We start from the raw sequence: 144,179 nt of genomic DNA on the forward strand, positions 1-144,179 counted from the left end.
CCTTGCTCCTTGCAGGACTGCCTAAAACTAAACCATACAACTAAGAGCTTTGTCCAGAAGTTTCTTGAACTCTGACAGGCTTGGTGCCCTGACCACTTCCCTGGGGAGCCTATTCTGGTGACCCACCACCCTCGCAGAGAACACTGTTTTACTAATGTTCAACCTGAACTTCCCTTGATGCAACTTCATTCCCTTTCTTCATGTCCTATTGCTGGTCACTAGAGAGAGGAGATCAGCACCTCCCTGTCTTCTGCCCCCCTTGAGGAAGTTGTAGACTGTGATGAGGTCACCCCTCAGCCTTCTCTTCTCAAAGTCAAACAGACCAAGTGACCTCAGCCACTCCTCTTGCACTCGAGACCATTCACCATCTTGGTCACCCTCCTCTGGACACACTCTAATAGTTTGATGTCCTTCTTATATTGAGGCACCCAAAACTGCAGTCCGTACTCAAGGTGGGGCCACACCAGTGCAGTGCAGAGTGGGACAATCACCTCCCTTGACCAGCTAGCTATACTGTGCTTGATGCACTCAAGGACATGATTGGCCCTTTTGGCTGCCAGGGCACGTTGTTGACTCATATTCAACTTGCCACCAACTTAAACCCCCAGATCTCTTTCTGTGAGGCTGCTCTCCAGCCTCTCAACCCCAGTTTGTATGTATAACCAGGGTTGCCCCATCACAGCTGCAGAATTCTGCAGTTGCTGTTAAAAGAATCAAAATTTTTGAATTATCACCTCTAAGTAACATAAGTAGATCAAAGTATATGGTGGATTTATTTTGATTATGGTCTGAGGCAAGAAATTCCTAAGCAAAAAGAAAGTAATCACAAAAGAAACATTCCCAGATCTGTAATGAGTAATATAACAACTTTATAAACTCTACAACTTGATAAGCTAATCAAACAGACTAGCAATAAGATTCGTTTTTGTTATATGATGGACAGTAAGAAGATTTCATTGGATCTGTGACTTGAACTGTGATTTCTCTGTTCACTGTTCACCCTTAGGTTTGCTCACTCTTTATTCGAGGACACTTGAATCATTAAGTAATACTCTGAGTCCTATTGAGCAGACTTGTTTTAGGCTGCCATTGTAGCATGAATTGAAAGGTACCTCCAGAGTGTCAGTTTCTTAACAAAGATTCCAAAAAAAAAAGTCTAAACATGCAGTTCATGTATAGATCTTTGCATTTGAGAAGTCTAGAAGTGGTTGTGACGAAACCTTGTTTTTAGCTTCTGTTCAGATACCTAGGGAATATCAGAAATTACTTGAAGTTTGTGTCAAATGACACTACAGCAAATTTGGGATGGCAGCAAAAAAAGAAATACCAGGATAAACAGGAAATTTTACAATTGAAATTAAATTTTCACTTTACTAGTACTTAAATTTTGATCTGCTTTTCATAAGAATGATCATAAAACAAAGGGAAATGTTCTTAAAAGATCTGTGATCCTGTAGATTTTCATAGCTTGTAATCATCATGCATTCGCTGCAGACACTAAATCCAGTTATTACAATTTTGCTATGTGCTTATTTCTCTTGATCTGTACTTTGTATGAGAGTTTTGTTATTATTATTATTGCAAGCATTGAGTCATGCAATTCAATTGTATATAATTCCTGCAGTAAAATAAAAAACAAAGGGAAAGAGGGAGGAAAGAGTATCTAAGCACAAATATTATCCTTCTTCAGTCCCTTTTTCAGTCTTTTTCTACATTTATTGATATTAAATTCTGAGGGGGGGGTGTTAAGATAAGTTAATCCAACATGCTGCTAGATAACTAATTAATACTAATTCTGGAGCTGTGAACTCCTCAGACTAAATACTAAAATTAAAACATCATGAGCTATCACCACCCTGCAAAAGGAATAAAACTCATGTATTACAAATAAGAAAGCCAGACCTGATCCTCTCTTTCTGATTCCCAAGGAAGAGGGCAGTGTTGGATTTAATTTACCACGAGAAATAGGACTTGCTCATCTGTACTCTAATCTATGACTGGATCTCTTCTTTCAGCAGACTGGGTCCAATGGAAATGGTAGAAGAATATATTTTATTAAACTACAATTATTATCAGCACACTAATAATTCTGAAATCTCAAAAAGCAGAAGAAAGTTTATACTCTCTAGAGTGGCACTGACACAAGGGGCAGCTGAAGCACCAGGGAGGTCCTTTTTTTTTGGTGGTGCTTTTAAAGAAACTGGTTTTTTCACCTAGCAACAAAAGCAACAAAATAGGGAGGAACTAGTGCTAAAACTAATAGCTTAACTGCTGTTTTCCATATGAGAAAATCAAACTAGCCATCGGGACCTCTTAACTAGTTCAATCTACAGTCTGACTCATGTAGCATGAGTGAAATACTCCTGTTCAATACTCGGTCCCTTGTTCAGCTTACCCTGAACCCACAATTCAAAACCTACTGATGTCAGTGTCAGTCTTCTTATTTTACCCCTTGCATATACAGAGCTATTACTGCATTCAAAAGCAGGGAGAGTGCAGAAGCTGCATATGCTGCGAAAACCCTGAAACTTTCACAGTGGTAAAAAACCAGCAAGACAGAGGAATCTGAGTGGGAAGACCCAGGGGCAAGGATGTGCTTATGACAGGAAATTTCTACCCTATGAAATTTTTCAGGTAATTAATTCAGGTCATGGAACATGGTGTCACCTGAAAGCTTGGTATATTCACACTGCTGTACTCTGAGAATTGCTATTTATTTGATAAATGTCCACAAGGCCCACAGAAATCAAATGACATTCATAAATCTAAACAGGAGGTGATAAAAACACAAAGCTCAGCTTTTAATAAGCAGGGATTTCCATCTGGTAGTTCTGCTGGTGATATTACAGGTGTGTGCAGCAGACGCATTTATGGATGCACAATTTTACTATCCCCAGGATTTCTTCCCAGCATATACATGTATTGATTCAGTACAGAGCAAAACACCAGAAACTTGCACCAAATAATTTACCAAAAGTGTAACACTTTGACAGCACTGAAAATGCACTAGCAAAATGAGTAGGAAGAAAAATGCACAGGTAGACCTGGACTTTGTATTCTGTAAGAGCTGAGACTTTGCTTAGGCGGCTGCAAATAGTTTCTTGTATGGTCCTATTTCATTGAAATGTAAACCGCATGTTCAAATTACGTGGCCAGAGGGATCTATAGAGTTCTCAGGTGCTGATTTATAGAAGTCTCAGTTGCAGCTTAAAACAGTAGTCAGATTTTGATGCAGCAACAAGATGTTAAAAACTGATGACAGGAGAGAGCTTTTAAGAAAAGGATACTGGAAGGGTAAGGTGTTCCTTTCATTGTATCTTTGCAAAAACCCCAAGGGGCATGGATCAGAATATCTAAAGCCTAAATATGAAAAAATAAATATAATTTTTAAAAGAAAATTTAAAAAAAAATCAGTTTCACCGATTTTATTTTGTGGTACAAAATTTGTGTATCATTTATGATTGTGACTTATTTTAGATACACTTCTGTCAAAATCAGAACAAGCCCTAACACCACATTTCAAATGAAATCTGATGACTATCATAATAAAAAAAGAGAACTTTTTCAAATCAGTATTTTGAGGCTTTTGCTTGAAAAAGATTGTTCTGAATAATAAAAACATACTTTGTATGATATTGAAACTATTCACGGAAATGGAAATGAATAGGAGAAACCTGAATACTTATATTTTCTAAAGTTTTTTACAATCTTTCAGATGACAACTGGTAAATTAGATTACTCTTACTTATAGACATCAAAGAACACAGTATCTCAGAAAAACTCTGAAAAATGGTGTTACACGCACTAGCTATTCTGCACAGTACCAATAAAAGACTAAGATACAAAATATCTGCACTGTGAAAGATCTAAGCAACCATAAAACAGGTTCAGAACATAGTTGCTGAAGTTCTCCATCAGAAGTACTTAATTAGTTGTCTCAATCAGCCCCTGATAAAAGACCTTCCCCATTAGCACAGACTAACCCTGTCTCTGAGAAAAGAGACAGGTTCATTTACAGTTTTCACCAGACATGTCAAAGCTGTGACCAGAACTAAACTTACTAGACACAAACATTTCAGTGTTTAAGCTTGACTGACAATCCCCTCATTAGTTAGCTAGTGACTATGCTCTCTTGTGTTGGTCAAAAATAGGACATAACCTGGTTCTGAAAAAGGATAACTGTATAGAGATATTTTTATTTTACTTAGACGTTCTGAAAGCATTGTTCAGAAATGGTTATGCTTAAAAATGTTATTACTGTGAAGAAATGTTATGGCATCAGTCCATTATCCTAAATTATATGTCTTCTGAGGCAACTTCGTGCAAGTACAATGATGATAATGTCCAAAGTCTACATTTACATGTACTGCCATATGTATCTCAATATCAGTATGCCCTTCAAACGAGCAAGTAAAATATTTATGCGACCTCTATGCTGCATTTTTTTCTAAATTATTTAAATTTGTAACATAAGTGAGAAAAAACCCCACACCAAACAACGTGATAAAATTAACAATTTAACAAAGTCTATATTTGGCACTCTTGGCTCAAGTGTATAGCTTACACATAACAGTAAGTTTTGTTCAGGACCCATGGGAGGTTTCCATCCTATTCTTTGATTAGCCCTAGTATTTGGCTTTAACTCGTTAAATGTTGGGATGTTTTGCAGTTTTCCTCTGGCAGGTCCAGTTCAGTTTTTTAAAGTCAAGGGAATGTTGGCAACTGAGTTTAGATCAGTCTCTAAATATAGCTAGTACCTACATGTGACCTTTCACATGACACACAGGGGAAGGACATAAGAAAATTACATGGTGTCATTGTAAATGTTGTAATTAGAACAAATACTGTAAACATTGCTGAGAGTTTGGAAAAAATCTCCCATTATTCAAATAGCTGTATGAAACAAATACGTTTGGATTCAATAGCTAGAATTAGATTGGGAGATATTTTATAGTATCCATCTATTCTACAGAAACAGAGCTGCAACTTCACACATTTCTAAAAGCTTAATTTCACTGACGAGAAAACTGTTTCAATGAATTTGCTATGGAACTGAACAGAGACTGGATTATTTCATATTTCGCTGAGAGAGATATGTCGTAAACTGCTTGGTCATTGGTTGACAAACCTATCTTGAAGTCCCTATGATGTTCTTAGCTATATGTATTTTTTCTCTTCCTCTGTCTTCTAAAAAAGTGGTCTCTATGAAATTTTCTTAAACAATTCAGTTGCCTGAGATACTACTTCTGGCAGATATTTTTCCATGACTCTTGCCTTTCCTATTGCCAGTGTTAGAATTATTTGATCCTAAATTAACCAGATAAGAGTAATACAAGAAAATGTTCCCCTTCTTCGCAAATAATTGCAGTGGTAATTCACGGTAACATGTCTACCATTCCTATCAGGCTGTTTTAGAGTATATAAAAGCCCTTCAAAAAGTCTCATAATAAATAACTCTATTATGTAGCTAAGTAATAGTATTTTTGTATGCTGACAAATGCAGGTAGCTAGTTGGGAGACTTCCCATTTTTAAAAATGTAATTCATGTTTCTCTGAGTTTGTTTGGCTGCAGCTTGTTGACTCAGAATGCTGTATGAAATACACAGTTTATTTCTACATTTAAGTGAATTTTAAACCTCTGAATTGTTTATGGAACAAACAAGAAGAAAAAGCTAATCAGAGAGATATGTTTGAACTTTAGTGCCACTCTGGAGTTCAGTAGTGGCTAACATGCAACCGGGTGTCCGCAGCCTGAACACTAGCTCTCTTGATGAAGTTGTGTGTTCCTTACATGTGAAGCAGGCAAGATATTTCCTGCTGAAGATGGCTTCCTTATAGGCCATATAAAAAACTGTCAGAAGTCCTAGGAAGGCAATTCAGAATGTCTGTCTCCATAAATGGAATAATCTCTGAAAATTCCTAAGAGCTCTGCAACTTGTCTAATCTTGTCTTCCTCTAATCATGCTTCCTCTTTAGTCAGTGAGGAGATAAATTTCAGTCACCAAGTGGATGCTGGCATTTAAGAGTTCCTCTCTACTTGATAGAGAAAAACTGCATTCAAAAGCCAAATGAGGGGTCTGAAATAATTGAGATATCTCTGGGGGTTCTGAACATTTTATTTTGCCTCCAGAGAGATTCTAAAGTACTGGGATGGCATACTAAAATCTTTTGTTAGATGAGATGTACTCCATTCTGTTACAAGATTTGCCCAGCAGAAGAATCTCTATCAGCATCTCCTAGACCTGAAGCTTCTGCTTTATTAAAATATGTGTTCATAGAATAATAGAATGGTTTGGGTTGGAGATCGTTTAATCCAAGCCCCCTGCCATGGGCAGGGATACCTTCCACTAGATCAGGTGGTTTAGAGCCCTGTCCAACCTAGCCTTGAACACTTCCAGGGAGGGGGCATCCACAACTTCTCTGGGCATCCTGTGCCAGTACCTCACCACCCTCACAATAAAGAACTTCTTCGTAATATCTAACTTAAATCTATCCTCTTTCAGTTTGAAACTGTTACCCCTTGTCCGATCACCATGCTCCCTGATGAAGAGTTCCTCCCCACCTTTCCTGTAGGCCCCCTTGAAGTACTGGAAGGCTGCTCTGTCTCCCTGGAGCCTTCTCTTCTCCAGGCTGAACAACCCCAACTATCTCAGCCTGTCCTCATAGGGGAGGTCCTCAAGATCGTTGATCATCTTTGTGACCCTTCTCTGGACCTGCTCGAGCAGGTCCATGTCTTTCCTATGCTGAGGTCTCACCAGAGCAGAGTAGAGAAGGAGAATCACCTCTCTCGACCTGCTGGCCACACTTCTTTTGAATCGCCCAGGATGTGATTACCTTTCTGGGCTGTGAACGCACATTGCTGGCTCATATTCAGATTTTTATCCACCAATACCCCAAGTCTTTCTTCACAGGGCTGCTCTCAATTCACTCATCTGCCAGCCTGTGTTTATGCTTGTTTTTTTGTATTTTGTGTACATTCACAAGGAACAACACGTGATAACCAAGCACTGACTCAACTATCTCCACTACAAGAAGGGGTACAGCTGTCCCAGAGCAGTGTTTCACTGAAGTTAATGTACCTGTGTTCTTAGTTCAAGGTCAATGGAGTAGTTCCCTTGGAGTGTAATTGGAACATAATGCAGATCTCATGGCTCAAGTCAAACGTGAGACAATGGTAAACACTGCTGATAAGCAAAAGTCTCACAATCAAGCCTTCTCCCTTGCACTCCTTCACTCAGCCATGTTTCCTTACTCTATGTCATTTCTTTGCACTCAAAATAGTGACTTAGAACCCCCAAAACATGAGACAAAAAATTAAATAAAAGATGAGATTCAGTATTTAAGCAAATATTCAAGGGTGTAAGTGTTTTTGTCTGGGTTTCTTTTTTTTTCTTCAGAATTTTGAGGTATTAGGGTGCAAAACATGAGATTGTCACAAGGATAATTGTGTGCAAAAGATAATGCACTGACAAAAAAGAGAAAATAATGACAAATATTTGTCACATTTGCCTACTCACTGAAACCACCTCCCAGACCATTAAACCTGCACATTTTTTGCCTTTTAGGAAATTAATAACCTACAGGAAGCCATCATTTTACTAATGATGGGGCAATTTTTTGTTTTCCTCATGGGAGACTGAATAATGCCTTCCAGCTTCTCACATTCCTGTTATTTTTGACAATTCCCCAAAACAGCTTTTAGAACCATTGGAAAATGACCTGTTCTGTGCATGATCTACTCTTAGATTTCACTTCTCTCTGCATACTCTGGGAAACCAAATTTCACTACCAATTTAGTCAGTTCACCAAAATACTAAGATAAACTTTGGGGGTTCTGCATTCTCTTCTCCTATGGCTACTAAGCACAAAATCTTTTATTTTAACTTGCAATTACCACAATGCCATACCTCATTCACCTAGACAGTTTAGACAAGTGAGAAGACCACCAAGCACTCTGCCATTCTGAACAGGTAAATTCTGGGAATGCTTTCTGTTAAATCTTTGCTTGCAATTTAAGATACTGATTTTGTGTGTGTGTGTGCAGCAGCCCAGTATTTAAATGAAAAATAATACTGTATATAAATGAATTATATTTTTGTCTACATTTTATATTTTAATTTAAATATACTAAAATATGGTAATTGTGAATGTACATTATAGTAATAAAACTTTTTATCTCAATCTCTGAGTAAGCTCCAATGGAGCTGTCATGGTCTATTATACTCCAAAGTAGCCGTTAGGGTCTATTATGTCAATTATCATACACATCCATGACAGATTGTTCTTTTTTGGCTTTTTTTTTATATTAACATTAAAAATAAAATCAAGAAGGGGCTGCATTGCTCAGGGTATTGAAATGCAGCAGAGAGCCTTTCACTTGGAGGTAACCCACTGAATTCTGACTAGGGTCAGTGGAAACTGAAAATTGCTGTTCAGTGATGCACGTAAAAGGGACTTAGTCTCTCAAAAAAACAAGTTAGAAGCATTGAAGTTAATGGAACTCCTGAAAATTACTTCAATGATTACAGAATTACTTCAGGTTCCAACAGTTCTTATTGCAGCTGGACACACACTACTAATGTTGACGCTAATTTGTCATCTTCACCAGACAAGTGCAAATACAGTCTCAGGTCCAGTGGTCTTCTCAAGTGTCATGGATTGAAGCTGGGTTGCCCACTAATGACTGACAGATGCTCTCTATTAAGCCCTCTCCCCTCCCAGTAGGAGAAGAGGGAGAGAATAAGGGAGAGAGATTTATGGGTTGGAAAAGAAAACTAAATTGCTTTAATGAACCAAGAAAAGACGATAACACTATATAGAAAATAATGAAATATATACAAATATGTACAAAACCAATATTGAACCTGACCGCCCTCATAACTGACACTGCAGGGCTGGCACTGGGGAATTCTCCAGCTGGACTCAGTGGCAGATAGGAACCAGATTCAGGAGCTGAATTCAGGAACTGAATTCAGGAATGCATGGATTATGATAGAAGACAGAAGAATGGACAAAGTCCTCTTCAGACACCAGCCATTGAGAGCTTAACCCTCGTAATCCCTCAGCTTTATACTGAGTATGATACGTATGGAATGGAAAATTTCATTGGTCAGTTTTGGGTCATCTTTCTTGTCCTCTTCTCAGCACAGATGGGACATTTTTATTTCATTATGACACTTTTATTTACAGCATTTCAACATGAGGCACAAGATTTAGCAGTGACCTTTGTTTCTATAGGAGCAAGTATAAGCAAAAGCCTTTCTGCATGCAATTTCTTGCTAGTAACTATAAACATCAAGCGTTATTACTCATAGAAGCCATCACTGTCTGGAAAAACATGCTGTTGATTTCAGAAAGTGCAGTTCATAGAATTATAGAATCATAGAATCATAAAATCATAGAATAGTTTGGGTTGGAAGGAACCTTAAAGACCACCTAGTTCCAACCCCCCTGCCATGGGCAAGGACACCTTCCACTTTGACCAGATTGCTCAAAGACCCATCCCACCTGGCCTTGAACACCTCCAGGGAGGCGGCAGCCACAGCTTCTCTGGGCAACCTGTGCCAGTGCATCACCACCCTCACAGTGAAGAATCTCTTCTTTATATCTAACCTAACTCTACCATCTTTTATTTTGAAACCAGTACCCCTCATCCTATCACTGCATCTCTGATAAAGAGTCTGTCCTGGTTTGGGCTAAACCAGAACCAATTCTGTTTTAGTGTTTTAACTTTTCAGTTAAGTCTCTTCTGAGTAACTGCACTTTGTGAAACAGCAGCATGTTTTTCCAGGCAGTGACTGCTTCTAGCATTGGTAAGGCCTGATGTTTATAGCTAGTACCAAGGAATAGTATGCAGAGAGGCCCTTGCTTGTACTTGTTGTTATAGCGACCAAGGTCACTGCTAAAATCTTGTACTCCCTGTTGGGGTGCCGGGATTGAAAAGGGTTGTGAGCATGTAAAAGATTGCACCTGCAAGGAGGAGCAAACTAGACAAGTGACCCAAACCTGACCAACAGAGTATTCCATCCCATGTACACCATACTCAGTATAAAGCTGAGAGATCACGAGGGTCAACCTCTCTTCTTCGATGGCAGACATCTGAGGAGGACTCTGTCTGTTCTTCTGTTGTTGATCCCAATTCGTGCATCCCTGAATCCAGTGACTGAGTCCAGCTCCTGCATCCTGTCCCTGTCTGCTGCCGTGTCCAGCCTGAGACTGCTCCAGTGCCAGCCCTGCAGTGTGGTGGTGACATATCGTTATCAGGGTGGGGGGAGTTGGATTTGGTATTGGTTTTGTATATATTTGTACATATTGTATATATTTCATTATTTCCTTATTATTTTTATTATCTTTTATTGTTATTGTTTCATTAAAGCTGTTTTAGTTTTCTTTCCCAAACCGTAAAGTCTCTCTCCCTTATTCTCTCTTCCTTTCCCTTTTTGGAGGGGAGAGGAGTTAATAGAGAGAGTCTGTCATTTGTTAGTGGCCAGCTCAGCCTCAACCCATGACAGAGTCCCTCCCAATCTTGACTGTAGGCCCCCTTGAAGTACTGGAATGCAGCTATAAGTTTTCCCCGGAGCTTTCTCTTCTCCAGGCTCGAGCAGGTCCATGTCTTTCTTATGCTGCGGGCCCCACAGCTGAATGAAGTACTCCAAGTGGGGTCTCACAAGAGTGCACCTCCCTCCACCTGATGGCCACACTTGGTGCAGTTCAGGATGTGATTGTCTTTCTGGGCTGCTAGTGCACCTTGCTGGCTCATATTCATTCACCAACACCCCCAAGTCCTTCTCTCCAGGGCTGCTGTCAATCCACTCATCACCCAGCCTGTATCTGTGCTTGGGATGTCCCTGACCCAGGTGCAGGACTTTGCACTTGGCCTTGTTGAACTTCATGAGGTTTGCATGGGCCCACCTCTCCAGCCTGTCAAGGTCCCTCTGGATGGCATCTTTTCCTTGTAGCATGTTGACTGCACCACACAGCTTGGTGTTGTTGGAAAACTTGCTGAGGGTGCACTCGATGGCACTGTCTATGTCACAGAAAAGGTGTTAAACAGCACTGGTCCCAACACTGACCCTTGAGGAGGAGCAATCATCACTGATCTCCGCTCAGACATTGAGCCGTTGACCGTGACTCTTTGAATACAAACATCCAGCCAATTCCTAATCCACCGAGTGGTCCATCCATCAAATCCATGTCTCTGCAGTTTAGAGAGAAGGATGTCGTGTGCAACTGTGTCAAATGCTTTGTGCCTAGTCAATTCCTCTTCCCTTATCCACCAACACTGTAACCCCATCGTAGAAGGCCGTCAAATTTGTGAGGCACAATTTGCCCTTAATGAAGCCATGTTAGCTGTCACCAGTACCCTCCTTATTTTCCGTATGCCTTAGCATAGTTTCCAGGAGGATCTGCTCCATGATCTTGCTGGTCATAGAGGTGAGACTGACTGGCCTAGTTACTTAGAAGAGACTTAGCTGAAAAGTAACATCATGAATCGAGAAGAATCATGACCTGGAAGTAAGTATTTTTCTCATTTATTATAATATTAACTAGATTAAACTAGCAAAGCAAGAAATGGTCCCATTGGAAGCTTTAAGGTGTCCAGGACATTTTCATGAAGGTAAATACATATGAGACAATACATGCAGAATACTCATGCTCTTTAACATGACTGATGGAGGTTAGGTAGGCTACAACAGAGCATCTCAAATACACCAATGTATAGACAACTGAATTGACTGTAGAACATCCAAACAGATAGGTTAGGGGTGATATTCAGTCATTGAAATGTAGGCATATAGTGACATTTTTTGTGTTGTATTAAAGCAGACCTGATGCTTAGCATTGGTAACCAGAGTGTATTGGTCTCAATAAGTTCTGTGCCCTACCTAGGTGGCCTGTATATGCCTTCAATATCCTAGAAAAAATTCAAGTGGCAGTAAATTCCTATGTTTAGGTAACTGAATCCTGCCCCAGATGTCAACGTTCATATTGGAAATGTCTAAATTTAGATTAAGTGAATCCAAGCACTAATGATTAAGGACAGGTGAAATAACCCCATGTTTTGAGTCACTGATCATGTATCTCCTATGTCAGTCTCCAAGGTCTTACAAAGGTAATGTATGTAGCACTCCTGTCTAGTAGGACGAAATCTTTTCGATGAAATCCTTTTCCATTAACATCAACAGTAAACCTCCCTTAGATTTCAGTAGGTTGTTCTTTCTTTATCTGTCAGGCCAGGCACAGGAGAACAGGCAAAACGCCTCAAATACACCTTTTTCTCTATACACACCTTGAGTCAGGAAAACAACCCAATATTGTTAGATAAGACGAGACAAGGACTCAAGTTCAATTTTTCTTTGTACAGCACTGCATCAGCAATAACAACACTATGAAATTTTTGTGAGAACTTCATGGAAATTATGCTTCAGGAATGTCCCCAAATCAATCAGGTAACAGGGACATGGCAATTCAAGCACCCTATAAGAGGACACATTTGTCCACTTCAGTGTTTTAATAAAATAGTTTTTTTGACAACCAGCCTTGCAGAAGTACGGTAGATGATGGTGAAATCGTTGTTCAATCTTTTACACAGGTGATCACAAAGATTGCAGCTATAGTCACTACTTGGCTTAAGAGAAAAGGGTTCTTGTTTTTCTCCCACACATCACTGAGATTAAAGCATGGTATTGCCCTCTGTGTTTCATTTAATATTGAAAATTTCCTTTCTTCTGCTTGCACATAGTGTAATGCAACAATTATGTGACACATTAAAAAAAATTTATGACAATGCTTACACTGTATCCAAATGTAAAGAGATCTGCAGTCATTCCAAATGGGAAACCTGCTATTACCTCAATGGATTCCCCAGCTGAAAAGACGACATAAATTGGAGTGAATCAAGCATTCACTGCCAGCAGATCTGCTGCTTGTGTTCACTGATGAGATGTAAATGTGCTTAGCAAGAGTACAGCATCAGAAGAGGACCATGAAACTATAATATAGTGACTGTAATGAGAATGGGTTAATTTGTAGCATTTCTTATTCTAATTATGGTATTTGACACATGGGAACAAAACCATTTTCAGCCATTTTCTTTTCTTGTTGCTATCCCTTATTACAAGAATGAGAAACAAGAGCAATCTGCACACTTTTCTATTCTGTGAAATACAGTAGCATGCTGCACTGTTTTGACCCTTTCAATATTCTGCATAGGTAATTTGAGAGAAGACAGTCCAGTTGTGGTCTCAGCAAAGAGCATTTAATGAATCCAGGAAAAGTGTAATTTGCATGGAAATAGCTTGAATTATTTTTTTAAGTGCACAAGAATGTAATGGGAAAAAAAAAACACCCATAAAAAAACAACAAAACCCAAAAACTAGAAAACAAAACAGCATAGCATTTCTCCATCTCTAGCACAATGATTTTAATGAGAATTAAAATTTGTACGAACTTAACCTATTCCAGAGTGACAGGATGCTAGTTTCATCTTACAGTCTGTAAGTTATCTATGCAGACATGTTTGTAAGAGAGATGTCCAGCTGGTGAAAAATATCCTGTTACACACAATTCAGATATTAATCCATTATTTTGACAGAAAATAAGTATACAGACATTAAGATACTTGCCACTCAGAGTAAATGGATATATTTTCAGGCCTGTGGGTTCTATATTTTCTAACAATGGCTACAAAATTATATCCATAAAGAACACAGAAATACGGAATTCACATTTCAGTGAACAAATCCAAATTCTAGTAACATGCATATGGACAAAATACCTTTTGTAATGAAAGACTCTACATATAGGAATATTACCTATTTGGTTAAAAAATCCTGCTGCAATGTACCTGTACCTGCTTGGTAACTGTTATTTGAGGGTTATTGCGTTTATGTGCAGACATGCACGTTTTGGACAAGTGCAAATTAGGTCCAATTTTGTGAGCTGTTTCTGGTACTCAGTACCCTGTCTTGCTTTTAAAATATAAACGTAGAGCAGCTTGTTGTTATCAAAACTCACAGCCCTGAAAATGAGAGATGTGTGAGGATAATGGAGGAAAGTAAAAAACCAAAAAACATAACAAAGTCCACAGGTTTTCTTACCAAGCAATCTTCAAAGAGGATGAGGATGACACATACACTTTGAAGACTCTATCAGGTATGAGAGGGACAAGTGGGGTCAGATTTTTAAAATAAATTTGTAGGATTTATTAAAACTTCATTTGAGCATTTAAATCAAATGCTAAGATTCAGGCTATTTTTAGGTACCCACTTGGCATGTTGAAACAGCTGAAATAAAGGAATATATTCACAAGGTGATTCAGAAGTTGTCAATAGAGGAGTTCTCACCAGGAAATTAGAATTCACGTGCTTCCTCAGTCTGTCTTTGAATCGTGACGGAACTTAGATAAAACTTCAGACATCTAACTGTACAACTAAAGATTGATCTAAAGACATCTGAGCATTTCTGTTTAGGCATATAAGGAACTATGTAATGCAGAATGGCATTATAAATCAATTTTAGGCTTCTCCAGCAATAATCCAGAGCCCAGGGACCAGACAACTTAATCTCTGTCTCAGAGGAGGATCCCAAATTGTCACAAGTCTGAACTTGGAATTTAGAGATTCTGAATCTCATTTACAAATATTCATGTCCTATTAATTTTCACAAGTCATTACAGAACCCTGAGTTTCTTGGATTAAAATGCTAATACAATGTGGAAGTGAAATAATTTACCTAGCAGGAAAATCCATAAACCTAGTAGAATTCATAAACCTAGTAGAAAAAGAGAGGAAAGATAGCATTAAAGCTGTGTTATAGACCTACCAAGAAAAGGACACTGAGGTACACTGACTTCAGAGTATTACAGGAAAGTGCATTTAGGTTGACAGAACAGCTTATACCCACATTGATAACAGAGAAACTCATTTCCCTTTGTGAGTGCTCAGTAAAGGAAGTAGCCCTAAAATAGCTAAGAATAAGGTTGCAGGAGAACAATTCTCTGTTGAGAAAAATCATTATATAATGTAAATGCATACACTATATGCACATCAATACACCAATGTGCATATGCACATACAAACCATTATCCAAATGCCATTATCCTTAAGATCCATTTCATTTACTTATCACTGGGTATTTCTTATATATCACAATAAAATAAAAATAAGATATTTTGGCCTTACAAAGTTTCTCTAGATACATTCACCCATTTGAGATGTTTGCCTGGCCTCAAACAGTCACTTGCCAAGGGAATAGGCATCCTGTAAGTCCTGATCAATGTCAATGGAGATGTCTTTAATAATCATAGAATCATAGTATGGTTTATACTGGAAGGGACCTTAAAGATCATCTAGTCCAAACCCCCTGCCATGGGCAGGGACACCTTCCACTAGATCAGCTTGCTCAAAGCCCTGTCCAACAGGGGCTTGAACACTTCCAGGCAGGGGGCAGCCACAGCTTCTTTGGGCAATCTGTGCCAGTGCCTCACCATCCTCACAGTAAAGAACTTCTTCCTAATATCTAAATCTACCCACTTTCAATTTGAAACCATTACCCCTCGTCCTATCACTGTACTCTCTGATCAAGAGTCCCTCCCCACCTTTCCCATAGGTACCTTGAAGTACTGGAAGGTTGCTATATGGTCTCCCCTTCTCTTCTCTAGGCTGAACAACTTCAACTCTGTCCTCATAGCGGAGGTGTTCCAGTCCTCTGATCATCTTTGTGGCCCTCCTCTGCACCTGCTCGAGCAGGTCCATGTCTTTCTTATGCTGGGGACACCAGAGCTGAATGCTATACTCCAGGTGAGGTCTCACAAGAGCGGACTAGAGGGGGAGAATCACCTCCCTCGACCTGCTGGACTCACTTTTCTTGATGCAGCCCAGGATGCGATTGGCTTTCTGGCCTGTGAGCACACCCTGCTGGCTCATATTCAGTCTTTCATCCATCAATACCCTCTAGTCTTTCTCCACAAGACTACTCTCAAACCACTCATTTCTAGACTGTATCTGTGCTTGGGATGTCCCTGACCCAGGTGCAGGACTTTGCACTTGGCCTTGTTGAACTTCATGAAGTTTGCACAGGCCCACATCTCCAGCCTGTCAAGGTCCCTCTGGATGGCACCCTTCCCCTCCAGTGTGTTGACTGCATCACACAGCTTGGTCTCAAAGGCAAACTCAAGCCTCCTGTCCCTTGTGCCAACAAAGGTGTTAAACAACACTGGTCCCAATACCTACCACTGAGGAATGCCTCATGTGTTAGAGTAACTCAAATCACAATAGACGCCTGTTTTTTGGCAACTAGCATGCTAGGTTCTAGGATCAGCATTCACTGAATATCTCTGTAGCTGTAACTAGAACAATCATTTTGGCAGGCTTCAGGTACCAAAACATAAGACAGAGAAGGCATCGTGCTCAAAATCTAGCTGCTGATCTCCCAAAGGGTGCAGATCTTCCATAAGTTTTGTCTCTCACCTGCCAGCTCCATTTAGCCATATTGGCATCTTAGATGGCATTATATACCCATATTTATGTAGCTGAATCCTACCCTAAGTCTCTATTAATTATAATAGGAGCATAGACATCCAGTTCACATGTTGATAATGAGGGGAAGACTTCACTCATCACCTTTACTACTTCTTCATGAATAGTAGAAGTTTGAGGGCAGCAAGATGATGTGGCCAAGATTTTTTTCCTCATATTTCCTTATTTTGCCTTTCTTTTAAACCACTTTTATTCAATTGTACTTAAATTAATGTTGAAGTTAATTTAATGCTATTTCTGGTGGCAGTAGCTTAAATCAGGATCTATTTCCATTTATTCCTCTTCATCCTCCTGCTCTACTCCACTGTTTCTGTCTTGGAATGCACTTCATTCACAAACTGTAATAAAATATGTGAGGTGTACAAAGAAATGGAAAAAGTTTGGATTAATACAATTGTATGTGTCCAGTAATAAGTGGATATGTTGGAATAAATTTAAAATACAAAAACTAAAGTAAAAAAATAAAGCCACTAAAATACTAAATGTTTTGACAGTTTCTAATTACAAACCCCATAATATCATTAAAATAGACTTCAGCTTTCATTACTTTTTTTAAAATCAGTTTCATTATAAAAACCAAAATATTTGCCTTTTAGTGAAGGTTGCTACAGTTACTGATTTCTTGAGATTATACCTGTGGTATATCTCCTTTTCTCTGCTTCTATGAATATCAAACATGAAAAGAAAACTCTAAAACCATAATCAATCTTGAGACCATCCTGTCAGTTCAACTTCTAGTTGTGTCCTTTTTATCTCTTATAATTTTATAGTGGCTTAATATTTAATTTATGATACTTCTGCATCTTTCCCTTCTATTGTCTCTCTTTATCAGTCACATAGATGTCTATGTTGTAGCTACCTGCACACCCTCACTTTGGTCCTCGGCAAGGAATTCAGTCTTGTATTCTATGTTTTAAACAAAACATCAGTTTATCATTGTATTTTCCTTATAAAATATTTTTTTTTAAAAAAAGAAAGTTTAGTAGGACTTTGCAGTACAATTATAATTACCTTCCAAATACAGAAAGACAGAAGAGAAATTAGAAGTTTATGACAATTCCTGTCTATTCCCATGCATTCTTAGAAGATGGTTCTTTGTTTCACACTTGGTTTCAGTTAACCTTATGAATACAGGAGTTGTAGCAAAGTCAGTACAAGGCTTTCTAGTCTTAGGAAGACTTTCTGTTACAGTGGAGACGCCTATCAGCTTCCAGCCCCTGTCAATATTGTCTGGATCTCATTGCTGTGCTCTAGCCTTGCTTCTCAAGGATGATGCTAGCACTCCTAATATCCTTGCAGCTTTTCCCTTCCAAGCACACTCAGCAGACCTAAAGGGAAGGAGTAGTTTCATTGTTAGAGGTTTTCATGTGACCTAGTAATTTTCTTTAAATTAAAACCACCACATCATATAAGTTAGGAACAAACAAATCAAACAGCTACTCGCCATCATGATGTAGTCACATACCTCTTGTTCACTAACTGTATTCTATGTTGATAAATAGAATAAACTTAGGTTTCCTGCCTGACCCTCTTGTATTTAACCCTTGAAACAGACTCTGTGTCATTAATACAGGACATGTAACTAATTAGTCAGGAGGTAACGAGAAAATAGAGAGGATAGTTTGGAGATAGTAAAGGGCGGGGGGGGCTAATCTTAGTGTTGGAAATTAATCTTCCTCAGAGAATGATTCCAAGTGGGTGTCTCAGTTATGTGATGTTTATCCTGGGGGGGACTCTACCACTCTCCGCTTAACACAAGGGAAAATGAAGGACCTGAAGGAGAGTGACAAAGCTCAACTAAAATTATGATTCAGAGAACTGAAAGCTCCTACGTTTAAACCAAATTATATCCTGGTTTTCTATCCTTTGTAAGAAAACAAGAATATGGTTGGTTATACATTTTGGGCTACTTGATTAAACAATCATCACTGTAAACATAAAGGAGAACAGAGAGACACTAAGTAGCAGAGGAAGCCAAATAAACTGATTAGAGAAATAAGACCCAGCCCCAACTCCTCCCAGGGGTGCCATGGGACACCATCAGCCCCATGGGCATCAGGTGAGACATGTCAAGATCAGTCAATATGCGAGATGCTTTTTGCTTCACCTCACAGGTTTACAGGAGGGCACTGCCTAGATGTATGGAACTTATGGTATATCAGGGAAGAACACGTTAATATTATATAAGACTTGTTATGTGATGTTTAGGGAATGAACCAAAGGTGCAGAAAGAGACAGCTTATCATGTTGCCTGGCCACGCCCTGTGAGTGATTGATGCAGTCTGTCCGGTCTTCTTACCAAATTGCACTTCTAACTATTTCCTAGGTGGGGTGAGGAGCTCCTTATTTTGTGTGCATGTGTGTGTATGGATGTCTGAGTGCCAGTAACTGGTGTGGGACCATAGGTCATAGGGGCCAACTTGTATCAAGTAGGGGTGTCTAAATGCCAACACCTGGAGTGCATGCGTATTGCGTGGTTTCATGTGTCAGTGTGGTTGCTTGCAAGTATCAAGGCAGACCAGCCCATGGGTAGGATAAGGGGCTTGTGATCAAAGAAGCCAGAAACATGAGCTGGGTACCAGAGAGACCAGAAAGCCTGGAAATTGGCAACTGGAGAGACCAGAAGGGTTCAAATCAGCTACTGGAGAGATCGTGAGGTCTGGGGGTTGACTTAGTGACCTGTTTGCATGTATGTGGCTGTATTGGAGACCAGAGGATTCCAGGGATCGGCTACTGGGTTGATTGAGCATTTAAGGCCTTTTACTAGAGGGATCAACAGTATGTGTGCGCTTATTCACGTATGTGTGCACAAATGTGTGTGTGAGGGGTTCTGAGCTACCAGGAGCTGAAGAGGCACTGCTGGCTTTGGGGGTGCCAGCAAGTGGGGAAAGCAGGGATCTAGGGCCAGTTCCTGCCCTTGATGCGTAAGTCCATGCTACTGGAAAGATCCGCTTTCTACATCTGCACACTGGTTCCCACTAATAGACCCTTATTCTGAACTGGCAGAGAGGGGGGCAAGATTAAACAATTGTTTGTGCTATCTGTGTTTACATGTTTCTATCTGTATTGTTCTGTGTGGCTTGCAGTGTGTACTGTCAATGCTCCTGTGTGTGCCCTTGGGGAATGAGTGCTCAGCCTTGCTACTGGCTGGGCCTGGGAACAGAGTGCTCTAGCAGCCTCCCCTCCATCGTGCTACCAGATTTGGTGAAATTTTAATGGTATTAGAATAATAGAATCATTTAGGTTGGAAAAGACCTTTAAGATCAAGTCCAACCATAGTCACCAGCACTTCCCCCCTTTAAAAGTTTAACTTTACAAACTCATGATTTCCTATTTTTATTTTTAACAATTGTTTGAATGGTTATTTTATATTAACCCATTAATAAAGTATTTCTGGCTTTTATTTTGCATTAGTTGTTGATTCTTACATGTCAACCATAAAAACTACCCACAATTTCAACCAAAGGGGAGAGAATGTTAAGACAGGAACCATGTGGCTAATGAGAGAAAGCTAAAAGCTTTGGTAGTTTTCTCACTGGCATTCACAGTTCTGTAGGTAAGTTGATCTATCTCAATTAAAATTTATATATATGTATGTATATTTATCTATATGTAGGTATATTGGGACAGTGATACCCAAAGTAAAGCAAATTTAGCCTTCATCATCCACTGGAAGAATTGTACATCTGTTTGTAAAAAGGACCCTTCCATGTGATGGTTACAAAAATGTACTCCTGGAGCATTATTCATCAAGAAGTTATTTTTTATACACTTAGTACATAAAATCTGCAAGCCTTAGATAAAATTGTAAGAATAATTAGGTTCTTTTTACCTCATCAGTGAACGAAAAGTAGTGATTCCAAAGTAATATTTCTGGAGAAGGCACCAAAGGGGCTGAGGCTGATTCACAGTACCTATACATGGCACACGCCTCATCCAAGCAAGCAAAAGCTAATAATAAAAATAACTTTAATAGGTAATTTCTGTGCTTTAGAATTCAGTTTCCTTGAGTTGAATACTAGAAAGAGAGAGAAGAGATGCTTTCTGACTTGAGAGAATTAAAGTCTTGCTCCTGGTTGGGCAGTACAGTCTCTGATTAGTAGGTGAAAAGGAGGATTTAGATGTGATAGACATAATTTATGGCCTTCATCTTGACTTCTGCAGCTACTTTTGCAAATCTCTTTGTTTACAAACTGCTGCAGCTATAAGAGTTTTTAAGTATTAGTTATTCAGGGAATAATTGTGAAAAGAGCCATGGGACTTAATAGCAGTATTTTCATGTCTAACTATCAACAAGGGAAGAGAGAGAGGCTCATCAAACTGACAAATATGCATCCACTCTGAATCAAATGTTGGAAAAAAGGTTTGGCATAAATGTTATGTACTCTGCTTGCAAGAGAAATAAACAGCGGAATACAGCAAAATTTATCTGTTTATACATATGGGCAGTCTCACAGGTAGAAATATCTCTATACATAGAAGCTTCTCTATACGTAAATAATTACTTCTATGCTGTAATTATTATGAAAGGTAGCAATAGCATTGTAAATCCCTCTCTTTTTACAGAAACAGCACAGTCAGGATTAATCCAGATCTATTGACATAATAATGTGTGCAAAATACATGCTGTTTTGTTCAAATGTAGCCTCAGCTGACCCTTGTACATGCATTGACCACGATTTCCAAGAGCAGAACTTACTGCTATCTTCAAATTCAGTTATACAAGCACAGGGCAAGGTTTAAATCAGCCACCAAAAAAAAAACCATCGAAAGCTGCTTTCAAAAGGTTAATCTGTAGCTTCATGTGGAGGTGAATGGATACCACTTCAGAAGCACGTGGATTGAGAAATGGAAGTTCCTTTCACATGACCTCCCCATGTTCACAGCAGCAATACAGCTGACAAGTTTTGTTGTGCTGTTTTGGCTTTGTGCAACTGCCTGACCTTTTCCTTGGCCAGGCAGGCCTGCTGTGCAGTCAGCACATGAAGCCCTCTGCCTGTCCCAGGCTGGCAACATTTAATGGATCGCATTAAGCTCTGATTTGTGTCTTAAAGCAATTAGAACAGCTTTGGTTGGAAAAACTCCATTTTCATTTCATTAAAATCTCAGGAATATAGGAACAGAAAGGAAACAAAAAGAGACACCATAAAGGGTATTTTGGGTTCTGTCAAGTTTGCTGAAAACCTGAAGAAAGCCAAATGCTTCATCCAGCCCTAATAATGAGGCTTAGACTGGCTCTGATAGCAGTCTTTGTACCACCTATTGCAAAAGCTCCATTTATGTTCTATGTAAAATGTCCAATGAAGCATAGAAAACATGTAATTTGTACAGAGAATGGGGCTTATGCAATTTTTACTGGCATAAACAATGCAATAACTGCTCAGAAATAGCCTTTTGCATTCATGAATGGGGTCCATTATCTGCTCTGTCTCACTTCTCTACTCATTCTGAGTTGGGGCATGGTAATAAAAGACAGGTGTCCTCCTTGCCTCAGAGGTTTTTAAACAGCAAGTGGATAACAACATATGACAGCTCATTCTTGTCTTACGATTAAGGAGCAACCATGTTTTACAGACACTTACTAAATTGCTAGCCAATTAAACTTTTGAATATATTTATGTATTTAGTTGGACTACCTTTGCAAATAGGACTTGTCTGGAGTTATCAAACAGATTGGTGGCTGTAATGCAGTAGATAAGAAGCACTGAATTATTATTATTATTGTTATTATTATTACTATTACTGTCATCACTGCTATTAGTGGGGATAGTTAGGGTAAATGCAGAGTGCAATGTTCACAAGGTAACTTTCTGGCAGAGTACATGTCCTATATAATCAGCTGTCTGTAAATAAAGAGCTATTAATTGTGTCTTTAATAATATTCTTGGTGGTTTTGTTTGTTTCATTTTTGGGGAGAAGAATTTACACAAAGGGGTACTGACAGGATTGCTAAGAGCACAGCAGATGACATAATATATTTAGATTTTCAGAAAGCTTTTTGTAACATTTCACATGACAAGTTCCTGCTTAATCTACAAGATGAAGCAAGGATTCAGGGCAGGACATGGGCAGAGATACGGAACAGGTTGAAAAATAGCAAAGCAGTGGCTATAGATAGTTCCTGCGAAAGAAGCAATGTCAAACGAGAGAAAGTGTTATTTCAGATCTACAGGGGCTAGTGCTTTAAGGTCTGCTATGTATGTATGTGGTTTAATTTAGAAAGATGATCTACAAACACAAAGAAAAACTGCAGTCTAGTTGCGTTTTCTGAGGACGAAAAAATGAAAGTTGATGAATGAAGGCTGTACAGACAGCTAAACTTGAAAAGGATTTAGAATTGTAATTTTTTTGTAAATAGGCTGTCACAGAGGGAATTAAATGTGATATTAACAAATACAAAATAATAAACCTTTAGTGTTGTAAAACCATCAAGTTCTAGCATAGAACTAAGGGGATTAAACTCTTAAGGAAATTTTAAAAAAAGGAAATAAACCCAATCAACCACCAACAACATAAAGCCTACCACAAACAAAACGAAACCACATCAAACCAAACCAATACAAAAGAAAAAAAGGCAACAATTTCTGGGCTGGATAAACAGAGGAATATTTCATGTTCCATTTCTAATAACATATACTTAGTCTTTTTCTTGCAGTAATAATAATACTAATATTTGGCATTTCTAAACAGTTTTCATCAAATAAATTAATCTACACAAATCCTCCAAGACAATGGTCATTAAAGGAATTTATATTTCAGAAGGCCACTTATTCCCTGAAAGAAAGAAGTGAAATATTAGGGGATAGTATGGAGCAGAACATTTTTGGTGGGAGTGAGGGTCAGTATTTTGTCATTGCATGAATTAGTTCATATCCTTTTTGTAACTGTTTTTCCCTTCTCCATTTCTGTTTGACTATCATATTTGGGGTAAAGACCACCTCTTCACTGATCACTAACAGGATCAGTATTAGACAGTTTCCTTGTACTCTTTCTTTTTTTCCCTTCCTTACTAAACAATCTGTTTTCCTTTCATTTAAAGGGGAAAAAGCTGAGCAAAGTATGAAAGCAGTTTGCTAAAAGAAGAGCTTGCTGTTGATAATTCCATGCTGCCCTTTGGCCTTCAAAAGTCCTTTCATTGTGCTTCAAAACTTAACCTTCATAATAAGCAAAAATGCAACTACATGATTATATTTCAAATATTTGTGCTTGTTTGTTTTTTTTAAAGTTGGGGGGGGAGTTTAAAAAAAAAAAAAAAAAAAAGCTCATGACATCATATGGCATAAGTTTACCCCTTTGGAAACAAGAAAACTTTCAAATTTATTTTTCAAATAAACGCTGATGACAGAGGTGAGAGGAGGTATTCACAGTGTCTAACATTAAGCCTCTCAATTCAGCACCTAACCTCTTATTTTGTCAATAGAGAGACGTAGGCTCTTTTTAGGTGGTATGAATTGCACTGTGAAAGAACCTGCATTCCTGCTTTAGGGATCCCAATAGAAGTTCCAGGTTAAACACTGTAAATGCACAGCACACGGCTTTTGACAGCTGAAGGTTCAATAATATATTCTGCGTTTTCTACCGGATTTCAAATGATTGCCAACTACTACAGTATTCCTGAGGGTTCAGGAACAAAAATCCAAAGCCTATTCACAATACTGTTTGTATAAATTCCGAGCTCTTTTTAAATTTTTACTTCCTGAAAGGAACAGCTTTGCTGGCTTAGGGAGCCTGACAGATAAATGTGTCAGAAACAGGAATATGGAAACATACTCTCCTAACATGGATTGGAGTCACATACTCTAAGATTCTGCCAGACTCTGCAGTTACATAGGTATTGACTAGTAGTCACACATTTATGCTGTTTAGTTTTATAATATGCTTCTTTCTGTCATATTGAAGTTTCAAATAAAGATATTTGTGCATTGCAATGGCTGGCTGCTCCCCAAGAAACTGCTGTCTGCAGAGCCATAGACACCAAACTAAACTCAGGATTGCAAAGTAGTTGACAGTACATATAACGACTATAGTCTTGCAAGTACTACAGACTAAAAGCCTCATTTGCAGTGAAAGTAACACTATGACCTAGACCCCCTCCAAAAGGTAACACGAGGAGGTATGGGACCTAAATAGGATGGTACTGAGGAATCCAAAAAAGTGTCAGCATGTTATTAGCTTGTGATCTCTGTAATTGTCATTGATGGTGCATTCCCAAGGGAAAAAAGTGGTCCACAGGCAGAGGGATGACGGCAAGCTTGGCCCTAGGACTTTTAACCTCTGTAGACCTGAACTAGCTCTCCCACCTAAAATAACATCAGACAAAAATAACAACTCAGGACTTGAAAGATTTGAAGGATTTTACGAACTACACTATGTTTTTTAAACTCTCTCACCACCAGCACCCACAAGGGAAGATTTAAGGAATAGTAATAGCAGAACCTCTGAAGTTTGGGACTGCCTCGTATCTCACTTTTCATTCAACCCAGAGAGGAATGCACCTAACTGAAAAAGACACAGGGAGAAACAAAAGAAATACAGTCCACATTGCCTATGGTTACATCTACATCAGCAATTATTTTGGCTTAACAGAATCATAGAATTTTTTAGGTTGGAAAAGTCCTTTAAGATCATCAAGCCCAACCATAAACCTAACACTGCCAAGTCCATCAGGAAACCGTGTCACTAAGTGTTATATCTACACATCTTTTAAATACCCCTACGGATGGTGACTTCACCACTTCCCTGGGCAGCCTGTTCCAATGCTTCACAACCATTTCTATGAAGAAATTTTTCCTAATTTTCGATCTAAATCTTCCTTTACACAACATAAGGCCATTTCCTCTTGTCCTATCACTTGTTACTTGAGAGAAAAGACCAATACCCACCTCATTACAACCTCCTTTCAGGTAGTTGTAGAGAGCGATAAGGTCTCCCCTCAGCCTCCTCTTCTGCAGGCCAAACAACCTCAGTTCCCTCAGCCGCTCCTCAGAAGACTTGTGCTCTAGACCCTTCACCAGCCTCATTGCACTTCTCTGGAAACGCTCCAGTACCTCAATGTCTTTCTTGTAGTGAGGGGCCCAAAACTGCACTCAGTATTCAAGGTGCACAGGGACACAATCACTCCCTACTCCTGCTGGCCACACTATTTCTGATACAGGCCAGGATGCTGTTGGCCTTCTTGGCCACCTGGGCACACTGCTGGCTCATGTTCAGCCGGCTGTCAACAGCACACCCAGGTCCTTTTCTGCCAGGCAGCTTTCCAGCCACTCATCCCCAAGCCTGTAGCGCTGCATGGGGTTGTTGTGACCCAAGTGCAGGATCTGGCACATGACGTTGTTGAACCTCATACAGTTGGCCTCAGCCCATTGATCCAGCCTGTCCAGATCCTTCTGCAGAGCCTTCCCGCCCTCAAGCAGATCAGCACTTCCACCCAACTTGGTGTCATTGAAGCTACCTGTACAGCCAAAGTATTTTGTTTTGAGCTCTCGACATCCATACTATATGGAAGTTCTTCAGACTGGCTCCAGTTTGATCCCATAAACTGAAGAGGACAGTAGGTGAGTATATATCCTGGTTAATTTTATCATTCATATTATATAAAATTGCTCAAATATTTTAACTAAACTTCATCCTGAACACAACACAAATGCTTCACTTCGGAAATTAATCCATAATTCAAATGAAAATGTTAATGTTAATCTGTGATGCTGAACAAATACCATTCATTACAGGACTTTGGAGCAGTGAAAAATGATCTATTTCTTCAGGTTCAAAATTTTTACATCTCATTATGACCTTTAAAAAAATAAGCTTTTTTTTTTTTTTCATTCTGGCTTTCCCATAAAAGAGGTAAAAGATAAAAAAGGTTTTAAATCCCTTGAAAAGCAGTATATTTCAAGATTCAGATACACGATTTTATTTGTACTTTTGGGGTTTTTTTACATTTAAAAATTTTTGACTTTTCATCTCATTTTAGGGCAAGGTATTATTTTTTGTTGTCACAATTTGTTTGTTTCTTGTTTCAGTACCTCTCAGTGGGCAGAGAACTATTTCCTATGCAACTGTGATTAGGAGTTCACTTGTCATTATACTGTGGCACATTAGTATTACAATACTGAGCTGGTTACTCTCCTTTCCCCAGGCTAGTATGTCATTTACATACAGAGGAGACACCAGTCTAAGATTCAGTTGCCTGAACACAGGTGTCTATTTTAGCTGCTTGGATGCCAGCTGCTGCCTCCGAATGATGTTGGCCTCCCACATTTGGAAGGTTCCATATCATCTTCAGCCATACTGATGTGTTGCATACTCTGGGGCACCCATATTGACATTAGATGACAAAAAATAATGCTCATGTAGGCAGCTAAAAGCTGTCTCAGAACTAAAGAGAAGTGTTGTGTAAATGACAAACTCTTTAATATGTAACCATGGGTTTTTCAGCCTTGCACAAGGTTCTTGGCTTGTTATTGGATGACAATCTGTTAATAGCTCTAGAAATATAGGTGGTGGGAGTGGTAGGGGTGGTGAGAGCATCTGAGGAGATACAATAGACTTTTTGTCATGTACTGAATGATAAGACATACATTATTGTCTTCCATTTTTGGAAATTAGCCAGAGAGAATTTATTGTTATATTTTAGGGACACCCATTAAAAAAAGAGAAGAGAAGAGAAAAGAGAAGAAAAGAGAAGAGAAGAAAAGAGAAGAAAAGAAAAGAAAAGAAAAGAAAAGAAAAGAAAAGAAAAGAAAAGAAAAGAAAAGAAAAGAAAAGAAAAGAAAAGAAAAGAAAAGAAAGAAAAGAAAAAAAAGAAAAGAAATGAAAAGAAAAGAAAAGAAAAGAAAAGAAAAGAAAAGAAAAGAAAAGAAAAGAAAAGAAAAGAAAAGAAAAGAAAAGAAAAGAAAAGAAAAGATGTTTATTTTTTTCTCTACATACAAAAATTTTCCTGCAGTTACAGGTGTAATTGCAGATTTCTCAATAAACAGTCAAGAGAAAGAAGGAAATTAAATTAGAATTGATTCCTTACATATCACTTTAACATACTTTTCAGTTTCCAAAAAGTGTCAAAGGTAGAAACAATGGATTGACTCTTGAAATTTTTACCAAGTAAGTTTTATTGCCTCAAATACAATAATTAATTTAATTTCTGACATTTTTTTCCGGAAAGTTTTTGAACATTTCATTATTTTCTTCCTTGAGAAAAACAAACAAAAAAATACATTGGCACAGGGTATCACTGTCAAGATGACCAATGTTTTTTTACAGACTTCCCCACTGAGAAAAATACCTACTTGATACAGGTGATAACACTGCTAGCAACAGGAACCACCATATTGAGACAGAGTATTCAGTTTATCCTTTTTCCTGATAGTCCAATGAGGGGGTCCTCTACATGTCTGGCGTGTTTTAAAGCATGTAGGAAGAAATAAGAACAATTTCTAGACCACTTGCCACACGGATCATGATTTGGATATGTCACCAGTAAAACAGATTCATTTGAGGAATTTAATTTATTGCCAATTAATGAAAAAACCCCACACCAAAAAAGTAAACACTCACCACCACTTCCACCCCTGTGCCCCCAATTCAGATTATTGAAAAATGAAGACAAATGGTTAAACAGACACCTTTCCTACCCCTTTCCCAAGCTCAGCTTCAATCCTGGCACCTTGCACCCCCACTTCCTAGTCTTCACTCTCCTTCTTATTGCACAGGCTGTGCTTAGTCCCTTTGGTGAGGTGATGGATGGTGCAGAAGTTTGGGATCAGGATGTAGCAGCATCTTTCTGCCACGCCTTGTCCTCATTCCTCTGTCTTTTCGTCTGCTCCTCCTTCTAACTTGTACGGGTATGGATCCTCCATAGGCTGCAGTTCTTCTGGGGAAGTACCTCCTCTGGTATGGGTTACCTATGGACCACAGGCTTTTGTGAGCATTGTTGCAGAAACAGGGAAGTCAATCCGGTCTTGTGCAGCCGGCACCGAATATGCGACAGACGCAAACTGGGAGACAAAATAGTAATCGTTCATTTACAGCAACATTTACAAGTTCTATTGGACTGCCGGTGATAACTTAGAAGCTACAGGTATAACACAAGGTTTATCACTAATATAACAACAACAGCACACACCGTACACACACATACACACTAACAACAATAACAGCTTGCCTCCTGTAGGCCCAGCCGCTTGGCAAATAGACAAGCCGGTATAACAGGGATACAGTGGAACAAGAGACAGTAAAGTCACGACAAACAAGAATCAAGGATACACTCAGGGAAGCATAGAAATGCACCTGAGGAGAAAATGTGAAGTACACCCGGGGAGGAAAAGTATATCTCTCAGCGTTAGCTGAAGTAAATAATATTACTCACACGGCGTCCCAAGTTGAGGGGATGGAGAAGGAGTGAATCTGTCAATCCGTCCAGTCGTCGGTGTGGTTCCGAGTTGATCCTGTCCTGATTTTTGGGCCGAAATTGGGGTGATACTTATACTCGAATTTTTATATTACATCACCAGGATATACGTGCGGGTGGGGGTGACTATAGACAATCTTAATCACTTATGTTAATGTCATAAAGTCTGTTAATTTACACCTGCATGGGAGGAGGTAGTGGCTCCTTTTGTTTAGGGCAAAGAGAATGGGGGACTGGGACCATGAGCCCTCTGCCCCATCTCACACTCCTCTGGGCAATCCACATAACACCAGATATTGATCTAGTGAGAGTTGCCACCTGCCCAGTGCCTGCCACTTCGCAGAATGCTGAATTTCATGCTTCCAGGCATGCAGCTACATAGTGTACGTGACTTAGACTTTGAGATTAACTTTGCGCTCTCTCTACAGCGTTATCTGCTCTGCCATGGAGCACCTCTAATGCTTTGGCCTTTTTGTTCCTTTTTTCCAATTTTTTTCCCCTTTCTTAACCATGCTTTCTGCCAGCACCTTTGCTGATGGGCTGAGCTGTGGCCTGTTGTGGAGCTGGCTGGAACCATCTGGAACCGGCTGTGTCCAGCACAGGGCAGCTTCTGGCCTTTTCTCACAGAGGCAACACCTGCAGCACACCCCCACCCCCCCATCGCCCCCCCCACCCCCAGCAACTGAAACTCATAATTGATACCAAATACAGGATATCACTAGCATACAGAGACTTTTGAGAGAAATCCCCCCCACCAAAATAGAAAACATTTCATTAGAAAGCTGCTCTTTCTAAGATCTGAAATACTAATGAAACAAACAAACAAATTAACATAGAACGAATGCAGCCTTAAACAGAGGATGTATTAAATGGAGGCACCATCAGTATAGGACTTAGAAAGGCGATACGAAATATAAGGTTAAAGCTAATGTTTCTGAAGTCCTTAAAGAACAGCAATGCAAGTTGAAATCAACATGCCAGTTCAGCTGGTGTCAATGTGCTTTGTTACAGCAGCATGGTGGATCAAAGCACCGAGTGCTCACACCGCGCCACCAAACAAATCACAAGTGAACAGGCTGTCATGCAGGGAGACCGACAACGGATGGATGAAAACAGTTAACCGTTCTGGTCACAAAGTCATGAACTACTATTGTTGTAAAGTTGCCAACAAATAAGAGTTTGGATCAACTTTTAGGACATAATTTATTTTTTCTCATGAAGTCTCAGACAGCCTGGCTTGATGCTTCTCTGCAATTGAAAGGATTATTTGTATTCTTTCAATGTTTCACCTCTCTGCAATCCAACCTTTGTCATTCTCAAAGCATTGTCTTGCTCTTACCAAAGATAATGAGTAAAAACTTCTGAACTTCCATTGTATCAGGACAATGCAAATTACTTTTTGCTAGCTAGCATGCATCTTTCTGTCTTGAAATTTACATATACCTTTTTTTCATGCATGCTGTAAATCTCAGGTGCATGTGTATCTCAGTTTCAAAACATTCTATTTTGTATCTAAAACTTTTCCTATTTTTTTCCCCCCAAAGGAGCACAGAAATCCAGGCAGGCAACTTGGCTGGTTTGGTCTATCAATTCTGCTATGCAACCTGATATATATTGTATTTTGTAGTTGCCAGGTAGGTTTTTCAGAGGTTATGTCCGCAAAAGGACAGAACTTGCACTGCTCAGTTTTTGACTAGTCTTTAGATAAAATAATAGTCATTCAAAGAATATTCTGTTCTACAGTTGAACTCAGAACCCTTTGTGAATATCCTCCCTTTCCCTTTGAATCTGACAGGTAAAACTAAGCATCAATAAGTACATTGCTTCTTGCTACAAACAATCTAAAATTGGCCATATAAACAAGAAAAGCCCAGGGTTAAACAATAAACTCTATTGACTGGAAGAACGACATTTCAGCCGTGCTCCTCTTGAAGTTCCGTGGGAAAACATACAAACATTTGAAAAGTTGTTTATAAGCTGCAACATTTACTTTGGGGCACAGAGACCCATCTATATTTCTTGATTCGGTTACAACAAACTAACACCCCAATTTTGTTCTTGGCTGGATGGACAAGATTATTCTGATTGAAAGGGTGATTGGAATACACCTTTTTAACACTCAGTCTTTGTATTTGTCATGGTTTGAACCCACCCAGTCGTCAACAAAGCACCACGCACCCCTACCCTGTCCCCTGAGGGATGGGGAGGAGAAGATACAATCCAAAGGCTTGAGGGTCAAGACAAAGGACAGGGAGGGCTGACTCACCAGTTATGGTCACCGGCAAAAGACAGACTCAACTTGGGGAGAGCAATAACAATTTAATGAACAACTACCACCATCAAGGGTAATCAGAAACGCAACCAGATCTTAAAAACAACACTCCTTCCTCCCACTCCATGCTTCTTCCCGGGCTCAGCTCTGCTACCTCACCCCTCACCCCCAGCAGCGCAGGGGGCAGGGAATGGGGGTTACAGTCCGTCCGGCACAAGGTGTCTCCGCTGCTCCTTCCCCCTCAGGCAGAGGGGCCCTCGCAGCCCTCCCCTGCCCCACCGCGGGGTCCCTCTCCCGGCAGACAGCCCTCCACCCACTGCTCCAACGGGAGTCCTTCCCGCGGGGCCGCAGCTCCCCAGAACCGCCCCAGCGCGGGTCCCTCCCGGGGCTGCCGCCCTCCCACCGACGGGCGGCTCCAGCGCGGGCTGCCTCGGAGTCACGGCTGCTTCGGGCCCGGTCCCTGCTCCTCCGGCCCGGGGCCCTCCGCGGGCTGCAGGCCAACCTCTGGGCCACCGCTGATCTCCAGGGGCTGCAGGGGCTCAGCCGCCACCCCACCGTGGGCCGCAGGGGACCCTCTGCTCCGGCACACCTCCCCCTCTCCTTCCTCACTGATCTGGGTGTCCGCAGGGCTGTTTCTCTCACATCCCCCTTCTCTCATCTGTTCAACAACAAAGAAACACAAACAAAGAACTCGCCAAACAGGTTCTTTCACTCTTAAATAGAATTATTCACAGAGGTGCCAATTGGCCTGTCCCTGGCCAGAGGTGGGTCAGAAATTTGATCTGGGGGCTTCTCGAAGCCTCTTACAGGAGCCAGCTCTGTAGCCACCTCCCTCACTCCCCCGCCAGACACCAAACCATCACAATATTATAGTCATCTGTACAACAGTAACTTATGGTCAGTAAGCTTTTAGTTAACAGAGGCAGTTAACGATAGTAGTTCAAATTAACTAAAATGTACTTTTAGGGTGAAATTAATTTCATCCTAAATTAGACATCCCGAAATCAGTGAGATTACTCAGGGCTTGAAAAAATTACCCTCCATTTGTGATAAAGGGCGTCTACAAAGATATTTTCAGTATAGATTGCTATGTTTAGGTTGGATGAATTGCAACTGATGTGCATTTGAATAAATTAGAAATTGATAAGTGTTAACTTACAGATGAAAGTCTTCAGTTAGAAAAAGAAAATAGAATTCTTATAGGATCATGGTTTATTTGACTGAATGCAATGAAAAGGAAACCTTTCCTTCTTTCCCTGTGTTTTATTTCTGTTATTCGTTCTTTTATACCCTAGGAACTTGGGCCCTGAAAATCAGATAGTATAAACACGTCAGTTTTGAATCCTGTCAAGCTTTAGTATTTACCATAGTGGTCTCACTGGTCAGTCTTTACCTTTGTCAAAGTTACCCCAAACAAAATGAAGACTACCTAGAGACCGCAGCAAAACATAAAAAAAATCCAATTTAACCAATAAAAGGTAATCCACCTCCTAAATATTAAAAACCCCTAATTGTTTTATGTCTTTTTGGCTGGCAAGACCTTTTAGCTTGACGGATGTCTCTTACTCCATCTACAATTACAGCAAATAGCACATCACAAATGAGTTGAAAGCACTGTGTTCTCAGTGTACACCACATGCGTTCCCAGCAGCCTTGGGCGCATCATATTCCCAAAGGCTGGTCTTGATCGTAGAGATCAAGGCAAAAAAGACACTGAGTACTTGGGCCTTTTCTGTGTATTTTGTCACCAGGATGCCTGCCCCACTCAACAGTAGGCCCACATTTTCCTTTGTCTTCCTTTTGAGGTTGATGTACCTACAGAAGCCCTTCTTGTTGGCCTTCACATCCCTCATCAGCTTCCAGGTGGGCTTTGGATTTCATAATCTCTATCTTACATCGCTTAGAGAGTGTCTCTATATTCCTTCCAGGTTAATTGATTTTGTTTCCACCTCTTGCAGGCTTCCTTTTTATGTCTGGGTGTATTCAGGATCTCCTTATTCATCCATGCAGTTCTCTTGTTTCCTTTGTGTGATTTTGTGCTCATCCAAATTGACCATCCTTGAGCTTGGAGGACACGAACTTTGAAAATCAGCCAGCTTTTCTGAACAACTCTTCTCTCCAGATTGGTGTCTCGTAGGATTCTGCTGAGAAGGTCCCTGAGAGGACCAAGTCTGTTCTTTTGAAGTCCAGGGTTGTGAACCTGTTTTTGCTTTGTTTCTTCCAGGATCCTGAACTCCACCATCTCATGATCACTGCAGCCAAAGCTGCCCCTGGCCTTTACAGCCCAAACCAGGTCTTTCCTGTTTGTAACTGTGAGGTCCAGCACCTTACCTTGCTGACTCTTTGACTGCCTGTGTCAGGGATTTGTCACGAATACACTCCAGAACTCTCCTGGATTTCTTGGGCTCTGCTGTGTTGATCCTCCAACAGATGCTGGTGTGATTGAAGTTTCCCATAAGGGTGAGGGCCTGTGAATGTGAGCCTTCCATCCAGGGCCTGTGAATGTGAGCCTTCCATCCTTTGTCTGAAGAAGAGGTGGTCTGTCTTCTGCTTTTTCCTGATAAGGTGGTCTGTATCAAGCACCCACCACGACATGTCCCACAGTGCCTGTTCTTCCTACAGACCCTTTTACAGCACTCCAGTTGTGTGAGCTACCTTACCACACCTCCGTGGTCCAAATGAGGTCATCACCCTGGAATTGCAGACCTTTACTTTCTCCTGTTTGTTCCCTATACTGCATGCATTAGTGTACAGGCACTTCAGAGAGACACCCAGCTGTTCTTATTTCTGGCAAAAAGATAGCAGACCTTCCCCCGTAATGCTTTTCCTATAAGGGAATCCCATAAGGGAATCCCCAAAAGAATCCGCTTCTTATAATTACCAATAAGATGCTTATATAAGGTATCTATGTGAATACACTTGAGGAGGACACCCTGCTGCCCTGTTCTGTAGTTTTTGAGGTCAGTCTCTTCCACATCACCCTGCACACCCTGCTCCTCCCTGCGCCTTTTTATACACTTGCTATTGAAAATACAAACTAATGTATAGAAAGAGGGCAGCAAAAACACGCATATAATATTCTACTTGTGTTGCTTGCTTTCAGTAAATAGGAACAAAAATCACTTGTGACTTAAATGACAATATGAATGCTGTTTGTTAATTTTAAAAATACCCCACTAATATTTTACGAAAAAAAATAGAAGTGGGCTGCAAGATCTGGAGAAGCCCATGAATGTAGTTCACCAAAGTATATAGCTCTTTGCAGTTTTTAGAACAGCATAAAATTAATCATACCAGAAAAATGTTATAATATATGGCGACTTGTTTCTTTCCTCAAAAAAAAATCATTCTAAAGCCATATCAGAATTTGTTTCTACTGATTTTTCTTAGCTTTCATACAGAAGCATATCAATCACAGTTGTACAGAAGTCACATTTTGTTACAGAATAGTTAGAGTGAACTCAGAAAATAATAACGAATATTGCCTTACATATACAACTGATAACAAATACATTTGTGCTTAGAATTTATACATAGTTAAAAATACAATTTTCTTTTACCATCAGTTAATATCACAGGATTTTAGATGACTATTTGTCATAAATCATCTTATAAATATTTAACTAGAAGGAGTTATGCAGATATTTTAGATATTTTTCTGAAACCAGGTCATGAAAATGAAAACTGCATAACCTGAAAGTTATGCTCGCAAGACTATTGCAGAATTATAAAAACACAAATGAACACATATGCTATGACTTGATAATAGCTGATCAGTATTTGTAAGACATCCAATGAAAAATGAAAATATCCAAAAACTAAGTATAAAACTGATGATAAGGTGAACTTAACATGTAAAAAGCTCATTAAAAGAAATATATTTGAAAAGGAAATATTTTTTCTTTAAGTTAATATCCGTCTTGTGCCCAATCCACTTTATACTGACTGAAGAAAGGTAACAGTGTGAAAAGTTAAACTATACCTAATATGAACAGATACATATATTTTTATACCTTATATGTGATTTGTTTACTCTCTCATATGTTATGGGCTGTATTCCATTAAAATTAAGCTATGATTTCTTAAGTCTTAGTTATGCTTCTGGGGGTACTTATTGTCAGTTTTGCAGTTTTACCACTTAACTGTGCCTACAAAGTCAATTCTGGCAATATATTGCTTATGTATTACGGTTGATAAACTAGCCAACATTGTCAAAATGGAAGTCATCCTATTAATGTCAAGATTATTATAGTGTTTTACATTAACCATAGATGTCAAGCATCATATGAACAACATCCAAATCGCTAGTCTTTTCATGTATTTTCCCTGGGCATATCTCCTGCCGTTAAAGTTACATGGAGGTATGACACTTGTCTATACATTATAATTCTTTATAGAATTGTTTATGCCTTCCCTTACCCCTATTGTGCAATATATGGATGTTTTAAATGACTGACTGCACAAAGAGTAAGAATCTGCCATTAACACATTTGTAAGAAATATAAAAACATGAAAAAAATTAAAGGGATAGAATTTAAAAGACAGTTTACATTTCCAATAGCTTGCATGAAAAAAAATAAGTTAGGCAAATCTTATTATAAATTAAGAAGAAATAAAACCCAACAAACTTGAAAGGAAGCAATGAAGGTATCTGAGTGACATCTCTGTAAAAAAAGATCTTGGCTATAGTATGGAAAAACAGATCTATACTTTTTGTTTCACCTCAAATGTTTTCTTATTTTCCATACAAATGAAAGGCAGTTTTTAGACTTGGAAACTTTCCACTTCATACACAAAAAAATACCCTCAAAAAACCCTGAAAAGCTACTTTGCTGTGAAATAGAAAAATTTCACTATAAATCAAATTCACAAGTACTTGCTAAGGAAAAACTGGTAGTTTTTCACAGCTAAAGAGCTGAATTGATTTTGTGGTATCAAAGCAAGCTGTCTACACTTCCATACTTCAGCAAAGAAGTAAACTAAGATTACATTTCTGCTGCTACAAGCTTGTAGTTTATATTTTTCATGCAAGTTCCCTGGGTGAAGTTATAAGAGGGCAGTTGTTGAAGGAGGACTTGCGTATATAGTAAGTGGTCACAAATGCAGGAATGGCAAGTAGCTAATTTACTCTTCATATATTTACTTGTAGGGGTTCTACTTTTACAGGCTTTCCAGCCTTATTTATTATATCAACCAAAATTGACTTTGATGGATGGAACAACCTTTATAATCCATGTAGCCACGTATTTTACTAATATTGGTACTTTTTCTGTGAATCATCTTCATACACCAGCAATCTGACCGGGCACCACCAAAATCAGCAGGAAACATGCTGTTGACTTCTGTGAAAACAAAACATAACAGGACACTGTAGCTGCCTTCCTGTTGCTGGAGTGTTTTCTCACACAGACTTTTCTAGTATCTTCACTGGCTTAAGTGTAAAAACATGTTTATATGACAGAAAACAGTGTCCTGTAGAGAGAACAATATTGATGTAGAATAATTGAGGAACAGGTATATTACCCTGGAAGTGTGCCATACCTATTATCAGTAATGCTTCTGGCACCTCTGTTACATCGCTGTGCTGAAATACACCAGGTAGACACGTTCTCTGAGAGCTAATCCTCTCCACCTACCAAGCCCTTTCCTAGTGTTCTCAATCCTATCGAATAGTCATGCTTTGTTTTGTGAGTCCCAAGACATATTATCACATTGTTCTGTTAATTCTTAACAGTCATTGTTATTATTTGACTCCAACACTGTTACGTTAACTATTTATGTGATTTTCATGTGTGGATTACACGCTTTTCCAGATAACAAATAGAACTGATGAACAACACTACAAGTACTAATTTTTTCCTAGCAACAATTCCTGCAATATCTAGTTTGGAAACTATACTGCTGCTTAGGAAAAAACAAAAAAAAATAAACAAACAAAACCCGAAAAAAAACTACCAAAAAAACGAACCACAATTGATTTCTCATTTTTTTTATTTGCTCAGTTTTCTATATCCAGGACAATTGTCCCTTGCAAACCAATGCGAAATAAATTTTTAATCTCATGAGGCTTAGTACCAGACTCAACTCCACCAAACATAACAACTTTTTTTTTTTTTTTTTTTTTGCAACACAAGGGTTTAGGACTAAATCTATCAAGGTTTAGGGGTCCAGACTGACCCTTACTAGAGATATTGGGGTATTGACACACAACCACATCAAATGAAACTGAGAAGAAATGTGGCTGCAACATTAACTGATGGATTTTATTCTGTCTTCTAAATACTGCTGTGCTCTGGAATAACGAAGATCTAAGGGGCACGTAAAGGATCTCCTAAACTGTCCCTGGTTTAGAAACTCATAAACTGTGTTCCTATGTCAACATGTTCAGATCACGGTAAACATTTTCTATATATATATGCTGGAAACAAGTAGGTACTGCCATTGATTATGTAGGGAACTGTGGTTGTTTCCTGCTAATCTAAACTTTTATCTGAGTTGCCTGAAGTCAGTTAGCTTCCCGAAGTTAGGTATGATGAAGCAAGATTTGACTACTTTCATTTAATATGGAAAGCCAACAGAAATCTCATGCAGTTCACCGAAAGACAATGGCAAGTCCTGCACCTAGCAGGGATTAACCCCAAAGTACAGGTATATGCTTTCAGAAAGAAGATAAAGCAAAGCTCATTTTGTTGGTGCCCAGTGAGAGAAACAGGGGCAATGGGCACAAACCAAAACACAGATGGTTCCTCCTGAACATCAGGAAACACCTTTTTACTGTGAGGGTGACTGATCACTGGCACAGGTTTCCCAGGGAGGTTGTGGACTCTGCATCTCTAGAGATATTGAGAAACTGTTTGGACATGGTCCTGGGAAGTCTGCTGTAGGTGGCCCTGCCTGAGCAGGGAGGCTGGACCAGATGACCTCCAGAGGTCCCTTCCAACCTCAATCATTCTGTAATTCTGTGAATAGTAAAGTATCAATTAGAGGTCAAAATTCCTACTAAGTTAGGTATTCAGCCCTGCAGACACCTAAAGCTCCTGCCTGTTGGCTTTATTACAACACCTTCAGTCTCAATAGTGTCCTACTTAGACCCTTAACACTGCATGGATTTTAAATCCAAAATATTCTCTGAATTGGCAGTGAGATAGCTTATGTGTACCACATAATTCAGTGCTTATAGAATCACAGAATCATAGAATAGTTTATATTGGAAAAGACCTTTAATATCATCAAGTCCAACCATAAACCTAGCACTGCCAAGTTCACGAGGAAACCACGTCACTAAATGCCATATCTACACATCTTTTGAATACTTTCAGGGGTAGTGACTCAACCACTTCCCTGGGCAGCCTGCTCCAATGCTTCACAACCTTTTCCATGAAAAATGTCTTCCTAATTTTCAATCTAAACCTCCCCTTGTGCACCTTGAGGCCATCTCCTCCTGTTCTATCATTTTTTACTTGAGAAAAGAGACCAACACCCACCTCACTACAACCTCCTTTCCGGTAGTTGTTGAGCACAATAAGGTCTCCCCTCAGCCTCCTCTTCTGCAGGCTAAACAACCCCAATTCCCTCAGCCACCACATAAGACTGTGCTTTAGACCCTTCGCCAGCCTTGTTGCCCTTCTCTGGACACGGTCCAGCACCTCAATGTCTTTCTTGGACTGAGAGGCCCAAAACCGCACACAGTATTCAAGGTGCAGCTTCACCAGTGCCGCATACAGGGGCACGGTCACCTCCCTACTCCTGCTGGCCACACTATTTCTGATACAGGCCAGGATGCTGTTGGCCTTCTTGGCCACCTGGGCACACTGCTGGCTCATGTTCAGCCAGCTGTCAACCAGCACCCCCAGGTCCTTTTCTGCTGGGCAGCTTTCCAGCCACTCATCCCCAAGCCTGTAGTGCTGCATGGGGTTGTTGAACCTCATACAATTGGCCTCTGTCCATCAGTCTGACCAGTCCAGATCCCTCTGCAGAGCCTTGCTACCCTCGAGCAGATCAACACTCCCACTCAATTTGGTGTCATCTGCAAACTTACTGAAGGTGTACTTGATCCCCTTGTCCAGACCATTGATAAAGAAATCAAACAGAACTAAGATAAAGATATTAAACAGAACTGAGATAAAAAGATTAAACAGAACATTCACCTGGGAGACTGCAGCATTACCTTCATATCTACTCTTTTTTATGGTGTTTAAGACCCATCTTTAGTGCCCAGCTTTCCTCAAACATTATTTGGAAGCACTTTCCGTGTATCTATGAAACCCACTGGGAAACAGGTGTCAGAAAGTTGCTCCAACATTCAATATCTTTGGTGGATTCAGACACTCATTTTTTTAAACGAGTTGAACCGATTTTAAGGTTTCTAATTCCATGATAACTTCATATTAGTTGAACATTTTAGCATTTTTGCTGTTGAAGTCACAGGGTCACCCTAGAGACGACACTATCATAGTGTACATTTATCTACCAGTCCTTGCATCATCATTCTTCAAAGTCCCAAACAACAGAAGCATTTCATCTGCATAATAATTATTTGAATTACAGCAAAAGAGGGATAGGGATGAAATAATTCACGGTGTTTTCCTCATACCTCTTGGACAGGTTCCTTCCTTTAATATTGCAGTTGATGTCTATGAAACATTAATTGACAGAGCAAAATTAGGTGCAGGATTAGGCACTCAGTTTCAGATAATAAGCATAGGTACCACACACCTGGTATCTTCTGGCCAGGTCTGCAGGGAGGTTGGGTAATTCAGTACCAATCTGGCTTTAATAATACTATTCCCCATAGTATATTTAAATAATATTAAAAGCACGACACAAACTGACAAAAGCAAGGCAATTCAAAGTTGTGATGAATACTGCCTTTCACTTAGCCTATTGTGCACAGTTACAGGTATTGCAGACCAAATCATTCAGTGACCTGAGAGCCTCCCTGTAATGGCTAACTATAATGGAACAAGTCAAGCCTGGAGTATTATCCTTCACACTGATTTTTCCTCTTGCTTTGTCAGTTTCTGTCATAATTTGGCTTTTAGCCCATTAATTTCCTCCATTTATGAAACACTCCCCATGGAAGTAGCTGCCTACCATGGGGATATGCAATCTGAGACTTCTTAAAATACATATTGTGTAATTACATATCCAGGTACCACTAGAGCAGCAATTATTATTTTATATTCCAGTGACTATTATGCGCTACACCATTTTCTACCGTGACGTTCTCTCTTGCATAATCACATTGTAAAGAAACCAGAAATGAGATTTTCCGTATGTTTGAAGTTACCCAGTTAGTAATCATACAGCATCACTTGTCATAATCAATAATATTTACCAGAACACAAGTTAAATTTCTGAAATAGATGTCCAGTTACATTGATGAGATCAGCTGTTGACATTGATTGGCAGACAAAAGTGAGTCTTTCTGGAAAAATTGAAATGTAACTTACTGAAAAATGTGAGCAATAAAAAGTTACAGTTCTTCTTTAAAATGTATTAAATATGAAGAAATCTATGTCTAAAGCTGTGCTATCTTGTTTAGGTACCAAAGGGCTTTGAATGGGAACAAAATAGAAAAAGTATATTGCTTATTTAGAAGGAGAATAAAAAAGGACAAAAAAACCCATGATTTTTTTTTCCCCTGTAATATATACACTTTTTGTTCTATCCATCTGCTATGCCACCAGTTGCACTTAGTGCATATTGTATATGCAGTGTACATGAATATTAAGAAGGAACAGGTAAGAAAATGTATTAAGTGTTGTCAGTTAGTTATGGTAGGAGACAATCAGCTAACAGATTTGCAGAGACAGGTGGGTCTTCTCAGGAGGATCAACGAGTTTAAGAGGAGCTGGGATGACACATGGTTGCTGTTAGCCTCAGCGGGAGTGACAGCGGAGGGAGAGGAGAGCTGGCTGTGCGCACAGCAGGTAGAGCTTGGGGCAACATGCCCGTTGTTTTTCTACACAAGATGTTGATAGCCAGACTAAAGGAGAAAAAAAAAAAAAAAAAAAAAAAAAAAAAAGACCACTGCACAAAATGTTTGTGATGATCTAAAAGAAAAGATCCTTTGCAAAACTTAAAATTAACAGATCTTTTTCTCTGTGTAGGGCCCTTGCACCTTTTCTAACTCTGGCTACATGCCCTAACAGACCAGACCTACTTAATTTGTATAATTGAAATTATTTGTTTTTTGTGTCACTTTATACTTGCCCCACTTAATTATTTTATTTATTTTCTTGGTATATGTAGAATAGAAGCATTTTTGTGACACGTTGACACTTGCCTGTAGTCCTTGCTTTGCAATAAAAAGCCCATCAGTTAGCACATCTCCTTCATGATCATGCAGCCCTTCTTAAGCGCTGGGGGAAAAAAAAAAACCACAGACCAGAACAACCCAAACCAAAAAAAACCTCAAACACTTAAACAGCAGAACACTGTAACATTTTTTCTGATCATTGCTTAGCAACTCTGATAATGCTTGAGAGCTTTTAGCAACCATCTTTTACTGTCGGGAAACAGTACGGCTTTCCAGAACAAGACTTTAAAAACATAGTTTCTTTCATTTAGTTCTCCCTGCCCCAGGGACTGCTGTTCCAGTTGTGATAATTTCTTTACTATGTGGATGAAGACTTGCAGCTTCATTCTCTGCAATGCTGATATCGATTCACATTCTATGTTACTGGTTGCAATAAATCAGGTATAGTTCAATCTTTTTTCTAAGGCTCCTAAGTTAGAACAGTCAAATGCTATTGCTAATGGAGAAGGAGAGCAACTCCAGGAGATAATTCAAGTTTAGATGCACTGAATCGTGTTGCAGGGGAAAACTGCTCAGTTCAAATAGTTTAAACTAAATTAAGATCGAAGCAGTTTAGTGATTTATTAATGACATGTAATTAACCAGCAATCAGTGAGCTATACATTCAGGATCAATATTAGTAATACAACAGTTAAACCAACATGCTAGACACCTGCAAAATGTCAATAAGCACCTACAAGTTTCTCAACACCTTTCCATAACTAAAGTTTAGAAAATTTTAGTATCCCCCTACAGTTCCTCTGCCCCTCAGACAGAGGTCACTGGCACCCCTCCCCAGCGGTGTAGGTTCCCCACTGGCTCACTGTCTGAGGGAGATATCAGCCCTCCAGCTCTGTGTGAGGAAGCTCCCCACAAGGTCCCCTGCACCCAGCAGTGAGGTGGCCCTGGGTGCTGGCCCCATGCTGATACCCGACTTCTGGCTCCAGGCTCTTCTCAGTGCCCCATCGTGAGGCTGTGCTGCCCTGTCTGTGCTGAGGTCAGGTACTTAGTGTGACCATTTTTAGCGCAAACACCCTCCAGACAGTTTTGTCAATGAACAACCTCCATACATGCTCTCACATTCTGTTATTCAGGCTATCTGCCAAGGATGAGAGTGCAGGCACCCTCACAAAATGCCTGTTGAAGGGTCCCATCTCTCTCACTATTAGTGTTTGAGGAAGTACACAGTAACTGGGCTTCACCTGTTTTAGGCATCTCAGTTGTATTTGTCACAATGAATGTTGACCAATGTGCCTAATCATAGACCAGGGCTGTCACTCTCAGTCAGTTCAGCTGGAAAACTGCCTACTTATTTCAGGATCCAAACTGATTCATGAAGAGTAAACTGACATTTTGACTCTAAAAAGTCTGATTTACACAGCTGATGGTCCACTATAATTCTAATATTGCCATTTTATAAGAAAGCCAGTTTGGAACTGTTATGTAGTATTTTCTTTGTAGCTGAAGAACTATATTTTTAATCCTCGCTGTGTCCCTAATTCAGAGGTTTTAGCTTTTGACCTTGCTGGCAAACTCTGCTGAAAATCGAGAGTCTCTTCTGCAGGAAAATACAGGGTTGAGGAATTGACATCACTGTCAGTCAAAGCAGTGCAAAGACAGTTAGTGCTATAATGTAATGTGCAAAATTTTCTCTTATACCCATTCATATCAGTATTGCATGGGATTTTGCTGTTTCTCAAGAATATTTCAGAAAGTTTACTCTTTATCTGCAGAACTGCAGAAAACCTTTCTTATATGAACAATAACTGTGAAGCTGATTAACATATCACGTGGCAATATCTTCACAATTTCCCAATCCAAGCCTCGGTTTTCAAATCCTCTTTTATTTAGCAGGTGAACATCAAATCTCTATGCAGGACGTACCAAAAGATCTTTGAACCCAACAAGAGTCATTAATACCTTTTTGAAAAGGCCAAGGCACTTCTTGGAGTGTATACAGCTGATTCAGCATCTACTCTCAAGATTTAAAAAAAAAAAAAAAAAAGATTAATGCCTTAAGATTTTTGTTTTAATACATTCTTAATTGTTACGCTGCTTGAAGTCTATGACAATACAGCATTTTGATTAAAATGAATGGTAAAAAATACTGGTTTTAAAAAATTTGTTAATCAAACTACATAAATTCGTACCACTGGTATAAAAAATGGGTTTTATATCTTCTTTTCAAAAGGACATTTGTTTAGACTTGATATTCAACAGAGCACCTGTTTTTAACTATATGATTAATTAAAATTTAAGCTATTATTTTAAGCTAAAGGCTTCCTTTAGTATATTAAAATAAGAATAGGTTGAGGGATAAGTGTCAGGATTTGTTAAATCAGGAATGTAAAGACTAGCTTTTTATTCTGCTAAAATGTTTTCATGATTAAGTCAGTGGGAAAAAATGGTTACTTAATAGTGTTTGTCATTGTCATTGCTGGAAATGGTTGCTCTTAAAATTTTTGGAAACATAATTTTGAATCTATTAGTCAAAAGCACACAATCTTAAGATTAAAATCAAGATTGCACAGGACTAATGGTGCTTTATAATTAATCTGTTTATAATATATCAGAGACAATATTGACGTCTTTGGAATTCAGATGTCCATCTAAAAAGCAATAATATTAAATAACTAGCACGATTCTTTCTCTTCTTAGCATCAATTGTTTCAATAACACTAGTGTATGTCTTTGTGTCTGTATCACATCTTTAATAATCCTTTTCCTTGCCCCAAAACAATGTTTGCAATGCAAATGGGTTCCTGTATAAAATTAACCCTTGTATATACACTGCTGCTTCATGTTCTCAAAGACATTTTGTCATTTCTCATATTGTCATTTACAGACAAGTTCAACCATGTGAGTATATCCTATCATACCCTTTCTAGTGCTAGTGTTTCTTAAAGAAAAACAAGTATGAGGTTATCTACAGTAAGAAAGTATTTTCTGCTGTAGCTGGTTGTCTTAGGAATAGCAGAATCTCTGATCCTTATTTCACAGGAAAAAAAAAAAAAAAAAAAAAAAAAAAAGAAATAATGCCAAGGGCCAGAATCCACAGAAAGTCCAATAGAGACTCCTGTAGTTGTAGTACTGACCTGATACAATTCCCCAAAGATTGTTAAGAACTTTTTTATTTCAGAAAAAAAGAAATCTGGGGAATGACTTAAGAAAAGAGTGTAGTACCATCTATTAAAACAGAAATAAAAATTTTATGAATGTTACATACATGGCATTTTTGTAATAACTCTTTCAGAAGCTCACATTTTTGAGCTGGCAGAAAAAAGCCTATTAATTAATGATTTCATAACTAATTAAATGGATTAGGATAGAGTACAGAAGTGACAGAGAGATCTTAAAAGGGTAAGGTCTACTAGTTCATCCTCTCCCTGGTACAATATTATTTCAAAATATGTTATTCAGTCTTGTTTTAAATGATTTAAGCAATAAGAGCTGCCCTATTACACGTTTGACTCAACCTTATAACTGAGCACCTCTTGCACGGTTTTCAGAAAATGCAGTTTTATTCTTTTTCCTTAATACTCTTTGCACCACTCTTAAGAACGCCCCTTTTCTTGTACTCTTGGAAGTAGTATTTTGCATACTGTTATCCTACCTTTAATAAAGAGTTTAATCTCACTGTTTGTTTCTGATCCTCCTGGTTGTTCTCAATATTTACGGTTCCATGACTGTCGGTCCTCTTGCTTTATGTCTCCAAATGTCTCTGTCTACATACCCAATATATAAATACCAGTGATAGCCTTTTTCTTCCTCACCACACCATACCACACCACATTTTCTGTTAAATGAGTCCTCCCTTTCATCATTATTGTCAATTTTAGGACTTCCTAGATGCCTTTCATCTTTGCGGTTGGAATCATTACACTTGAAAGCCATAAGGTTCTTCTGCGATGTACACTCATAAGCTCTTACTACGGCCTTCTCACTATTTTTGCTGCTCATTTGGAAGAAGAGAAAAGGAGCTGTTGGGCCTATCTTTGGGAATGTGATTAAACAAACAATTTAAATAATCTGAGCTATCACATAGCTATTCTTTAATCACAGATTTGCAGTTACCTACAAACTTTCCTAGGCCTTTGGATATGTGTATATGTCTGTATGTCTATAAATGCATAGATATGTGTGTGTGTGTATACATATTCAGGAGCTCAGTTGGATTAGGAAAGTACTGGGAAATTGGACAGGCGTATATGCTAAGTCATACATTTTGGATAATTAAACCCCCTTATTTTTATTAAGCAACTACATCAAAACAAAATAAAACAAAAAACAAACCCAAGAACTGAATTTAGAAACAAAGAATAAAAGTCATTGGAGGATATATGGGGAAAAAAAAAAAAAAAAAAAAAAAAAGAAGACATGGAAAGACCTCTTTTTTAATCTCTAGTTCATTAACTCACCTATTGTCCTGGGAGGGCAGAACCACAAATATCCTTTTCACCTAATCTAAAAGATAGACTGGACTGAAGCTTAACTTCTGTCTTAAATATGGTCCTTTGATTTACATTACTGTATGTTCAGGAAAGTAGGATGTGGATGCTGTTTGCTTCTTCACTGTCTGTGAAGGTGCTTAATCACCATGTTATTGAATCATTCTCTTTTTTACTACTCACATCTAAAATGTGTATATCAGGTAAAATGATTTTAGCAAGAGCAAATTAAACAGTTCCAGAAGACAGTTATTGCAGAATCATCTAAGATTATTTGTGACTCTCACCTGAAAAATTTGAACTTCTTATTCTTGAACTATTAACAATTTTTACTATTTTAAGATTCTGTTTGGTTGTTTCTTTCTTTTCTCTTTCTCTTTTATTTTCTTTTTCCATCTGAATTGGAGCTAAGAATTAGCTAATAATTCTGGCTTTTGTTGAATCTCAAATGCAAGCTAGGTAGCCTTCATTCTCCAGTAACTTTTGCATACAGTTTAGCAGACAGCCTAAGCCTTAAGGGTGGGTAAGAAGACCAGTCAAGTACAGCCAAAAGAACTTCAGGCCAAGTTCTAAGGTTTTGTTCCCTTTGACAGTAATAAGACCACCCTTACAGAAGTAAGGTTTAAGATATCAGCATGACATACTTTTCATATGTAATTCTGAAGAAAAGTGATGCTTTTGCAACTAAGTGAGGTTTGTTAGAGTCTGAGAGGCTCAGTGTAGAGGCAACCTCACCTATGCAAGTAGTTGTGGCCGATTTGTTTACCCTCCACAAGGTTAATTTATGTGGCACCAATTACAGTGAACGGCTTTCTGTTTTCTCTAATCTGAACACATCAATGGATATTTTCTTTAATAACTTGTTCATCATGTAACCACCTGTTCTCAGATAAGCTGTACATCTTTCAATCATATTTTCTCAGATAACCTGTTACTCTGTGAATGACCTGTCAGGATATGCTTTTCTTCTGTCTGGATTTCTGTAAGGCCTTTGACATGGTCCCCCACAACATCCTTCTCTCTAAATTGGAGAGAAATGGATTTGATGGGTGGGCTGTTTGGTGGGTGAGGAATTGGCTGGATGGTCACATCCAGAGAGTAGTGGTCAATGGTTTGATGTCCAGATGGAGACTGGTGACCAGTGGCATGCCTCAGGGGGTCCGTACTGGGACCAGTACAGTTTAATATCTTCATCAATGACATAGACAGTGGGTTTGAGTGCACCCTCAGCAAGTTTGCAGATGACTTCAAGCTGAGTGGTGCAGTTGAAATGCCTGAGGGACAGGATGCCATCCAAAGGGACCAAGAAAAGTTTGAAAAGTGGGCCCATGTGAACCTCATGAGGTTCAACAAGGCCAAGTGCAAGGTCCTGCACTTGGGTCGGGGCAATAGCCGGTATCAATAGAGGCTGGGAGATGAAGGGATTGAGAGCAGCCCTGCTGAGAAGGGCTTGGTGGTAGTGGTGGACAAAAAGCCAGACATGAGGCGGCAACGTGAGCTCACAGCCCGGAAGACCAATTGCATCCTGGGCTGCATCAAAAGAAGTGTGGCCAGCAGGTCGAGGGAGGTGCTTCTCCTCCTCTACTCTACTTTGGTGGGACCCTACATGGAGTACTGTGTCCCGCTCTGGAGTCTTCAGTACAGGAAAGACATGGACCTGTTGGAGTGAGTCCAGAGGAGGGCAACAAAGATGATTAGGGGGTTGGAGCACCTTTCCCATGAGGACAGGATGAGGCAGTTTGGATTCTTCATCCTAGAGAGGAGAAGGCTCTGTGGAGACCTCATTGCAGCCTTCCCGTACTTAAAGGGGCCCTGTAAGAAAGATAGGGATAATCTTTTTGGCAGGGCCTGTTGCAATAGGACAAGAATTAATGGTTTTAAACTAAAAGAGGGCAGATTTAGACTAAAGAATATTTTTTTTTGTGATGAATCATAGAATCATAAGGTTGGAAGAGACCCCTGAGATCAAGTCCAACCCATGACCTAATACCACCACGCCCACTAAACCATGTCACAAAGTGCCGTGTCTACTCATTGTTTTAACACCTCCAGGGATAGTGACTCCACCACTTCCCTGGGCAGCCTGTTCCAACGTTTGACCACTCTTTCAGTAAAGAAATTTTTCCTAATGTCCAAACTAAACCTCCCCTTACACAACATAAGGCCATTTCCTCTTGTCCTATCACTTGTTACTTGAGAGAAAAGACCAACACCCACCTCACTATGACCTCCTTTCAGGTAGTTGTAGAGAGCGATAAGGTCTCCCCTCAGCCTCCTCTTCTGCAGGCCAAACAACCCCAGTTCCCTCAGCCGCTCCTCAGAAGACTAGTGCTCTAGACCCTTCACCAGCCTCATTGCCCTTCTCTGGACATGCTCCAGCACCTCAATGTATTTCTGTACTGAGAGGCCCAAAACTGCACACAGTATTCAAGGTGCGGTCTCACTAGTGCCAAGTACAGGGGCACGATGAGGGCACTGAAACACTGGAACAGGCTGCCTAGAGAGGCTGTAGATGCCCCATCCCTGGAAACATTCAAGATCAGGTGGGGTGGGGCTCTGAGCAACCTGATCCATCTACACCTTATTGCAGTGAGGTTAGACTGGATGACCTTTAATGGTCCCTTCCAGCACAAACTATTCTATGATTGTATAAGAAATCAAGAGCAGAATGGTTTTCTTAGATTATCATAATACCACATAGAGTTTTATGTAATTTTCTTTTAAATTTCACATTTAAACAAGTGATAAAAATGGACAACAAAAAAAGAACCTTGAACTTTACAAGTTTGGCCTAACTATTGTAATGCGGATTTCCCCACTGTTTTGTGTATTATGGTTTGTATCACTTATTTAAGATTGCTTGTCAGTAGAATTGTAGGTGTGATTTATTTCTTAAACAAGATACATATTTTGCAGTTCTGGTGATAGCCAAGAATTCATTTTTGTAGTAATGTGTCTCCCTGAAAAAGTGAAAAGTTATAGGTAGAAAAATAAGCATGTTTTAGATATAAATGTAGTATCTGATAAGTATTACGAGAAGAGCAAAATGAATAGATTCAATAGCCTTTGATATCTTGAAACATGTAAACCTGGCAAATAGAAGGGAGTATGCATGGTCTTTGACAGATCTCTTAGTACAAAATAAACCCTTCTCAAAATGTATTTCAAGTTTGCATATGGTAGTGTATCAATAATAACGAAAAACGGTTATTATTGTTAAAATGGAGAAAAGCAAATCAAAACTCTGTTTAGATTATCAGGTACTTACACACTTTCATCATAATTTCTGAAACCTGAAAGTTTTATATACAAACAAGCTCTATTTGTGACATCAGCAATTAGTTTTTCTTACTCCAAAGATGACATGCAGGGCTACTGCATAGATGGAGTAGCTTACCTAAAGACATACATTAGAGAATAAATAGGACCTGCACATGCGTCAATCCCAAATGAAGCCAAAAACACTACTGTGAGAGCCATGGATAAAACACAGATATAGTAGTTCATGAATCCTAATCCTTGTGACAGAAGGATCACTGGTCAGATATTGTCTTTCAACACTTACAGTAAAAAGTCAGGCAGTTAATTTGTAATGTTACGCCTTCCTATTGGACAAGTGAAACTCCACACACATTGAATAGGAGTTGTCAAATAGTTTCTGATTTGCATAATTTTTTTAACTTTTCTGAGGAACCCTATACAGTATTATACAAAATAAGACAAGTTTAATCTCAGTGATGAAAATAATCCAAACCACCCCTATAACACAGTTGTTTTTCTCTGGTCTAGCCAGAAGTTCAAGGAACAAATATGTCTTGCTCTGGGAACTGGTTCTGGCATGAAACGCTGCATTGCAGGTCATAAAGATCACACCAAACTATTACCTAATACAATGCAATCCGGAGACAAGAAAACTCATATTCCAAAATTAGCATGGGTAATTAAGTAGTCTAGAGTGGCCAGCTGGCCAGATTTACTATGGGTGTGAGAGCTATGGCACATATACAGCAGCCATTCAAAGATGGCTGGTTTGTGTATCTCCTGGCCTTATGCAGGATATAAGCACTTAAACACTGAGCACAGCCAAGGACACTACGTTACAACTAGGAAGACATCTTCAACTTAAGTAGGTACCCATATCAGTTCAGCAGCATATTTCTGGAAAAAATCTTTAGCTAAGTTTCCAAATTCCATAGAAAATACATTGTAGGTGTTTAGTTACTTTGTCAAATGTCCGTCTCAATGTTCTTAGCCATTCACTAAAAAGTGCCAAGGATACAAAAGAAAGCAAAGGCAGTATATAGAGAATTGCCAAGATTTAACACTGAGAAGACTGTTAGAATTAGTTAATCTGGTTTATTTCACATAATACAGACCAGAGAAGCAAACTTAGTGACTGTGTTGCTAACTTCTCTGTGACTTTTTTCTAATAGTTTAATTTTGTAACTAAAAGCAATAGAGAAGTCATTGCTTTTCTAGGGAAGCTGTGCTGTCAAGATCTGTCTGAAATGACCTTTATATCTAGCCTAATTTACCTAACTTTATCTTCAAACCACTGCATCTCATTTTAGCTGATGCCACAAAGTTTCTCAATTAGGCATTTTTAGATTGTGGTGCAGACATGCCCTTGAAGAAGTACAATACATGGAGCTTTTGCACCTTCTCTGCATGAGGTATTTTCCCTAGCCTTCCTAATTCCAGCAATTATTTTCAAACACTTCTAAAATTGTTAATATCTTTTTTAAAGTCCAAGCACCAGAACTTGTCATAACAGTCAACTAACAGCTTCATTAATACCATATAACAGTGCAGAAATAGTCCTGCTTTTCTGCTTGCATAGTCAGTGATAAAGTTTGATTTCTGAATCGCATCTGGGTAATCGAATTCTGTTGATTATCTTTGGTAGCACTACTGGCTCAAGGTTTCTCACATGCAAAGTCAAAATGGAAGTTGTGACACCTATGAGAATGGAAGAGGGAGGTGCAAAGGGAGAGGCCAAACTGGAAATAAAGACTAGAGTGAAAATCTTGGGAGGTTCAAGTTAGCTGTAGCCAGTGACAGCAGGGAAGGCAGGGCTGCGGGTGGCAAATGGCACGAAAGTGTAAAGGTCATCTCTCAAACTTGGCAGCTGTAGGCTCTACTATATATTCTTCCTCCATTATTCTTCTTGGAAGCAGCAGGGGAAGAAACCAACTTCACTTTTCAGTGCACGAAGACTGTGGAGATTGCAATTTGGATAAGCATCTAGTTGTAGGATCAGCTGAAATCCTACTGGTGTGATCTGATGTTTATTGTGACTCTTTCACCCCTTCATGTTAAAAAGTACTTCATTCTACTAAACAATACCTTAATGTGTTTAACCTGAATTACCTCTTTATATCTTTATTGCCACTTCTGGTATTTTCAGTAATTTTATTCACTGTTCATTTATATTTTCTTCTAAATTACCAACACAGACAGTGAATAACCTTGGTCTGAGATAAATTCATGTATGAAATCACAGGAAAATGTATCTGTAGTGACTAATAATTTCTCACCTACAGTTTCTTATTGCAACCTAGTAGTAGAGACAATTCTATGCACATTAAATATGGACATCTTCCTTTTATAATAGCTCTTTTTTAAAACCAGAAAGTCATGTGACTTGAAGCCAACTACCCTACAGAAGTTTGAATATTTTATTCACCAAACTGACCTTTATCAGCTGAGCTTGTAATCTCATATAAAACACTGAACAGTTTGTATAACAAGGCATATTTTCTGTTAAACCTCATTGGCTGACATTAATTTTGAATGTTACTGGCTTTTAATTATTCACTGATTGCATCCAAGTCAGCTCTTTGATAGCTGTCTGAGATTGATATCAACCTAGCTGTCCTTTAATTTCCTCTTGTACAACCTTTTAAAACACCAGTACAACATTTCAGCTGTTTTCAAGTCCTCTGTGACTTTTCCATTGCTTGTGTTTGAAAACATCTATTTCAAACAGCTCATGGACATTTCTGGATAATTCTTTAGGTGTTCTTAGATTTGAGTGTCCTGGTTCTGTGTTTTAGTAAATGCTTAACTTCATTACATTTTTACTACTCTTTGTAGTAAAAATAGTTATCAATATAAAAATCTGATACCTAATTTTTTTGTTTTGTTCTGAGGGTTTTTTTGTTGTTGTTATTCTGTTGTCTTCCTGCTGGCACAGAATATAAACATTTTTTAAATATTCTGCCTCTTCTGCATCATGGTACATAATTTTGGCATCTGTGTTTAGTACCAGTCATAACACTATCAGCAAGTCATTAGATGTGGTTCTGATATACATACATCAGAACAGAAGTACATATATTTCTTACTTATTTCTTTTAGCCATATTTCTTCACTAATAGTTGTTTAGCTACCATTGTCTATTGCCTGCGTTTCTTAGCTATCATTTTTTACACATTACTTTGTAATTTTAAAAAGAATGTGTACATCTTTGTTCTTTAAAAATAGAGCATCAGAAAGATGCAACAAGCCCTCCTTTTAATTGAGACATTTTTAGTAGAAAAAAATCTTGTGAAGAACAAATATGTGTTAGGGACACCTGATAAAGCATTTTAAACACATTTCAATCATACGTATACATATGTGTGGGTGTATTCTGTTAACTGTGCACATATGAATATACAAAGAAATAGATTTTTTCTCATTTTTCTTTGTCCATAACTTCTCTTCCAGTATTTCCATAGTGCATTTAAAATATCCACCAGGGTTATATAGTACTTCCTAATATGTATTCTTTTTTGCATAAGCACAGGAATTAGATATTATTCATTAAACCATCTTTCCTAAAAGTCCAAGCACTGTAGAAGATATTTTTCTGATCCAATAACCTAGAAGAAAAAAAGAATATGGAAATAATAAAAAATTAGTGTTTACAATAGATGGAGACTGTTTATGTAAAGATAAACATGTACGAATATGGAAGAGGGAATAATATGCAGGAAAACTGGTGAAATTCATTTGGGACAGGCTATGGTGTCTTTGAACATTTTTTGATGCTTCAACATAAATTGCTTTTATTAAATATCAGCAGGCTCACTTAATAAAAAAGACAGGAACAAGTAAAAAAAGAACTAGTGACATAAGAATGTAGGGTCCCTGAACTCAATCTTATTTGCAGGTGAATTGTCCCAGTCTACTTGAATTACGTAAATCACTGGGAAAGAGTTTTGAAACGAAACGAGAGCTCAGCCTTAGCTAAAGTGATGATAAAGCAGACTTGTAAATGTGTAATTTGGCTACTACCTGTGTTATTCTTTGCTATTTTTTTCCTGACTAAGTGTGAGAGAGTCATTCATATGGGTGAGGGCGAAAACAGGAAGGGTGAAAAAAAAATTATCAAATTATCTGGTTTTGCATTGTGTTTACAGTTCCCAGTTCAAAAGCTGCCTTGATGTGTTCACAGAATACAGAATGTTGTCTTATATTGTAACATGACACGAACTTAACAACCTTACATTAAAAATTCTTACCTAATTTTTCTCTAATTCAGCGTTAAGATTCAAATTTTTATTTCCACAATTAATTTCTACAGTCCCTGTGGTGCTTACAATTCATCCTATCTCCTCAGAATAGTAACCAAACAACTGAGGGGAAAATGATACAGCACATTTAAAGTATCTATTTTTAATTTAAAAAATAACTCTAGGATATTAAAAACTGTAAATAAATGTGTCTTCACAACCATTCAAGTAGCTTAATGTAGACAAAATTAAGGCATGTTTGTAATACAAAAATAGCCTTCTATAACACAGTGCATCAACAATAGATCACTCCAAATGTTGTAGATAATTAATCTAATTTTCCCTCTGCTTCATTTTGTGTTCTATTAGTTTTCTTATTCAAACTTTCAAGTCACAAATCTAATTTAAAGCCTCGTAACTGGTCTAATGTGGTAATGTGTTCCATCTGCGTGCAGTGTCTAGCAGTGAATGATAGGGACAGAATACTAATTTGCCTCCCCGTGTGCACAATGCTCAATAAATAAATAATATATTACCTGTGCTCACCATTACTTGACTACAGAAAGTGTCAAAAGCAACAGAAAAGATGGATGCAAGCTTAAGACACGTAACGGAGAATGAACTGAAGCAGGGATGGGTAGGGGAGACAGAAGAAAAGAGGGAGGCAGAGAGAGAGACAATACTGTCTGCCACAGAATGGCAATTATTCTGTTAACATGGCTAAGTATTTATAGCTGCATAAGTAAAGTACATTTGACTACATACTGATTAATGGTTAAATATTCAATATTTCTTTGTAAAAGTTTTGCCTTCTTTGTGTTCTTTTATTTCTCCACAGAGAAATATAGAATTTCTTTGTAGCGTTTTAGCTTCTGTTTGTTTAATTATTCACTTCCAGAAATCTTCTTTTATTTTTTTTGTTTTGTTTTGTTTTAACAACACATTGATTTTCTTCTGTTGTTTTGCTTTTCTTCCTTACTGTGTGTAGAAGGGCTTCCTTTATATTAGGAGCTTTAGGTTTCGCACAACAGAAAACTCCAGTTAAATAATTATAAAGCTGTTGAGTTTCACTTTGCTCTTCTGTACAGTCATCTAAGCTTGTGAAACTCCATGGGGGTCAATCAAGTCACATTGCTGAAAAATTGCCATCTGGGAGATTAAATTCAGAGTGCTGGTATCATAGAAATCTGTGCAGGTAAGTGTGTATGTATAACACAAAAAGAGAGGGTGTGCTGGCTATGTATGGTGAAACAAAAGTCTGAGACTAAAATAAAAGATAGAAAGAAAATGCGGGAAAAATAAAAAAGAAAAATATCCCATGAAACTGGCAGTGTCCTGGATTATTAAAATATTATTTTGCATAGAATGTTATTACAATTTTGTTTAAATTTAATGCAATTTACCAGACCATAAAGAACTCCTTAGAATAAATAAAGAACAGCTACTGTGCTGCTGATTACAACACATTCTGACATTTATAACAGTTTTATAATTCTTGTATTCTGTACCTAGCTGTGCTCTGAAGTGTCTCTGCTTTGCTGAAGGCTTTATCCTGGGAAATGGCACTAAAGTTTTGTGGACGGAAAGGACAATAAAACACTTTGACAGAAAAACACTATTACTATAGAACGCAAGGTTGTTGCTAATTTGTCTATAACTGTTAAAAATAAGGATTCATTTTACCCGTGTAAATTTATTGTCACAAAAAAATGGCATTAACTTCAGTAGATATTCTCATATGATAAACCTACTAATATGAGTAACGATTTGTCAGATCAGTGCCTAGACCCTTTAGTAAAGGATACTTAGTACTATTGCAAGAGTAACCCCATTGATGGTTAATGAAGACTAAGATTTATAAGGAAGAGTACGAAAAATGACAGACCTAGATACAAGCAAAAGAGCAGGTAAGAAGGAATAGGAAGGCAGGAAAGAAATCTACTACACAAACATTGACCTCTGTGTACAGTAGTACTTAAACCAGCATTTAATTATGTCTTCGAATGTTTCATGAATTTTTTAAAATAAATCAATTATTGATACAATTCAGAGAATGATTACTGTTTTCCCTCTAGAGAAAAAAAACAGGGTGAAACTTTTCTATAACTATTTGGGTCATATAGGTTTAACTTTTTCAATAAAAAATGTAAATTTCTTTAAATTGAAAATGTTATGAAAATCGGCATTGTAATAATCAAAAGCATTTATTTTTCTTTAAGAAGACACTTACTATTGAAATAACATTTCAAATGAAAATTGTTGACCAGCTCCAAGAAAAATATTTTGTATATTTTTTGGGGTTTGCCTATATGCACTTAGAGAGTACAAGCACAAAGCTGAAGAAGTAGTGGCTTAACTATAAAACTTGAACCAAACATATTGTCCATTGAGCAGCCAGATGGCAAGAGGGAGAGAGAGACTGAAAAAGATTCAAGAGGGGTTAAAGGTGGTGCAGAATATTCTTCTCTGCAGGCAACATCTTTATGCTTGCCAATATTTAGGGTATAGAGCCAAAACTCCATTCATTCCCTGTAACATTATAGCCTTGTCACCCTTCAGTGTGAGGAAGGAAAGCCCTAACACCAGTGACAAATCTACTCCCTCTTCCATTCTGCTATCTGTGTTTACTGCAGAGGGTTATTAAAGAGGTACTCCTGGCACCTTTTTGCCCCTGAACTGCCATGCTCATCAAATCATAGATTGCCCGGAAAGGGGTTTATTTCTAGAGCGCTGCTCCATTTCAGAGTGCTGGCTGGGAGAGATAATGCAATCATCTGCAGTGCTGCAGAAAAACAAGTTTAAATTGTAATCACACAAAACCCCCTAAATTAAATGAGGTCAGTCTGATCTGTACATAGATGGAAGGAAGACCTCTGTGAACCTCTAAAGTATTTAAGGAGATATTATTAGTGAGTGATACAGTAGGTGAAATTTCTTTCCTGTATTAGTACTGCCCAGGTATCATGCTAGATGGGACCCTATTGCTAGAGATGTCATCTTTCATATAAAACACAAAAACAGGGTTCTGAACAAATCTGGCCATTAAAAATCGTATGGTATTTCTCACAATGTTGTCTTGGCCAAATTTGAAATAGGTAATTGCATTTTGTTCGCCTTAATTAACCCTGAAGTCTATGAAATACATGTTTTTTCCTTCTCATCTTAATAGCTCTGTAAAGCAGCTTTTCTCCATACTCAATGTCCATAGACTACTGTTCCAAAAAAGAAGAAAAAGAAGTAACTACTATACACAATTAATAAGAACATGTAAAATAGCTAATAACTAAAAGGTATTTGCTTTATTACAGAGGAAAAATTGTGAACAACAGATCTTTCTGTTTAAATATTTTTACTACTATTCAGTGAACAAGATACTGTTTTCAAATGCCACATGAAATAAATATTCTAGAAAATCTGAAACAGAGCTGTAATATTTAATATTGAAATATTTAATATTGAAATATTTCAGTATAAAGCAATGGGGAAGAAATGCCAGTGGAAAATATCAGTCAACTTCAGAGAGAAAGAAATATTAAAATCTCCATGAATACCAACATGCCTTGCAAGTAAGATATGGGTGAAAAGAAAAGCATGTCTGCTTACAAACAACAAGGAGTTGGTTGGAAGAAGGTGAGATTAACAATTCAGATGTTACTGTCCAATTCATAAATCAAATTTATTCCAAATTGGAAATTTTTTATTTCCAAACAGACACAGTCAAGCTCTTATGGCCCCTCTGAACCCTATAGTGGTAGTAGCTTGTTCAAACTGAAAAAAAAAATATATATATAAAAAATGAAGAGTTTTAGCTGATGGAGAAAGAAAAATGTTGGTTTTTTTTTTTTTTTTTACATTCCATTACAATGGAACATTAAGCATCAAAAGTATTATTGGTCAGTTTATAGCACATAATGTTAAAACCTGCTCATAATAATACGAAAGAAAAGGATGGGATAGTACATCAGGCTTTGATCTTACCAAGATTTTTGTCCATTCTTAATTACATGTGCACATATTTTTGCATTCAGTAGGAATTCTGTGTCTATCTATTAAGTATCTGTCAGTGCCTTGCTCAATTATAACCACTAGACACAGAGATCATAAAGGAAAATATATTTCTTTATTCAATTTTTGTACACATCCATACATAACTTTTATGGACAGTATCTATTTTGAGTATATTAATGCAAATGGAAGAATCTCCAGGCACTAGCCACATTCAGGAACTTTAAAGAACTCACCCACAGATTCCTAATTAAACTATTTATTGACATTGCTTGAGTCATTCAAGCAATTTTCTTCTGTCCATGGACACTTCAATAAGTCTGAACCAAAATCAAGCAAAATGTGCCCAATTCACTCTTTTGGGTCTGAAATTAAATCAACAGCTATGGGCTTCTGTTACAACATTTTTGGAAATTCCCTTAGGAATATTGCAAGACAGATTATCCACTTTAGGAAAACAAGAAGAAGGGGAAAAAAACACAACAAATGAACAAAGAAGCAAAAGGAAATGGAGAAAATTCACACCAAGACCCAATTGCTGAGGCAGCACTGAGGCACTCAGAGTAGTGCCTCTGTGCAAAGGAAAATGTGCTGTGTAATTCCGGCTCTCAGATGTGCTTAGTGAAGAATTTCCACATGAGCATATGTGCTTGTCAGTCTTCTTTTTTGAAGCGCTACCCACAGTTTCTGTGTTACCAGCTGATAAAGCACCTGTAAAATTCAGTGTTTGAATCATATTTTATTTTTTGTCTCCATTGTGGAATCCCATCATGGCTTTCCTTTTGCAACATGACACTAAATACCCCACATAGCGTAATGGATGCAGGTGACCAACCTGCTCAAGTCAGTTGTACAACTGAAATATCATCTGCTCTATTTATTGCTTAACTATGCAACTTCTTTTCTGCCTTAATGATGCATAATAATCAACCTCCATTAATGAAAATACTTCTCAGAATTAATCCTAACAGTTTATATTTTGGAAAGTTCATGCAGTTCTTGTCGCATCCATTTCTATTTCATGCTGGTGATACAGCACTTTCATCATATTTGAGGAATTTTTGAGAAAAGAAAAATGAAAGCATTTCCTGTTATAGGTGAGTGTTTCAGAACTTCAGTATGCTTGAACATATATTATATTTCCATCGGAAACCCCTGTGGGTGCTAATCTCCCGGGGCTTAAAGACAGAAAGAGGTGGAAATTTCTGAAGTCTACTTAAGAAAATACTATTTGCCTAGGGAGAAGGAGAGGCATTTGATTAAAGATCAAGGGGGTTGAACCACTTGGGGATTAAATTACTATACATATTGATTATTAAAAAAAAAAAAAAAAGTGCACCTAGAAAAGAACTAAGGAAGCAGAAATATGTATCAGTTGGAGTATTATTAACACCAATCTAATCCTGTAATACTAGTTAAAAGGCAGCTACGATTTTAATGTCGATTTAAATTCAGCAGTGTACCTGGCAGCACAAATAACCCTCAGCGAGAGATACAATCACTTTTTAATCCCAGTTCTCTGAAAATTACATCTGAAAATATTTTTAAATCCACAGCCAATGTTAAAATCAGTGCTATGCAAAATTAATGTGCTATCAAAGCCAAATTGTATTTTCAGAGAACACATAAAAGCCAGCTTGTGGCAACTTTTGGTTGTTAAAAGCCCCATGACGCTTTTGTAAGAAAGACTGTTAATTTTCAATTGTTTTTCCAAATCCAACATGGGTACTTATATTCCTTCCATTTAAAAAATCATGATTGTCCTTTTAATTGGCTACAGTATAATTTTCTTCTTCCCCTAAAAATCAAGATAGGGTATGTTGTTTAACAGCCACCAGATTCTTATACGTATGATTGCATTTCACTTTCAGTCAGTTCACATTTTAAGCTCAAATAATCCCATAACCTAAGGTTTAGGTTGCAAACTTCAGTTCATATGCATGAAGATATGTTGTCTCCTCCATACAATTCCTTGGCTAACTTCTAAGGAAAATATTAAATGGCATCCACAAAACAGTATTGAACTTTGTGAGCCAAATGATATCAGCATAATCTTTACATTGATTTCTGCTGACTTTGAATTAGGCCCTTTTGGAGTAAAGATAAAAAAGGATGACAAGAAACAAAGATAGAATTCTAACTCCACTGAAATGAGCAACAGTTTTGTGAATGATTTCAATGCAGCCTGCTTTTCATCCAAAGATAGTTTTTCTTTTACTTTGGTTCATTTTAGGGGAGAAGGAGGAAAGTGGCTAATAAGAAGAAATGATGGTTTACGCCATTAACAAATTATGCCAATCTAGATCATTTTGGCATTGGCAGAGTACATGAAATCAAAGCAGGTATTATGTAAATACAGGTTTTAAACCACCAAACAATAAGTGACTATAATTTAAACACTCTTTTCTGGACAACAGGAAAAAAAATATCTACATCTCACAGGGTTAACATTCAAATGAGGGGACAAATTAAAGGGGAAATTTAAAATAGCTACAATTCATCTCCACTAGAAAAAATAAAAATTCCCAGAAAAGTTTATTCATGATATAAAAGTTAATAATCAGACAGTGCAACAGATAACAACATAGAAAAGAAAAAAATAACTTCTTAAAAGTTTAAAATGTTAGTGGGGAAAAAACTAGATTACTGTATAAGATTTCCCCCCAAAGCACTTTATCAGTGCTTGCAATAGAAGTGTTTAATACAACCAAAAACCTTAATAAAAATCTGATCTGACAACAGACCCCAGTGGAAAGAATGGTAACAAATGCAGGAGGGACTAAAGTATTAATTCATAGTTCATATGGTGTTATAAATCACAACAAAAAGATAGAGAAAACTATATGGATAAATGGAATGATAACATTAGATTCTATTTACGAGTGCCTCAGGGATGCTGAGAACAGATATTTTGTGTGTTAGCTCATTTGTCTACTTGTATATACAGTGGAGAAGGAAACACACTAAACCAATATATAACTTAGTTTGGAAAAAAAAAAAAAAGAATTAATGGAAATCTTCATTAAAAATAACATTTCCTAACAATGTAACACAGACCTGAAAGAATACAGAATAGAAAGAGCTCAGGGGGATTCTTGTTAAACAATAGAAAACTCTGTTGGACAAATGCCCTTACAGACAATCTGTTACCGTGTTCCTAGGTGTGGAGCATGTCAGGGACATGCCAGGATCAAACATGGGAAGGAGGATGGACTAGAATGCACAGGAATCCATCCAGTCGTTCGAAGCCACAGGAGTCCCTGAAGGAAACAGCTGAGGCAGCGCAGCCCTTGTCCTACTTTGGGGTTGATTCAGACCCAGCTGTACTGAGGACTGGGGGAGGAAAGATGGTTACTTAGAGTTTGCCAGCAGCAGCTGGCACTTTAAAACACAGAAAGAAGTTCAAAACTAGGGTTAAAATACTGTCTCACTCTTCTGCCTCCCTCTTTTGTGACATTATATACATATTTTATATAATATAAATTATAAAAGAATTATTTGTTATTAATCCCTTGACAACGCACACATTTTATTCAAAAAGCTACTGAAAAAATTAGGATTTTCTGTAATGTCATAGGGTAGTTTATTGCTTAGGTGAGGTAATGTTACAAAGCAGTCACATAAAATAGTTAATTTCATAGTGAACACTAACTAATGTCCAAATTTTCTATCTGAAATAGCAAATGTGTTTAAAATGACAAGTCTTTTGCATTTAAATGTTGCATCCCTCCATGTCATTAGTATGATTTACACTTACTTATTTATGTAGAGATGTGCTTATTATACTGATTGGATATTTACTGTTTTATTCTTCTTATCACTGCACTCTAGTGCCTATAAAGCTGTGAGAATATGAACTAAGTTTGGTTTGGGTTTTTTTTTTTTGTGCTCACAAATAATCAAGACATTATTAACAAAGCTCCACTTGTAGAATTTAAATAGTGTCAGAATTTGACTTGCAGATCTAAGGACAAATTTGCAAGGTTGACTGTCAGAATAGGTTTTTGTTTTTTTAAAAAACTTGTCAACAGAGTACACTTAAGACAGAGTTAATGAGAGACAACACACAGGGAATCCAATTATACATTTTTTACAGATTGGTTATTGGAGTATAAGTATGCTTTAATAGCATACACAAAGTCAAAGAGCCCACATAAGAATAGTCAAGATAATTGAGGACAAATCTATTCAAAGGATACAGAAATTAAGGCATAAATCCTTACCTTAGAAGCTGCCACCTGGGAATTACTTTTATAGTAGCTAGGACACAGGGATTACAGATGAGCAAAAGCAGCTGGCAACATCAGAACTTAAGAAAGGCCCAGGAAAGCAGTGTGTTGGTCTATATGAAAATAAATCCAGGCTCTTAAAATACTTAATGCATTTAGGATTCTAGATTAGAAAACTGTGAGAACACATAGTCCTTCCCATGTAGTTTGGATGTCTTCCTATGGCTGTTAAGATATAGGGCTCTTACTTAAGTTTTACTGTGGATCATGTAAAACTGTGGAGACTGTGGAAAAATAGAATTCAAGAGGTAGCTGTCCTTCTGGGAAGTGGCATTTTTAACAGCTAGCATTCTTCTTTTTAACAGGTGTGAAGGGTACTGTTACTCTCAATCTAATTATATGATAGTTTACTACTTTTGTGAAGTTTGAGTTCCATCAGATAAAGTGACTAGGTTCCAGTTTAGAGAAAATAATGTAAACTTCTTCCTCCAGTCTGGAACACCGCAGGTCTCTCAAACACCATTGTATCGTTTTGTGGTCCCCATGTGGCTTTAACTGCAAAATATCCATTTAAATCCTTTGTTCAGCCAGGAAACCAGATCTGCCCGTATGTAGCAGCAAAGTTTCTGAGGTTTCAAGAAGATTTATAGGGAAAACTACAGTGTCTGTGGTCTCCCAGTCCCTAAACAGATTAGGCAGAGTAGATACTTGTGTTTGTTCTTTCGTTTTACTTTGGATATATGCTAGGAGCTAGATGATAGTTCAGATCTTGCCTAGGGAGTGTTTGGAGTCTGATGCGATAAGTAAATATATACTAATAAGTGTAAGTATATATATACCAATGAGGTAGAGAAGTACAAGAAAAGAGGATCATTTGGTCATCTTCATCAGCAGGTTTTTAAACAGAGGTCACAAAGATGAAGATCATCAAAAGAACATAATGAAATAATCTTGAATACTTTTATATGAAGCTCTTCCTTGTGGTGAGGTGACCTTTGCTGGATGCCAGATGCCCACCAAAGCCATTCTATCACTCCCCCTCCTCAGCTGGACAGGGCAGAGAAAATATAACAAAAGGCTCATGGGTCAAGATAAAGACAGGGAGATCACTCACCAACTACTGTCGCAGGCAAAACAGACTCAACTTGGGGAAAATAGTCTAATATATTACCAATCAAATCACAGTAAGGTAACGAGAAAGAATTTTTTAAGATTCTTAAAAGACCTTGCCTCAACCTCTCCCTTATTCCCAGGCTTACTTTTATTCTCTACCTCCTCCCCCTGAGCAGTGCAGGGGGACAGGGAATGGGAGTTGTGGTCAGTTTGTCACATGTTGTCTCTGCTGCTCCTTCCTCCTCAGGGTGAGGACTCCTCACACTCTTCCCCTGCTACAGAATGGGGTCCCCCTCTCATGGGAGAGAGTCCTCCATGAAATTCTTTTCCTGTGGGCTGCAGTTCTTAAAAAATGCTTCTGTGTGGGTCCCTTCCAGGGGGTACAGTCCTTCAGGAACAGACTGCTCCAGCGTGGATCCCCCACAGGGTCACAAGTCCTGCCAGGAACCTGCTCCAGCTCAAGCTTCCCATGGGGTCACAGACTCCTTCAGGCATCCACCTGCTCTGGTGTGGGGTCCTTCACTGTTATCTGCTCCACCATTAATCTGCCTGGGCTGCAGGGGTACAGCCTGCCTCACCATGATCTTCACCTGAGGTTGCAGTGGAATTTCTGCTCTGGTGCCTGGAGGACCTCCTCCCCCTTCTTCTTCACTGACCTTGATGTCTGCAGAGTTGTTTCTTTCACATTTTCTCACTCCTCTCTCTGGCAGCAGTTGTGCATTTTTTTTCCCCCTTCTTAAATATGTAATCACAGAGGCACTACCACCATCGCTGATGGGCTTGGTGTTGGCCAGCAGTGCGTCTGTCTTGGAGCTGCCTGGCATCGTCTCTATCTGACATGGGGGAAGCTTCCTGCAGCTTCTTACAGAAGCCACCCCTGTAGCATCCCCACTACCAAAACCTTGCCACACAAACCCAATACACTCCCAAATATTCAGAAAGACAGTGTTTGAAAATTGAATTAATAGGGAAGGAAGGCTGACATAATGGATCGATGGCAGGAGGATGTGACATTTTAAATGAGAAATGATGATCAAGTGAGGATAAACGGAGCAGAACTTTGAAAGTAACAACAAATATTTCATGCTTGATGCAACAAGGAAAAGTGAGGAGCAGTAAAAGAGTACAAAAAGAGGTGACATTGCCAAAATAATATCACTGGGAAGGAGAATAATTATGGATGGATATAAATAGGAATCAATTGTCAAGACGAATGAAGATGTGGTATAAAAAGCTACTTAGGTAGGAGTTGATAAAAATCTGGACAGTAATTTTAGCTGTTTGGTTGGATAGGAAAGGCAGGTATTACTATAGAAAAAGAGAAACATAACCTGCAGAATCCAGAAAGCAGTGAAATCACATCCAGGCTGTGAGTGACAGGCCAGAGTCTGTGTGGTCCATAGAATTCAGGAAAGCAAGTAAAAGGTAGTGTTTTGGGAGGGGAAAGCAAGGGCTATCTTTTAGGTATGAGCTTGAGTTGATAAATATCCAAAAAGAGATGTCAGGCAAGCTGACCAATATTTTAGTCTGAAACAGTAATAGAGAAGTTTTGTGAGTCACAAATACGTAGAAGATGATTGAACTTTTGATGGCATTCAAGCATCAGCACATATAGTTGGTAGGTCATGCAAGCTATTATTTGTCATTTTTGTAACGCATATTGGAAAAGAAGAATCAAAATAATCTTTGGTATGAGTGATAAACAATAAAAAAAAAAGAAAAAAAAAATTCTGTACTCATTTGCATCACAGCAAATGTCCCGATTCTGGAGGAAGCCTCATGCCACGACTGGTAATCAAAAACTTAGACAGATGAAGGCCACAAACCAGGAACTATAAACATTTTGAAAGCTGGACATGAATCTACTATAAAGCCAGACATATCATCAGGCTCATTCTAACTCCAAAATTTGTTCACTGCATTTTCTTTAGTCTAGAGACACTTCCATTCACTTGCCTTTCAAAGTCCTCTCTTAGCATTAGATGGCTTCATTAAACAAGCACTAAAAGTCAATCCCAAGACTTTTTCTGTTTGAGACACAGGAGAACAAGTCTGTGTTGGGTGTCCAGGCTTTCCTCGTGTATGCAGAGTGTGGACGTCCTGTGTCCATCTCCCTTTTTATCTTATCTATATCCACTTACCATTCACCCATATTACAGTCCTATTCTCAGGAAGAAGGCTAACATGATGAATAAATATAAAACTTATAAGAAAAAAAGTCATTATTAAGGAAAGTGTTCATTAGTAATGATAACAGTCAACACAATGATGAATTGGCTTATTTTCAGTCTATGTATGTATTTGTCTACTTTTGCTACTGCAGAAATAGTGACTTTTTAATAACTGTATCTTTCAAGTCTTCAGTGATCCTAAGGAAAATATATTTGCAATGTCAATACTAAAATTATAATCAGTGTGCTTGGTTAATTTTTGCAGATGCTACAGCATGACAAGTGAGTCATGACCATCTGGTGGAAATGTCCAAAGATCAAGCAGTTTTTGAAACAGTAGCACAGATCACACCTGAAAGAAACTCACTGCAGAGTACTCATCTACTTGTTTGCCAATTACTGAAATGTGTAAGCTAAAGACAAAATTAATCACATATGCATCAATTTTAATATGATATACTTTAGCAATAACAAGGACATTATGTCTAAGTGCATGGATGAATAAACTTGAGAAATAATGGAAATTGAGAGTGATATATTTGTAAAATAACAAGGCCACAAGATAAAGGGGTTTGCTGCTATTTTTAAGATTTTCGGAATAAAAGCGATTAAGAATTGTTACAAGTATGGCTACAATGAGTGTTGAAATTTTTGAAATTTCATGTGGGTTAGAAAGATAACTCTGTCCTGCCAGAAGTGCAGTGGGGTGATTAGGGTGCCTAGGTCCAGACAGTTCTGAAGGTTATCAGAAGCTGTGTTAAATTGGCATGTGTTACCTCAAATTACCTCCTACATACTATTCACCACAGCAACCAGAAGCTCAATTTCTTCTCAATTAGAGGCCTATTAACTGAACCTATTGCTAAATAGAAAAAAAGGTACCACAGGCTGATTAAGAGCCACAAGAACAAGTGGCATTGATGGGTTCATCCCATGTTGCTAAGGCCCCCTCTCCCTGTAGCAAGTATGTCTTGGACACAATAACTGGGACAAAGTGAAACGGGGGAAAGGTGTAGGAGAACAGCTGAAGAAGTAAGGGGTTTTTGGGGTCCAGTGCTCTAGCTTACCTGAGTCAAGATGAATCTGAGATGGATTGTATCTACTGTACAATCAATATTCCCAGAATATTGGATAAAAGTGTTTCAAACTGACTTGGATAAAATTTTGAAATCTATAACAATAATTTATAAAATATTTATATGTTAGTAATAAATTACTTCAACGAATAGGCAACCACTAAAACTTAAAATGAGATTTAGCTCTGTTGTTTGCATTTTATGATACCATGGAAACAATTTTTTTCCCCAAAAAATGAAGGTACAAGGTAATGTTGATTTTTAGTTTAGAATTTACTTCTTTTGTTCAAAAATATTTTCTAAATCACCACAAGGATTTCATTACTGGCACTTGTTGTAGAACATAGGGTTAATTTATTTCAAAAATCCATGCTATCTGTAAGTCTTGAAAGGCTTTAGTGAAGACATGTTTTGCTTCAATGTTTTGACATAGAGATAGTAGCAAGTTAATTAATTACAACTTGCATATTTGTTGTGAGAAAGTTACTCTGCTAAATTGAAAACCTAGGACCTTTATCATGTCAATCATAATAGGATTTTTACACAGAAACAATTTAAAATATTAGGATCACTGACTATTAAAGTTTGTTTCTTGTACTTTGTCTTTAAATACCTCTGCTGTTTGTGATATATATGATATAAAGTAAGGGCCAGATTTATCAGCTGGGTTAGGTCTTGTAATTAAACTGGATCTAGACCAGTCTCTAATCCTTCCTTGCTCCAGACTTTCCTCCTTATCTCTGGGACCTTAGCTTTCCAAAGAACAGTCTTGCTAGTGAGGGCTGGGGCAAAGAAGGCTGTCAGTACCTCGGCCTTTTCCACACACTGTGTCACTAGGGCTCATGCTCCACTCAATAGCAGGCCCACATTTTCCTTAGTCATCATTTTACTGTTTATATACTTACAGAAGTACTTTATGTACTAGAGAAACCTTTTTTTTTGCGCTGGACATACCTCTCCAGATTCAGCTCCAACATTAATGTTTAACTTGGTTTTAATGCGCTTACTTTAATGAAACATGTAATATTTTTAAGTTACTGGCACAGAAATTCTGTAAAGCTTTGTGAAAAATACATGGAGCAAAATCGTATAATATTGGGCAATAAAATTCCCTACCAGCTTCAATTCAGTCCTTAGCTTGACAAAGTAACCATTCCTGTAATAATTCTATGCTTTGCTTGAAGAAGGTGCTGAAATGGCAACAGTTTCAGGTTCTGGTCCAGACTAAATTATTTCAGTACTTGCAATATATGGAACTGCCCACTGATTGTTTACAGGTGGAATTGCAGGAAAGGAGCACCTGGTGGTTATAAGATATATTTCAAAAGATTAGTTATCAGCTAAGTCCAATGATAAATTTATATAAAAGTAGAAGAACAATGGTTAGCCATGAGCAATGTTCTGTAAAAAATGACAGTGTTCAGTGTCTACTCCAGGCCAATTTGCATTACGCTTAGCCTGAGGAAATGAGAATAGAACAGGAAATTAGTGGTGGAAGCTGAACATGATCCTGTCATCAAAACTCTTTTCGTTGGAAAGACAGAGCACCTTACTCTCTATAATGTTGGTGGTATGTATATTCTGTTGGGCACTGCCACAGGTATCATTTCACATGTATAATCTCAGTAGGATTAGGAGTGTGGTTTTCTGTTATACATTGAAATGGGCAGTAGAGTCTGTTGTCAATTTTTTTGTTATATTTAATAAGCATCTTTATGTTTAAACTAATTATCTTTTTCAACATCTCTTCTGAAGCTCAATTTTAAGCATATGCTGAAGTTCCTTTGATTCCAATGACCTCTGCATCACTCTAAATACATTCAATGCTGCAGAAATTATCTCCTTTTCTCTGCTGATGGCATAAAATTTGCATTTTTTGTAGTGTTCATAGTCTGTTTTTTGCATAGTCTCATTAGTGTTTTTATTATTGGATTTGCTGATGTAATTCTATTAATTTTGTATGGGCAATGCAAAGTACTGTTACAGTTTTGCAGGATATTAGGGATCCAACTCTGCTAAATCCTGGAGAACCAGAACAGATAAATCTTAGAAGAGAGGGGTATATTTTAACTAATATTTCACAATATAGCATGAACTATATAAAGAATAAGCATCATCACCCTCTAATGTCTATAAATCTTGTCTGTTTTCTTAATCTTCCTTTAATACAAAGTTCTAGAAGTTCTCCTCCACAATTTATTTTGTTTTGAGACAAGTGGATTTGGGGGTCTGGTCTTAGCAAGTGAACCATGAAATCTCTACATTGCCTGAAACAGCTTTGTAAAATTCTACTCATTGATTGCCCTAGGCAAGTTTTTACATACATGCATTTATTTATTTATTATTTTGTGGGCAGGAAAAAAAATTATAATTAATATTTCATGCCTCCAGAATTGTGGCAACTGTAACCATACAGAACTTGAAAAGTTTCTGATTGGGAAGTTGATTTGGTATACTATTTGCCTTTCTAATAGTCAAAAAAAAAAGGTGTTATGTCCATTCTGAAAATAAATAAATTGGTTTATTTCTAAAAAGAAGGAAAATAAACTCTCACCTTCTTTATAAGTACATTATTTAATGTACAGAACAGGAACATGAATTTTGGCAGTAGAAAAACTACTATTAATAGAAAACAGTAAAACTTCCTCAAAAGTCAATGAGTTTTCTGAAGTTAGTAATTCAGTTCTAAAATGTTTGCATTTTTTTTGTGTTTATTTTTTCATTTCATGAGGTCCTCTGTTGCAGTCATGAGGTTTCAATGGCTGTACAGTGGAACAGCTTCTCAACCTTTTCAGATTATATCTGCATCCAGCTTGAGAATCGGTCGTGTTGTACCTGTGAAAGTTTGTGTATATGAGAAGGAAAGATAAAAAGCATCAGCAAAGCACTAAAACTTTGTATAAAATGTGCTGTTGTTGCAGAAAGATGTAGCTGTGAGTCAGGACATCTCAAACTGCACTACAGACCTGAAATAAATCCCTCACCTGTGAGGATAGTTACTTTGTCCATGAGGACTATCATGAGACAAAAGTCCTATCTATAACTGTATCGTTTATTCTTCTTTATAGAGTACTCATATCACCCTTATCATCATAAGGTTAGCAAAAGTGGATGGGAATGTCATTCAAGACATTTTCATTTAAGATAGCAATCCTAGTCACTCTTTTGGAGATTTATAGGTGCTTTAAGGACAAAATTCACTTCCTCAAATAGATAACTAAAGTAGGTCAGATGAATCATTCACTCTGTGTGCCTGTTTCCTTTTGTTGTCTATAAATCCTCAGATGATTAGTATAGTTAAAAAGGAAATGTATCCAATTCAGCATATCTATATTGGCATAACAAATGCTTGTCTAGGTAATAACTGAACTACATAGGAAGCTGCCAGGGGAACTCTTCCTAAATAAGGCAGAAAAGACCCTACCTCAGAAGGGAAACAGGTTGAACAGTTTTTCCATGCCCACATAGTTACAGTAACTTTCTGCTCTGAAATGATATTATAAAACTGACAAGGATCTGCCTACATGAGCTTCAGTCCTGAAGAAATTGAGTCGTCTGTTATAGTGTCATTGAAAAAGGGTTGAGAAAAAACTTGTGAGCTGGCATCTTAGTCTACTTCTTCTAGCCTAATGAAGGCTTAATGTGCCTATTACATTCCTGACAGATATGTATTTAGCCTGCTTTAAAAATTAGCCTGTTGTGGCAATTCATGAGAGAACTTCACAGTTTTCCCAAGAAGCCCGTTGTCTCTGTGCTTTACTATCCTTATCAGTAGAAATATGTTTGTTTTGCTACTCTTTGAGCCCTTTGCTTTTGGCTCTAATCTTAAAGGATGGGACCTGGACAACAGTTTATCCTCTCCCTCCCTTCAACAACCTTCATATGTGTTTGAAGATTCCTCAGTGATTTTTTCTCAATATTAGTCCAAATACTTTGAATCTTTTCTTGTAGGTGATGTTTCTTAAACCTCTAATGAACAAGAAATTTCAAAATGGCTTCTCCCCAGTGAGGAAAGAAACTTCTCCTAAAGTCATACTGAACAGTGCAGCTCTGAACTCTCTTTTACCTGGGATGACAAATATACAAGAGACCTGTATCCCAGGAAAACAACTGATCAGGTGAAATTTCTCCTCTTTTCTTGAAGTAGTTTCTTGCCTAAGATAGAAAGGGAAAAAGAAGCTATTTAAAAGTTCCAAGTACATCTTCTGCCAATCATGGGTAAACATAAACACAGTTTCTAGAAAAATTGTGCTGCTCCTATGGAAAAAAAAATCAAAGACTATGTTGAAGAAACCTTTGACTTATTGCTATTTTCAGTCGTTACTGGGAATCATTGTTTATAAACATGATTAAGAAAAAAAATATTTACAAATTCTTTGATTTTACTTGGATGGTGTCAGTGTTTAAAAGTAAGAATTTCAAAAAATGGCCAGTAAGCCCCTCTTTTATCTTTTTTTAAATTTGTTTTGGGTTTTATTTTTTTTTATTTGTTTGGACCCCAGCACACCAGGATATGATCACAGAATCATAACTCCTAAGTTCTACTTTAATCTCAACGCTCAAATAACAACTATCAAGACCATCAGACTAAATGTTCCTGCCCATGGCAGGGGATTGGACTAGGTGATCCAACCCAACCTATTCTATGATTCTATGAAAATGTCCTTCCCCTGTAAGGATACTTGCATCATATACAGAAGTTTTGTCAATCTACTCTAAAAGGTCCAAGGTCTTAAATGCCAGATAATCCTCATGATCTCTCCTAGTGTTTCTCTATCTTTACCATTAAAAACTTTTTCACAATGTTTCGCTTGCTGTACTAAAGTTTTGTCCTTTTCTTTTTAAAAAAAAAAAAAAAAAATTGTCTGCCCTGGACCTGTAAAACGGATCATTCAATTTCTCTTTGTAGCAGTCTTTTATGGACTTGAAGTCCATCACCATATTTCTCTCTTGAAAATAACAGTAGTTATGATGAGGATGGTATGTAAGCTTTTTAGCAATTTTGAATAAGTGTTCTGTACCTGAGATTTCGGCATTTGTTAGTCTTGGGCCAAGTGCAACAGATCAGTGAGACCCTACAATGGAAGAAGTCACAGAGAAGATGCGCAAAGATTATGTGTTCATGAAGCTCAGAGAATAATACAGGGAGTAACCACAGCTATTGTAAGGAAGGCTGAACTCATCTCAACATAAAGAGGACCAAAGTGTGGCCTATGTTTTATCTAAACAGTTTTATCAGCTGTGTGGATCAACTGATTGTGCAAATGGCCTTCCCTGAACTGATCTAAAAAAAGTGTTAATATCTTCCTGAGCTAGCCTGACTATCCAACATAGGGGAAGTATGGATGTGGCTCAGCCCAACAAAATGTCTGGCTGCCAGGTGCCCACCAAGCTCACACACTCCCCTTCCTCAGCAGGACAGGGGGAGAAAATAAGATGGAAAACTTGTGGGTTGAGATAAAGGCAGTTTAATGAAAAAAAGAAAAGGTCACATGCAGAAGCAAATTAAAAAAAAAAAAAAAAATTCTCTACTTCCTATCTGCGGGTGTTGTCCAGCCACTTCCTGAGAAGCAAGACCTCAAGTTGCTTAACAGTTGCTTCAGAAGATAAATACCTTAATAATTAATGCCTTCCCCCCACATCCACTTTTCTCTTAGCTTTTACTGCTCAGCATGATGTCATATGGAAGGGAATATCCCTTTGGTCTGTTTGGATCAGCTGTCCTGGCTCTGTCCCCTCCCAACCACTTGCTTCTTGCCCATTGTCAGCTTACTGACCTTTGGTGGGAGGGGAATGTTGTGGGTTGAAGAGATAGTGTTGACGCTGTGTAAGCACTACTCAGCAGTAGCCAAAACACCAGAATACTGTTCTAACTACAAATAGAAAACACAGCACTATACAGGTTGCTGTGAGGAAAGTTAACTCCATCCCAGCCAGACCTAGCGCAGTCTAAAAGAACCTGGTCAGAGAGTATTGGACCGTGATGCACACAAACTGGGTAATTAAAATATATTGTGTATTGTCACATTACTAATGAGATTTAATTATGCTAATGGACAGGATTTAAGTATGATGTTATATAACATCAAATATCTCTAATTCAACAGCAGTGGTTTCTTACTAAACCGGTCATTGCTTGGACTTAAAGATTAAGTCATTTTCTTCTAATTTATCTTTATTTGTTCTAATTGTCAGATTATATAATAGAACACAACTTTGAAGTTATTATGTAGAGGTTTCTGAGTTTATGTTGGGAGTGATATAGGTATTCAGACAAATAATACCCTTATAAGTCAGAACGTTCCAGGCAGAATTTGTTGGAAATGAGTCCTGGATCAGATCAGATAGCTAGCCAAAATGAGAAATACAAGATTTGCAGCAAAAAAGAGTAGAAGAAGATCAGTGAGCATTAGGAAGATGTAACTGATAATATGTTGTGCTTTACAAGGTTTGCAAGAAGTGTTCTGTTTACATCAGAAACACTTGCTAGCTTTTTGCAAGAGGCAAATTGGCTGATAAATAAGAAGAAAATGCAATGAGGAAAAAGATCGACAGCCAGAGAGAGGATCTGGATATGAGTGAGTGCTAATTGAAAATATTAAAGAATATGCTAAGAAAATAAAAGAAAATACAAAAGACTGATGATGACTAAATGCAATGAGAGAATTTTTAAAAAAAATGAACAGAGAAACAGAAAAGAAAATTAACAACTGGAAAAATGAGGAGATAAGAATATAATTAAAAGATCCAAAGACCTAAGATAAAAAGAAGAGGGGAAAAGAAACATACCGAAAGGAGTTAACTAGAGAAAGGAAACACTAAAAGCAATTATGAATGTAAAAGGAACTAACAGCAAGATGATGATGCTGAAAAAAATAAGACTTGAGAGATCTTGAGAGATGCTTATATTTTACGATGCAGTTCACGCAAAAGAAATGTAATTTAAAGGATGGGCTTTTTCTTGTTTTGTCACAATATTTGTGTTGATTCTCTCAAGCTAATGAGGAATAGCTTGGGTACTAGAATGCTGAGTCATAGGACACATTTAACTCAGAAGATGTCAAGAAGAAAATATGGCACATTATTACTCTCTTAGGCCCAGAGTCCTGCTGGGTAGAAGAACAGCAACAAAGTCAAAAAAGCCCTTGGTCAGTTTTCCTACCAATAATGTAGTTTCCTTCCTTTTCTTTTATACCGCAGAGGTAATCCAATGCTTAAAAAAAAAAAACAAACAACCCACATTAAAAATATAATCATAAATGTTATGCTGTATTATTCAAGGTATTCAAGTTATTCCACATTTTTATTGCAGCTTCTAAACATTTGTGAAAATCTTCTCAGTTCCGAAAGTTTCACAGATATTAGCACAAGTGAATATTTGTTTTAAAAACCTTACCAGAGTGCATAAATTATTTACTATTCATTATTCACTATTCAACATTTGTTATTCATTATTCATTCACATACTACAGCGATGAGCTGCTCCATTATAAGAATGTAAATGGATAGATGTTATAGCTTAAATAGTTTCAGTCCATCAATTAGATAGAAGAAGTAATATCATGATGATGTAGAAGACTAATCACACATCATGAATATTGAACAGTGAATAGTCTAAATTAACATTTTGGAAACAGCCCATAGACTAGAAGTTGTTTGTCCAAACTATTTGTCCAATACTTACAAATAACTAGACATCAGGATTGGCTTCTGAATGATTCATGAACAGAAAACAAGGCTAAAGGCCTATTTCAAAACCCTCTAAAATCAATGGAAAGATCCTCACCGGCTTCAAATAACGTTTGGATAAGTTCTCCAAATGTGCAATTGATATTATTTACAGTAAGTATTCCAGCCATACAGTGCCTCATCATACATGGTTAATAAGAATTTTGTGCTTTATGGGAAAAGACAAAAGATGTAGTTGTATTTCCTCCCCAAGACATCATGTGGCAAAACTCTGACAAGGCTTCTTTTTCTTTGTACTTTTTCTGTCCACTTTTGTTTAAAAAAACCACCAAAACCAAAAACAAACCAAAAATCAAGCTGTACTACCATGGAGAAAAAAAAAAATACCCTGCCTTTTTAAAATCAAAGACAAGATAAACCATGTTTGTCTATGTAGCACTGAAAATAAAAACGTGACATTTTAAAAGAGCATCTAATACCTGCGCACTCATCTTGATCCACAGGATTGACAATGGCTAGTTTAGTCTGGTTGCAATTTGCATAGTCGAGCAGTGAAAGTAGTTCACTGGTTTTGATCTTTCCATACTCTGAGACAAACATGTCAATTACAGTTTGTTTTCTTGAAGGCAAAACTGTGGTGCTTTGCATTGTTTAGTACAATAAACACTGAAAGAATCTGATGTTTGTTCTGAAGAGCTTATGATCTAATTGATCTTCACATGAGGAAAATGAAAAGGTCTTGCACTGAAGCTTATGGAACTCCTACACTGATTAGAGTCCAATCCAAGATCTATGATGAAAGCTTTCCTTTTGATCTGTACACCAAAAAGATTATTCAGAAGCAGAGTGATATCTAAAACACTAAGTGTTTTTGCTAAACTGTGTCAACAACTTTTCTTCAAAGCTTAGAGAAAATGCAATAGTGGATAAGATTTATCCTGAAGCACCAGTAACAGCTCCGGATGTTTTGTGTATTGTCTATTTAAAGCACAGAGCAGCAAAAAAAAAGCACAAGTTAATAGCAACTGCCAAAAGATTTAAAACAAAACTTGAGAACTTAAGTACCTGACAATCTTTTGATGACCTCCGACTTTTTTAGTACATAATCATCTAGTACTTCATACAGTTAACATGCATCATGGTATTACCAAGAAACAATTTTTTTTTTTTTTCCCTCTCTTGCTTCCATCTTTTTCAAAACTTGGTGATTCATGAAGCAGTTCTTGATTTTTATTAAGATGATCATGTATTGTTTAGGAGCTGCCCTTGTTAAATAAAAATTACCTATTTTTGCAGAAATGAACTTAATTTACCAAGCTCTTGATTTTCTTCTGAAATCAAAAGAAGTTACTATTGAAAGCAAACTCCTGCAGTGAATTTCAAAGCTTTTGTTCAGATTTCCTTTTTAAGTTGATCACACCATTAGGACTCATTAGAACTGGTTTCTAAGTTACTCTTTATACACAATTTTCCATCGTGTGGGAATCTGGAACAATCATCACTGGAAATACAATGCAAAGCTGTACTTTTTTCTAATACTTCCTGAACCTTCAGAGCACAGCTTTGCAAATATTTTGGATTGATCTTAAACTAAAAAAAACCAGCCAGGGTCATTCAACCAAAAGATAGGCAGGTAGCAGGTCATCGAAAGAAAAACACTGTTTTGATGAGTTCACAAAACATTTTGGAGACTTATTCAATGTTTCAAATATCCACTGATTCTTACACAGCAGTTTTCTGAGAAAGCAGGGCCAATGGTAAGAAATAACAGTATGCTTATTTCAGATCAACTTTTAATTCGTAAGGCTAGAGCAGACACTGTGTTCTGGTGTAAAACCGATCCTCAGGAAAAACAGATATTTGCATTAGACCAAGAAGGTGAAAGGATGCATTACAAGTAACAGTGGAAGTCATAGACTACAGGCTATGCTGTTTTGAAGAGTGAGGGTCTATTAACAGGCTAGAACATGGCAGGCTTGTGTTGCAGTTTATGTAAGACTTCAAAGGAAGAAAAAGCTGCTTGCATGGGAATAGAAAAGGAATGTATTTGATTTCAAGACAAGCCCTCACAAAAGAATGAAATACTCACACTTGCCTCACTTGTCCACTTTCAATCATTAATGTAAAAAAGATGTTTGAAGTAATGCATAAAACTAGTGATATACCAGAATATTTCAATAAATTCACTTGTGCTTTTTCAAATATAAAAACCTTTAAATTCTCCCTCAAGTTACAAAGAACGGTAGAACTGCAGTCAAAGATGTGTTTTATCAGATGATGAAAAAATAACCCTCATTTGGAAATTTCAGTGTGAAAAAGCTATTATTTTTGAGACTGGAATGTTTTTTGAGATATTTTTGTTGTGTAACTTGATAGGTATTTAAAAGCATCGAATCACGGTTTTATTAATTTTATTGATTTGCTTGTTGACTTAAGAATGTAAAAGTTTAATTTATAACCTTGCTGCATGGGGGACAGGAACTGAGACAGTAGGAAGAACCTTACAAAACAGCAAGATACCTGGAATTCATCCTGAAATATTAATTATACATCTGGCAGTACAAAAAGCCTGATTCATAGCCCATTGAAATAAATTAATTATGTATCTGGCAGACTCCAAAATCCACTGAAGCCAAACGAAGTCTTATGAGTCTTTTGACTCCATTGGGCTCTGGATCAAACTGCAGGAGGATGAGCAGAATTAGGCAGAGAGTAGCAATCACCAGCCCTGCTGGGAGTGGAGCACGCCTAGATCAAGGAGACGAAAGCAGCAGGTGGCAGTGTGTAAACACCCTCAGGCCCTCAGAAATGTGTCTCTAACACAGGATGGAAGGGGAGGAGGTCTGCCTCCCACTGAATTTGGAAGTGACCTATGTGTTTTCATTATCTGTAAATCTCAGTGAAAGTTGGTTAAGGATTTTGAAACAAATAGCTTCTTGGTGAAAGAATAAAGGTACAAAACTCACCATAGTTGCTGGGGTATGATTTCACCTAGGTTTCAGCAGGAGTTTCCCCAACGATGTACCCTCCAAAATTTTCATCAGGGCTCTTCCTGGGGGTCTTGGGCAGTAAGCAGACAGTCTAGCCTAATTTGAACGATGACAGCTAAAAACTGAGTGTCTTTCCTGTTACAGTAAGGCACAGTCAAATTATTGAGAAGCTCATACCAGACTGGAGCAGGCCTTTTTGGAGAATCCTCTTGGTGTCTTCGAGCCACCCTAGTTGTTGTAACCTGTTTGGCTGTTGTTAAAACACGTTTTGAAGACTAAAATTTAAATCTGCTCAACACTCCTGGGGGATGAAATGGAGGTTAGAATTAGAAATGTCTCAAGACAGAAGAAAACAACAAGAGAATTAAGATTAGCACAAAGAGAACCAAGCTTTTTCTGTGCTTTCCTGCTTGTGCACTGTTTGCACATAATTGCCCTTCTTTACTGAATAATGAGCAAGGAAGCTCCTTTTCTCAGTGCCTTTGAAAGTCACATGGAGATTTTTCCTTTTTTAATATTGTTTTAGCTGAAGTGAAGCACAGTACAATGCTTTTCATATTCAACTTTTGAGATATTTGCAGAGCAAGGAGAGTACTGAAAACTTGAGTAGTGTTTCATCCAATGGCTCCTGCCCCAATTTATAAGGATTGTTTTCTGTTTGTTATTCTTTTTTTGTGTGTGTGCATCTATATATAGACAAGAGATACAGACATACCAACAAATAGTCATTTTTTTGCATCTACATATTGATACGCTCCGAGAACAGACAGTTATAAAACCCTGAAATATACATGTGGGAATACAGGAGAACAAAACAAAATTAGCAACCAGGACAGACTATAAATATCCCTGATCTCACAGTGCATTGGTGTTGACTGGGAAAGAGTTACTTTTCTTCACAGTAGCTTGTATGGGGCTACCTTTTGTATTTGTGATGATGTCATGCTCAGCAATAAAAGCTGAGGGAAGGAGAAAGGGAGGACGTTCAGAGTGATGGCATTTGTCTTCCAACGTAACTGATAACACATGATGGAGCCCTACTTTCCTGGAGATGAATACCTGCCTGTCAATACGAAGCAGTGAATAAATTCCTTATTTTGCTTTGCTTAAGCATGCAGCTTTTGCTTTACCTATTAAACTGTCTTTAGCCCATCCCACGAGTTTTCTCACTTCTTTTTTTGTTCCCCATCCCACTGAGGGGAGAGTGAGAGAGCAGCTGTGTGGGGCTTAGCTGCCTACGGGGGTTAAACTGTGACACACAGTTAGTGCAGACAGCAGAACTAAATTAAATTGATATAGTATAATTCAACATGTCCCTGTGCCTCCCATATTCATGGAAGAAGAATGGGTCACAACTTTACAGGTCAAGTGTGATCCTGGCAACCCTCTCACCTTATTACACAACAGCAGCTGTGGAAATGAAGGAAAAACAATGATTCACACAAATGGGAGGGTCGTATGAAGGCTGAGATACTTGGTACCCACTTCAGCAGCAAAAGCTTACGAGACATCCTTTTAATTCCATGGCAGAGAACAGGTATTTCTTACAATGTTATACATGCAGCATTGTAAAATAAAATTAAAATAAAAAATTAAAGAAAGAAAAAAAACATTTGTAAGTTTCATCCCAATAACTGTGAAAAATAGGAAGCTACCAGAAGATTTGTAACAGTGAAACAGAGTAAGAAAAATTGATGGAGATCAACAATGACTTTTAACAAGACTGGGAGAAAACTGACAAAGAAAGCCTACAGCAATTGCTATTTAGGGTATTTGTTCTGTGTTTCTAAAGGTGCATAATTTCTGTTTTGTCTTAAGAAAAATAAAAACCTAAACCTGCTGCATTATTGATTCTGGTTTGTGAAGGTTTTGTTGTTGGGTTGTTTTTTTCTTTGGGCTGGTGGTGCAAATTAATCATCCTATATGACTCTATGTTAAATCTCATTATTGGAAGTATTAAGAATGTGCAAATTAAAACTTTTTTTGTTGAATAAAGGTTTCATTGGAAACTTATTAAAAAAGGAAAAAAATTGTTTTGGGAGAAGAAAATGTGGTGATATTGTGGGGGTTTATAATAACTTTATTTATAATAAATGTTTAGGATTATTTTCCCCTGAATGTATGGAGATTGTACATACATAACAATTATCACAAATACTTCAGTGTTATAATGCTACTTGTTTAAAAATAAATATATACGCAGTGCCATACTTCTTACGGTCTTGATGCAAATACTATAAAACAGACTCAGACTTCTGAAATTTTTAAAAATATGTTTCGAGCAGTATTATCTGCTGCTTACATAACAGAAGACTGATAGACCCTTATCTTCATTAATATTACCAGTGACATAACTAGGCATATATAAATTAAACTGAATCACACCAGAATTGAACTAACACAATGATAATGCTATTTACCTGCACCTAAAGACTACAACTGTTCAATTTCTCTGAGGCTGAAATTAAACATAAATTGAGGAAAGTTTTCATAAATTTCTCAGTTGAATCAACAATACTGTAAGCCTAAAAGTCCTCAAGTTCTGTTTCAGATCGCCCCCCAAAATTAATTCCAGACATTTTCCATATGAGGACATGGAATATATGCATAAGGGGCAGTGAACAGTTATCTATAAAATGTCTTTTCTTTATAGATCTGTCTCCTTAATTTTAACATTTTCTGAAACAGATCATGACCTTGCTCTGCTCAGTACTACTTATCCTGCTATAGGATGACTTATATGTATTTTATATAAAAAGATATTTTAAAAAATCTGAATGCAAAACCAAGGGTTCTAACTTTTTTTGGAAACATAGCAAAGTTTAAAATTCAAGGATATTATGCTAAAATGCTATATTTTAAATATCCATGAATTATATTACCTCGTTTTTCACTATATTTTATGACTGTTGCTTCCTTTTTCATTACATGTGTTATGAATTAACCTAGAAAAACAGAAATAGCTGAATACAAAAAGAAATATAAAATCTATTAAAGAACTAACTTAGAAACAAGAATCTGTTGAATATTGAAAAGCTACGAGATCTAATTTAGCAAATGCCAAAACGAATATTAAAACATTATTGGTTTCCATCACTTCCATGTATTCGTTCACTGTGAGGATTGTAAATATAAATGTAAATGCTGTGCTAATGAGTTTAAATAAAGCTAAAATCAAAGAAGAAATCACAGGAATAACTTACACTAACCAAACAAGAAATTATAACAAATAACACCATGTCAATGCTCCAGTGCTGTAATGATTTTAAATTAGAAAAGCAACATTTACAGAACAGGTTACTCATTTAACATTTTTAGGATCTGTCAATAAGATCACTTTTGGTGTGAAGCAGCCTATTTATTTTGATTAAAGGAAAATCTCTCAAGAAAACACTTGAGAAAATACCAGGAGGGGTTCTTGACTTGCTGAGTGCCTAGAGCGTTCCTGCATATCACAAGGATTTGAGAAAGAAGCAAACAGTGCTTGAGGATCTGAAAAAATGTCAGTGCAGTTGGTAGAGAGTCTGTTAAGGTTACTAAAGTATATTGTTCCAACAAAGAGTGGGAAACTAGAGATCTGATTAACGTCTTGGCTGCACTGTTTGTAATTGTTTACAATGTGCCACTTGATGGACAGTGAGAGTTCTCTCTCTTACTGAAATGAGCTTTCTAATAAGTCATTCCTGCTGAGTAAAACAGATATCAAATAATGCTTAACAAAGATTAGCTGGTTGCCAGAGTTTTGTTTGGTTTTTTTTTTATTATTATTTTTACTTTTGGTTGATTTTCTTTTTCCTCTGTGAAAAATAGTCATGTCTATGAAGGGCTCTGTGCACAAGTCGGTTTCTTCCAGTCTGATGTGTGCATTGTGTCTTTGGAGACATTTGCAGGCAAGAGAAATATAATTCATATCAGTGATACAATGAATACAGCAATACAGGCTGACAGGTACTACTTTATTAAGTAAAAATGTGTTATGCTTGCTACTCTCATTTACTTTGGCTGCTACAAAGTCTCTAAGCTGACCTTGCAAGGAGGTAAGGTGTCATCTGGATGACGAGCCTACACCTTTAGGATCAATGAAGGCATACACCGTTTTGTTTAGTTACTTCTATTCTAGAAGTTAAAAAACATAAAATCTTGTCTAAAAAATAAACTACATCAAGAAAAATATGCAGAATCATAGTGTCATACTGCTTAGTATCACATTAAAAACAGATTATGGTTGTAAAGATCATGTGCTTTTCTATAGAAAATCATTCATATACCTATACTAAGGCCTTCTTCCTTAATAAAAAGAGTTTGTTTTCCTTGGGATGTTTTTTAATTTTGTTTTTCATCTGCAAACCAGACACATTAATTTGGAAACGCAAAAATACCAAAATATTTAATTAAAATAAGATAGATATAATAGATATAATTTGGCCAGTAGGTATAACCTGAAGAGAAAATAGGAATCTAAGATAACCAGATTATAGACCTAAATCCTGGCAACAATTCAGACAGATCCAATTTTTGGCAAACTCAGAAGGGAAGCAGGCAGTCCTTGTCATTGTGCAAGTATATGATCTAAAATTTCTTGTATTTTTAGGACACTTGAAATAGTTGAGTTGAAAGTAACTGTTTCTATTCACACTGCTTAAAGGATAGGTTAATTAATAACTCTAACACAGCTTATAACTTCTACTTTAAACAACTTGAATTGTTATTTGTTTCAATCATCTTCAATTGATGGTTGCACGTTGACTTCCCAATAAAAGGAACAAGCTAGTCTGCAGATCAAATTGAATATTGTTTTTATTTGCACTGAGGTCTTGATAACTCAATTTTTGGATCATGGGCACACAAGCTTCCGATAGAGGTTCATTTGTCATTGTAAAGCAATTATCCTTGATTACATGCAATTTGTTCCAGTCAGCAAGATCTTTCTGAAAATTTGCAATAAAATGCTCAGAAAATAATTCACAAGAGAGAAGAAAAGTTTATGTGCATGCTAGAAGCAGATTATAACAGTATTATTTTCCCAAGATTATGACACAAAGAACAAGGCGTGTAATATTAGAGAGATCATCCCTAGTTAACTAGATTTGCAAGAGATAGGTCAAGATCTAAGTTTTCTCCACCACAGCGTAAATCACTGAAAGGGCCTGAGAGCTGATGATAGCTACGATCTGACATACTGGATATGTTAGCTGCACTTTTATTTCCTGGTCACACCATGTACTTATGAATAAAAATTAAACTACATTGTATCTCCTGTGGATGATTGTATTCTACTAACATACATTTTTTCAGAAACTTGCTCTTTGTACTTGTGAAAGAAACTTCTCTGAACATATTTTATAATCAATTTCTGAAATAAAAGGATCTGATTTTGTGGGAGGTGCACCCGCCCTGATAAGGGCTGAAACTTCTTGACAGCTGAAAGGAAAGAGTTAAAACTTGAAGCTGCAGTTTGCTGGTCTAGCTGTCCAGCCACTATAGTGACTGGTCATGCACACACCTGGTCAAGGGACAGGAAATGCAAGGCCTTTCAGTCAACAGACAAGGCCTTCAGCCAATGAAACGCCTCAGTAGAGAGAAGTTTCTAGACCACCGACAATATATGACCCCAGATCAGATTCAACTGAGGTGTAAATGAAGCCCCAGAAAGGGCAAATTGAGCCAGTCCTCCTTGGAGCAGCAGGTCTGCAGTTGGGGACTTTCCTCTTGGACCCGACACTGTCCAAGGCAACTCCTTGATGGTGATAGTCCTCGCCTTACTCGATGGGTGATATGCACATTTTGGGTCATCATCATTAAAGCTTAAGCTTAAGTCAACTCTGTAGTATTAGTTCCATTTGATATTATCAGAATAAATTCTTTAAACTCTTAAACGTTGATTTGCTGTGTATGGATCACTCATAGCTATGCAAATTTACAAAGTAGCTCTGACCATACACTGTCTATAGCTCCTATGTTTCAATATTAGTACTCACATGCTAAGAGCTCACATATAAATAACTCATTCCTTGTTTTCCTCAGCAGATGTCTATATGCTCTTACAGCTATCTTCTCAAATACTTCATCCTCTGATCCTCCTCTGCTACTTGAATTTTCTAGTGTCTTTGCTGTGCTCAGAAATACCTACATCAGAAGAAACATACCCATTTGCAGAAATGCATTTGTATATAATAGTCTTTCTCACCAGCTAAGCAGATATCTGGCCTTTCTAGCCTATCTGCTCTTTCTTATTCCTGCTTCAATATTTGTCTTATTATTCCCACCCCATCTTCTCACCTCACATCTCACAATTTTTTATAGTCCAAAACAGACCTTCTTGTAGTTCTGTCACTTATTGTCAAAAAAATTATGCAAATGCATCTCTGGCCCTATATGAAGCTTCACTTTCTTCAAAGCAATATGACAGATGTGCTTATGGCTGGCAGCCATACCCTTAAGCCAAAGCAGTGATTGTTCCTGCCTGAACTGATTGGCCTTTTACCTGTATTGTGTTTTCACAGATTTTTAGAAGTTAGTTGGAGGCAGGTCTTAAGCAGGAGGGCAAATGAGCACCAGCAGCAGATGAAGATGAATATTATCTATGGATTTACATCTGTAAGAAGGCAAGAACTGGAATCAGGGAACAGGTGGCTAGAGGAGTTTATGATAAAAATAAAGAAATACAGTAGAAGAAAAATGTGTTAATTTACATTCAATTAAAAAAATGCATTAATTTTTACTTCCACTGTTTTCCTTCTAAGGCAGTATTATTGTTATTTTTTTTTCCTCTCCAGATTGTTATATTTATATAGTTATATATCATTTCACATGATAAATGCTCAAATGACAATATCAAGTCCCTTATGGAAATTAGGTTTAGTAATATAGCAAATTTACTAAATATATAGAGTCAAAAAGTGTTAGTAACAATGCAATATAATTACTGTCTTTAATTTGGGCTAGCTTGATGTTCTTTCAGCTAGCTTTGATTTTTATGAAGGTCCAGTAACCTAGTGTATCCCTCTTGGCAGCTGTGTGTTTTTATATACTTTGGTCTTTCCCCACTGCTAATTTAAGATACTTTCTGCTTAGGAACCACTATCAAGCTCTGCACAGAGCTTTACATCTGACGTGATATCTTGCATCTATGTTATGGTCAGCTAAAATCTGTGTTTCCTACTCCTATTTCCTACCCACCTTAGTCCTCTTTTTTGATAGTACATACTCTATTTTTGCATATCTTGTCTGGCCTTCTGAGGAGCTAGTACTGTGCTGCATGTCCACTCTACACATTCACTAAAGTTGTAGTGTGAAAGGTGCTATAAAGAACGAATGTCAGGATTTCTTATTGAAGCATTTTAATATTTATAAGTTAGATAGAAAGAAGTTCTGCTTAAATATCCTGCAGCACAGTTCATTAACTCTTAGTTTTCAAGTTTGTTTATATTTTTTCTGTATGAAGTAATTCTGACTATCCAGAATAAAAAATATCAAACCCCTATAATCTGAGAGTGTCAATACTATTGTTTTTCATTTCATTTCAGTCGTGGAGATAAATTTGGAGCAGATTTATTTCTATAGGCAATAGAAGAGAGATTTATCTACTGCATTGGATCTAAGTGTTGATGCAAGACTCCAAACAAAGCACAAGACTCAAGCCCTGTAGAAAGATAAGAAAGAATATTGTCTCCTGTAAAAGAGAGTGCCAGGGCACAAAGCTGTTTAAAATAGTGTCTTGGTTTGAAAGACAGGTGTCTGCGGAGGAAGGCAGGAGTCTCCCTTGAAATGGAAAGTGCAACCCCCTTCCCTCCAAATTATTATAATTTTGAAATTAACGGGCCTTCAGGCAAAGATATGGGGAATAGGAATAACAGTTCTTTACTAATATATATATATATATATAACACAAGGCAGGGAAAAAAAAAAAAAAACCACCAAAAAACCACAACCCACTGGTTTACACTGACAGAGTCAGAAAATACAACCTGACACCCTGTTAGGGTGGCAGTAGCAGTCCGATAAGATGGTGGCTGCAGTCCTCCTGAAGTGATTGATGTAGTTCTGTTGAAGCAGCGATCTTGTAAAAGGGTCTGGTCTTCCTCCGAAGGTCCCGTGGTAGGTAGGTAGCTCTTGTCCTCTGGAACTCCAGTGGGGGGAAAAACTCCTCTGGGAATCCAGTGGAATAAGGCTGCTAGGGTGTTCGAGATCTGTTTTTATTTAGCATGGACTGCTTGGCCTCTTCCCCCCGGGCGGAGCATCTCACAATGGGATGGGGAGTCGTGAGGCAGTTCCTTGATGGGCCATTAACAGGAGATAGCCCAGGAGCGAGTTATCGATGGGTCAGGCGATAAGGCATTGTTGTGCCCAGTAACAGGAGATAGTCCAGAGGGGGGAGGCAGGGAGCACCGCCCCACCTGGTCTCAACAGCTCCTGAACATGGTAATAGAATACTTTTTTTTTTCTTTTGGCACATTTTACACTGTAACCTAGGACAAATAGACAGGAAGAGTTGGAGAAAGGAAGTATTATTTTTTTTTTATAACTAACAGAAATGGAAACGAGCTTGTAACTCAGACTCAAATTTTTCTGAAAATTTTAACCTAAACGACTTGCCCTAGATCACATACAGCATTTCTGCAATAGCTAAACCCAGATTTCCTGAGAACACTCAGAAGGAGAATTCCTCTAATTTAGAAACATCCTGATTTATCTTCTGAAAATCCAACTGCTAAGAAACTACTTCTTAACATCCTTCTGAAAATCCAGCTGAAGATCTTACTTGCTCTGTTTTGCGTCTACATATTTCACAGATGACTGCAAAATCCTTCTCCTTAGACATGTAATACATTGCATTTCTTTCTAGACAGTAGCCTCTACCAGTGTGTATTATCAGTCCTGAGTTCATTACTACATTTCACTCCTGTTGACTGAACTCTGCGAGCCACTTTTCAGCTCCTAAGAGTCTTCTCTCCAAATCCTTATCAATGTGTTAGATCTGTAATTCTGCATTAGACACACCTGCAGAAATTTTAAGGCAGCTTTTTTTGTGGACATGTTTAAAATGTTATCCTATTGAAAATCAACATTAAAGTAAGCAAACTGAAACCATCTTCACATGGAAACAGGGAAACATTTTCTACCTGGTATCAGATCTCTGATATCCTCATTCTGTGAGGAGAAATATGTTTTATCTCTAGTCATTGCCTGTTAACATCTGCAATCTTAATTTAAGTTGTTTATACATTTTTTTTTTTTTTTAAAGACATTGAATAAACTCTTCTTTACCTCTTTACGGTTGCTGGGGAAATAAGGTTAAGAGACAGAGACAGGCAATTTGTTTTCCAAACTTAGCCTGTAAAGATTTTTTTGGTTGGTTGGTTTCTTGTTGGTTTTCTTCTTTTTTTTTTTTTTTTTTTTTTTTATTTTAAAGAAATAGAAAAGGCAAGTCAAAGCATTATATGACAACCTTTCTTGTCATGTGGGATCAGATTCATATCAGAAAAAACTCAAGTAAATAATCTCAACTAGTTTTCCAGTCTTTCTCTGTAATCACTGAAGAGAAAGGTAACTCTGGAGGACAATTTTTCTGAAATATTTTGCCCTGAGGGTTTGTTATCAGCAGAAGCTGATAGCAATCTAGATTTCCACTGGAAGTTATGATCCTGCATTTTTTGCACCCCATCCTCTGGGCAGTCTTTTTTTTCTCTGTCTCTTGGGTTTTAGATATAACACTCATTGACTTGTGGAGTGAATTGAACAATTTGGTGATCTGCTTGAACACAGCAAAAGTACAAAGAGTAGTCAAAAGAATCACTGTCAGAAACAGCCTGATCTTAAATCAACCCAGTTAATAAAATTGATTAATTAAGCAGTATTTTTTTAAGACAGTCTGACTGAGGACATTTGCCAAAAAAGTGAGTAGTCTTACCCTTACCTCTGGCTCCAGAATGAGTTCTCACTCATTCTCACTCAATAATCTCTCCAGGGAAGGGGCTCAGCTTAAAGCTAACCCAGTAGAACAGTGATGAGTTTTCAAGCTGCTCAATCAAACTGCCTGACTAAATCCTTTTGCTGGCACAAGAGCAAGGAACCCACAGGGAAAGGTGGGAAGAGATGGAAGAACCCCTTTCAGTAGCAGCTTTTTCTTAGGTTCAACTCAAGAGAGAGTGAAACAGCCTAAAGCATCTCTGCTGGAATCAACTGAAGTATACTCCAGAAAAGACTCTCTATTAACTCTCTCCAGAAGAGAGAAACTGTACAACTTGTTTAGGTTAGATGAGTAACTTAAATATGCAAAGTGTGGTGAGATGAATTTTAGTCTTTAGCCATTCCCATTGAATTCAGTGACTCAGGCACCGCTATCCAAGGTTGCAGATGTTAATCTTGTTCTTAATATTAGCAATTTGAGGTCCAAATGGGATTATCCATACCCTTAAGTTAATATGTGCAGAAATTCTGACAGGACTACGTCCTCTGAGACTGATCTCTTTGGGTTTTTTTTTTGAAAATAGGGTATAAGCTGTAAGCTTCTTAGAGGGAGTATTATTGATGCTGAGATATTCCCAGTGGAATTCACTGGTTCCTTTGTATAAACAAAGTGACCCAGCTGCAATAAGCAACTTGAAGTATCAGGGCTTAATCAATTATACAATCAGATGACCTTGTACTTTCTTCTCTGTCCTTCAGGAATGTATTAAATCTGTTCTTACATAGGCAGTTAAATACCAGCCTGAGTCTTTTTTTTTTTTTTTTTTCTTTTTCTCTTCTTTGCTTTGTTCTGTTCTATAGCTTCTATAGAATATTGCAGAAGTCATGTTTTCTCAAATCAAAACTTAAATCTTATGGATGATGTGAAATAATTCAGTGAGATCAGAAAATTTTTCTGATTTGGGAAATATAAAACCCATAGTGTTAAGGCGTAGTGTATTTCGTGACTTGTACTCTAAGAAGTCAGTATGCAAAGAAAACAATTTTTTATTTGAGGCTTGTGTTTCATTCAAATTTTCAAATTCATTCAAAACTTCATTTTTTATGGTGCAAAGGGAGCTATTTTGTGTTCACCATGTTGTGAAAAAAATAAAACTATATAATGCAATGGCAATAGGATAGATCTTTGTACATGTAATGGTACTTCATAAGAGCTTTTTCTACATGCATTCAATATTCTTCCATTGGCTGCAGCTAAAGCAGGGTTGCAGACTAAGCAACTAATATTCATGTCAAAGTTTGGCTTTTTTTAAGACTATAGCAAATGAATATTTTTAAATAGGCTTATGTAGATGGAAAAAATGTATTTATACTTTCAAGAAAAAAAACTTTAAATGAGTTAGTCATTATTTTCTAAATTTCAGTTTTTCATCAGAACTTTCTTAATGTTTTGAGAATGTGGTGGGTTTACATGCATTGCAGCAATGCCTCCACCCAGTCACTTACTTACTCCTCCCAAAGGGACAGAGGAGAGAACCAAAAGGGCAAAAGCAAGAAAACTTGTGGGTCAAGATAAAGTGAAAGAAACAAGAGATGCAAAAACTTTCGCTCACCACCAGTGGCCTGATGCCCAGCCAGTCTTCAAGCAACAGTAGCTTTAGAAAAATTCCCCTCCCAGTTATGTTGCTGAGCATGATTTTATAAGGTATGGAATGTTCCTTTGGTTGATTAGGATCATGCATCTGGGGCAGTAGAGTGAGAAACAAAGGCCTTGAAACTGTGCAAGCACTGTTCAGCAGTGACTAAAACAGTGGTGTGTTATCAACACTGTTTTGGTCACCAACCTAAAACACAACACCATATGAGATACTATGAGAAAATTAACTCCATACCAGCCAAACCCAATACAGAGACATTAGAAGATAGTGCTGAGATGTATACATTCACATATTCCTCAAAATCTACTTATACAATTAAAGGGAACTAAATATGGGATTTTAAAGTGACAAAATTTACCTAGACTTTTTACCTTTGTAAGGATATAAGACTAATATAAACACAGTTCACTTATATTTAATGTAGATAAATATGAATCTTTAGAGGGAAAATTGTATCCTCTCAGAATGGATCTGTGGTTAACATCTCCAAAAAGTTTAATCTGGCCAATCTTAGAAATCTGTCTCATGAAATGCATTGCACTCTAAAGGTATCTCTTTCTTTCCAGTACGCATAAAGGTAGCCTGTGGCTGAATCCCATTTTATGTATGCATAAGGCTTCAAAAGCATCAAAAGGACAAGTCAGGGAGCAGAAAAGTTTACTGCTGCTTGCAGCTGGGCCTTGAATTGGGAAACCTCATTCCTGTGCATTTCAGCCTCTGGCTCATCCACAAGCACTCCATCCCATCACTGTGGAGATGATCATTTAGTGCTGTCACTGCAAATAACTTCAGTTTCACAAGCATGGGGGATGATCTCTCCTACACATTTTGCTACTTTGAAATGCTTTCAATAACCCTGGTTACAGATTAAAGGATAAAAAAAAAAAAAGTCCCCCTTCTAGAAGCACGTATTTTCAAACTACGGCCTTAGCAACTGAATGTATCACTAGGAACGAAACGACCAATACTTCTAATCCCTGTGAAGGGGCAACAGCAATCTGCTCCTTCTGCTAATCTCAGAAAACATATACATATTCTGATAACTGAAGCAATTTACTCCTCTCATACGAGACTTGAACACTCAGCAGTAAACAAATGGCAATACTTATAAACAATCATGATTTACAATGATCTTGGCTGAGAAAGTATCATCAAAAAGAGGAACATAGCTTGATCTGTGTTTCCTTAAATTAACAGCCATTTACTAGAAGTTTCTATATAGACTTCGTTAGATTCTCTCTCGAGGTAATTACTCCTTTTAGCAAAGACTTATATTTACACAGATAAATTGTGAAGCTGGATGGGAAACACCTGGACGATCTGGACTGGTGAGTAAAATGAGCAGATTACAGAGGTGGAGGGCAAGTATAATTGACTCAGAAAATTAGATTAAACGAATAAACTAACCATATTACATTTTATATATCATACACAACACACTGGCCCTTTTTATCGTCAGATCAATGTGTACCGCAATACTAGTGTGTGAAGCTCATTAGGTTGCCAGATTTCTTAGGGACTGCTTGTGATGTGACAATAAGAAGTCATAACAATTTGGGATTCAGAAGTGAGACCTCAGGACAGTAAGAGGCTAAACCGTCTTTCTGACTGCTCTTTTGTTTTGGACTTACCTTGTGCCAAACATAAGCCTGATCAGAAAATCTCTCTGTGCTCAGAATTGGATTAAAGATTTATCTCTATACATATTTTTTTTACTGCCACAGAGTTCAGTATGGGCAGGCAGGGATTGAAGAAGAAAAGAATAAGGAGAGGAGACAGGCAGTGACAGAAAGAGAGAGAAAGAGAAGAAAAGATAATTACAACAAACATTTCAACTTCATTTATAAGGAAAAGTGAGAAATATTATTCTTTGTGCAGGTAATTTTAACTATATGGGGTATCACAATGGTGGGTATGTCATTTATCATTACACTAGTTACATGAAAATGTGTGTGCTGTTTTTTTGGTAGAAGTTTATATTTCTCTCACATCAAAGTGATGAGATTCCCTTTGTATTTTCCTTTTATTTTTATCCCAGTATGAGACTGCATTAAACTATCTAGTTCCTTTTGATTTTCTGAAGTGTATTTTGAACTTCTGCTTCAAATTGCATTCTGATTTCACAAAATGATTGTTAGTTTAATTTGAATTTTCTTTCTTCAGCATTTATACTAAACTTATAAGATTACTGGGGATTTGACCCATGGAAAAATATGCACTTTCACCATGTAATTGGGATAATTTCAGAGCCATATCTCAGCAAAGCAAATACCTCAAGTGGGAACAGACTTTGATACACACACTCGTTTTACAGTTCCACTTTATTTTACAAGGATTCCAGTAGAAGTGAATGGAAGTGATTTTGATACACTTTTCTTTGTGTGCTGAATAATAAATTACACTGTCAGTTTTACATGCCTGGCTTCCAGAATAAGATAATTCAATGTTTCGTGGAAACCTGTTTGAGGGAAAATTAAATACGTCATTTTTCAGCCCTGCTTTTCATTGATCTGGAAAACAACTAGTTGCTGTCCTCTCAGTAGCTATCCTTTATGCATTTGAAAACCGGTATTATGGTCTAAAGGAGCCTTCAGTTTTCTAGATCAAACAATTCCAGTTTCTTTAATCTTTTTTTTTATAGATCTCATTTTATAAACAGATAAGATTTGTCTTCTTTTGCCACAGCATCTAAGTATCCTATAAGTTTGTGTAGTATGTCTCATTGCTTCAAGTTGGGGTTTTTTTGGAAGGGCTCCAAAACAAGACAAAATGAAATTATTAAAAGGTTTACCTTCCACATACCATAGAGATGCAATTCAGAGGACCTGTGTTTTCTTTTCTTTATCATATGAGAAAGGAAGTTTCTGAGGGCAATGGATACTGTTTAAGAGTCTTTATGGAGATTACAAAAAATGCCCAGGTTTTATTTTAAGGATTTCTTATAGTTAAGAAGAGAGGAAATATTCGGCTTCCTTGTTTACAGATATTTTCTTAATATACTTAAGATTTGCTAGTTGGATTAACCTCATGTTTTTATTCAGGCTCAACTTGATTCAGCTATATCTCCATTTTAGATTTCCACATTTGATTTCTTTTTAATGCAGTATTTCTCCTACTTTTGTATTGAATTTACTCTTATCAGCTTCAGCCCATTTCTCCAATTGATCATGATCACTCCAAGTTCTAATCCTATTTTCATATATTTTATAATCCTGACAAGGCTGATGACAGCCCACGTATTTAAGTGTTTTTTTCTGTTTCACCATACAAAAAAATAATGTAAATAATATATAGTATTTTTTCCCAAGACAGGTTCATTTGATATGCAGTGTAATGCAGTGCTATATAGACATACTGTTATTAGGTTTGAGTAAATTATATTAAAACTCAGAACAAATGTATCTGTAAAGCAAGTAATCAGTGCTGGAAAGGCTACAGTCCTGAGAATGCTATTGAATAGTATTGCATTAGCTTAGATATGTGTAGCAAAAGAGTGCATTGTGGAGTGGAGGTATGCCTTAGGAGACCTCACTTTAAATATTTTTCCGGTTTGAAAAGATAGCTATTCATGAAAGGGCTTTTTAAATATTTCTTTCTTTATTTATTTATTTACTACTGGTTGTCTATCCGCTTTACGATCATTGCGTCTAGAACACATTTCTCTGGTTTGCTTACAAGTTTATGTCAACAGCTTTTACTAAACAAAGATTCTTGTGGATGTCTATCAACTCTACCCCATCCTTCACACCTCTCAAGAAATGGAATTGAGGTAGTTCTGTGTATTTTGCTGTTGACCAATCTTTAATTTCTGATTCTTATTTCACTGTTGTATTTTTGTACTCACACAACATTTAATAATTAGCTAGCAGCATCATTCCTGCGTTGTTTTTATAATCATTGGTACAGATTTTCACAGGTTCCTCTTTCCCCCTTTATTGAAAGGTGGTTTAACTAAGGAGTGTCATTCACTAGTTCTCTAATACCTGAACCAAACCTCCTTACTTCTCAAAGATTATACACAGCAGTTGAGAGATAACGATGAGAAGTCCTGTAATTGCTCTAGTATAAATTCCTTTAAGCCTTGCAGTCTTAAATATTTTTAGCTTTGGCTAAATACTCTTTAAACTGTCCTTTCTCTCTCCGTTCTTGTCTAGAGAGAATCATCCTGAGGGCAAGGGCCAGACCCAGACCAGGCCCAGACCAGGTAACCAATCAGTTAATCCAAACTGATTCATAATCTGGTTACTATGGTCTTCTGATGGCTGACAGGGCTTTGGATCTGCTTTGACAAAGAGAAACAGTGAGTTTATACTAGGTAGGTAGTGTAGATATAAAGAATGACTGCAGATATATGAAGCAACAATGGTGCTTGGTGGAAAAAAAAAAAATTCTCCTAATTTTGAGAGAGATTAAATGCAGAATTCCAGGAATACAGGGCTCTACATATAAAATGCAGGAAATTGTGTGTGCAGGTAGCACATACATTCCTTAAAGAAACTTAAGTACTAGTAAACCATGTTTTTCCAGGGAGAATTCCCTTGTACTGAACTAAACATTGTACTGTTAATTGCTGGAATGATCTCTGATAAGCTTTTGGCCCAAGTAAATATTTATTCTCCTAATCAATTTCTGTGCATACCTCATGTGTTAGGACAGAAATAATTTGTACAGGTGTTTGAGATGTGACCACTATGCTTGGAGGATCCGGGAATGCAAGAGAAAGGACTCAGGTTATTCTGTGCTGGTTGGCATTAATGTCGGGAATGTTTACGGGCATTGTCCCTTCCCATAATATAGATGTTACCCTACACCTCCATTAATGGAAAGACAAAGTTTCCTCCAAATTCACATCTCAAAACTTTCTCTTAGTTCAACTAATTTAACTTAATTGTTCTTTCTAGTCTCCCTGTCTTATATAGAAATCTAAACTCTTTTCCATTTTTCAGTGGGCCTACCGGTGTTAATTGTCTAATCACAATTCACCCATTCGTTTAAGAATGGAACCAAAAAGACATCAAATAAACCTCTTTTCAGTGCAAACGATTGATAGCAACCCTGTCTTGTTGAATAGCTGAATCCTTTTTCACTAGTATTCATATAAAATAGTAATTAAAAAAGAAACCTGTGTTTCCCTGGTTGACATAGACCGTTAGACTACTGTTGAGTAGAATTCTCTTGTAATGAACAAGATTACAGGAAAAGGTATGTATATGAATGCAGGTATTATGAATCTTTAGGCAAAAATTAGTAACAGGCTTCTGAAACAATAAGAAAAAGAAAAACAACAGAAGAAAAAATAATTCTTAATTCTCAGATTCCAAAAAAGCAAATACTAGGCTGCATTGAGACAGGAAAAAAACCCAAAACAACAACAAAAAAATCCCTCTCACCAAGTCTATGAACTTGTGAGAGTTCAACTATGAACTAAGCTCCAAGAAATGATTAATCCCAGATTCTTCCCAAGTTTCTTTTTCCTTCCTTTTCCTTCCTTTCTCCTCACAGTTGATTTTCAGCTTAACCCTTTGGCTGCTGTCTTTACCGTAGCTTTGGAGCCAAACAAAACATGAGAGTTTCCTTCCTAATTGTTATGACACATACTGTTTAACAGACAGTTACTATGCCAAGTACATGACACAATAATACAGATTTTTTTTTTAATTCTTATACTTGCTGTTATGTAAAATGATGAAGCAAGGAAAACATTCAGAATATGAGGTGAATAATACCTGCTCCGTGTAATCTTTTATTTTATACTGTAATTATGTAAATTGTATAAATTCATATAGTAGATTATCTTTAGAGATAGAACCAAATAACTATCTTGTTATCATTGCCAGGAAATACCAATATTGCCTACACAGGGTGAGAGATAGCATTTCTGGCAGTTTTACTATCACATGTCCATACAAGCATTAAGGTAGGCATTGAAACTAATGGAAGAGAGACAGTAGCGTTGGAAATGTATTATATGTGAAGATAAAACAGGTCTTTGTATGAAAATCAAAGGTATTTTTCATGCCTAGGGAAAATGCAGTAGAAGAAATCCAAATTCTCATTTAAGCCTGGTTTATATGACTACAGCTTGCCAAAGATGTCCATAGAAATAAATATATTTGTGCTTTTCTCTAGCTTTTGATGGTATGAGGCTTAATCTAAGAAGCCACAGTTTACTTTTTGACCATGCAGCAGAATGATGTATAAGAAGAAAATAGCAGAATATGCTTCAGCATACTCCAGGTCTGTCAGGAAAATGAACGATTGAGAGGTAAGTATTTGTTGAGATCAGCTTCTGAAATGTTCAGTTCTGCTGGGTCTGTGAGGCAAGCTGACAGGGAGAATTGCGTGCCTCAGGGGGCACTGACAGAATTCCTGCAAGATGGACAACGCCTGGAGTGGCAAACCAAGGTGAAACTGCAACAATATCTGAATGTAAAAGGAAAAAGCTGAGGGAGATAAGGAAAGCAAAGGTAACAAAACCTAAAGGTAGCAACTGAAAAAAATAAACATATAAAATAAAATAAAATAATCCAATAAATGTCAGACTGTGTGGACCAGATGTCAGAAATAAAGTGTAACTCAATAACCAAAGTATATATTTTAACAGAGATAGCTTCATGCTGCAAGAAAAAATTCAGGGGTGTGCAGTATGGAGTTTTTATTTACCTCGTCAGATACAAGTATCGTCTTCAGAGAGAATGGCATTATTTTGATACCAGATATAAATAACCAATATAATTAAAGAGTAACTCCATTGAAGACAACTGGTTTACATCAGTATAGTATAAGTACCCATGAGAACAAAATCGGAGTTCTGCATCTACATTGGGGTCAGGATACCGAGTCACACAGAAGAACATCATGCAAGGGCTTAATGCCAGATTTGGTTATGTTTTGTATGTGCTAGTCAGCATATTTAATATGGTTTCATTGAGTTATACATAGAGAAAAGAAGTCATTTCATAACCAGAAACTGTGTTTAAGACTCTAGTCTTTTAACAATATCTTTGCAGATATATTTCTGTTTGTACATGTATCTCTAATGACTACCTGATGATTCTTAGGGGTTTTTGGTTAAATACATATGTGAATCTCATTTCAGGACAGAGGCGTTTGTATGCAACATCATATAGTGTTTTAGAATCATTTCTCCTTTCTATCTTTAGGGGAAAAAAAAAAATATAAGAAAATGGTTCATAACATTGATTTAGTAAAAGTGGTAGACTGTGCGCTACAACAAGTAAGATTTATCCACATGTATGCCCAGTAGGAATCTGGTTGAGTATCGAGACTCAATTTCCTCTTGCCTTCCGAGTTGAGAATGCAAGTTGAGTTGAACATTAATAAGACAATATAAGGAAGGTTTCAGTTCTTGCTGTTCCCATTCTGTAGTTAAATAGAAAGCTTTATTCACCACTTTGTGTCTAGTACCCTACATATATCACTAATTAATAACAAATAAAGAAAGAATTTAAGCAACACGCTGGCCTAGAATGTGCATCAAGGCAACCGCTTCATGAAAGTAAACAGACGTATCAGGTCTGTACCACCTCCTGTTTCCAACTCCATCTCCCAGTGTACAGACATAGAGTACTCTGTTTTGCAAAACCAAAAAGATTATTTTTGGAACCAACAGAAAGCTTTCCTTTCACAAGGCATGGAATCGCGTACAGCAAAGATTTGGGCTAGAGGGCTCATTTGGTCAAGACTACTGAAGTCCAGCAAGTTTGTTTTCAGGACCCCTAAAACATTGCTTATGAATGGGTGTCACACCCTAACCTTGGGTATCTATCAGGACTAATTCCACTTCACCTCCTGCAACTCAGTCTTTTCCCTGAACATTAGTATAGCTTTTAAGTTTTCCTAATATTTAATTCAAAATTATCTTCTGCAACTGGAGCCCATTACTCCTCTTCCTATTCTTACTGGCTAAGGGGAGTAATTGGTCCCTGTCTTCCTTAAAATACGGCTTTTCAGCTTCAAGGACAATTATATGCCTTTTCAGTCTCCTTTGGCTATAGAATGAACATGCCCAGTTCACTTAGCCTTTTCTCAAATGTCTTCTTTTTCAAACCTTTTATTATTTCTTTGTGTCTCATCTGAACTCTCTCCAATTATCTTTTTTTTTTTTTTTTTCTTTAAACTTGCTGCCCAAAACTGCCTGTAGAATTCCAGCTCAGCAGCCCAGATTAGCGTGGAGTACACCATAACCATTTCTTCTCCTTTATTTTTAGATGATACTCCTTTTAAGAGGACTTGAAAAGGATGGGGGAAAAGTAATGCTAGTTCTCTAACCTCTACTTTTAGAGATACAAGTCAAAGAGAATATTCATGTGTATTGGGTTGACATGCCCGGGTGTTGCTAGTGGGGGTCTGCAGGGGTGACCTCTGTGAGAAGTGGTCAGGGCTGCCCTGTGCCAGACACATCTGGTTCCAGGAGGAGGAGGTGCTACATGTGCTGGAGCAAATATTCCCTGCAGCCCCTTGAAGACACCACAGCTGAGGAATGGAAAGGAGTATGAGGAGGGAGAAGCAGCAAAAAGAAACCCCTGTATACTGACTGTAAACCCTCACCATCTCATCTGCCCACTTGGGGTGGGGAGAAGAGTCTGAAGTAAAAGGAGTGAAGTTGTGCCTGGGAAAGAAGAGAGGGAAAGATATCCTTATATTGTGCAAATTCTTGTTTCCTATTACCCTAATCAGTATAAAATATTTATTTTACTTGGCAAGAAATTAATTTTCCTCGTTTCTTTTGCCCACAATGGTAATTGATAAGCTATCTCCCTGTCTTGATCTTGACCCATGAACTTCCTTGTTCTTGTTCTTCCTATTTTTCCTGCCCATCTCCTGAGGGAGTGGGGGAACAAATGAGCCTTTCCAAATATGGAGGACTACTAGGTACTGACTAATATTTGCTGATTACTGCAGATGTGATCTGGGACAACCATTTTTGATCCATCTTTCCATCCGTACCTAGTAGATGTTCTCTCCTGTTATACATATATATAAAACTGATCGTATAATAGCCTGTAGATCTTACTTATAATTTGCAACAGGAAAATTCATTTGCATATTTTTATTTTGGTGAATTAAACATACTTATTTTACTTAATTCAGTTTTAAGGTCCTTTTAGGTATTGTCATGCATGTTACACTGTTGCTCAAATTCCACTTGAATTTTCTCATGTATCACATATGCTGACCAACAAACCCTGAATTTCTGCTTAGCATCAGAGATGAGAAAATAAAAAGGTGATTAGCTCATACGGCAGGTTTCATTTTGATGAGGTAACAAAGCTTGCTTCTATTTCATTCTGATCAGGATTTCTGAGAATCAGCAAAGGTTGAGAGGGCTGCCCCAGGAGTAGTATATGTCATGGTTTTTCTTTTGGCCTGTGTAATATTCCCACTTAGGGGAATATTAACATGTTAGATCCTTTGTATAACATTTCTCTTTGTCAGCATCTTGCTTTGAGACTTCTGTCCTTATCCTCAAAAAATGACACTTGGCATATGACTACAGTGGCTTGGGGATTGGATGGATTCATCTTCTGTTTGTCATTCTGTAGCGGATTCACATTGAATCCTCCACATGCCTAAAGATAACACTGAAGTGGAAAAATTCTTTTTGACATTGTAGGTCCTTTGTAAAATTTGATATCTGATACTCACTGGTCCATGTTTTTTCCAATTTTGACATTTGACATTTAACGGTTATTTTAATTCCATGTGACCACTAGTCTTAAACACAGAGGGTCCTTGAACAATATTACTTTTATTTGTCCACAGATTTGTATAACTTGAAAAGAACCAAGGAAGACCAATACTAATAATATTGTCATAATTATATAGAATTTAATGGCAAATTATTACAAAAATATTAATAACTTGTACATATATATGTGTATATACAGATGCAGATACACATAATTTTTAAAGAAACCATTTATATAATGTATATCATGTGTGATAAAAAATTGTTGAGGTTGCCAGGAACCCACATAGGAGAAAAAATCCTTGGGGACCATCTGCTGAAGGATTTCCAATATACCATCAAAAGTAGCCCTGGAAATGAAAGCAAAAATCTGCTATGAACACAGATGTCCACTTTTTGATGAGTTTGAATGCAACCTTGAGAGGACTAATGGCATAATTTGCATAAGGGTCACATAGTTTTAACACAGACAGAACCGTGTGTCAGCCTATGAAAACTGCCCATAAATGACCATGCAGTTTTCGTTAGATTACATATATAAGTCCAAAACCAAAACAATTAGTTCCCCTGACTCTGTACTTCAGAATGAGGAATGAGGAAATGAACATGCTGATATCTTCTCCTATACTGATTTTTATGTAAGTCTTATTATCAGTAATGGTGTTCTGTGAAAAAACAAATAGAATAACAAAAATATCTCCTGATCTTAAAGCACCTTCTGTTACAGAGGGTCAAAACTTTGTGCCAAACCCAAGGATCACAACCTCTGCAATGGAAGGAATACAGAGGGATTAATCACTTTTAGAAAACAATATTAAGGTTAGCGGTTTGTGTTTAGATGATAAGTATTGTTGTGACTAATACATAGTTTAAAAACGGTAGAAAGGAAGAAAATCTGAAGCTTCTTTTTCTCCAGAACAGACATTTTTTAATGTGAGTGCACCATGGGGAATAACCATTGTTACACAACTTTTTAATCCAACTTTGTAAAAAGGTGTTGGTTCAAGGAGAATTCTTGCTGGAAGAATAACTAGTGTGTTATATGTTAGCATTCATGTCTAGTGGAAACAAAGACTATAAAAATGGACCTAATTGTTTGATTCTAGTTGTGGACATATTATTAGCCTTAGGTAATCATTAATATGTCTAGAATTTTGGAATTTCCCCTGACTCCTGTTTCCAAAGTTTCCAGGGCATAGCTTCATTGTTATGGAGACCTAACGGTACATGGTAGGTATTGCTGGATAACAACCTCTGTCCCCTCTACCAGGAGAGCTTTTGGTATGTTGTGTGCAACCAGCTGAAGATTTCCAAATCTAGCCATATCTACTTGAAGTTGTTAAGAATTCATCAAATGGCTGAAATGCCATATTAAAACTTCAGTACATTTCACCAGTGTTTAGAGTTCTTTCATTTAATGAACTCCCATGAACATCATCAGAAAAAACATAATATCATTGAGGATTTTGTATGATAAATGGGATAGAGTGAAAAGAGATATGATAAGGTTAAAAAAAAGGACGCCTAACCATCTTTGTAATTGTTCAAGGATTTTAAAAATTCCACCTGCTTACTATCATCAAAACTCTCTTTATAGATAATAAAAACACATTCACAGAAGACATTTTCTGGAATTATCATATCTATAATATGTCTGAAACACAAACAAATCTAAGAACAGAGCTTGTCAATCAAGGGACACTATGTTTTCTCCTAGATAGGAATCATAATTATGAATCATTTCTAATGCTGATATACAGCATAGAGTTAGAATAATCAGGCTTTGTGATCCGTATGTCTGATGAATACCTAATGAATAGATTGCCCACAGGCCACTTAGTATATCAGAGAGAACAGAAAATAATGCAGTCTGAAAGAAATTTTACTTAAACAAAATAAAACCAACTTTTAACAGGAGTCTTTGACATTCTCCCATAAGATCTTCATGACAAGTTGTTGCTATGGGCTGGATAAACAATGAGGTGGGTTGAAAACTGACTGAATGGCCAGGCCCAGAGGGTTGTGATCAGTGACGTGAAATCTAATTGGAGGCCTAGGTGTTAATATTGGGACCAGTATTGTTTGACATTTTCATTAATGAACAGGATGATGGGTCAGAGTGCACTCTCATTGGTTTTTCAGGTAATCTGAAATTCAGAGGAGTGGATGATATACCAGATAGCTGTTCTGCCATTCAGAGGAACTGTGAAAGGTTGGAGAAATAGTCTAACAGGGACTTTATGCAGTTCGAAAAGAGAAGTACCAAGTCCTTCATCTGGAGAGGCATAAGTCCATGTAACTGTACAGGTTTGGGTCTGACCAGCTGGAAAAGGGCTTTGAAGAAAATGATTAGGGGATGAACAAAAAGCTGACCATGAGCTAGCAATGCATCCTTACAGCAAAGAAGACCAAAACCTACTTAGACTGCATTAGCAAGATTGTTGCCAGCAGATCAGGTGAGGTGATCCTTCCCTTCTCAGCACTGGTGAGACACATGTGGAGTGCTGGGTCCAGTGCTGGGGTATGCAGCACAAAAGAGACATGGACACAGTGTAGCAAGTCCAGCAAAAGGCCACAGAGATAAATAGGAGATTCGTCATATAAGGGGAGGCTGAGAGAGCTAGGACTGTTTAGCATGAAGAGGAAAAGACTCAGGGGGATCTTATCAACAAAGATAAATACTGAAGGGAGACTCTAAAGAAGATGTTCCTCTCATTCACATCTAGTGACAGGATGAGAAACAATGAGCATAAATTGAAATACATAAAAATTCACTCTAAAAAGAAGAAAAAAAATCATGTGAGGGCGTAACACTAGAACAGCCAGAGAGCCTGTAGACTCTCAATCCCTGGGAATATTTAAAATCTGACTGGAGATGTCCTGAGGAAACTGCTCTGGATGAACCTGCTTTGAGCAGGGAGCTTGAAGTAGACAACTTCCAGAGATTCTTTCCAGCCTCAGCTGTCCTGTGTGTCATGACTGTCCAATATTCCTATCCCCTGGTCTGAATTTTATATGTCTTGTGTTGAAAAAACCCTAAATGGATTCTTAATTACCAAAATTCTGTTGTGTGTATTTGATTTGTCCATGCTGAAAGAGGTTTAGAAGTTATGGATGGGTACCACTTTAAGTATGAGTCAGCAATGTGTTTTCAGTATAAAACAGAAGCTGCATGTTTGGCTGCTTTAACAGGACTCTATGGGAGAAGAGTGGAAATTATTATTCTCCTCTACATGGTTCTGTGGAGACCACATTTAGAGTACTACATGTGTCTTGGTGAGTCCAGTTGAAGATGGATGTGGAGAAGATCCAAGGACTGCTATTAAAATGGTGAAGGCATAATACATGCCCTGTGAAGAGAGATTAAAGGAGATAAATTTGTTTAGTCTAGTGATGAGAAGAGTAAGGGGCAATCTAAATGTTTCTCACAACTCTTTTATTAGCAGCTTCCAAAGATGATGAAGCCAGCTCTTCTTGGTAGTATCAGATGATGCAAAAAGGGGCAGAGGACACAAATTTGCAAGCAATTTTACAAGACCTGTCACTGTGGTTGAAACATAACGTTAAAGACAATGACTATAAGAAATATTTCCAAGTGAGTGTGGAAAATGAAGTATAAGAGTTGTAGTCATGGAGTTACGTGAGTGATAATTAATTTCTCCATTTTAGGCTTCCAAATTAGGAAACTCCCAAGATGTCTAAGAAAAAATACATTGATCTTCATCTTTATGCATATTTGAGATTACGGTAATTCCTAAAGTTTGGGTGAAATGGCTAGGGAGTTTTAATCTTAAATACTTCATGAGAACTTGGGACATCAAAACTAAGAACTAGTGCAAGTTTCTGCCAGAAGAATCAACAGATAAATATTTGTGCCCTGAATATTATAGAACATGTAAATAATTTCAGCTAGAAAGTTCAGATTTGGTATTTAGAGAATTGACAGTTCATTCCCTACAGTTTAGATACAGAATTCAAATTTGGACAACTATTCAGATACACCAGATCATTACTGAACAAAGTTTTTCTAGGTCTGCAGTTTATAATAAATGAAATATGTAAGTATGTAAACTTAAAATGATGATATGGACTGTTTTAGATATATCCGTGTCTACTTCTTACTGAAGACTCTTGACTGCAGCAGACTGATCCTGCTGTGGACAAAATAAAAATGCTATTTCTTTCTCCTTCACCGTTACTATTACAGCTAGTCTGATATATGGCAGTAGGTCACCAGTCAAAGACTATATTACTGCAGGCGATGAAGACAATACCTGACATCACTGTCCAAGCTTCACTGAGCTCTCTATGCAGTGTGTACAAATATGAAGTGAAAGTGATATTTCATACTAAGGATCTTATGACAACATTGAATCTTTATAACCTCAGTTGCCTTATAATGAGATAAACTACGCAGAACAACTTGTAAGTAGGCCCAGAAGACAAAGAAATGGGGCTTTAAATCTGGTTGAGAGAACGCAGATGAATGATCTTGAATGAATGTTCTTTTTCATTCCATTCATAGAACAAGAACCTACATACTGTAGATCAACAAAACAGAATGGCAGTCTGATATGAAATAAATTATTTTCTAGATTCTCATCTTTTGACATATATTAGTCTCTGCATTAAATTCTTCCAATTTAGATATGGATTTCCTGGACACATGAACATATCTATGAAAAGAAAGATGGTAAATTGAATTAAATCTCACCAGATAACATTAACATTTCAAGTAGTCAGGCTTGACCTGTTTACTCCCAAAGCAGAATTCATTAAGCTGCCTTTGCAGTCTGGTCTTATTAGAATCCCAAAAGACCTTACTATTTACATAGCAAAGAGATAGTGGCTGGCAAGAATAACCTGATGTGTGGTAGTGACCTAGGCAACAAGGTACAGGGTTTTTCTTCTTTTCCATATGGAACCAATTATTTGTTTCTCTAATTATGTTTAGGTGGAATTGAACAATGGTCCGGATGAAGGCACAAAGATGAATTGAATATATTTGTTCTAGGTACAATATATTGTAGTTTCTTAAATTTACATGAAAAACATGGAAATACACATTTCTTCTCTTCCATTTCATAAATTTTCCATTTCTAAAAATACAGTTTAATTATATAGATGATTTTTGTAACAGCAGAAAAAGTTACCATGCTAAAGTACATGACCGGGTTTGAGCCCACACAGCCAGACACAACTCCGCTTGCTCATCCGCACTCTAAAGTAGATTCTATACTTCAAAGTAGATTATCTGTACTTCAGAAGAGAAGCCTGCAGAAATTTCTTCCCAGGAAACTAGTATCTATTCTAAGACTATACTTGTTTTCAAAGAGTGTTTCTCTGAACTGTTTTTGTTCTAACTAAACAGTACCATCCTGTACAAAAGCTTTTGTGTAGCTGATATCGTCCTCTCAGATTTGAAGTGAATGGGCATTCACGTAGGTGAATTAAAAGTTAACTTTGACCTACTGAATTAAGTGAAGTCAGGGAATAATTTATTAGGGAGTTTAGAATAGGTACTCATCTAAACTAATAAAAATATTTGTTATCATCTTGAGAAAGATGGTGGGTGGATGAAACTGAACTGTTCTCGATGAGTCTGTAAGTGTCAGAAGGAATCCATAAAATATTTGAGGTTTATTTTCTTGAACAGTCTCTATAAATATCCTTTAATATTTTCTTAATTACAGTTTTTTAGGGTTTTTTAATATTTTGAGATGGTAAAAAAATATTATTCAAGCTTTCCAGAAATGAATCATCTACAAAACCCCCCCAAAAAGCTAAAAAAAAAATAACTTGAGATAAAAGACGAGAAAGAAAGCTCTGAGAGACAATCTATTCACAAGCTGACTGTTTAGCATCCCTTTCTAGCACATATTCATTAATTACCCAGCTGCACAGTCAGTGAGAGAAGTTTTCTGTGAGGATAATTCAACAACAGATCCTATAATACTGTGCTGAACTAGTCAACTCAGTGCTATGAACAGAAAACCCACTACTGCCAACAAAAGTTTCAAAATAACGGGTCATATAACATTACATTATAATGATAGCTCCTACTTCCAATTATATAAAGCAAATTTTAAGATGGACTTTTCAAAGCCTATTATGAATCCCTCATGCTTTTTGCCCATAGGAAGTTAGACTGCTCAGGATTCACAGAAGACAGTAAGTCCTTACACAGGAGCTCTGCCCTTTCTGAATTTTATGTAGCATCAATGAGCATCATCAGATCTATTTGATGGATTAGGTACTTCAAAGGTATGTATTTTTTTGAGGTGAAAAACTGGGGCACAGTTTCATTAAGACATATATTTGGAAAAACTATAATTATTGTTGGTGTAATGTTTTCTTTTTCTATTCAGCATTTTGAGAGGGAGGGTACAAACACTGAACATTACTAATTTAAATGTGAATGCATGGATTTTGTTATTTCTTATGTTCTAGAGTATCTATATAAAACACTTTTTGGAAAGACTCACAATCTGACAATGGAGTTAATTTCTGTTATATTGAATGGTCTTGGATCCCTGTAATAAGATCAAGATCTTGTACCATACTTGAAGCTGGAAATGGTGATTTTATATGCAGTGTTTCAGTTTTTCTGCAGTTCCTGCTGTAGCTGTTCATACATCAGATCTTTCTTTCATTTTCAGCCAATTGCTTCCATCAAATAGGGAAGTTCACAAGGAAGCTCTTGTCTTGTAGTTATTTTTGTAGGTGTTTTTTTTTTTGTCTGTATTTAACAGCTACTATATATGATTTCCAAGCATACACTTCATGAAGAGCAATCACTGAAAATTCGTAATGTTTTTATCCTCCACAGCATTCTCTATCTTAAGATTATACTACTTCTTACTTAGTTGCAGCCTATATTTCTTGCTAATCTGTCAGTGCTCAGGCCTGTCAACAATATTACACTATATTTTATGCTCATTTATAAGCAAGTTTGTTCAACTGGTTACAATCTGTATAGTATTCTTTTTGTGTTCTTTTTGGGTAACAGTAGTAATAACATTTGTGTAATATCTAGAGGTGTCAACCTTTTAGGAATCTAATTTCCTAATAATCATGGTGTTTTTAAAAACAAGACTTTACTTAAAATAGTTCACAAACCAAAACAAATTAAGTGGAGGAAACAAATAGTGGACTGAGGACATTTACTTAATGCCAGACAGCTTGTAAACAGAAGATAAAAAATAGTTCCTTGGACATGAGAATGGTCTTGCCATTCTTCTAATTTAAGAAATTCAAGAGAAGTCACTATTCAGGACTCTTGTTTTTCTCATGGCCATGTCTCACTGTGGATGCATTTCGAATTTTGGAAATCCTGCTGAGCCATGGAGTGAAGCATTCTCGGTACTCCTAATACGGTTCTGAGAGCCGTTAAGTAATTCAGATTTCACATGTGTTCAGATTTGACTGGGCTGGCATTTCTTTCATTTCTTTTATTTGCTGAAAATGATCTTGGTTTATTGTGCATGATTATGTAGTAGGTGATGGCTGAAGTTAACGTGATGACAGCTTTCTGCATAACTCAAAGTAAAAGAAAAAGGTGGAAGAAGAGAGAAAAAAAAATAATAGAACGTCTTAGTTTCTTTTCTTTTATTCTTGCCAGGGTAAAACCAATAGCCATATACTAAATATCTTTATAAGAATATCAGCAATGATCATAAAAATGAGAAACAGATAAATATTAGCACACTGAAAAGACTATGGAACTCAAGGAAATAAGACAGTTTTGGCATGCCACTTTAGTTACTCAACGTTAAGTGTACAGGGAAAACGGCTGAACTGTGCGATCAAAAGCTGTTTCAGTTGATTAATTGTGGGCTTATTTAATATGTTCATTAGAGCAAGAAGTTTATTATTTGGCAAATTATTGCTTACTATTATTTAAGCCTATGTGATGCAGACATTTGTGAAATTTGAAGGTGTAACACACTGACATGAGAATGCGCCTGGAGACTTTAGTGTTATAGAGAAAATTTTGGCATCTCTATATTACTGAATGCTATTTATTTCTGTCCTTTCCTTTTTTAAGTGTGAGAAGAAAATGCAGCAGACACAGAAACTCTTAGGGATATTGCTCCCAGTTTTCTCAGAAAAAGAAATATACGACAAAAAAAAAAGAATAATTAACTACAATGTTTGCAAATGCTGCTCTATGCACATCAAGGTTTATTGGTATAGTTTAGGCAAACAGCCAAGCTATAGGATTTTTGGCTTATAATAACGAAACAACAACAAACAAGAAAGATCTAATTAATACTCTCCTCTTTCAGTGTGACTTTCCAAGATTCCTCAAGAAATTACTGCTACGTTCCTTACACAGGGGCCTCAGTTATGAATCCTCACCCATACTTGCCATTTTTAGTTCCTCTGTGCTTCCCCATAGGCACATTCATATTTCAGCTAACTTAGAGGTACTAAAAAGCCTCTCATTTACCTTTCAAATCCCCTGGATAATTTGGTACTCCAGATGCTTGCTTCTGTTTTTCCTACAATGACTCCTGTGGAACAGGCCAGCTACTCTCTTATAGTCTGTGCTTTTAAATACTTTTTTCCTGACTCATAGTAATGAACGAAACTAATTGAGGACAGATCAAAACATGCTCTTCTGTTTTTCTAAGATAAACCGGACAGTTGCTTTCTTTTCCCCTTTGCCTAAGAAGCTAAAACATATATGTCTGATTACATAAAGCTTTGAACATGTGTCTGAGTTTTACATAACCTACACTACTTAATAATACACTTGAATGTATAAGAACTACTGGATAAAATTTTACAAAATCAAGCAACAGCATGCTTGTCATGTGTATCTATGTGTGGAAGTCTTAGGTATGCAAGGCAAAATCTCCACAGACACATGTGGAGAATGCAAAAGCCCATTGGCTTTCCCTGCAGTAGTTTTATTCAAATCTCTGAGACAGAAGCTTTTATAATTATTATTATGGGCTGTTACCATTTCAGCTGTCGCATGAAATTGTGAAAGAGGTTCCAAAATTATTAACAGTCTAATTGTAGTTGTATGTATTTGAATTTTAAATATGCTTATTGGTCTGAATCGTGAGTTTTATTAGGGCCAGACTGGAATGTTTAATTGTAGTAAATGGAGGCTGTCACTGCCGTGTTTGCAAAAAAGTCTCTTAACCCAAGCAGACCTTAGCTGTTTCCACGGCTGCTGGATACAACCTTTTCTTCACAATCACTTCTTACGCCTGTAGAAGCCAAACACTGGTTGTTGATGCTCTCCTTTTTGACCCCTCCACCCTGAAAAGCTATTGAAGCAAACCTTTCGCCAAAACCATAAACAATGATAAGAGCTTCAGTTCAGAAAAAAATTTGAACCAGAATCACAGATTCTTCCTTTGGAGTAAAATTCAAATTATATGGACAAACTTTATTTACTTGGGACCCCTATGTTACTTGAATAAATTAATACATAGAAGTGTGAATCTCATGTAAACATTGATGCAGAAATGTTGAGGTTTTTAAATAGGGATATATTTCTTACATCAATTTGGGTTAAAGTAAATCAGCATAGGGCTTTTTATGATTGTTACTTGCTGCTTGACTGAGATAATACATTGCCGTATCAGAGCTCATCACATACAAAGAGTTTCAAAAATAATTAAAAAAAAAGATGGAAAAAATTTAGGAAATGTAAATAAAAAGGGAAATGTAATGAACATTAGCTGGGGATTTTCCTTTTTGCTTGTCTACCAACCTGAGCAAGCAGCCTTTTATTTTTTATTTTTTTTCCCTCTAGAAGTCAAGACTGCTTTCCCATTTACCACTACTGGAAAGGAAGGGACATTACAAAACAAAATAAAACAAAACAAAAACAAACCCCAAAAAAGATAATAAAGAACAATGAGAGCAATGCAGTTACTTGCATAAGTTGCTTTAACCCCATACCAAAGGTGCGTTATATTCAAATGTTAATCTCTTCTTGTTGGAGAACTAAACTACATGCCATCATAATTACACGAAGTATTTTAAAAACTGCATAATAGATTGCTATAAGAGAAGGAGGACTGGACAGTAAGAAGGTAGGAAAGAATGCAGGAAGGGAGGGATCACGTGAGGGAGAGCACGATGGAAGAGGAACCCTCCAGATAAATTAATATAAGCAACTAAATATTAGTAAAGCTGCTTAGTTATCTACAGTGACTACACTGTCATTTTCTGTTAGTAAAAGTAAATCATTATTATAATAATGCCAGTTTTAACAGGTATTTTTATGGATGAACTATGTGAGACTCAGCTGTTAGTGTCTTAATGTAAATCTCAGCCCAAACTCCTAGCCGTCATAGTATTCTGGGTATAGTAAAAAACAAACCAAACAAAACCAAATCAAAAAAACAACAAAAGTAACCCCAAAATCAAAGACACAACACCCCCCCCCCAAAAAAAAAACCAACAAACAAACCCAAAAAAACCCACCACAAAATACCACGGAGTTTGAAGTTTGAGATCAGAAAATGGTTGACAGTGTCAATGTGGAGAGTTAATATTTCTAATGAGAGCTTGATTAAACTCAAGACAAGGGGCTGATTAGTAATCAGACGAAGTCAAGATAGTCCAAACCCATTCTACCTTATTTTAAGCTTTTAATGAGTTGTTTAAGAATTTAGTCTTCATCCTTCAAGCTCCCCTCAGAAAGAAAAAAAATTCCTCACCCCCAGAAATTGCTTAACTCCCTAGGAGCACATGCACTCCTGCATACTCCTCTCTTCCCTGTTAAAGTCTAATAATATCTAGATTACAAAATAAAAACAGGTTATCAAGCAAACTTTGCCTCGTGATCAAGGGGTACAGAATGTCTTGCATCATGCTGCTGAGAAACACCAGCATTCTTACTTAGAAGAAAATAGAGACATCCAAAATAGAGCCAGGAATTCAGCTACCAGATTAATAATGTTTAATTAAACAATTTTCACCCTAGCTCTATGTTATCTTACTAATATAGTTAAATAACTGTACTTTAGATGCAACTCATACTCTGAGGGACAACTCTTCTGACTGAGATGATACTTCACTATTGTAGAAAAAGTTTGGCAGTACTCATGGGGCTAAACAACAAATAAAGGAAGAGCATATAAATGAAAGACAGCAAGGAAACTTTACCCATAAACAAAGAAAACTATATATCTAAACCAGAATTCTGAAAAAAGTGTAGAGAAAGGTGGAGTATGTGGTGGATGGAGTAATAAAACGCTCATGAAATTATCTTTAAAGTCACCTACCATTGTTATTTCTGATTTTAAGTTGAAGTTCTATAAGTATCAGCTAAGTACTTTTCACTGCTTAATTTTTCCTCGCTGCTGGATTTAATTAAAGTTGCCTTTGCGGCAGCCTCTTCAACCTGAGAAATTTCAAAGTATACTTTTTAAATAAGTGAGCTTGTCTCATAAGAGAACAAGTTCCTGATATTATATATTTCATATGATGGTCAAGAATAATATAATATGAATTTCTTAGCAATATGTTTGCATGCAAATAAATTCAGGAAAACTGAGAAGGTGTGGGGAAAAATACTTGAGAAGTTGAGAAGGAATAAAGAAAAAAAGAGATGAGGTGATTACTGGGTACTTATTATGATGCTAAGCTCTTAATTGGCTCTGAAAACAACTGAAAGCTTATATCACTTTTGACTAATGTTAAGATAATCCAAGAATGAGAAAAATATCTTTTTACTAAAGCAGAATTGGAAAACTACAAGAAAGAAATTAGCTTGCCCAGGATACAGAATGTCAGTACTGCAATTAATAAGTCAGTTTTCAGAATCAAGTACATCACAGTGATACTAGGCATTTCCTATCACAACATTCAAAATGACACAGTAAGTTAGAAACACAAGGCAATTTTACCTATCACATAGCATTTCTTGTTATCTTAAGAACCTTAATACATTCTGACAGTCTGTCATCAAGCAATCCAGTTTCAGGATAGCTTTTCTGGCTTAAGCTTTCACAGCAGCTGGAGACCTACACAAGGAACACCCACTGCACTAAAATCAGTGTTCTTCCTGTTAATGTACTCCACAGTACACAGGCCATCAACATGAAAAGCAGTTACACTTTTTCACTCTAAGATTCTGAATAAACTATCACATACTGTTTGTATGATGAATAAAAAGAATCTGCTTCATGACTCCTTTCTTTTTTCTTCCTACATGTGGACTAGATATCAAAAATCCCAGGACAGTTAATTATATAGTCAACACAGTAAAAGAAATCTGTATATCTACTCAGCTCACTGTAGATATGTACATGGAGTCAGCTAACTACCTCTCAGTTCAATAGCCCTTGCATAGGCAAGAAGTGCCATTTCAGGTAATTGATGATGTCTGAGTCATCTTCAGGAGTGTGCAGATATGACAGGGGACCTATGGAAGACTGATGTTTGTGTGGTAGAGGGAGACCAGATAGGAACCTCTAGATCATGTACAACAGCAAGCATGTCCAATGTGCATGGCTAGAGTGTCATGTGTGACACACTCGTTCCACCTGAATTGTCTCCTTTGAGTATTAGGACAATAGAAATTTACGCAAGTTAACACGTAGACACCTGTATCTAGCCCCCTAAATTTAGATGCCTTCAAGCTGAAGCTAGATTTCAGTTGTTGTATGCAAGTTATCTTTTAAACCAATAATATTTTCTATAGAATGTAACTAATTTGATTACAGCTAAACATTCCACCTGTCTTTCTGTTACCTTTATCTAGTTTTAATTCTTGAAGTCTCACCTTTTCTCTCCTAGTGCCACGCTTTTCTCCCTCAATATATTTTCCTAATTTTTCATTTTTCCATAATACTTCATGTCTACAAATCTTCCTCTTATCTCTTGGAAGAATCTCATACAGTTAATTTTTTTGTCTTTTTTTTAAACCCCAGAAACTCGTGTGTCTTGAAAAACAATTCTACTCCAGTTATCATTGATTTCCTCAGTAATTTTCTAAATGTCTTCTTTTATTTGTGCCCAAACTTCCCAGTATACTCTAGGAACTATATTCATTCTTAATACACCTTTACAGATAAATATGAAGTATTTTAATAGGATAGGCAAAATAATACATTTCATCTTTAAAAGAATTACTCAGGGGCTCCAGTCATCATCTACTTCATAGTCATACAGGTGTCTTTGCAGTAAAATAACTGTTTGGTTTTTATTATGTTTTTTTTCTTTTTTCTTTTTTTTTTTTTTTCCTCTCCATAAGCTATAGGAAAATGAAATTATATGGCAGATCTTATGACATGGTTAATAATATACTGAATTACATTTTTAAGTAACATATGAATAGGCTTTGAATCATTGTGACAAATACAACTTTTCATAACAAAATTTTTTCTGAGTCAAAAATACCAAGCTGAAATCTAGATTTTGAGAAAGCTTGTTTCTGGATGTAATCTTAGGAATACAGCTCTGATGCTGCTTCATGTAGGTGGAGCAGAAATATGCTGTTGGCTTTAGGGATAGAAGAGATGTGGACAACACTGAAATAAGCATCCAACCATGAACAGCAGTGCAAAGCAGACTTTACCAGCAAAAAATGTGTAGTAACTGCGGCCCTTCATTAGAGAAAATTCTTATTTTCATATAAAAAGGGAAAGCTAGGAGTGTTTGCAAGACTCTTCACTATTAATTCAATATTTTTTTATTACTTTTAATTTCGTTTTCAGACACACATCTAAAGACAACAAAATTGACTAACACAGTATATGAGTGAACGTCCTTTAGCTCAACAATTGATAAATGCTTGAAAAAAGCATAAGAGCTGGCATTAAAAGATTCACAAAAGAAGAATATAATTAATGATACGGAACACCTTTGACCGTTTTGGCCAATGTGGGGGAAAAAAAGGTTATGTTTTTTTGCAGTGTGCATATTACTCATGATAAGAATCAAGAAATCATAGAATCACAGAGGTTGAGAGGGGCATCTGAAGGCCACCTAGCCCACCTTGGCAGTGAAAGTAAGGCCACCTTCAACATCGGGAGCTGTAGCAACAAAAGGGTACAGGTTTTGCAGCAAGAGCTTATACAAATTTTGTAAAAGGAACCTGAAAACTTCTTTGTAATTTCGAATTAGTACATTGAATTTAGTCCAAATTCCTAACCCAAATGCAAACAGCACACAGCTGTAAATCTTAGGTTATAATGCTAAGTAGCGTGAAATTAGTGCATTGTTACATTTGACAATAGGAATTTTAGAAATGTATAGGGAATAAATTTAAGAATGTATAGCATACAGAACTGGAAATGTTGGATTCATCTCACTTAATTTAGGCTCCAAGATTCTGTGACCTTATTTTTAAAAAGTGTTTCATATTTAATATAATCATTTAATGGAAATTATTTATTAATAAAATATATGAGGCCATACTTATTTTATGCCTATTTTCTTACCTTCACAGAAAAAAAGCCTCAGTTTTCTTTTTTTGTTGTTCCTTTTCGTAGTTCAGAAAATTTTCACTATATATCCTTAGTTCTTCTTGAAGATCAAGCCCAACTAATTTTCAGTAACACTCCACATTTTCTGCAACACACAAAATCTAAGAAAGCAGAAGAATCCATGACCTGGTACCAGAAACATAGGAAGCAATAAATCCATATAGATAGATTTTTATTTTACATATACATTATATGTATCTATGTATATATACATATATGACTGATTTCAGAACAATATCATTAAAGCTCAATTTTGGAAACATCTCTGGAAATATTCTTTGAAAAAAGTGGCAAATTCTGCTTCCTTGGAAATAAAGAGTCTTGGTTCAGAGTGTGATGAATGGGGCAATTCATACATCTCTGAGGTCTGATTCTGTTTTTCTGCTTGCCTCAGGCGGAAGACAGTTCATCAGTTTACCTTGTCTTCATGCATTTGAGGTTATATCTCTTGAAACCATAGAGGATAAAAATACAATAAAAAAGTAAAATCTTAGGACCATGGAAAACAAATTTTTAGGCAGTGTTGAATTTCAGTCATGGGAAACACACAGCTCTATTTACACCAAAATATACAGGCGTGAATCTAGGGTACTTAAACCTAGAAATTGCTTTATAATTCTTCCAAAGAATGTAGGAGCATGACAAAAAACCCACTGAGTTACACTCAGCACCCAATTTTCATCACCTTTTTTGTTGTAAATCTATTTCAGCCTCTTTCAACCCTTCTATTTCACTAAATAACTGATCTTTCTTTGATATAAATGTTTATCTTTTTTAAGACCATAAAATAGGAAAAGGGAATAATCAAATTGTGTAGAGAAAATACAACTGAAAAATTGAAAATGCCAGGCAAAAATAATTTTACTTGTAAGGACTAAAGTACAACATTGTAATGTCTGCGAGTATCTTCAACATAATAGTCTGTGACTTCAAGGTAATATGCAAAGAGTGTGATACTGAGGTTGTTATGGTTTCAGGGGCTTCTATGACTTTTACTGAATGCAAAATCCTAAAAGCAAATATGTTAGACCTGATCCTGGAGCTATAACTCGCAGAATGAAATGGTCTTCCTATATAGTGCAAATATGTATGTACGTGTGTACCTTTACGTTAAACCAAACCCATTTATCCCTCCCATACAAAGAAAGGTAATCTTGCTGCCAATATGCTTTCAAGAATTCAGAACAACTGTGCTAACATTAAAAACTATTTTTTTCTCTTACTACCCACACATAATTTTCGTACACAGTGGACACAGAGTTTGGGAGTTATATAACTATTTCAATAGCAGGTTTTGCTAAACAATAGAGAAATATTTAAAATTCTGGTTTAAAGGAACATTTCCAAAGTTAGAGACAGCATGCATGCTATTGGTTTTCAGTGGGAGTCAGGTGTCTAACTGCCCTTCACACTTTTGACAGTCTTTTATTCTCCTGGATCTTCTAAGTAAATCAAAGTCAATGGAAAGTTTCTCATTTAGATTGGGGGTGTTTAGATCAGGCCATAAAAGTTTAAATTTGTTCCCACTGGTAACAACATCAAAATCTGTTGACTTCTGGCTTCAGGACAACCCCATAAAGTGACTTCCTTCTCATAACATGAACCATTTCTTTTGATACATTAATTTTCCACAAAATGGTCACAGTTCATAATGGTATAGTTTACTTGTAAATAAACTATGTCTTTCCTATGAATTCATTGTCGCTGTTACCAGAGAATTCTAGATTATCTTGTTTTATCTCTAATGTTTAATTCAGTATTCTGGCAGTCTTTCCTCCAATTTACTAGGTAGATTATTATGGTACACAAAATACTCTTTCCCACCCACCATCTCTCCCTGTACCATGCTTGCCATACACTCATAGATCATTTTTTTAATAACTTTCCTTCTCCTCGCTGTCTTGTATTATGCCTTGCAGGTAAACTAAGAAGGAAAAACCAGAACATAAAATGAAGGAAACGCATGAAAATCCACGTTTAACACTATGAAGTATTTGGCTCCTTTCCCACAAACAAATGCCCCTTTCACTCTTCAGTATTGACTGTATGTTCTTTTAACAAAAACAAGGTCTGTCTCTGACATGATTACTATTCTTGACCCTTGACTACCATTCTGTATCAAATTGTTGAATTATCCTATGATGTAGGGAAGAAAATACACAGTTCCAGGTGCATAAAACTGATTGTTTAGTCTATGGCACTACAACACTTTAATATTAATGGTAATTGGATTGAGCAAGAGGCTGAATGAAAATGATACCAAAAATCTAATCCAGAATTTTCATTTAAAAGTGTTTTTTATAAGTGTATGTTACTTCCTTGGTGAAGGGTAATAGTAGCAGCACTTTGTTTCTTGCTACTAGCTCTGTATTTATGGTTTAAAACCATATTTTTGAGGGTACTCATCAGTTTCTAAAAATAATATTTATGATAATCTAAAAATATTTTAGCAAATAACATAAAAACTATGAATAGTAGTTAAAAAGAAATTATCTTTTAAAATGAGATAATGGGTAATCAGAGTGCAAATATGACAGACCTCTCTTATCTGACTTACAAGTAATACTCTTCTTATATAACTGTTATCCATTGTATGTTGTAAAAATCAATATTAAAGTACTATCAATTACCACTGCTAGAAGAGCTTAACTCTCATAAACTTCAGAAGTGAACAGCCCTGTATTTCTATTCAATTTTGTGTTTGGGTTACCAACAGAGAGAGGTTGGTAAAGGGTATTACAAGAATTATCTGGTTTTGTTTATACTGTTAACATTTGGAGAACAAAATAATAGTCTGCATAACTTAGACATGTCAGAAGTGTGCACTCTGCCCAGACTTGTCCTGAGAAGTCCAAGGTGTCAGGCATCTCAAATTTATGATTTGGTCCTGAATGCGAATCCTGTCCTCAGCCCAATGAGACACAGGATTTCTGCCTCCTCGTGTCATTTGGTATATATTTTAAATTGCAGATTTATAGAGTACTTAAGGTTAGAAGGGACCTTATGAGGTCATTTAGTCCAACTATTCCCTCCAAACACAGCACACATGTCCAACTTCCCCCTCGGTTTCACTGTTAAAGCAAGTCTAGGACAAATCTCCATGGCCAACTCTCCATGGAGCTGACTATCCATGGCTAATTCTCTGCAGGGATGGCTCTCCAGGGGTTAGAAGATTTTGCTAGTCCTCCCAGCTGGACAGCACCGCAATGGTCCTCCCTGCCACATGGCGAGGTCTGTAAAACCCTTGAACATTGGCAGGGATTCAATGCAGCACTGTGAGGAGGACTGGGGAGGACGGGTGTGGCACCAAGCACCAGGGAGAGCCACAATCCCTGCCACCATGGTGCTTCTTCCCTGTCTGCGCAACGTGCATGGCAGTGCCAACACTGCATATACATAAGCAGAAAAGGGTCTAGGAGAGTTCAAGTCAGCAGTGCTCAGGCTTCACCACCATGTCCTGGGATGCACCTGGAGCTGCTACCCTGACTGTTTCCCCCCGACTTCACCCGCCACTCACTCCCCTGTCTGCATGCCTCCTCCTGCTCCCCCTAATGTAATGCATACTGCAGGCATGGCAGGGACAAGCTCACAGGCGGTCTCACTTCCACCTTCTGTGAGAGACCACTCGTTTCCAGGCACTCAGGGTTCCCTGTGGCACTGCCCAGAATTGCCAACGATGTTCAAGGGCTTTGCAGAGCTTGCCATGTGTCAGGAAGGACCAGTGCGGTGCCGAGTGCCAGGGAGGACCAGTGAAATCTGCTGACCCACATAGGGTTGTCCCGACATAGAGTTGTCCCCACAGAGAGTTATTGCTGTAAGAGTTGGCCCCATGCAGAGCTGACTGTGCAGAGTTGGCCTATTCCAGGTAAAGCACAGCCAGCAGTTTAAAACAAGTGATTATTACCCTACACGGTTGTCATGAAACTGGATATTTCTTCCAGTCTTGGGGCTCCCCAGTACAAGAAAGACATCAACAAACTGGATCAAGTCACTGCAGAGCCATCAGATTGTGAAGTGGCTGGAGTACATATTACTACAAGGAGAGGCTGAGTGAGCGGGCTTTGTTCAGTTCAGAGAACAGACAGCTAAGAGGTCAACTTAACATTGTCTTCCACTATTGAATGTGTATTTATAGAGAAGATCTAACCGGTTTTTTCTCCATGATGCACAGGAAATAGATGAGAAGAATGAATTTAAGTTGCATGAAGAAAAATTTCTTCTTGCTATTAAGAGAACAACAACAAAACCACAATGTGATCAGGCAATGGGACAACTTTTCCCCCAGAGATTCTGAACTGTCCTTGCTCAGAGATTTTCAGAACCCTGCTGGACAAAGCCTGGAGAAACTTAATTTAAAGTAGAATTTTTTCCTGATATGATGAGGTGGCTTATGGCCCTTCTAACCTAAATTGTTCTATGGTTTCACAACTTAATACAAGTGACAAATGATGAGGGAGGAATCATAGCCATACCAAAATCTTCCCGGACTCTGGAGGTAGAAGGCACAAAAGGGACATCCTACTGGTTTTATGACAATAGTGGGATTCAGGAGCAACTTACAGATAGGAGATAGCAACCACTTGCTGGCTGTCTCAGTGCTTCTCTATAGGAATTGCCTCGGACAACTGTGGTCACTTTTATGGCAATCCCTGATAGCTTGCCCTGAACAAAATGAACCAGATGATTTCCACATGTTTCCACCCTTACGCCAAAGACTAGGGAAAGGTTGGTGAGACAAAAGGAAATCTAAGGAGTGAAATTCAATTTTTTCTGTATTATAGTATTGCTGCAAAAATCTAAATTTATCTGGGTTGATATACTGTCTATACTGTCAAATAATGTGCCATTTTTATCCCAGATCCTTTTCCTCTGATTAAGCAGATAAATATTATCTTGCTCTTGTATATTGTTATGGAATAAAGTTGCTCGTTTCCTTCGATAAAAAACAAATGTAATTCTAAGGATAGTTCTAGTGTAAGTTTCTGAAAATATTTATTTCTGTCACTGACTATAGAAAAGACGCTAGGGTATTAGGTCAGATGTTGATACTACTATCAGCAGAGATTAATACCATCCAAAAAGACTGTTTCAAAAATACTCTTCCTGTATGATAGACATTACCATTATAAACAGTAAGATGTCTCCAAGAATAGAAAAATTCAGTCTGTGACTGTGGTACAAGATTTATCAAGAACCTAGTTATCTCTTTATGTTCTAAATAAGGTCTGTTTTTCTTTGTTTTCTCTGTTACTTAGAATATAGTCAGAAGATCTGAAGGACTCTAAGTGAATAAGCAAACATGAGTTACAGTAAATTATTTGTAGAATATGTGGGAGATTTTGATGAGTATTATTCACCAATACAGTGTTTTCCTTCCTTTTTTTCCTTTCCTTTTTCCTTTCCTCTCTGCTTTTCTCTTGCCTTGTCTTGCCTCACCTTGCCTTCACTTCCCTTCACTTGCATTTTTCTCTGAGCTGGTTCTTTACTAAGGAGAATGTATCTCCTTCCCTTTTTTTAAGCACAGAAATTCTTAAATTGTTCGTACTTGTCTATGGAGCCATATGGGTTTCCATATGGCTTTTCTTTTGATGACTGTGCTATATTCAATATCTTACCCATGTGCATGTCTGAGTAATGAAATGTTTTATCTTTAATTTCCTGCACTGATGTGTAGAGGATAACTCTGTATTAGCACATTTCTGCTTTATCTGTCTGTCATTAGATTGGAGGACAGCATGTTCACACATTCTTTAATTGGGTAGTTAATTGGTTTAAGAGAAGATGTGGCAATATGAAATGTCTTCTGTCATGAGTAGTATGAAAATCTTTTCCTTGGTACTGACCATTTTATTGCCATAAATAAGCAAGTTGAAATTTGTCTTAAAGAATTTAAAGAACTAAATTTAAGAATGATGGAAACTATGTGAAAACATTAAGGAAGATTTTTGATTTCTGATATTGTTTACATGACTCAGGAATGTCACAAAACAAATTTTGTTTAGAGCACTATAAGCAGAGGGAATGGGTCTTTTTTTATGAAATAAGCATGACTTCCAACAAGGCATTAACAGAAAAATGTAGTCTGAAATACTTCTGAAGATGTAAACCTCATAATGTCAAGTATTTCAGTCCAGCCAAAATTCATTACTTACTTGATACAAGTAACTGCAGTTATGATTTTGTATCAAGACATTCCTGTACAAAAAAATGGAAACAAAGGACGCTTGTCATTTTCTATGAGGCTAGATGAAATTAAAGAGTATCAAATAACTATAGATATGTAAATGAGAACTAGAACTGTTGTCTTGTATTTGTAATATGCTAAGACTCGACTATATAGATGTCTATATTTACTTTCCAGGAAAAAGAACTACCTATTTACAAAATAAAAAATAAGTATATTCACAGTATTATGGTATTCAAATTTAGATTAATTCTTTACAATAAAACCTTATTCTATTCAAAAGAGAAAGAAGAAAAATGTTATTGTTATTAATATTTTCCTTAGATTCTACAAAAATTTAACTGTTTACAAGGAAAACTAAAGTATTAAGCATGACTCATAGACCTAGTCTTCTGCCTTTTTATTATGAAGATGTGCAAACTGTGTAGTGTTAGTAGCAGGCAGAAGCTGTCTGTCTAGGGAAAAGTTTCTTCAAGAGAGATTAGTATCACAGTTTGATTCTGAGGATAGGAGCTATGATATGTTCTTATTTTAAGCTTGCTTTCAGAGTTTGAATAGGAAAAAAAAACAACTTTTAAGTTATAGAAATACATCAATATTTTAAAAATATATTTTAAAGTATTGATTAAAATTTAATTTATTAGGGGCTACTAGGACCACAGATGATATTATTTTGCCCAAGGGAAAAAAGAAAGAGAAGAGAAGAGAAGAGAAGAGAAGAGAAGAGAAGAGAAGAGAAGAGAAGAGAAGAGAAGAGAAGAGAAGAGAAGAGAAGAGAAGAGAAGAGAAGAGAAGAGAAGAGAAGAGAAGAGAAGAGAAGAGAAGAGAAGAGAAGAGAAGAGAAGGAAACAAAGGAAAACTTGGTTTGAAAATATTTGGAAAACCTCATGCACATGCACACTTTGTAAAGCTTATTTTTTCATATGTGAAGATTGCTTACTGTGTATATATGCTAGATAAATTTTTATTTCATCAGCTTCAATTTTGCGTGCAGTGCATCAGTTTCCTGCCCAGTACCGCATTGATCCACATAGCAATACTGAATACATATTCATGATGAGAGAATACTAATGCTCTTCCAAAACTCCTGTTTTGTTTTAATCTTTAATTAATTCAGTAGAAGGCATAATATACAACTTCTTTTGGTTTAGGTGGGGTGTTTTTTGGTTTTGTTTGGTTTTGTTTTTTTCTCCTATAACACAATAAGAACACACAGGAATAAAACCTCAAAAATACATTTTCTCAAAGAGTTAATTTGTGTAAATATTACCCCATTAATATATAAACCTTCATAGTTTCCTGTCAAACACAGTAACTCCCCTTGTCAAAATTTAACAGCTACATAGAAGGTCTGATGCTGTAAAAGACATTAATGGCAAAGTACAGTTTGAACCTGCTATTGTGAAGTTCTTCTTGCTAAACAGAAACAAAAACCATCCGTACATTTATCAACAATTTTATAGGCAGATCTGGAAAGCTTTACTCAAGGCTTTTGGTTTTTACACCTTTTCTTTGTTTGATTCTGGTTTCCACATAGTTTGCCAAAATAGATTCATCAAAGTTAATACCTATTAAAAAAGCATACACAAAAAAAGGTATGTCCAATGACTATGCCGATGGAAGAAGCTGCATGATCAGTGACCTTTCTTATGAAAAGTATCACTCGTAGCACCCTCTGCAGTACTAACCTGTACAGTAATGACTATCAATATTCTCTACACTGTAGTTATACAAACACCAAACCTAGGAAAGATTATAATCTTTTAAAATTCTCACTAATAAGTAAAAAGAGATACAGTTCTGATATAACTGTCCTTGAAGGAAAAATAAGCCAGGGGAAAAAAAAATTCAAAACAAAAGAAAACAACAAAAGAAACCCAAACACAAAACCGTATTTCTTCATCTATACTGCTTAGTAAGCTTTTCATCTGGTGTTAGATTTTATTAGAATAATTATATCAAGTTGCAAGAACATTCCAAGATATTAAAAATGTAAGTTACCTTAGTAGAAGAAAAAACCACATACCTTATAATATTTGGAATGGGAATTTTTATGTATTTTTACGTAGTTGTGTAATAATTGTCCTCTTTTTCCTTCATAGTGAATTCTATTTATTATTTATGAGGAAAGACCATGAAAGTTGCTTGTGTTGTGTGCGTACACAATATATAAACTCCTGAAATTCTCTAAAGCACAACAAAACACACTGAAGCTCTCTTGCTTTCTTTTCACACTGTGTTTAATGTTGTGAAATTACTTAACCAATGAGAGTGTTTCATTATCCAAGATCTGCAGTCAGTTCTGTTTAAAAGAAAAAAAAAAAAAAAAGAAACAATATAGAATTAAACCTGTACAGTATACGAATGAGATCAAGTCCAAATACTGAAGATTCCATCTGAATTTAAATTTACTGGTTTGTTTTTTTTTTTTTAAATTTTGTTTTCTATTAAAAAATTACCCTGCATCTGTTTTTGTTATGAGGAAGGAGGGAAAATGGAGGTGGGGAAAGTTAGAGAGAATGAGAGACAAAGAGAACAGGTGGCATTATAAATTTACAGCCTTTTATTCAGTTTTTATCAGAAAAAGAACTGTCCTTACTGCAGTGCTTGCAGCCTGAAATGCACTCCATCATTCCACTCTGAAACTCCGATAAGTCCAGATGTGTGATGGCCTTCAGCTCTAAATCAGGCTGTGCACTTCTAACATGACCTTCCCCTAGGCACCACAATGATATCTGCCTCTGAATTCCTATGCACAAATTGAATCAAGGTATTTTAGACATGTCTTTCTTTGCAACTTTACGTATTGTACCGAATAATGGACATCAAAGACTTTTCATTTTCTGATTAACCCATTTCCCAACTTGGATTGTAATTGTAATGACTTGTTTGTTCTCTAGATCTGAACAATGGAAGGACTAAAACATAACAGAAGAATAAAGTATTGTGCATACCAGGCATGGCAACTGAATAAATAGCATACAAACTTCAGAAAAATTTTTTGCTCCATTTTTAATCTCATTCAAGGTACAAAATAAACTACTATAAAATAGCAGTAGCATGCTATTCTTTCCACAAGCTTCTTGACTGTTTTTGATATTTTTTAACTTCATTGTCTTTTGTGTTGTACTGCAGTATTTTTAAAATTCATCATCTGTATAAATTTACAAGGTTTAGAGGCTGCTTCCTTAGTACCCAAGAATTTTTGAAATTAAAATTATAATTTTTTAAAACAAATAATGAATACTCACACCTAGCCTCTTACAAGAAATCAGTTAAAGCCAAGCACTGCAGGAACATGACTAGAGTTTATCATTTGTGTTCCCTTCAATGGGAAGTAATTTTTGGCAAAAACGCTAGATTTTAGAAACCCTCATTGCATTTATAAATTCCTCAACTTCCAAGGTGAAGGCATAGATATAAAATAAACATTCTTGAGATTATTATAATCCCTGACTAGGTGCTTGCGTTGATCTTCACCTGAGTTTGTGGGAAACATTCTGTGGGAAACAGAGTTCCCTACCACTTCTGTTTAGATCAACTTTCTGTGCTTCAATCTGATGCTTGAGTTAATGTAAAGTTTTATACAGTAAATGGTGACAAGAAGATTTGTTTACAGAGCACTGGTATCTCAGTGAAATTTCAGTGGCAATTGTCGTTTTATCTTCAGGATAGAACTGCTAATTATGACAACAAAATCTCAAAAAATACCAGCCCATTTTGTTGCAAAATGCAGTAACTGAGGAGACCTGAATCTCTTTACTAAATGCATGAGGAAAGTTTCAAGGTTCTTCACAGAAATCTAAATTAAACCTTGATATTTTTATTTCTTCTATGTTTTATTCCAACCTTGGGGGGGGAGGGCGGGGGAAGGGGGGAAGTTTTACAGTCTCTTAAAGCAGATTCACATTTTTTTTGGAAATACTTGTACTCAATGGGTTGCAAAATGACAAATGTGCTTTATACCCTAGTGATTGGACTCTCAATCATGAGACAGAAAGCTCAAGACAAAGGTCTAGCAGTGTATTCCACATTAATACAAGGTGGAATACTTTCTTGAGAAAGAGCTTAAGCTCTTCCTTCTCCTTCCTCTCCTCCTACCCTTCAGAAAAGTACTATCAGGAGACTGATTATTTGATATTTCTCCTTTGACAAAAATGGGAAAGTTAGTGCTAAAATTTAGGACAAGAGGCTCAGGAAAACCTTTAGTCAATTGACCACTCTAGTGTCTTGTTTGTTGTAAGACACTTCAAAAGGTCTTCGTTTTACCTGACTGCATAGCAAGAACATTTATAAAACATTACAGATGTTGTTCTGTAGAAATAGAACATTTATCTCCACACTCTTAATTGCTGCATAAAACTACATAAGCAGTGCAATACTAGTTCCTAGTGCCTCTGACTACTGCCCTGTTTATTTGGGTTTTTTTATTTACTCCCTCCAAGTCTCATAGCAGATCACAGGATAATAAGGTTTAAAACTATTACCCTAATTCCGTATTATGGTAGCTAATTCCTTCTCAAATAGTTAGATTCCAATTATGGGAGTCCTGTTCTGTAGACACCAATCATGAATTTATTGAAAACTAACCACTTCAAATAGCATATGGTCTTACATAGTCACACATGTTACTATAAGATAATGTATGGGAAAGATGTGATAATTTTTGCATACCTTCCATCAAGGCAAATGTTATGACCAAATACTAAAATATGGTTGCATGTATGTTTTATGTACATTAGAAATTATTTAGCTGGAATTTTCTTAGACTGTAAGATTACTTCTCATATTCATATATGATGAACACACAGTCATGGCAGATTTATTAAAAACAAGTGATGTATTGAAGCACAAGAAGTTAAATTTTTACGTGAAAGTAAATTAAAACTATAAATTTAATTTGTGCACAAATAAGTCCAGTCTTTGCAAACAATAATCACTTGCTGTTTAATTTTCCTGGGCTCGGTTGCTTCACGTCTGGACCTGATGAGCCATTTCAGCTATCATCTTCCCTACCCCCATATGCTTGACATTTTGTTCATTAGGATTGGCTTTCCTGGTCGTCACAATACAAGATAAACTGTTGTATTAAGAGGAAATGATGGTGTTGCTTCTCCATAATTGAATCTGGAAGATGTATCTGCTGTTCTTTAGAATGACATATTTTGGAAGCTAAATAATCAACCTCAAGGCAACAGCTTTCTGTGCCTGAGAGATTCAGGTCACCTAATATTTCACCAGTGTTTTTTGTAGAAAATGTGAAGCTTTTGTCAAAAAAATCAGCTTACCTGATAAATAATCATGTCATATAGAAATATATGTTTTTGCTAAAAATGCTTTAAAAATAAGGTTTAAGGTACTAATTCAGAGAGAATGGGATATAGAATGGTCTATTCATCACACTATTTTCTTGCAAAGGCTGTGTTCCAGGACTAAACTTCAAGTGCTCTTTTCTTTTTCTTTGTTTTTTCTCTTCTAAGAGATAAGGACCATAAAAGAAATGATACTTCAAATCAGTGTTTAGAAAATAAGTCCTTATGTAAAAATAGAATGGAATTTTTTTTAAAGTATAGATAAAACAAACACTTATTGTAGCCTGCATTTTTTTTCTATAGGGAAGGATCAAGGACATCCAGACAGGATTATATCCATCTCAAATTCTCCAGTCTTGAAAATTATGATGATGCTACCAATAAGAGTAGCTCGTAAGAGACACATAACACAATCTTTATCTAATTAGAGAAAGCAATTGGAAATTTTCTTAATTTCCATGCCAGTACAAGCATACACTCAAAAACTTTAATAGTTTGGGGTTTTTTTCAAATTCATATTGTGGTTATTCAGGAATATGTAAGTTTTGGCTATTACATTCTGGATTTCTTTATACTTTCTCAGCACTAATTTTACAACTGCACAAACCTTAATAATTTATAAATTTTTATGTTTCTTAATGTGTCTTCCAGAATTTCAGTTTCATTGTTATCTGTATAAACAAAGGAAAAATGTGTGATTTGATACTAAAAATTTTTATGGTAATACAAAGCATGAAAAAAATATTTCCACAACCTGTTTATAGACTAAAATATGAAAAAGAATATTCTAATCCACAATATCATAAATGCAGATTTTCAGAAAGACCTACTACCTTTTTATTTTCTGACCTTGGAAGACAATCAGAATAAGAAATTATCAATTTGTCAGATTCATTAGATTTCCTCCTTTACTAATATATACATTGATTTTTTTAATTTGATATTATGATGGATATTCAATTTAATTTTTGTGACCTTATTTTCCTTTCTCATCACAACAAACTTGATAGTATGCAAAATATGTACATTGTTCAATCAAGACACTATAAAAACTTACCTGTGAACTATTCAGAGGATCTGTTTCACAGCAAGAACCTGTTAGACTTCATACTTAGTGTTTTGCTCTCTGTCTCTCTTTTTCGCTCAATTTTTGTCCCCATCCTTTTTTCCTACTTATTTTAACCTTTTTTTCATAAAGATGCCCTATTAAGATTATTATTCTAGTCCTTTCTCTTCTCTTTAAAAATGATCTTACTTTTCCCTTTTGCAAATGCATGATCATTCAGAAAGTTCTTGGGAAATAAATCCTATTGTGATGAAAAATTCCCAACTAAAATAACTGTTACTTTCATCTGAAAAAAAAAAAAAAAAAAAAAAAATCCAGTCTTGCAAAGTTGTAGTCTTAATCCAAGAGGTAGTCTGTTCAAGTCAAGACTGAGGATCTGTAAGACAGATAGGTCTATCACGCAGAACTTTGTGGCACGTAATCTTATTTTTGCTAGTGTGAAAATGGTTTCATGTATCTTACAGATTTCCCTTTTGCAGATTATTTCACAATAATATTCAGCTGGTGATCAAAGGAGTGAGAAAATCCTGTTCTTATACATCATGGTTTCACACAGGCACAAAATCACAGAATCTCAGAATGGTTGAGGATGGAAGGGACCTCTGGAGAGTGTTGTGGTCCAGCTCCCTTGCTCAATCAGAGCCACCTACAGCCAGCTGCTCAGAACCATGCCCAGACAGCTTTTCAATATGTCCAAGGATGGACACTGCACAAACTCCACAGCTGACCTGTCACCCTCACAGTGAAATATTTTATGATGTTCAAACGGAACCTCCTGTGTTTCACTTCTGCCCATTTCCCCATGTCCTGTCACTGGTCACCACCGAAGAATCTGGCTCTGTCTTCTTTAGATCCTCCTTTCAGGTATTTATAGACATTGACAAGATCCCCTCTGAGCCCTCTCCTCTTCAGGCTGAACAGTCCCATCTGTCTCAACCTTTTCTCATAGGAGAGTTGCTCCTGTCCCTTCACCACCTTTGCAGCCCTTTGTTGGAATCTCTCCAGTATGTCCATGCCACTCTTATTCCAAGGAGCCCAGAACTGGACACAGGACTCCAAGTGTGACCTCACCAGTGCTGAATAAAGGAAGGATCACCTGCCTTGAACTGCTAGCAATACTCTGTCTAATGTAGTCCAGGGTATCACTGGCCTTCTTTGCAGCAAGGGCACCTTGCTGGCGTCTGTTCAGCTTGGTGTCCACCTGGACACACAGAGCCTTTCTGCAAAGCTGCTTTTCAACTGTGTGGCTAACATATATTGGTGCCTAGGGTTGTTCCTCCCTGTGTGCAGGACTTTGTGTGTTTCCTTGTTAAATTTCATTAAATTAATCTCAGCATACTTCTCTAGCTTATTGAGGTCTCTCTGGATGGCAGCACAAATTTTTGGTGTATCAGCCACTGCTCCCAATTTTTTGTCAACAGCAATTGCTCCATCATCCAGATCATTAATGGCGATGTTAAACAGACAGTATTGATTCCTGGAGTGCACTAGTGCTAGTCATTGACCTCCAACTGGACTTTGTGTCCTTGATTGTCTGTAGCTGGACCCAGCCATTCAGCAAGTTTTTAATACACCTCACTGTTTGCTCATCTAGTTCAGACTTCAACAGCTTGTCTGTAAGGATTTTGTGGGATACAGTGTCTAAGGCCTTAATGAAGACCAGGTATACAATGTCCACTGCTCTCCCCTCAAACACGAAGCCAGTCACTTCATCATAGAAGTATATCAAGTTGGTCAAGTATGACTTCCCCCTTTGTGAAGCCTTGCTGACGACTTGATGATTATCCTGTACTTCACGCACCTGGAAGTGGTTTCCAGGATTAGCTGCTGCATCACCTTCACAGGCTTATGCCAAGACAATTTTGAAGAAAAATACAATGCTGCCATTTTGAATGACTACCAGTTAGAAGTCTCAGCATTTTGTCTGACTCCGACAGTGATATATTTCTCGTTGGGAAGAAGATACAAGACTGCTAAAGTCTCTCTATATAATTTTCTATGTCCATGGAACAGGTAGACGGCAATACTGGCAGATACATGTGGCTTCATTGATGAATCAATTTACAGTGAAAATGAAATAAATCCTGCATGTAACATGAAAATTTCAGAGCTATTCTGTTGATACCAAATCACTTAGAATGCAGCAGATTTTGATTTCACCTCTTGTTTCTTTATCTAGATAACTATGTGTTGCATCCTCCTTCTAGCTGAAAATATGCAGAGGTCTTCAGTTAAACCAAATAATAAGTTTTGAGTATCTGAAACTTATAAAAATCATATTAAAATGTTTTGCATACCGTGATTTTAACTAATGACATCTAAAAATTCGAAATGGAAGGGTGTATCTTTCTCGTAATACCTAACCATACAGGCAATGAATAATCTGATAGGAGGAATGTTTTACAGAGCTGTCTTCATATGAAATTTAAAAACTGTTTCTAGCAGAGTTATTTTTAAGGCATGATTTTCTAGTTCTGGTGCATATTTATACTTTTAGTGTGTTCCATACCTAAAGACTTCAATGGCTGGTGAATACTTTGCCCATACCAGGTTTCACCATCTGCTTTGTTATCCTCCTAGTCTTTTCAGGTAAAAAGGAGACAGTACATGATCTTAAAAGGAAAAGAAATTTTTAATGGAAATAATGTAGGAAAAATGAAAAAAGATAATCCTTCTCATATCCAAAAGCTTTTTTTTTTTTTAATATGTTTTATGTGCAGAGGAAGGAGGAGTGAATGAAATGTCTTCACACACTTATTCACTAGATCATAAAGGAGACTTGAATAACGGAGAAATAAATTGCTTTGGCGTCTGTATTATAAACCTAAGCATATAATTGTGCCATGAATGTAGTCTTTTATAAAGAATAACTTCCTGTATTGTCATAAAAAAGTATGATAGTCCATTAATATCCATTCAAATCTCTGCCTTTCTCATGAAGCTGCCCTAGTGTGTTGCAGGATTTTTGAATAATCATGTTAAAGAGGATAGATATGCTAAATAAAGACTTTCCAAAGGGAACTTTATCCCATATTTGTTCCAAGTGTTCCAGGTACTTTCTTTCTGAAATGTATTGACCGTTATCAGTGACAAGGCATTACAGGATATGGGCCAGTATGCTGATCTTTAAGAATCTTAAGTTCTCAAAAATGTCATGCAAAGCTGAAAGACATGTGATGAAGCAGTCTTTTTTCTTTTCTGTGAAATACAAAGTCTTTGTACACTGTGTCTCCTCACATTTTTGTATTCCAGTTTCCATTTGGTTTCAGTCTCAAATAATCCACTTAGATCATATTTCTCTTTAAATTACAGATTTTTTTAGCATATTTTGTAGAAGAACTTGTTGAAACTTTAAAAGAAAAAAATCCCCAAACAACAAAAGCAACCAAAACAAAGACCATATGTCAGAAACTATTGTTGCTAGATCAGTAGATACCAAATAAAGTTATTATTGTATAATAATAAATAATACACAATGTTTTAAGTAATCAAAAGTAAGAAAACCAAAATACTTCTATAACTTGTAAAATATCAGTGTCTAGCCTACTGGAAATATATAATTTGAACACCAAAACTTTCTGTGGTAAGTTGACCTTGGCTGGCTGCCAGATGCCCACCAAGCTGCTCTCTCACTCTCCCTCCTCAACAGGACAGGGGGAGAAAATAAAATTTAGATGCTTGTGGGTCAAGATAAAGACAAAGGGAGTGCCTGCTATCTACTGTCATGTGCAAAAGAGTCTCAGCTTAGGAAGAAATTATTTAATTTATCAACAATTACAGTACATTTGGATAGTGAGAAACAAAGAAAAGAAATAAAAAACATCTTCCCCCCGATCCCTTTTTAAGGCTCAATTTCAATCCTTCTTTACTGATGCCTCTACCTCCTCCCCCATGAGCATCACAGGGGGATGAAGAATGGAGGCTGTGGTTAACCCATAACAGTTCCTCTCCACCACTCCTTCCTCACACTTCTCTATTTCTCCAGTGTAGGGTCCTCCACAAGCTGCAGCATAGATAGCTGCTGCGCTGTGGTCTCCTCACAGGCTGTAGAGAAATCTGTGCTCTGGCACCTGGACTACCTCCTCCCTACCCTTCTTCTCCAACCTTGGTCTCCACAGGGATATCTCTCACTTTTTTTTCCCCTTACTCCTCACTGCCATGCAGTGTTTTGCTCTTTCTCAATGTCAAGGTTTAGAGCTGGGCTGGAGACCAACAAATGATAGATGCTCTCTATTAACCCCCTCTCTTTTCCCAGAAGGGGAATAGGAAGAGAATAAGGGAGAGAGATTTATGGTTGGAAAAGAAAATTAAAACAGCTTTAATAAAACAACAGCAATAAAAGAAAAGATAATAATTTAATAAGAAAATAATGGAAGAGGTATAAATATATACAAAACCCATATTGAACCCAACCCCCCTGATGACCATACTGTAATAAAGAATGGCTAACTAGCTTTTAGAAAACTGGCTTTTAGAAAACTGGCTTTTAGAAAAGTGCTGCTGACCAGCCTTTAGAGATAGGGAGGGAGGCCGATTTGTACTGTTATGCATATATCCATTGTGGACTAACTAACAAACACTTTAAAGATAAGAATGAAACAGAATCCACCAAGCCGAGGACTCCAGGTGGAATCCTCCAATCAGACTGTGGGGCTCAAGGAACACAGAAGACTAAGCAGGAGAGATAGGGAGGGCAGCTAGCAAGAGCTGGTTCTGCAAATTGGAAAAGGCCCAGGATGGTACAGGGCATGTGCCACAGGACAAGTTCAAAAGTTCAGCCATGAGGAAGACTCGGACCTTCATCTCCCACGACCACCGACGGGGGGCGTAACTTGGGCGGACTGAGGCGAGACTATGGGAGGAACCTATTTTAATGAAATAGTTAGAGTAACCCAAACTTTTCTTAGAAATGTAATGAATAAACATGAAAGCTGTAAACATAAGGCAAGAATCCTAACGCTTGGGCATGCACGTATGGAAGGAGCTATCCCCTGTGCTGCCCAGCGCTGCAATAAACAATACCTGCTTAATAACACTGAGCTGTTATTGAGTTTTCTTGGCTTCGATACATCACCACTGACGCTGCAGGGCTGTCACTGGGAAAGTCCCAGGCTGGACTCAGCAGGTTACGGGAGCTAGATTCAGGAATGTATGGATCAGGCTTGAAGACAGAAGAATTGACAGAGTACTCCTTGGACGCTGTCCCTTGAAGAAGAAGGCTTAACTCTTGTGATCCTTCAATTTTATGCTGCATATGATGTATATGGAATGGAATATGTTGTAGGTCAGTTTTGGGTCACCTGTCTAGTTCACTCCTCCCTGCAGGTGTGACCTTTCTAAGTATTTGCAACCCTTTTCAATACTGGGACCCCAATATGGAGTACAAGATTTAGCAGTGACCTTGGTTTCTATAGGAACAAGCATAAGCAAGATCCTTTCTGCACACCATTCCTTGGTAGTAACGGTAAACATCAAGCACTATTAATACTAGAAGCAGAAAATATTTGGAAAAATATGCTGTTAATATCAGACAATGTAGTTACTTAGAAAAGGCTTAGCTAAAAAAGTAAATTCACTGAACAGAATTGGTTCAGTTCTAGCTCAAACAGGGACACTTAAGTATGTTTTCCCCAAGGTGCTTGGCTGTGGATGTCACAAATGTCTTGCAGTGTGTCCTTTGAAACAGACTGGAACTGGCCAGAACCAGCTGTGTCCAGTTCCAGCCAGTCGTCTCTGGCCTCTCCTAGACACTACCACTGCTGCCTCTCTGCTGCCCAGGTTGTGACACTGACACCCAGTAAACTGGCAACACTTATTTAAGGGGTATCTCCAGATAACGTAATCATGACTTTAGAAAAACTATATTGTGCCTCTATTTTAGCTACTTTTAATGTAGTCATATATTCACTTTTCTAAAGCCTTGTTTCTTTACTTAATATATCACAAATATTGACATTACAGGAAATCTATTTTAAATAGGCAGCCTATCTATTTCAAATCAGATATCCTGGGAAGACTATAGCGATATTGGCCAGCTATGTAGGGATGGCGTCAGGAAGGCCAAGGTGCAGCTGGAGCTGAACTTGGCAAGGACTAAAAAAAAGTATGTCTTCTATAGGTATGTCAGGCAGAAAAGAAAGGCCCCACTGATGAACACAACTGGCAAACTGGTAACAAGAGACTCAACAACTTTTTTGCCTTAGTCTTCACTAGTAATCCCTCTTCCCACACCTCTTGAGAGGATGAGCAGCAAGATGGGGACTAGGGGAGCAAAGTCCCTCCCACAGTAAGATCAGGCTCATGACCACCTGAGGAACCTGAATATACCTAAGTCTATAGGACCTGATGAGATGCATCCCAGAGTCCTGAGAAAATTGGCTGATGTAGTTGCCAAGACACACTTCATGGTATTTGGAAAGTCATGGCAGTCAGCTGAAGTCTGAAGGACCCTGGGAACTACTAAACTGTTACTCTCACCTCTGTGCCTGGGAAGATCATGGAGCAGACCTCCTAAAGGCTATAATAAGGCATATGGAGGACACAGAGGTGATTCAAGACAACCAACATGGCTTCATCAAGGGCAAGTCTTGCCTTACCAACCTAGGAGCCTTATATGATAGAGTGACTACACCAGTGCACAGGGGAAGAGCTACAGATGTCATCTATCTGGCCTTCTGTAATGCCTTCGACACGGTCTCCCCCAACATCCTTCTCTCTAGATTGGAGAGATATGCATCTGATGGGTGAACTGTTTGAAGGATAAGTAATTGGCTGGACAGTCACAACCAGAGGGTAGTGTTTGATGGCTAACTGTCTGGATGGAGATCAATGAGTGGTGTACCTCAGGGGGTCCGTACTGGGACAAGTGCTGTTTAATATCTTCGTCAATGACATAGACAATGGAATCAAGTGCATCCTCAGCAAATTTACAGGCAACACTAAGCTTAGTAGTGTGTCTGAAATGCCTGAGCGGTGGGATGCCATCTAGTAGGATCTGGACAAGCTTGAAGTGGGCCTGTGTGAACCTCATGAAATTCAACAAGTCCAAGTACAAGGTCCTGCACCTGGGTTGGGGCAACCCCTGGTATCAATACAGGCTGGGCGATGAATGGATTGAGAGCAGCCCTGTGGAGAAGGACTTGACGTTACCGGTGGATGAAAACCTGGACATGAGCCAGCAATGAGTGCTCACAGCCCAGAAAGCCAACTGTGCTCTGGGCTGCATAAAAGGAAGTGTCAAGGGAGGTGATTCTGCCCCTCTACTCCCTACTAGTGAGATCTTGTCTGGAGTTCTCAGTAAGTCCTAATTCACCCACTTAATCATGCTTGGGCTCTGCAAAGAGCAGTTCCTCACATTACAGATTTTGAGAATGAAATTACTTAGTAGGTTATTTCAGATGTAGCAGCCTCTCAAAATCTTTTAACTTGGCTGCATCCTTAGCTTTGATGTTCATGAAGTAATGCTTTTAAATTTAATTTTCTATTTTCATTTAAACATTTTTGTAGTATAGAGATCATTATAGCTTCTTAAAAGTTCATTTTGTGTTTTAATAATCCATATGAGTTCTTGGCATCTGTGTAGCAGAATCATGCTGTGAAATCTTAATTCTTATGCTATTATGAAAAACTAGTTTTGTTCACTTAAAAAATCTCATGTAGTTTCTTTATAAACGCTTTTTGCCTTAATCACTGAAAGTTCTCCAGGAAGGTTATATCAAATTGCCTTACTTTTCTCACTGATACAAGCAAAGAATAACTAAAATGGCACAGTTTTTATGTTACTTCCTGTGGAAAACGTTCAGCACCATCAGAACAGATTTAAGGAAAAATGCAATGGACAGAATCATGTTAGAAATATATGCTCACTAAATCTGTGTTGCATAAAGTTAAATAATATAAGCTTGTTATTGGACGCATTTTAAAGCAGGGTCTGCCACAGCTTTCAACTGCATGAACTGTGATGAATCTCCGTGCTATTCAATGCCTCAGATATTAAATTCAACTTGCAGGACACAGAATAACAGAAAAGAAAAAGAAATGTTCAGCAACAAGAAAACACTTTATCAACTCAATTTGTAGACTGACTTCTTACCAGAAATGCATACATATGGTTCTACATGATCACAAACTTACAGTGTGCAGAACAGTGTCTTACAATAAAACATAGAATAAAAATAAAACCTAAATATCAATTGGCAAACATTTTGATGAAAATGTAAGTTATGAAAGAAAATGGTGTATAAATCTCCTTTGGTTACAAGTGAGTTCCCCAGAACAATTTCTGTAAGCAGTTGTGTTACTATAGGAAGTGACCTAAATTCACAAGGTCTAAAGTCGCAAGATTTAAAGTCACAAGCCAGTCAGCTATGCTACCATTGGGTTCTCCACTAAAGAAAATCTTTAAAGTTCTTGAAAGACTGAAATTTGACTTCCCAAAATCATGCTTTTGTACTGGATACAAGATGAAATTTTTTGCTAGTTGTGTTGTATTGTACTCACAATGCAGTATTTTTGTCATGATAGTGAGAAGTAAATTAATTAAAAATCATGATATTAGCATTCGGTCTGAACAAAAATACAGAACAGTACCTGAAAAAGCTGGTTTCTTGGTGATGAAAAACCTGAAAGGAATACCTGCCACTTATATTTGTCAGACTCTATGTATGGAAATTTAGTAAAATTTATTATTTGTATCTTGGGGAGACTCCACAAGCTTGATCAGGGACTAACATGCCCCTGTTGTTAAGAACAGTACAATTAATCATGAGGAAGATAGTACTTATCAAATATTTTATAATTGAACAAAAATGAATGAAAAAACTAAAAAAAGACAACGAAAAAAAAAAGAGAATGAACAAGATGAACAGCGTGTCTCTGCATGGTAATAGTCATAAAGTACATTAGAATACGAATACTCAGATTCACTGATGTTGAAACTGGACCACTGAGTTGGGCTTAATCTGAATCAGTAGTGCCACCACAACAGCTGTTTAGGCTAGTTAGGCATCTAACAACTAGTAAGACTTTGCTAATCAAAGTTTTACAGACAACAGAACAAGAGGGATCAGTCATCCCATCTCTGAATTGCTTTTTTTTCTGTGTTTTTTATTTTTTCTCGTGTTTTTTTTTTTTTTTCCCCCCCCATAAACTACGTAAGGAGTCTGTGTGATTAGTTTTCTTTTTAAGGTTTTAACTTTTAAATAGATAAAGGCAATGAATCTTATCCTTTTCCCTTGTTGATTAATTACCCTCTAACTGGGTAGTTCTACTTGGGCTATGGTTGCATTAGATCTATTCAAACAGAATTACAGAACCATAGAAGAAATTAATCTGTGGAGGTCAGTGGGATCTTGTTTGACTGTAATCCAAATTTTATCCTGCTTTGCCATCATAGTACCAATATCCTACCTTATTTGGTTTTTTTAGTCTTTGATTTTAATAAGATTTTTTTTTTCACTTTACTACGTGGATTGTGTTTGGTGTAAGCAATCCTATATTGGGGGGGATGGGGCTGCAGAGGTGCTCTCTGTGAGGAGAGGACAGGACTGCCCTGTGTAGACACAGCTGGCTTGAGCCAGCTCCAACCAACCCACTGCAGGGCACAGCTGAGCCCCTCATCCAAGATTGTGGCACATTCAGGGAAAATGCATTTGATAAAGGGCAAAACACTGCATGGCAGTGAGGATGGGGGAAATGTGTGAGGACGAGCCCGGTAGACACTAAGGTCAGAGAAGAAGGAGGAGGAGGTGCTTCAGGCACCAGAGCAGATATTCCTCTGCAGTCCCTGGAAAGGACCAAAGTGTAGCAGTTATTTCCCTGCAGAACATGGAGAACCACTCTGGAGCAGATATCCGCACTGCAAAAAATGGAGGATTCCCTTGCTGAAGCAGTTGGATATTTCCTGAAGGATTGCAGCCTGAGGGAAGGACCCATGCTGGAGCAAGGGAATTGTGTGAGGAGGAAGAAGCAGCAGAGTGGGACTATTATGGACTGATCCTAATCCCCTATTCCGCATCCTGTCTGCACTGCCCATGGGGGAGGTGGTAGAGAGTTTGGGAATGAAGTAGTGAGGTGGAGCCTGGAAAGGCGTGGGGGAAGGTGTTGTTTTACTTCTGTCGTTATTTCTCACTACTTTACACTTTTAATTAGCAATAAATGAAATTAATTTTCTCCAAATTAAGTCTGTTTTGCCCATGTGATAGGCTAAACCCACAAGTTGTTTCATCCTGTTTTCTTCCACTGTTCTGTTGAGGATGGGGAGTGGCAGAGCAGCTGGGTGGGCATCTGGCAGCCCACCAAGGTCAACCCACCACAATGATGAAAAGAAAGCAAGCAGGGACTACCAAGAACATGTTTGTTTATTTGCTCAGCTTTTTTACCCTTGCTTTTTTATTTTTTCCCCTGAGTGCAAAACGAAAGACTTGGGATCTAAACTAAAGAAACCAAGATAGACAAATTAAATTGAGTAATTCTTCTATTAGTCTGATTGCTAATGTATATAACAGTAGAAAAGAAATTACCTAGCCACATATATGCAGCGTGAACTTTCAAAGCTTCTGTTCAGGCATTGAGTCTAAACTAATTTAGCTGTAACCTTGGACAACCTTTGGTTTTTCCAGCAAGTTTTCACAACAGTTCAGTCTTTGAAACTATACTGTCATTTAAATATGGTTGCAATGTTCTTTCAAATAAGTAACTTGTATAGACACTACTAGACAGAACGAAACACAATATAGCATAATGTTGCATAGGTATATTCTTCATTATAACCCACCCCCCAAAGTATAGAACTAGTATTGTATTGTCTGAGAAGTGCTTCAAGGTAATGTAAATTCAAGCTGGGCTGTAACTTAAAGGCTGGCAGGTTCATAAGCTTGCTTGCTGCAAATGCCAGACTGCTTAAGCACAATGTACTCAACATAGTTATTTTCCTCCAAACGTCCAAGGATTTTCTAGGTTGGATTTTTATTTGTTCTGTGTTATTTAGAAGAATTAAGATAAGAAAAAGCATAAAGAAGAATTTTACCTGGCTGCATTCTTAATCTCTGCATTTGCAAAAACAAGCAAATAAAAAATCATATATGTAATTAGCACATATAAAAATCTAAATATCATCTGCCTCTGTATCGTTCACAATATTGGAACTAGATAAATGTGATATAAAGGATTCAGCATGTGTGCAATGTAATTTAATAAGGAGCATGTTGACTGAAATAGAAACTGCTGTTCTGAGAAATCTCAAAAAGTACTTCCTCAAAAACCTCCATGACTAACTCCAGCACCATGTTAGTTCCTTGCTGGTGGTTACAGTGTACAAATTCAGAAAAACACATTTTTAACAAGGGTGGTTGTTTTGCTTTGGATTCATAAATAGTTCAATTTGATGGATTGATCAAAGTGTTTTAAAATGTAAAATTTCCTTTAGAGCTAAGCACAAAGCAGAGATAATGAAAACGTAAATTCAGTAATTTAAATGTCAAACCCATTTTATGTCAGTAATCTGAATGTCAAATCCACCTTTCCTTAAAGTTTTTCCTTTCTTTTTCCTCCTAATTATATTTCTCCATTCTCTCATTTTACCCATTTCCTTTCTTGCAGTATGACTTCTCTGTGGTTTGTTACTAATCCCATCTTCTCCCACTTTCTTTCAAGTAGAAGAACAATAAGACTTTTATTTTTCAGCTTTTTTTCTCATTTTCTAATTTTTTTCCTGTTCCTGAAAAGAACAGGAAATACAGTTTAAATAGTCTAGAGTCTAGACAAAATACAATCAAATACTTCTTTTCTTTTCCTGAAATTATCCCAGGTGTTTTAAATTTTTGTTCTCTGTTCTCATTAGCTCATATATTCAATAGCTTATCTCTTCATTTGCTCTTTTGCTTGTTTTGAACTTTTCCTTAATTTTCAGTATACTTTCCCATTGCTTCACATTTCTTATTTTCCTCCATTTTTCTTGAGTAAGCAAAGAAAAATTCCAAGTCCTGCAGATAAGACAGAATAACTTGCAAAAATACAGACTGAGGGCCAACTTAATGGTCAGTCTTTGCAAAAAAGAACATGGATGTCCTGGTGGGCTACGAGTCAAGACAGTCAGCAATACATCATTTTGGTGGTGAAAACCAACCACTTACAAAGCTATATTACCAAAAGCATACATTGCAGATCAAGGGCAGGGATTATTTCTTTTTATTTTTATTTTGTACTTGTGACATCTCACTTCATGCACTATCTCCGGTTGTGGGCCCTCTAATGCATAAGATGGTTAGGGAGCTAAAAGGAGGAGAGATCGAGGGAACTGGGTTAGGCTGGGTGTAAGAAGGCTCAAGGAAGATCTAATCATGGCCTTCTACCACCTAGAGGGTTACAGTACAGAAAGAGCTAGACTTGCCACAGAGGTCCAGAGAAGAGGACAGCAGAATACAAGTTGCAATAAAGGAAATTCCAGTTCTTTGCTAAGCACTAGAATATTTTCCATGAAGGTTTGTAATAGCTCCATCTTTGTATATTTTCTACATACAGATGAGCAAGGCCATCAATCAACTGTTCGTGATCCAAATTTGAAGCTAATCTGGCTTTGAAGTAGACATCAGACAGGATAACGTACAGAGATGTTTTCCAACCTTAATTTTTCTATGATTCCACAAGTCTATGACATTACTGCTAGTCTACAACCAACACAGATTCACAAAGGAGAGGTCATGCTTGACCAACTTGATAAACTTCTACAGTGACATGACAGGCTTGATAGATGAGGGGACAGCAGTGGATACGGTCTACCTAGAATTCAGTAAGGTCTTCGACACTGTCTCTTATGTGGTCCTTATAAAGAGGCTGTTACTGTACAGCCTCGATGAGCAGACAGTGAGGTGGACTGAAAACTGGTTGAATGGCCAGGCCCAGAGAGTAGTGATCAGTGGTGCAAAGTCTAGTTGGACACCAGTGACTAGTGGTGTATCCCAGCAGCTAATACTGGCTCCAGTCCTAATGCCTTCATTAATGGTCTGGATGATGGGTCAGAATGTACCCTCAGCAAATTTGCTGATGACAAAAAACTGGGAGAAGTGGTTGATATGCCAGAGGGTCATGATGCCATCCAGAGGGACCCCTTGTGACTGACTAAGCCCCTAGAGGTAGAATGTGACTTACTGGATAAAACCCTAAAATGGAAGAGGGCTCAGAGCATATGGGCAAGGGCCATGAGCCCATGAAGTTCAGGGAATAATGCAGGATGTGACTGGACACAGCTGTTGCAAAGAAGATCACTTTTATCTCAACTGGTGAGGCCACACCTGGAGTGTTGTGTCCAGTTCTGGCCTCCTCAGTACAGAATAGACATAGAAAGAATCCAACAAAGGGCTACAGAGATGATGAAGGGACTGGAGCCTCTCTCCTATGAGGAAAGGATGAGACATCCTAGAAAACAGAAGGCTCAGAGGGGATCTCGTCAATATCTATAAATTTCTGAGTGAAGGATGCAAGGAAGGCAGAGCCAAGCCCTTTTCAGTAGTGTGCAGTGACAGGATCAGAGGCAATAGGCACAAACCAAAACACAGGAGCTTCCATCTGAACATTAGGAAAACCTTTTTCATTGTAAGGGTGACTGAGCACCGGCACAGGTTGCCTGGTAAGTTTGTGGAGGCTCCCTCATTGGAGATATTGAAAAGCTGTCTAGATGTGGTTCTGGGCACACAGCTTTATGTGTTCCTGCTTGAGTAAGGAGGATTGAACCAGATGACCCTCTTTAAGACCTTTCTAACCTCAACTATTTTGTGTTTCTGTAATTCTGTTTTTAGCTATCTTAGTCTCAGAACCATGGCAGTAAGAACCTTTATAACTTGACTTAAAATTATATGCAAAGCAGAGAATGAGAAAACGAACGAACAAACAAACAAATATCTTTGTAGTTGTTTGTGTTGCTAGGAAAATATACTGGACTGTTTGAAGCTGGATGGGTTGAAGGCATATTGCTGGCTAGGATGGAGGCTTGTAGCCAGCTGGAAATGATAGAATATCTAGGATATTATGACACCAAGGAATACAGGTGTATTCTGAAAAGAATGCACTGAACTTGGTACTTATGATATTTGTACTTTAAAAAACCCAAGGTTTTGCTATCAAGTGGGAGGTTTGCAAAGCTTTTCTCTTCATCTCTGTGTTTCTTATGTTGAATTGCATCCAGTTACTCTTCACTCAGGAAACAATTTCCTCCCAGACCAAGGAAGGTCTTTCTGGGGTCTTTCTGTCAATCTTCCAAATCCTTCTGAAAGGAAATATTGAATGCAGTCCATAGTACAGTCCAAGTCAACACACAGACTGAGTTCAAACTGATGTCTGTACACAGAGGATAGTCAGGGGATAAGAAAACTGTTGGAAAAGAGGCATCAAAACAATCTGAAAGTATTGGTTGATTGTAAGTTGGAAATCGTATGTATGCCATGGTATATAACACAGACCCAGTGTCCAACACTTCCCAGTTGTATGTCTTGATGAAGACAAGGATTAAACCTAGATGTGCACTTTCTTTTGTAAAACAGACTCTGTGAGCCATTGGGAAGAATCCACTGGACCCTGGCTGAATGATCAGAGAACCAAAATTGTAAGACATAGAGAAAATTACACACTTTTCCCATAGTGTGAACACAAATAATGAAGCAAAAAATAAAACAAATAACATTAATGTGCTCCTTTGAACTTGACACATCTCTTAAATGAGCTAGCAATCACAAAGTCGAATATTGAGATCCACAAGCATAAAAATGGATGAGTGCCCTCTATGTATTGACAGTAGGAATAGTCTATCAGTCCCATTAATGTTTTTATCTGAATTCAGATCATGCTGAGTCCCATGTATTAGCTTTAGTTGTAGAAATACAGTAACTTATAAGTTTGCTTATAAATAAGCAGTTTTTCAACTAAGTGGTACTTAGCCTTTTGAGGATCTTCAGTGATGGTTGAATTATGTCATGTTGAAAACATAAAGAGAGTGGAATCAGACCTTTAGTAACTTGTAACAGTTGCATGATTTATATGTATGCATGTCTCACCTCACTGCAAATAATATTTATTGATTTTTTAATAATGTATTTTTTTATTATGTTCTTTTTAAAAAGAAAGACAATTTGTATTTATCCCATAGTTATTGATAACTTAGCATACCTCTAACACACTGGTCAGATCTCAATGTTTATTAGAAGCCATTTTTAGCTCCGTATCTGCTTTTCTAAAATGGCGGATGCCTGCTGAACTGTTATTCTAAACAATTGCATTCCAGTCCCATCAGCTCCTTGTTGATATAAACTCCCTTCCATTCTTTTTGTGCTCTCAGAAAGGACGAGGAATTCATGTAGTTAAATCTACTTCATTATTAACATTGGAAGATTTTGTCCTCTGAATCAAAAATAAAAAAAATCAGATATGATGCTTGTCTTCAACATTCTAACATTTATTGTTTGTATAAACATCTCTTTAAACTGACTAAAATATTTTTTGGATCTTTTAAGGTATTTTTGCAATTTATTCTAATTGGCCAGACCCCCATCATCCTGAAAATTGCCCTTGACTACTATTATTTTCTTGGCAAGACAGGTGTTCTTGCACAGTGTGCAGCAGAGCAAGAGATGTAATTCCAAAGAGGATTTCAAGTGACTAATTCCAAGAGCAAAAGGCAAAGGAGGCATTGCATCAAATGAAATGGTGACAAAATGAAGTCTGGTTTGTAAGTTAGAGTGGAAATATAATAGAATGCAGAGCAGCCAGAGGTACATACTCCATGCACAAAGGAATATATTACTTTATAAGCAAATTATAGTCATTTGTATTCTCAGCAAGCAGTGGTGTTAATTGATATGAATTAACAAGAAATTAAAGTAAGTGCCATGGAAATTCTTTTTATTTCACATCTTCTTTCCTGTGCCTGTCATGTATTCTGTAAGCTGCAGAGATCTTTAATGTAGCATTTCAGACTGTACAAAAGGTTCAGTGTCCTGCTTTGCAAGTGATTGTCTAATGTTTGTCAAAATTCTGCTCATGTGTGTTTTCTGGAATTACGCAGCACACATAGGACTAAACCCTTGTTCACATTCTGCATTTTTTCAAGTAAGTCTCTTTTTAATAAAGATTTAGGATTGAAAATTGTTTGGAACATTGTCTCCTTTACATTTATTGAACTCTACGAAGTCAAGAGTAACATTTTCTCCTGACGCAATTCCTTGTGCGTTTCTGTCAGTGTGATACCCATCTCTCCTTAGCTGTTCATTGCCAGTTGCACCCTGCTCCCTCTTTTGGCCCTCCGTTCTGCTACAAAAAAATAAAAATCTTTGGTGTTGCACAGTAAACTAGGTCAGAGAAATGATCTGGTATAAACTAATTAGAAAAAAAGAGAGATAGCAGGACAGCAAGGGAAGATACATTTCAAGGTAATATGAGAAGGTATACAAGAAAAATGTATGAAACTATACCTTCAGAAGCACAAAGTTCTGATAGAATCTTTACTTCTGTCATGTTCCTGTGCTCTTTAACCATTTAAAGCAGAGTAATATAGCTGTGAAAAATTATACAAGTAGGAATAATACTTCAAATACTCTTTTCATAGAGGAAAAGAAGTGTTCAAAAGCAAAATAAAAAGGCTCAAGGTCGCCTGTAGAAATTTTATTTCCTCATCTTCCAGCCTAGTTTTGGGACAAGTTCTGTAAGCCATATTGATATAAATGTGTTTCTGAATATCCTGGCCAGTGCCTGTTGTCATAAGCATTTCCAAATTACTGTATCTACAAAGCAGTGAATTAATTAAGCATGATATATTTTTGGCATGTGACTGCATAGAATGTAGCATAATGTCATGAAATCTACCAGCCTGAACTGCACTGTTTGCAGAGGTGACAGTCTTATGGGAATATTTTTAACTCTGAATGCATGCAATTTACCTTGAAAGTAAACTGTTAGCTCTCACTGATGCAACCTCTTTTCTCTCCCTCTTTTTCAATTGCCAAACCTGATAGCTTGACTTTCATTTTTTTTCTTTCAGATCACACTTTGCTGCATGACTTATTAAGAAAGAATCAAATAAGAATGTCCCAGCTAAACTCTTAGCATCTAGGTAAAAAAAAAAAAAAAAACACCAAAAAAAAAAACCTGGAAAAGAATCTGAGGTAGCTACAGTATAATAAACAGAAATGGTTGGGAAATTTAATTTAATTTCATTGTATGCTAGATTTTTTTTAAATTTATTAAAATACCAAAAAAGTACATGTATACATACCTGTGTGTATATATGTATATGTTTCATATATGTATATTTCTGTTCATATAAATGTATTATTTTTCCTATATGACTTGCCAAAGTACATAATGTGTAATGATTTTTATGAAAGACATGGCAGCATGTACAAAGATTCGATGAAAGAAAGAATCTGGTCTGTTTCAGAGCGTAGTTCTATAGTGTTAACAACTGCTGTTTCAAGATGGTGATCTCAACAATATCATCCCTGCAATTTGAAAACTAATTTTAAACTGATGAACTATGTCAGGCTGTGACCCTATGACCACTGTACAGAATCAGTGGTGTATTTAACTGAAATACTAAATTTCACACTTATTGTTCTGTAAAACTTTACCTAAAAAACATCATTCCTGAGACAGATATGTATATAGATGTTCAACTCAAGAAACTGAAAATTTTCTCCAAATTGATTGATCTAAGTGGATAACAGTCACTATTAATGCCATTTTATATTTTTTAATTGTTTACTAAACAAGTACACAATAATCCACATTTGTAATGAAAGATTTTATCAGAAAATATATTTTACAGGAACGTGTTCATTTTTAATACATTCAGGAAAGAAACAAATCCTTTTATCATCCTGATTTGAAATGGCAAATGTTTCATTTTAAGGGAGTAAAAATGCATCACTTAATGCTATTGTTCCACATAATTTTATACATTAGGAAACATCTAATATTCTATGTATCATATTTTTACTGTGTTATTATATTTTAACATAGAATGTGAATCGTTCATGTTTCAAGCTGAGAAAAATGTTGAAGTACGACATTTTTCTAAAGAATGGTTATTTTGTTTTCCCACCAACTAAATTGCATAATTTCCTTCTTCTAAGCTACAGCGGTACCAAGACTTGAAAGGTATCAAGGTGAACCATCTCTTATTTCATACTTTGAATCATACTATAGAACAGGTTTCATAACATCACTGCATGTTTTACTGATGCTGTTACAATTATTATTAATAACAGGAGTGGGGAGTAGCAATAGTGTAAGTGCACATTTTTGTGCTGTTCTAACCATACATGGCAAAATGGTGGCCTTTGCAAGAACTGGAGAGAAAGATAAGTAGCAGATTCACAAGTTTTACGCAAGCAAACAATTTGATAGAACTGTTTAACATATAATAGTTTAATTTACTGATAGTTTTATTAGGTCCACCTCCTACCTGTTGCCAAGGCTTTAATGTGTTTCTTAACAAAATATTTTGTTATATGTTATAATAAACTGTCTCAGCAGACATTTACAGACATTTCAGTGAACAACAGGTGGAAACAAAGAATATTTCTGAAAAGCTAGTGAGGGAGTAATAAAGACTGGCTTAATTGACACGACAAAGGTAAGTGTTAACATCTTGATCCCATGTGGCAAACAGTAGGATCCCTTAATGGGAAATGGGTAGTTTGCTTCCAATGTGTTGGAGAACAAGAAGCGAAAAGAAGGCTATAGGAGGAGTGACATTACATAACTAGTACTGTGAAAAATAAAACAAATTTTAAAGCATGTAGGTACTGCAAGAGTGTTAGGGTCAAAGAAGAAGGGCAGCTGTCATAGAAACACAAAGTACTTGATGATTTTAGCTGTATGAAAACAGAAAACTTTATGTTACAGTTGTTATGAAAGTGATATGAATGTAGAACATGTAGACTCATATGGATGTGCAAATCCAGAATAAAGCCAAGTCATATATTTTGCACAGTATCCAGGCTTCTGTAACAGGAGGTGAGTTACAGTTCTTTACAGCTGTTAGAACTGCAGTGGGAACTACTGCCTGCTTCTATACATGCAACATCCCAAAATCATATTAAATCCTAGTGTATGGCAGGTGCTGCTGGATTAGAAGTATTCACTTTTGAAAAT

Source organism: Leptosomus discolor, chromosome 1, assembly GCF_034619465.1.
Source record: "Leptosomus discolor isolate bLepDis1 chromosome 1, bLepDis1.hap2, whole genome shotgun sequence".
NCBI lineage: Eukaryota > Metazoa > Chordata > Aves > Leptosomiformes > Leptosomidae > Leptosomus > Leptosomus discolor.